This window comes from Canis lupus, chromosome 24 (assembly GCF_011100685.1).
Source record: "Canis lupus familiaris isolate Mischka breed German Shepherd chromosome 24, alternate assembly UU_Cfam_GSD_1.0, whole genome shotgun sequence".
NCBI classification, from domain to species: Eukaryota; Metazoa; Chordata; class Mammalia; order Carnivora; family Canidae; genus Canis; species Canis lupus.
Window position 1 is genome coordinate 1610446 of NC_049245.1, and position 144179 is coordinate 1754624.

The 144179-nt window shown below is 41.4% G+C and overlaps 3 long non-coding RNA genes and 1 other non-coding gene across 7 annotated transcripts; 2 read left to right on the plus strand and 2 right to left on the minus strand.

The window, feature by feature from the left end:
- Positions 1-1376: 1376 nt before the first annotated feature.
- On the minus strand, positions 1377-16213 carry LOC102157386. 2 transcript variants are annotated; one of them, XR_005377457.1, is made up of 4 exons: positions 16124-16213; positions 15425-15563; positions 5874-5938; positions 1377-3384 (listed from the first exon to the last, which is right to left on the minus strand). It is a non-coding gene; the product is annotated as an uncharacterized LOC102157386 (long non-coding RNA). The 2 variants fall into 2 exon arrangements; XR_005377458.1 differs by lacking the exon at positions 16124-16213 and adding an exon at positions 15960-16057.
- Positions 16214-34523: 18310 nt separating this feature from the next.
- On the minus strand, positions 34524-67522 carry LOC111092195. 3 transcript variants are annotated; one of them, XR_005377341.1, is made up of 3 exons: positions 67294-67522; positions 51662-51935; positions 34524-34609 (listed from the first exon to the last, which is right to left on the minus strand). It is a non-coding gene; the product is annotated as an uncharacterized LOC111092195 (long non-coding RNA). The 3 variants fall into 3 exon arrangements; XR_005377342.1 differs by lacking the exon at positions 34524-34609 and adding an exon at positions 49667-49984; XR_005377340.1 differs by lacking the exon at positions 34524-34609 and having other exon boundaries at positions 51430-51935.
- A 53-nt stretch (positions 67523-67575) lies between these two features.
- On the plus strand, positions 67576-87182 carry LOC102151159. The gene is made up of 4 exons (XR_005377343.1): positions 67576-67696; positions 84130-84459; positions 86300-86607; positions 87053-87182. It is a non-coding gene; the product is annotated as an uncharacterized LOC102151159 (long non-coding RNA).
- A 49161-nt stretch (positions 87183-136343) lies between these two features.
- On the plus strand, positions 136344-136425 carry TRNAS-GCU. Its single transcript has one exon. It is a non-coding gene; the product is annotated as a tRNA-Ser (tRNA).
- The last annotated feature ends 7754 nt before the right edge of the window (positions 136426-144179 follow it).

The window sequence follows — 144179 nt, forward strand, 5'->3', positions numbered from 1 at the left end:
TTTATGATATAGACATGGGAATGGAAGCTGAGAATAAATACAATTCAGAAATGAGTGTATTTGTAGATCATAATTTTCCACATTTTCTTTTCCAACCTGACTTTATAGAAATACAGATATGTTTCATTTCTATAGATGTCCCTCTGAAAACGACCATCTGAAATGTGATGTCAGACATTTGCAGATAGCATAGATGTATTTTGAACAAAAGGAATAATCAATATAGTCCTGAGAAGTGTGGCTCCTAGAGAGACTGCTGTTTGGTTAAAGAGGCAAAACTCCATAGAGCTGCCTCTTATATTATGGGACATACACTTTACCTCCAGCTCCCCAAGGCAAAGAACCTTGGGTGGAAAAAGTTGTCTTAGGTTACAAATAAATTCAGTTTTCAAGGTAGGTGAAGGAAGAAATAAATGGGGATCATAACAAACAAAGCAGACTTCATTACCTTAAAAAGGAATTCACATAGTCTCCTGAATTTTATGGAACTCCAGTAGAACACATTTTATCATCTATACCCCATTTAGGAATAAATCTTTGAATCATAGAATGTTCAAGTTAGAAGTGACCTAGTAATGTCACTTAAACACTCATATGGCTGGTAAGATATCTGTGCCTCAAGGAAATCAAGTCATTTGTCTAGTTTTACAAAGTTAGGTGTGATAGATGTGGGATCAGAGGACTTCTGACCTTCAATATAATGTTTTTCCTACGATATGACTGGAACTTAGTTTTGTGAGTTAGGTTTACTAGGTTCTAAAAGTAGAGCAGATATGTTAGCCTTACAAAGATGTTCTAGGTCATCCTCAGTTCACTTGCTCTGTTTTCAAGACTTCTTTTTATCTACAGAGTTATGAATTCATCTGTGGATTTGATATTACCATAAACAATTGAACTCCAAGCTAACAAGTTCTGGAATTCTGGGGGTGAAAATGGACAGCAGAAAAGAAGGGGAGATCTGGAAAGATAGGCAATTTTAACTTTTATCTATTTTTCATTGAAAAAAAAAAGAACTAGAGCTCTACAGGGTCAACTCCTCTATAGAGAGACAAAAAGAGAGGGAGGGAGGAAAGGATGGAGGAAGGGAGGGAGGGAGGGAGGGATCCAGGCAGGGATGTAGAGAGAGAGAGAGAAGAAAAAAACCAAACTGGGATGCCTAGGTGGCTCAGCGGTTTAGCGCCTGCCTTCAGCCCAGGGCGTGATCCTGGAGTCCTGGGATCGAGTCCCACGTCGGGCTCCCTGCATAGACCCTGCTTCTCTCTCTGCCTATATCTCTGCCTTTCTCTCTGTGTCTCTCATGAATAAATAAATAAAATCCTTTTTTTTTTTAATTTTAAAAAAGAAGACCAAACTATGATTATGAGAGAAGGTACTCATCATCCAATCAATCTATTTGAGACATTTTTTTTCCAATGAAAGAATGATTTATTACTTATTTTCTAGGTTTGTAAGTAGAAAGCATTGGAACTGTGGTTTTCCCACTTTGTGTGGGTCATCACAGGTGGATGATATTTTGTGTTCTATTTTCCATTGCCCTTGAGTTCCATCTGGCCCAGATGTCTCTTAAAAGAGTCGACAGTTAGAAGAATAATATCAATACCAATAGGTAGCCACTATTTTAATAAATATTTTCCTACTCATAGAAATATTCATCGATGCTTCTCTAACATTGAAAAGAGAGATTTACATTTTTAAATGTCACATTTTGAATTAGGTTATAGAAGAAATAATATGTTGACCAATTTTCCACTTGCCGTTGGTTATTTGACTACTAATTTGATTGTAGATTTGTTCTTATGTTGTAGTTGTTGTTCAGGCTAACCTATTTTTAAATTGCTGCTTTTAAATTGATTCATAGTCAAAATATACAGAAAATACATTATACAGGTACAAATTAGGTTTGATAGTTTTTTAAATCCTTTGATTCTGGATGGAAAATAAGATAATTATAGACACAGAATGAAATAGCTCATATTTCCTTCAAGTAAAAAGTTTTAAAGTTAAATGATATAGAAAAATGTACTGTAAAAAAGGAAATTGCAAATATGTTGCCTTATAAAAATTTTCCCCTCATAGGATACACATCTAGTGAAACATATGGGATGATTCAGTGAAGAAATACAGATATAGCAAATTTCATAGTAAAACAAAAAATACCTTGATTCTATGTTATAACCATTCTACCATGGAAGCAAACATTTTTCTGTTTGTTTATTCATTTTTGGGAGAAGCAAACATTTAAATGGAAATCAAAAGCTCAAAGTTTAGATATCTTCTAATACCCAAAGCATATTTTAACTCTAGTTATAAGTAGATTAAAACTAGGATAAACTATTTTGAAGAGTAAAGGGCAACTTATGGAATCAAAACTAGCTCTACACTTTGGAAAAGTTTAAACTTTCTATTTCTCCCAATCTTGAATACAGGACCTCCTATTTACCATTGAAAGTGGATAGGGCAACGTGTGGGGTCAACCAGTTCCTACAGATTTTGTTTCTAAAACTTCTGAGATTTCTGGGCAGATATAAGACTATGCACCCTCTTCTAAAGGAGCAGGACCTCATGGGAAGTTTTCACACTTTGTGTAGAAGAGTCCTAAATGCCAGGAGCCAATTGGGCCCCTTTCTCCTCTTCCCCTGGTTTGGTGGCCAGTGAACTCAGACAGAACTCTAAGACTGCATTATTTGCCATTCAACAGCATGGCTTCTCTGAGAGTGCAAGGAGCAGATAATCAGATTTGTGATGCTTATCTATCCTTTCAACAGCCAATAGACCAGTCCTTTTACCCTGTGTATAGGGCCAGAAATATCCCAGGAGAGTGAAAAGCAACTTTCTTACATGCAGTAGACATTACTGAGTGGGTGACTACTGTTTGTGTCCCTGTGCTATATGATGGAGATGCCAAGGTGAGTGAGGCCGTCCTTGTCCCTTCCCTTGTGAACCTCATAGGAAAAAAAAAAAAAGAAAGAAAAAAAAGAAAACTGTTTTCCCAACTCATTGTTTGGTTTGCTAATATTAACCATGGACTTTTCTAGAAACTGAGACATTTTCTCCTTTTGACCTTTAGATAGAAGTTTCTGCCAGCAAATCCCTTAGAATTCTGTAAGATAATCTGTGTGTGCAACTTGTCCAATAAATTCTCAATAAGCCAGTCATGGAATCAAGAACTCCCTCAGGCGTCAAGCTTCCTCCTTTGCAGAGGGAAAGAAGGTCTCCTTGTGCATGCCTCTGCCTTGGGAAGTCCATCTCCTGGTGAATGGGCAATCCATTGCCAGCACAAGCTGACATAGAGGTCATGGCATGACTTCCACTCCCTCAAAACATAAACCTCTTTGTTCAGTAGCAGCTTCTGGCTCCTGAGTCTTATTTCTCCAAAACTGCCACCTGATTGGATGAAATTGCCTTTTAGCACATTTAAATTTTCTGTTAGAGGTATATTTTCAGACACAGAATAGAGAAAATATTCCCCCACCCAGGGCATTCTCCTGGGAGCCATTTCTAAGATAGGAAGAGAGTTTATTTTTCATGGCAGAAGTCATTTCTTCCTATAAATTTTCTTGGACTAGACTACAGGATTTTAATAGTTTTCTTTGGACTTTTTGCATTTAGAAAATTTCTTGGTGATGAGATTCCAAGTTATTTTTAAAATCAGATATGATGTAGTCAGAAAACTATGACCTCTAGGGCCAAATCTTACCTACCACCTGTTTTTGTAAATAAAGTTTTATTGGAACACAGCCATATCTATTAATTTAAAGATTATCTATGGCTATTTCCTCACTACAGCAGTGGAGTTGAGTAGTCAGGACAGAGGCTGTATGGTCCACAAAGCCTAATATATTTACTATCCAACCCTTTACAAAAAATATATATTGACTCCTGTTGTAAGGCATATAAGCCAACTTCCCATTATCGATCAATGTCCCTGCTCTCATTGTCACTGAGTTCAACACATGTTTACTGTTCTTTCCATTCTTTCCTATTAATTCTCAAGCTTTGGCCTATGATATTCCAAACACAGAGCACCTGCCTGTCCCTAGTGTCCCAAACTTCAAATTCAACTTCTGGATGAATCTGTAGTGAAGGAAGTCCTATAAATCATCTCCGGTTCCAACCCTAGATGCCACACTTGCCATATTCTCTTGCCCAAAGGGTATAAAAATATACATTTTTGCATCATGAAATATCTTTTGCAGATTGGTACACCTTTTAATTTTTATCTCATAAATTTAATTTTTCTTGTTACATGCCAAATGCATTGCTGGAGGCCTTATGCTCTAAAGACAGTTTACCATTCCATGCCTTTAACAGCACTCAGAAGTTGGTGTTACTAAGCCCACTCTACAGATGACAAAGTGAGGTTCAGAGAAGTTAGTTGTTGAAATTCACAAAGCTAGTAAAGTGGTAAACCCAGAATTTAAGGCCAGGTCAGCCTTACTCCCAATGAAGTCCTACAAAAAGGACTTCATTTACAGTGCATTACCATGAAATAATAAAGAAAAATTTATGTCAACCATGGTAATGGAAATATTTTTAAAACATTTTACATATTTTTCTGCCATCTCAATTAGCTACTATCTTCAAGGATGACTCAACATCATAATTATTAATATAAGTCTTATCATGTTATAGAAGAATTTGAATCCATAATATGTTGGTAAATCATTACCAACTGTTTTTGAAATCTTGGGTCCACCCTACTCTGATAGAGTAAAAAGGAATCAGTCTTACTTTTTTTTTTTGGCCATGATTTCATGCTTCGCCCCCACCCACTACCCGGATAGACAGGCTTGTATGTAGGATAAAACTTGGCCAACTGAATACAGTATCATCCCATGGTTAAGAAGACAGCTGAGAAGCAGATAGCTTTGGGTTCCAGTCCTGATCCTGCCACTTAGGAGCTGCAGAGTGGACAAAGTACACAGTAAGCATCCACTAGTTGGCAGGTATTAGATTAGGTATTAGGTATTGGTTATCATTTAGACTTACTTTCTCTGTTCTTAAATTATTGCCAAGAACACCAAACAGGTTTAAGTGATATACTGATATTTGTACACTGTGTCTTACCAGAGGTCAATGCCTACGTTCCGAAATTTTCTGCTGTAGTTGGGGTCTCTAGGATTGAGTATTGTTTCATGAAGATTTATTGTCACTGTTGATCGAGATTTATCTAGCTCTGACTATTAGACTGATGCCTGTCTTCAAGTGCTTGCTGATAACATACAGAAATGACCTGTCCTGGGGTTAGACTAGCCACAGCTCTCCACTGAACTGGCTGGGAAATAAAGCAGACAACTGTAATTTAATAATTACAGAAAAAAGTGACAAGGGACTCCCCTTGTCATCATGCTGATGTGGCTTCATGTGGCTCTGCCAGCAGGGTTGGGCCCAGGGCACTGAGGGATGTTCTCTCAGTGAGAGGCTCAAAACCTACCAGACAGACTTCAGAGGGAACTGGATATGGGATCTTATTTATGGGAAGTGTCTTGGAGTTACAAAAATTCTTCACAGGGAAAGAGAGGTAATCTTTCCTCTCGGTGGCTCTTTAGTGTAGACAATGGGCCCGTAAATGGTAGCTCTAGGGAAGCAAGTTCCATCTTGCCTGAGGGAAGCACTTTTGAAAACTCTTCCTAAGAGGGAGAGTTCCCCAGCACACAATGGGGCCCCCCCAGGTAAGGCCTTTCTGAAGAAATTCATGCATTACCTAAACTTGAGGGAAGGTCTTTCTAAATCTGAAATCCTCTAGGATTTTGGAAAAGTTACTCTTAACTCTCAACGAACAATAGCTAAAGTCTTGAAGCTTGCAAGACATGGTACCCCTAGCAAGGTTTGCTGAGGGATAGCTCTCCAGTTTAAGAACATATTTGGCTCACCTGGGATCCTGGTAAAATGCAGATTTGGATTCAGTAGGATCATCTGCATCTCCAGTAGCAAGATTCTAGAAGTCATGCAATTTAGGAAGAGTTAATGATCAGTCTTCTCTATCTACCCCACCCCCCACCCCCCGGCGTGGAAGTGGAAGTGAAGTTGTGCCCTAGCTGATACTCTTCTGGTCTTTGCCTCTATCCCATCTAAGTTGTGTTCTGAGTAAGCTTACTGTATGATTTCTTATCCAATCCAAGACACTTTTGGGATGGAAAGGAACATATTAATGTTGAGACATTAATGAGACATATTGGACTGAGATTTTTTCAAAGAAATCTCTACTAAAGCTCTCCCCACCCCGCAATAAAATTCATGCTCTTACGCCTGCCCTTATTTCTAAAACAGTATTTTTTTGTTTTGCATTTGCTTTTGTGGCTAAAGGAAGCATCCTGGGTTATCTGTCCAAAGGGAAATGGGACATGAAGCAAAAATCTGTTCAAACAGTAAATAAACTATTTAGGATTTGATGTGTATTCATGAGTCACCGGGGTAGGAAAAGAAACTTAACTGCACCAAGTCGGTAAACCACAAACCCTCTGAATCAATAGTATTCAGTTTGCTGTTCTAATAATGGCAAACACCAAGGTGTACCAGAGTGGGTGTGAGGGGTTTCCTTCTTCTTCTTCTTCTTCTTCTTCTTCTTTTTTTTTTTTCTTACAGGATGTTTGAACATAGTGTTAAGTTCATTTAGAGGAGGCAGGGAAGATTTTCTGCTTTACTGTCAGGGAAGAGAGCGAGTCCTCTGCCTTGGACTCTGGGACAGAGACAGGATCTGGTCACCTGCTGAGTGCCATCTATTCTTCTGTGGGATCCTAACAGTGGCTAGGTGAGTTTCTGTATTTCATTTAATCCTCACAATGACTCACAAATCTGGCAGTCCGCCAATGAGCCCAGGAGGAAGCAGGACTTCCAAATGAATGAACTACTAAGGGATGAAGTTGGGGTTTAAACTTGTGACAGGCTCCAAAGCCTTGGCTCATTTTTGTCAAAGAAAGATGTTCTAGTCACAAGAGGCTACAATCCTCTTCCATGCCTTCATCTTGCAGGTGAGGAAGCTTGGCTTGGCGGATTAAGGATTTGTCAATGAGCATAATACACTGAAGAGCAATCCAATGAAATAAAAACCTGGTTTTTGCTTTCTGGATACATGTTTTTTCTATTCCGCAGTGCCATCTTTAAAGCAATTATGTATGCATAGTAGTATAAGTGGCTACCACTTTCATTTGTCCTAGCATTTCCAAGCATTTACGCATATGAGCACAGTGAGTTCACAGTGACTGTGTCAGTGTTGTGAGTGTGCATATTTGTGCAAGGGTGTTTTGCATGAAATGTGTGCATGTGTATGAGTTTGTGCATATGTATGAGGGTATTTATAAGTGTGTTTGGGATGGGAAAGGGAAAAAAATAGTAGTTATTGAGACCCAACCATGTGTCTAGCACTGAGCCAGAACTTCTCTTAAATTATTGCCCTTAGGGATGCCTGGGTGGTTTAGTGGTTAAGCATCTGCCTTCAGCTCAGGGCATTATCCTGAAGTCCTGGAATCAAGTCCCACATGGGGCGCCCCTCGGGGAGCCTGCTTCTTCCTCTGCCTGTGTCTTTGCCTCTCTCTCTGTGTCTCTCATGAATAAATAAAATCTTTTTTAAAAGATTGCCTTTAACTAGCATACATCCCAAGTAGATATTACTTATCATCCACCCTTTTCAGATGATAAAACCTGTATCAAAGGAAGGTAAGTATGGAGAAATGCACCAATCTGATAGCAGAGAATGAGATGGTATTTTTCATTTAATATATGAGTTAGATGATGCAGATTGCCAAGGTGCAATATAATACATCGATTTCAGGAACCATAGCAGATGTAATCTAAATTTCCCTAGATGTTTCAGACAGCATTGTAAGGATCCTGCAATGAATTGAAATAGAAATAGAGGGTAAAGGCTCCTGAGTGACATGGTTGAGTCTGACTCTTGATTTCAGCTCAGATTATGATCTCATGGTCGTGGGATGGAACTTTGGGTCAAGTTCCACACACAACAGGGAGTCTGCTTGAGAGTCTCTCTTTCTCCCTTCCCTTTGCCCACTCACACATGCACATGTGTGTACACTCACTCCCTCTCTCTCTCTAAAATAAATAAATATTTAAAAAATAAATAGAGGGTAACATTACATTGGAGTATGGACTTGTGCCGAATAATAGAGATTATTGGTCTATCCATTGTGTGGCCACCATGGTCCAAGAGTGCAGATTTGGGAATCAGTAGACCTTGGTTTGCTCTCAAGCTCAACTATACCCAGCCACACATCATTCAGCTAGGTTCCAAAAATAAGGCCAAAAAACAAGGGCTACTATGCATTTAAAGACATCTTGCCACTGCCAGAATAACAGGTTTGTTTGTTTGTTTGTTTTGGCAGCTATTCCGTATATGTCCAAGCATGGGAAACACATTTCTCAGCTGAGTTAAATAAGACACAAAGTGGCAATTAATGCTATAGAAATTGTTAGATTACATCATGTGAAATGGCTGCTATCCAGCTATGTTTCTTCAACCTACAAAAATGGTAATTTAATATGACTCAACCTCATCTCTTATTAAACTATAAGAAAGAGAGAAATGGCACTAATGGATTGGCAAATGTCTTAATAAGAAAATTAATCTAGTTGATAAGAAGGGAGAATTATTATCAGCCTTCCAAAGAGATCTTAATGATATTCCACTTTCAAAGAAAACTTACTTGCTCTTTTTTTGTCATTAATTCAGCTGGTACAAAGGACAGGCATATAAACTAACACTTAGAATTAAGGGTCAGCTTTTTATGCCAAGTTCAAGCTGGTTGATGAGAATAAATGAATAAGGAAGAGGGAGTGCCCAGGAGACTGGAAAATATGCCCTTTATGGACTTGGTTGCTTAGATGTTAGGATTCCATTCATGCTCAAACTTCTGTAAATGAAGGGGAAAAAAGAAAAGGAAAAAACCAACCCCTCTTGTCAATGCTCCCATTGGCTAATTTCTAAGCCTACTCTCTATCTTTTAGTAGTGTAGACTAGACCAGAGTTTCTCAAAATTTGTGTTCTCAGTATCCCTTTACACTTTCAAAAATTATTGAGGACACTTTCAAAAATTATTGAGGACTTCAAGAGCTTTGATTTGTGTGGGCCACATCTATTCATATTTAATGTATTAGAAATCAAGAATGAGACATTTAAAGTATTTTTATTAACTCATTCGAAATAACAATGATAAATCCAATTAATGTAACCTAAAAGAATTATTTGTCTGAAACATGTTATGTGTTCCAAGATGGAAAAAGTTGAGTAAGACAGTGATGCTGCTTTACATCTTTGTCTTTCCTTTAAAGACTGGCATAACAAAAGACAACTGAATCCTCATGTTCTCTTCTGCACATGTCCCGTAGCCTCTGGCAAATGCCACTATACATGCATGACAGAAGCAGTTGGGAAAAAGTAAATAAAGTCTTAGGAGCACAAGATTGGGAAAATAGATTTGACCTCATCACTCTACTGAAACAACCCTTAGGATTCCAGAAGTGTCTGGACAATGTGTTCAAGGCCATTGATCTAGAATGATTTCTTATAATTAGTAGACTATGTACTTCTAGACTTAGAGACCATAGATTCTATAGACCTTCCAGATCAGTTTTAGATTTATAGAAAATATGAACGGACAGCAGAGAGTTCCCATACACCCCCTCATTTTCCTGATTCTACTGTGTAGCCAGTGTTGAGAACTACCACTCCCTATTGTGTTAATATCTAAAATACATTAGATCTCCTAATTAAAAGTCTGAAGTCCTTAGCAGGCATACAGAATCCTTCAAGATCTAATAGCCCCTCCCTGGCATCCCCCACAGGCTTCTTATTTTTTAGCTACACTGAATAGCAACCAAACTCCTGCCCCGGCTCAGGGTGGCCTGTGTCACCCAAGCCACCCTATCTAGGGACATGCTCATGTTAGCCTGACAGTATTCAACAGAATTTCTCTAGCTCCCTCCTCTGTGTAATACTTTCCAGCCCTCTGCAAAGTTTCTCTATTTCTACTTGAATTCCTCAGGTGGTATCAAATATGCCCTGCTAACTGCTGTCTCACCAGTAGATTTTGATTTTCTGGAGGGCAGGGTCCACATTTTTTTCAGAGGAATATTGTCAGCACTTTCTTGCAATTGTGGGTTCCATGAACATTTGTCGAATGAATGAATGTACAAATGAAAAATGAATGAATGAATGCCACAGGACCACGGGCATAATGATACTGAGTCCACCATCAAACTTCTTGATTGTTCTTTGTTCTGATCTACAGATTTTAAGGATACGCTTTTCCCTTTCAATGACTCATGAAGTGAGGTGTGTGTGTGTGTATTTGTGTGTGGTACGGGGATCAGGCTTGTGAACTTGCTCTACTTTTCCCTGAAGAAGATGACATTCTTTCAGGCTGGCTGAGACACCTTTGCACATACCCTGTCACTGGAGTGCTTCCGTGAATGTAGAATGCTGATTGGATGTCATTTGCTATGGGCCAGGGGTCAAGCTGAGAAACGCCAATACCCACGAGAGGGTAGTTTTCCTCATAGATGTTCCTTGGTGGGGGTTACTTTATGCAGTGATGACTCTAGACTCTCATCAGGTCAACCTGAAGAATGACCTATTTCAACCGCATTCCTCTGTCATTTTGGGGTTGGCCTTCTTCTAATTATTTTGAAAGACACACCCACATATCCTCTCTGAAGTACAATGCTGTGCATAAACTTGGTTTTAGTAAACATCATATTAATAAATAATAAACTAGTGAATAATTGGTAGATTGACTAAGTGAATATTTGGCAATTTCATCTCAAGTTAGATATATTTCCAGCACAGTTTGTTGTCTATCATTCAGAAGGAGATATTTGACTTTCTGTTTATCATGCATGGATCCTTAAAGATCACCTCAGAGGAATACCAGTGGAATCCACACTGAAGGTTTTAAGAGCCCTTGAGTCTTCATGGCAAAGACTGCACTGCCTACTACACTGGCCATTAGCCACCTATGGCTGGGAGCAATTGAAATGTGGATCATGTGATAGAGGTAGTATAATTGTCTAATTTTAATTATTTCTAAGTTTAAGTTTAAGAATGGAAGCTTGGATCAGTTATTAGAAAACTCTTCAGTAGTTTTAAAACAACTTGAGTATGTGAATCTACCTTTTCAACTGTAAACTTTATGAAATCTAAATTATGTATTTCAGATGAGACTTTGTCATCCTAATTAAGATAAGCTGTAATTCTAAAAGACGTACTAGATTTCCAAGAATTGGTTTGAGGACAAGAATATAAGAATGTAAAATATTAATTCAAGTGGTTGATTACATGTTGAAATGATAATATTGGGGGCATACTGAGTTACATATAATATATTATAAATTAATTTCATTTTTTTTAATGCGGCTCCTGGAAAAGTTGACACTGCCTTTGTGAGCATGTTGTATTTCTGGGACAACGCTGCTCTAGGGCTTGTATGAAGCTGCCTTGCTGTGAGGCCGTGACAGAATTTCAGGGGTGGCTTTGTCCTCACCACAGAGTATCTTCAGCTAGAAGTTTGCTCTGGATTGAAGCAGGGAATGTCCTGAATTTTGTTGTGTGTGGAATGAGAATGAGTATCATGTTAGAACCAAGTAACAGCTGTAAAGTGAAACATTTGTGCTCTTGTGGTCATCAACATAGATGAAGCATTTACATGGGGACACTGTGATGGCTCATTTTACATCAGTTTGACTGACTTAAAGGATGTCCAGAGAGCGGGCAAGACATTATTTTTGGGTGCGTCTGTGAGGATGGTCTGGAAGACATTGACACCTGATCCAGTAACTGGGTGAAGAGATTCACCCTCACCAGTGTAGGCGGCATCTTCCAATGGTCAGAGGCATCCACAGAACAAAAGGAGGGCCAATTCTTCCTCTTCCACCTTCTCTGGTCCTCTCACACCAACAGACTCCAGGGTTTCAGACCTTTGACCTCAGAGTGAGTTATACCACTGGTTTTCCTGCTTCTCCAGCTTGCGTATGTATGGCAGGCTGTGGAACTTCTTGGCCTCCATAGCCAACTGAACAAACTCCTAACATAAATATCCTTTTTTGTCTGTCTCCTACTGGTTCTGTTTCTTCAGAGGAATCTGGTAAACACACGGTGCCAGAGGTTTCGAGTTCAGTACAGCATTGTGTCCTCTCAGCAATCAGTCCTACAAGATAGGTTCTCTGATTGTCGTTTTACAGAAAAGGAAACTGAGGGGTCAGAGCAGTTAAGTGATTTGCCCAGGGCTCAAAACTCTTATTTGAACTTAAGTTGTAAAACCCAAATCTTTCCTTTCCCACTTCTTCCATTGGAGAAAGGGTCCCTTTGAAGGAAGGACATGGACAAAGTAGCCCCACATGATGGCTCAGCCATCCTGGTTCCAGGCCCAGATGTCCAGCTCTTTCATTTCTTTCCTCAGCCTTAGCCTGAGATCCAAGGTTTGGGGTGAGACTGACTTGGGTTCAAATCCCAGCTCTGCCTTGTTCTAGAAAATTGTTTAGCCTTTCTATTTTCAGTTGTCTTGTACTGAAAAAGGGTCAAGGAAAACCACAACCCTGAGGGACATGTGAGTGAATTCATGCAGACTGTCACAGTCCTGGCCTCTAACCTGTTTGCTCATTGTTTCCTGCAATGAGGTCAAAAGAGGCTTCCCAGAATATAAGTGTATTTCTATACTATTTCTAAGGTCAAATTTCCATTTCTTAGACTTTGAAGTTAATGATCATAAATGATTTCAAAAGAATGTATGTGTGTGTATATATATATATATATATATATATATATATATATTCTTAAAGCTTAGGTTTCAGAACCTCTGATGGCTTAGCTTTACTTCTGCATTTAACATTAAAAGAGCAATAATGACAACAACCCAAGTACTCATACCACATCTAATCAGCCCTTTATAACCTTCCTCCAGGCTGATGGAGGATGGGATGGAGAAACCGAAGCTAAATTCACAGTGCACGAGGTTGGCTACCTCTGCCTTTCCTGCACTCTCGGTGTTAACACAGCTGTGTTATACTCTTCCCAAAAGAAAATATTTTACTCTCAGGAGCCTCATACTTATGCCAGCTACATGGGAGAGGGGCTTCCTTCATGCCCCATAGACCCTGTTCAATGTTTTGGAGGCAGAGGTGGTCTTAGAAGCCCCTCCACTCCCACACTTCAAGGAGTAAGTGAGGTGCCCCAAGGTCAATGGCTTCATGTGCAAGTGAGCAGATGACCCAGGAAGAGACCACAGGCTCTTGGTCCTCCCAACTGTATTCTATTCTCCACACCCTTCAGCCTAAGTGCTATGAAGGTGTGTGGCATGAATGTGTGTGTGAGGGAGTATGAGAGTGTAAGCATGTGTGCACAATGTATGTGAGACTGTGTGTGTGTGTTTGAGTCTGTGAGAGTCTGTCAGTGGATGAGAAAGTGGATAAGGAAGTTTGTGAGAATATGAGTGTGTGAGTGTACAGTACTGTGCAGTACTGTGTGTGTGTGCCTGTGTGAGAAAGTGTGCATTTATGTGCATATTCGGACCATTTGCACCTAAGTTGGAGATAGCATGCCCTCTTGTCCAGTAAATACTTTGGTGTATATTTACAAAAAGAAAGGACATTCCTTTACATAACCATAACACAGTATCAACATTAGTAACTTTAACATCAATACCATACTATTGTTCAATCCACGGATCATATTTACATTTTATCAGTACCCCCATAAAGTAATGCCCTTTATAACTTTGCTTACATTTTTAGGTATCTTTAACTTTGGACATCTCCATGGTTTTGTGTGTGACTTGATTTGGCATTTTTGAGGAGTGCCAGCCAATTCACTTGATTGAATATTTAACCATTTGACTTTGAACATTTGAGTATCTAAATAAATAGTGGTAGGCTCTGGTCCCAAGTAAGACAGAGGGAGGCTACTTCATCTCTCTCTTGGAATGTGGCCATAAAACCTGGGCAAACACACAGGGCAGCTTCTGAGGACCCTGAAAAGTGAATCATGGAAGGACACCAGAATGCAAAGCACCACTGAACAGGAGGTGAATTCTTCATGATTTTAAAATCTCTATTCCTTCTTCTGCCCGGACCTGGCTGTAGGCACAGTGACAGAAATGCACATCAGAGCAGGGCAACTGAAGTCCCAGCTTTGTCATCAGAAAGCAAGTTTTAGGTTAAAGAGAATTGAGCAGAGAATACAGAGAGTTCCCATATGCCCCCGGTTCTCCCTTTCTGTCTTTTTCTTTTGCATTAATGTAGTATATTTGTTACACTTGATGAGCAGCAGTATTGATACATAATTATTAACTAAAATCCATAGGTTACATTGGGGCTGAATATTGGAGTTGTGTATTCCATGGATCTGGCAAATGTACCACGTCATGTATCCATCACCATAGTATCACACACAGTAGTTCATAGCCCTGAAAATCCCTGTGCTTCACCTGTTTACCCCTCCCTCCCTTCCTCAGGCACCCCCCCCCCCCAACTACTGCTTTTTTTTTTCCCACTGTCTCCATAGTTTTGCCTTTTCCAGAATGTCATATAGTTAGAATCATCCAGCACATAGTTTTTTTTTCAGGTTAACTCCTTTCTTCAGTGATATGTATTTAAGGTCTTCCCATGTCTTTCCATGGCTTTATTATTTCTTTTTAGCACTGAATAATATTCCATCGTACTGATATATCACACTGTTTATCCATTAAAGGACATCTTGGTTGCTTCCAAATTTTGGCAACTGTGAATAAAGCTGCTATAAACATGTATGGGCAGGTTTTGGGGTGAACATAAGTTTTCAACTCACTGGGTAAATGCCAAGGAGTACCATTTGCTGGATCATATGGTGAGGGTATATTTCATTTTATAAGAAACTGCCAAGCTGCCTTCCAGGGCAGCTGTACCATTTTGCATCCCCACCTGCAAAGGATGAGAGTTCCTGTTGCTGCACATCCTCACCAGCATTTGGTGTTGTCAGTGCTTGGGATTTCAGCCACAGAGGTAATTTTTAAAGTGCAAATTTCTTGATAATGTGTTAAAGTTTTATCAGTCATTTATATGTGGTGTGAATGTGACTCATAGATCATCTTTTAGGGCAGCTTTACTAGGAGAAGAGAGCAGATTAACACTGAGGAAGAAAAGGCCCAGAAAGGAAGGCTGTGGCCGTGAGGACCTGCTCAAGGAGGCATGGTTGCACCTGGCGGGCTAAGCCCAATCTCTCCAAAGTTGCCTCTGGTCCTGAAGGTTTTTGGCCTTGCTAACTGCAACAAAACTCTCTCACCCCACTTCCAGCCCTGGCCTTGCCTTTTTTTTTTACATTTCTTTCAATTCATACCCGAAGCCCGAATAATCTGCAATACTGATGATCTGTTGGGTTATGGCTGGAATATCCATCAGTCAGAGGAAGAAACCGCAGAGAATTTCATATAAAGAACTTTACCATGTTACCACAGGGAGCCTGGGTGGCTCAGTCAACCGAGCGTCTGACTCTTGATTTCGGTGCAGGTCATGATCTTGGGTTGTAAGATGGAGCCCCCCGTCCGGCTCTGCAGTCCCACTGAATCTCCCCCCTGCTCTCCCTAAAACAAAAAACAAACAAACAAAAAGAGTCTTTACCAATGTCACAGAACGGAAGGGGCAAAGGCGACCCTAAGGTATCACAGAGGCAGTGACAGCAGAAGCAGCGGGGCCCCTTGAGTGTGGGGTTCAGCAGGAAGAGGTCACGGTGGCTGCGCGCCTCAGGCCTGGGCTCAGAGCTGCAGGCTCCTCGGGTACCGCGGCGGCTGCTCTCGGGCGCTGGAAGGCCAGGGCCGCAGCTGCTGCCCCGGGGTGGCGGTGAGGAGGCTCTGCCGCCCTTCCCGGGGCCCCCTCCAGGCAGGCCCCCGGGAGCACTGGCCAAGCCAGGTTGGGCTTTGCAGAGCCCTAGCCTCTCTCCCTGGGGCCCTCGCCCTCGGCTGTGACAAGTCCCGGCCTACTCCAGCAGTGGCCTGGCAGCGGTGGGACCGGGCGGGCCCCGGCGCCCCGACACAGGCGGGGAGGTCTGGAGCTCGGGCCGCCGCCCTGCGGGGCCGGGCGCACGCGGGACCCGGGCAGCAGCCCCGACGGGCCGGATTCCCGAGGACGCCGAGCCTCGACCGACCCGGATTCCCCAAAGCCTGGAGCAGTTTGGCTCCCGTCACAGCCCGGGGTCGCTTTGCTTTTAAAGGGTTGTCGTCCCCTTCGGTCGGAGGCGGCTCCGAAGCCTGGGGGGCGCCCGCTCCTGTGTGTGCCGGGACCCCGGGGGCGCGGGCGGTGGGGGCGGGGAAGGGAGGGAGGGAGGGAAGGAGGAGGGGAGGGAGGGAGGGAGGAAGGGAGGGAGGGAGGGAGGGAGGAAGGGAGGGAGGGAGGGAGGAAGGGAGGGAGGGAGGGAGGAGGGAAGGAAGGGAGGGAGAGAGGGAGGGAGGGAGGGAGAGAGGGAAGGAAGGGAGGGAGAGGGGAAGGAAGGGAGGGAGAGAGGGAGGGAGGGAGGGAGAGAGGGAAGGAAGGGAGGGAGAGGGGAAGGAAGGGAGGGAGAGAGGGAGGGAGGGAGGGAGGAGGGAAGGAAGGGAGGGGGAAAGGGAGGGAGGGAGGAACGAAGGGAGGGAGGGAGAGAGGGAGGGAGGAGGGAAGGAAGGGAGGGAAGGAGGGAGGAGGGAAGGAAGGGAGGGAGGGTGGGAGGGAGGGGAGAGGGAGGAGGGAGAAGGGAGGAGGGAAGCCGCCCCCGCCCCCGCCCCCGCCCGCGCCCGCGCCCGCGCCCGCGCCCGCGCCAACCCTCCGGCCTCGCCTCGGGCTCCCGCCGCTGCGGGGCTCCTCCGGGGCTCGCGGTGCATCCCCGCGGGGGCGCGGCCTACCGGCCGCCCACACGGTGTCAGTTTGCTGGTCTAACACGCGCCCTGGTGGCCGGAGCCGTCCGCGGTCTCCACGCTGCCTTCCAGACTTCAAAAAGAAAAAGAATATAAGCCCTAAATGGGAAGAAAAAAAAAAAAAAGGCTTAAAAATAGAAACGACACCATGTCCAGGGACAAAAATATGTCTCTGTTAAAAAAAAAAATCCCCAAATTCTGACCCTCCATTTTTTAAATTAGATTTTTCACCTATTTCTGGTTGTTTTTTATTGACACTTCCACTTTCAGCCTCAAGTCTGTGATATTACACTGCTACCGTATTACACTTGAGTTGCTGAGACAAATCAGAAGGGAGGTACTAAGGGTTCACTTCTGAATAGGAAAGATAAAGCAATGGGTCCTGAGTGACCTATAGTTTGATATAAAACAAACATTCTTCATTGTTCAAAGAGCCCTACTAACACCCTAACTCCACATATTTTATGATTTATTTATTTTTAATAATATTTAAAAAAATATTTATTTGAGAGACAGAGAGCGTGTGCACATCAGCAGAGGGAGGGGCAGAGGGAGAAGGAGAATCAGGCCCTGGATGAGCAGGAGCCTGATGTGGGATTCGATCTCAGGACCCCAGGATCATGACCTGAGCCAAATGTAGATGCTTAACTGACTGACCCAGGCACCTAGATATTTTATAATTCAGAAGACTAAATTTCACTGATCTATAAATGAATACAGTTCATCAACATTCTTACAGGTTTAAAGAACTTGAGAGATAAGCCAGGTGAGTGGTAGCCTCAGGTTATTCTAAGATCAAGGACTTCTCTAGAATGATCTTGGAATAAATTCTCCCCAAAGCATTTTCTTCTCCCCCTGCTGACCCCTACTGACCCTGCATATATCAGGGAACTGAGGTGCAGGAATGCCCCTAACTGAGGGTGAATGTTCCAGAGGTTGGAAGCTCAGTGAAAATGCAAGCCCTGATTCAAACAGGCCTTGTCCACACCCACCTGTGGACTGTAATATTATTATTCACTTTCCTGAGGCTTTCTTTTCTCAGCTATCTGATAAGGATAGTGGCTACTTCTGAGGGGACACCAACGTTTGAGTGCAGGAATTTTACCTGTTCGTATCCTGTCCTTTCTGCATGAGAACTGGAACCAACTTGCTACCTTAATCCAGAGAAGAAGCGAAAGTAACTCACCTGTGTGCTTCAGGAAATTTTGACTCCTAGAAAATCAATATTTGAACCAACCACACAGTTTACTTCTCATGACTGACTCTTGCTTTTCAGCTCCCGTTTCATGCCCCTCACCTTCCTGTGTCCACCAATGTACTCTTGCAGAAGGTAAAAAATGACCCAATCCCCTCGCTCCTCACCTTGCAAGACCTACCCCGAATCAGTCCAGTCCCAAACCTAATAAATACCATTGCTTGGTGTCCTCTTTCAAGACCCTGCTGTCAGGCCTGTCTTCCTCTATGGCAATACCCATAATGAACTTGGCTTTACTGGGTCAACAGGATTTTCCTGATAGTATTTCTGGGTACTCAACATTGAACAGATATGACTCCCAGTAAGTCCTGGTGAGCATCGGTGTAAGTCCTGGTGAGCATCGGTGTCCCTGACTTCTTAGACATTTCAGATCAGAAGAGAGGCCTTACGTGGACTCAACTTCAATGACTTGCCAGCTCTGTGACCTTGGGAAATTGACCCATATTCTCCAATGTTCAGCTCCTCTGCAAAATGGGGATCAATGGTTGTTCCCTCTGTAAATATTTCTTATGAGGACTGAAGGAGCAAAATCACATAATATATTCTCAGTTATGGTGTGTATTCCTTAAAATGAATTTTCTGCTTCGGGGTATATCTAACCCAATGGACTGCAAAGGAAGTCCTGCCATTTTGGTGACCTTTGGCTTTCTTAGTTGTCTCTGAAGTTTTATTATGAAGTGACCTCCAAAGACCCAAAGCTAATTCCAGGTTAATTTATAGCTAACCTGGAGACAAGCAGACACGTGAGCCTGTACAGAGCTCAGGGAGTGAGCAGGCAAATGTGAATACATTCAAGGAGATGGAAACATGCTGAAACCTAAAAAAGATTGGAAAAAATAAATAAATAAAAAAAAATTAAAAAATAAAAAAGATTGGAGACTAGTTATGGATCTGAGTGTCCCCAGGAAAAGAAACATACAGGATGAATTTACCACTTGGCCAACAGAGCCCTTGGCAATGACATTTAATTCTATACATGAAGTTGTGAGGAACTGTTCCTGAGTGTGAAGCCTTCTGTGTCCAGGAGAATTAAAGATTTTTATTTATTTGTTTGTTTGTTGCGGGGTGGGGGGGAGGGGAATCCCAAAGCAGACTCCATGATGAGTATGGAGCCTGATCTCATGACCCCGAAATCACCACCTTAGCCAAAATCAAGAGCCAGTGGCTTAATGGACTGAGTCACCCAGGCGGCCCCATGGGTGTGTCTTTTCAAAAGAACACATGGTCCTGGGTGATGCTACACTTTCCACAGTGAGCCTTGTACTTTAGAATTCTGGCCACTCTTCCCTTATTCCTGGAAGCACAGTTTATGGGCGACTGGTCAGCGAGTCCTGGCCCCCAGAACTTCTGTTTTAATGTTATGAAGTCCAGGTTTAAATTTTCAGAACCAACTGCCATGTGACAAGTTAGAGAATTCAAGCCAAACTGTCGGGGTGTCTAAGGATTTACCCGAGGTCTAGCAGTCTCAGTGGGACCAACATAATTTTGATGTTCTCTCCTAGGAATGGAGGAGCCAACTCTGTGGCACCTTCCACCACTCAAACCTACTTTGAATCCTCCAAACAGCAGAGAGCCATCCTTGGTGGCCACTTTCTAGGGGTTTACCAGAAATCTATCAAACATTTGAAAAAAAACCAAACAGGAAGAGAGGAAGAAAGTATGGAGACAAAGAGAGGGAGGGAGGGAGGGAGGGAGGGAGGGAGGGAGGGAAGGAAGGAAGCTGGAAGCTGGGAATTTATAAAAGAATATCATCAAGTCCATCAATAGGTGTATCTGATTTTTACAGGGAGTTGGCAGTTGGCAGCCACCAATGTAAAGGCTTCTTTTGTGCTAGAACTGCTGCTAAAACCTGGGTTGCTAAGAGAGGCAGAAAGTGTCCCCTAAAGCCCTTTTCCAGTAGACCCATTCAGTGAATCCAGCATTGAGAATTTCAGATTCCCCATGAAACCCGAAAGCAATTATCTCGGATTAGCAGGAGATCAGAAACGGCTTACATCAAGTATTGTTTTCTAAACCCAGAGGGCTGGTGAAATTATTAGCTGGTAATAATTCCAGAAGCCCTGAAACTGGTAACATTTGTTCAAACTGGGGAGGAGAAATATAAGACCATGACAGAGTATATGTACCTTTAATAGCAGGATACAGTTTAAATGGAGTTGGGGATATTTGTTTTTATTTCAGAAAAATGCACCAGGACCCCAATGAAAGGGCTCCACCTTAGCTCTTGGGTAACTTCTCAGAACCAGGTGCATCAGGGAAAGGTTTTTACAAACTTAGGTACTGAATGATTGATGTCTCAAAGCAGCTCGGGTGTATCTGTTTGCATCACATGCTTATGCTTTGTGTATTTCAGAAAGACCATGTCATTGAAGGAGGGCATACAGATGTTTAAAGTAAATTAACTCAACCTTCTGAAAAATAGTCAAGGAACAGTAAGTATTGGACCAGATATTATGAAAGTTAGTCATTTAATTCTGGGATATTCAGTTCAACCCAATACAAATCCATGTGTATTTTAGGAGATAAAATGTGATATATAAAGGAAAAAGTCCATAAATGTGATAAAGAGCTGTAAAAAATTAGGGTCATAATCATTACTAAATGTTTTCCAGGCCATAAAGAGGTCCCAGTGCTATGAATAGTTCTTTTATCAATAGGATACCATTTGCATATACTTCCTGTGAAATTAGGGCCACTCAGAATGTTTTCTTTCTTCAGACCTGGCATCCATTTGGCTTAGACATTGGATTTTTGATAACGAGAGTCTAGGACAGAATGCCTGATTCCTAGTGCCTCGTGTTCAGGAGGGGGATCCCTCTGGAGATTTGAAGGTGGTGGGGTGACCCCTGCACACCCTGCTGATTCTTCAAGTCAGGTGGTGCGCTGGTGCAGTCTCCTTACCTGAATGGGGACCACATTTAATTAAGTCTTACTCCTGGATTAGCTTCTCTGGCTGGGAAAATCTCACCTCAAATATTTTTTCTTTCAGTAATGAATTTTTTTTATAATGTTTGCAAAATTACAAATTTGAGCAGGTGATGCAGACGTGTTACGTTGGCCCTGAGGTGGCAGTTGAGATGCTATTGATCTGGTTTTTTTAAAAACTGCTCTGGAACATTGTTCTATGGAGCCCCCAAGTGGACACGTGTACGAATGTCTGCTCTGCAGAACCACATTGGGCAGGCTGGGAAGGAAACGCTGGGTTTCCAGTCTCTTTGATGACACTCTATGTAACCCTTAAGGACAAGCATATATCATGCACTAACGGAAAAGACTTAATGTTGATACCACAATTAGAAGCTGAACTGCAAGGGGTCAGTGTTAATGCTGATGGATAAAAATGGGTTGAAACAAGGTCAAGTTGGTATTTTCACCCATGAATCCATAGGACCGAATATATATTTTTCTGCAGAAGATTCCTTACACAGTTTTACACTCCTCACTGGTCATGTTCTTCTGGTGAACCATGACCTGCTTGTCCACCTCATGGAGTAGACAGTCTATTTCTCAACCAGATTCTTCTATGACATTAACACTCTCTGTAGTGGCAAAAGTAAGTTATATGCACGCTCATTTCATCCTGTGCACTTTTGATCTTATGAACAACAGCATTACCATCCATTTGTTGTTTTGCGAGATTTTCAGAAGATAATTAAAATTTCCTCTCCATCATATTATCTCAGTGCTTATATAGCCCTTTAAAACATTGCCAGTAAGACATAATAAAAACCACTCTTAGTTCTTGAGCCATAAGAAAACAGTGGCTAGCTGGATTTGGCCCATGGGTAATAGTTTTCTTTCTTTCTTTCTTTCTTTCTTTCTTTCTTTCTTTCTTTCTTTCTTTCTTTCTTTCTTTCTTTCTTTCTTCTTTTGTTAATAGTTTTCTTTTTTCTAATAAAAATTTATTTTTTATTGGTATTCGATTTGTGTTAATAGTTTTCTGATCCGTGCCAGCAGTTACAATTTATTTTACAGATGAATGTATGAAGTTTTGTGACTCATTGTTATTACAAATATGGCAGTTTTTTTGTTTTATTTTGTTTTCAAAATAGTCCATCCTCACACTGGGGAATGGTCGGGGTTGTCTTTGACCTCCTAGACCATGGTTTGGCCTTTTGGGCCATGGGAAAGGGGGCCCATATCCACCTGCCTTATCTCCTGAGTGCTTGCTGTTCACCTATGAGGTCAGATATCTATCTATCTCTGAAAATACCTGCTGTCCAACTGGTAAAAAGAAGGGCTTGCCTGAGGAGATGACAGACACACTTTAGCCCAGATGGTGAGCAGAGGCAGAAGGTGGCTCAAGAAGCCGTGCCTAAGCATACCTGGGTGGCTCAGTGGTTGAGCCTCTGCCTTTGGCTCAGGGTGTGATCCTGAAGTCCTGGGATCGCATCCTGCATCAGGCTCCCCACAGAGAGCCTGCTTCTCCCTCTGCCTGTGTCTCTGCCTCTCTCTGTGTGTCTCTCATGCATAAATAAATAAAATCTTAAAAAAAGAAAAAAGAAGCCGTGCCTAGGACAGGAAGTGTATCTGGCATACTGTGGCCCAGAATAACTGCATTCCTTCATTCATTCATTGCGCTAACATTGAATAAGATTCTACTATGTGCTTGTACTGGCAGTAGAGGTACAGCTGTGAGCAATACAGAAGAAGTTTGCATTTCATGGAGGTTACATTTAAGTAGAGCAAGGCAGATAACACACAAAGTAGACAAAAAGTCAAGATGATTTCAAATGGTTCTGTGCACTGGAAGAAGGTAATAGGCTGGAGTGAACAGTGTCACTGGCTGGGTTGGGGGGTGAGGATTTAGAAGGAACTGGTTAGGAGAAAAAGCTAGGAAGATTGAACAGAAAAGCAAATGCAGAAGACTTGAGGCAGAAGCCAACAAATAGTCATAGCAATCTGGATCAAGAGCATAGTGTTTGGTGAAGAGATAGTAGTCTTTCCTAGGGGCCATGAAATGAAGGAGGACTGAGAATCACTGGCTGGAGAGTTAAGTTTTCTAAATCCTGAGAAATCTGTGAGAACAGGCAGAGGATCCCCGGGGAACTAAGAGATCAGTTTGGGAGGTGCCAAAGGTTTGTGAAATGTATCCTCGTGCAGTGACAACCCAGAGTCATGGCTCAGAGGAACTGCTGACATTTGGTCAAGAGTTTGGATTTTGTCCTGGAGGAATGGAGGGCCAGAAAATAGGTGGTTAACAGTGAGTTTGGGAATGGGTTGGGTGGAACACTGTTTAGGATGGGTTGGGAGGGACAGAAAATGGAAGCTTGTTTTTCTTTTAATTTTGCGATCTCAAAGTTTAATAGACAGTCTGTGCCTGGGAAAATGAAGCATATACGGTTCCCTGTGGCATCTCAAGGGTCTCAGCAGGACTGAGGGAGACCCCACCGCACTGTCCTGGGAAAGGCAACTCCCCACAGCCCATGTGACAACCCAGGCCTAGAACCTTGGTCTTGACTGTGTAGTGCTGAAATTCCAGCATGTGTCTGAGGAAGCCCCAAGAATAGAGGGTTGACACTGATCCCATATGTGTCCACAGTTGTCAACAGCAGGAAAAGGGACAAGGGAGCAGAGAAGTCCACCATGCAGCAGCTGGGTGAGGATCCTACGTCATGGGGGCCAGTCTGGCTCAGGGGCCAGTCAAACTGTATAACTTCTGGGTAAGTGACTTAACCTCTTTGGGTCTCAGTCCCCTCTTCACTTAGCTTCTCCCCACCCTGATTCCAGGAACACAGAGTGAGGGTTGGTGTTGGTGTCTGCCCACTAAACTCATCTGAGAAGCTTCAAAAACAACAACAACAACAACTGCTGGCCCCACTCCAGGCCAGCTGGATAGGAAGGGTCCTCAGCATTTGCATTTGGTGAAAGCTCTTCAGGCAATGCTCATGCTCAGGAATGGTTAAGAAGCACCAGCAGAAAGCATCAGTACCAAGGGGTAGCCCCACCCTGGGTGCCTAAAGAGGCACTGACTTCTAGACAGTTTCCCAAAATGTACCATCAGCATGGACCTCTGTTCCCTCTGCCAGCCGTGATGGTGACCTCTTGTCAGCTCTCCATCTTCTTTTCTCCCCTCAGCTTTATGCACCCTTCTCCTACTTTCCACACCATGGATCCTTCGCCTCACCCTGGACTGGCGAGGCAGCACCACCAGGTACCCTGCCACTTAAATCAGAGCAGCTACCACTGAAATCAGAGCAGCATCTTTCAATAGCCCTTCCTCAGATTCAGATCCCTAACATATTTTGATTTGTATCTTATTGATGCTTCTTAGCTTCCAAAGCTCAGTCATGCAGAGAGACCCTCCTCTTCTACCACCTTCCCCAACTTCTAAGAGTTGCCAATGCGTTACCTCAAACTTGAGTGAGGACAGACCCTTAATGGACCAAAAGCGTATGCTCATTTTTAAGATCAACTACACTGAGGCATAATTCACTTGCAACAAGTTATCCTCAATCTAAAAGAATAGATTTTTAAAAAAGATTTTATTATTTATTTTAGACAGAGAAAGAGAGAGCAGGGGCAGGAGCAGAGGGAGAGGGCCAAGCAGACACTGTACTGAATGTGGAGTTCCAAGTGAGGCTCAGTCCCAGGACCCTGACATCATGACCTGAGCCGAAATCAAGAGCCAGATACTTGAGCCATACAGGTATCCCTAAAGGAATAGTTTGATGAGTTTTGACAAATGAATCCACCCTGGAACCACTCCCCTGATGGAAATATAGACCATTTCCATCACCCCAAATGGAGAATGTATTTGCCTTGGGTTGATATCCTGCACATGAACCCACATAACAGCCAGCACTTGTGGCATGTAGCTAGGTGCTCAGTGCTGTTCAACTCAGAGGCTAATATAATTCTCCATGATCCAAGGGGCTCAGGGCAAGTGCAAAGGTAGGACCAGCAAGTTAAAATGGGTTTCTACCTATCGAAATCTTGCTGATTTTTCAAGGGTGTGTTTAAGTCACTCATCCCTTGTCCACAAAGTTGACTCTAATTTTCAACCTTTCCCTAAATTTCCCAAGCCCGAAGCTGTACACATATATTTAAGTTATATCTGGTCCTTGAAGTTTTTTCCCAGGTGGCTTATAAAATATCCCCAGGATAATAAGATAAAAAGAAAGAAGAAATATAGGTAAGGAGAGCATGGAGATTAAATGAGAGAGACTATGTACAAAGACACTGAAATGGCTAAGTGAGACCCTCCACTTTACTGAAGAATTAGAACATTCATTACATTAAGCTGCTCAATCAATTAATCCTTCCTATTGTGTCTCTCACTCCCTGGAAACCCTTCAAGACTTCAGATTATCTATCATGATTTAAATGTACTCTTGCTGCAAAAAAGAATGTATGAAGATTTTTTAAAGATCTATTTGACTTAAGTTGAGGGCTTCTCATAGAAAATACAGAACATTTTGCCCTGCTGATAAATAGCAATTGCAGCTTTCCAAACTGTTCTGGTCTATGTGGATCTTTCTCTAAAAGGAAACTTACAAATCATTGGAGTCATTATACCTGGTTTCAACCCAGAGTAGAATTTCCAGCAACAACCTAGTGGTCTCGTGTTTTGTATCTCTGTGCTGTACCTAGTGACATGCAGTACACACCACACATGCGGTCAGGTCAAATGTATGCACTTTCTTTATTGCTCTCTGTGGGAGGAACCCTAGCTGGAAGGCATGCCACACAAACTTGCCCTTGAGCATAGGTGGGTAAGGCTGTGGTTCATCATGGGGATGATAGAACGGCACACTGATGTTGAGAAGCACTTCTGTGAGCTCCAGAGGGCAGCATCTGGACCACGTGGCTTTGGTGTTACCAGCACCCAACCGATCCTGACTCTGACGTATACACAGAGTATATATGCCTCCTATGCTGTGGGACATGTGGGAAAGTGAAAACATACATTTACTCAGCTCTTGTATATCAGCTATTTACATGTACAGTAACCTTTATTCCAATACTCCTTCATTTACCATTAGTTTATTAAAGAAATATTTATTGGGAACTTAAGATGTAGAGGTTATGTGATGAATAATATAGGCGAGAATTTTGTTACCACAGAGGTTACTCGAATAATTATTTATTGCAACTCTGCTAAATGTCACCAGGACAAGTGCAAGGTGCCATGGGGGCATGAACCAAGGAGGCTCCCTGGAGGAAGGATTTTGCAGAAAATGGAAGAGTGACCAGGGGGAGGGTCAGCTAGCTAAGTACAACCATGAGTAGGTAGTGGGTTTGTGGGGTCCGATGTGGGGAGAAAGCTGCAGTTCTCAAATTTTATGCACAGATCTGTCTCCCTGGGACCAGTTAAAATGTAAGCTTAGGGGGCACCTGAGTGGCTTAGTCAGTTAAGCATCTACTTTCTGCTCAAGTCCTGAACCAGCCCTGGGTCAGGCTCTCTGCTCGGGGCAGTCTGCTTCTCCCTCTCCTTTCCCTCTTCTTCTCCTTCTGCTGTGCTTGCTCTCTCTGTCTCTCTCTGTCTCTTTCTTTAAAATGAATAAATTAAAAAAAAATACAAGCTCTGGTTCAGAAGGTCCAGAGTAGGACCTGAGATTATGCATTTCTAACAAGCCCCAGGGTAATGTGAAGATGACCCTGAGCAGTGAGGAACCCACACGGTATGCATAGTTTGGGAACCGAGCAGGAGATAAGAACTCAGGCCACAGAGGTGAATGTCATCAGTGGAAGGAATGAAAGGTTCCAGGTTGGGACTAGAGAATTAGACTGTGCTAGAAACCTCATTTAAAGCAAAAAGCTTGATCTGGAAGGGCCAAAAGATTTTTCATTTGAAAAGTCTTTGAGGAAGGAATTCTGTCCATTTTACAAATAGGGAAACTGAGTTAAAAGAGGCTAAGCAGCTTGATGCAAGTGACATACATTTGTAAGTGGAGACAGGATTTGGAATCAAGTGTATGGATTATAAATCCAGTGTCCTCTGTTGGAACTGCCAATCCTAAGTGTCCAGAAGCATTAGGACATGGGAGGACAGGGAGGAGGAGGGGAGAACACAGAAGGGAGAGAGGAGAGAAAAGAGAAAGAAAGAAGGGAAAGGGCAGAAAAGGGGGAAGGAGGGGAGTCACAGGAGAGCATTTCTTTCCAGTAGTATCAGTCAGAAAGTTGAGGCTCAGATGACATGGATGGCCTTGAAAGAGTCATACCCCTAGTGGTGTGAGGGACCTCATATGTCCACTTCTAGCCTTCACTTTTGTCTTTCCCTTTCTGAGAGCACCTCCTCTGGGCATTGCCTTTCTGGACCTGGCCACTCCTCCAGGCCTGATGAAAAGCCAAGCTTCGTCCAGCCTTCTTGGCTGTCACAGGCTGGGCAATCCCTTCCCCGCATATTCTCTGTTATCTGGCCACATACTTAACTGCAAATGGTGATAAGGTCTATACTATACCCAAAGCTATTGGTATAGAAAGAGATTGAGAGCTCCTTCACAGCCCTGGTGTGTCTTTTATCTCTACGGGGCATTGGACTAGGAGTCTGAGCTGTGTGATGCTGGGCAACTTACTAAATCACGCTGTGCCTCAGTTTCCTCCTCTGTAAAGTGGAGAGAATTACTCCCTGGAGTCTCAGGAGACTAATCTTCAAAGGGTTGTTAATAAAAATAATAATCTAAAAAGCACCCACATTAAGATAATGTGAACAAAGTGATTCTTGAGCCAAATGTGTGTGTTGCATAGTAGACTTAATAAATGACTGTCAAATTATGCCTTAATTAGACCTCTTTCAGTTGAAAAGGAAACTCAATTTAAATTTGCTGAAGCAGAGCACCTGGGTGACTCAGTCAGTTAAGCATCTACCTTTGGCTCAGGTCATGAACATGAAGATTGAGCCCCACATCAAGCTCCCTGTTCAGTGGGGGTTCTGGTTCTCCCTCTCCCTCTGCTTCTCCCTCCTGCTTGTGCTCTTTTTCTCTCTTTCTGTCTGTCTGTCTGTCTGTCTCTCTCTCTCTCAAATAAAGAAAATATTAAAAACAATTTGCTGATGCAGAAAGAATTTTTTGGCTCACATAAATGGGGAACTCAGGCATAGAAAGATACAGTAGCTCAAGGATGCTACTCTCTTTCCCCATCATTCACTTCTACTTTTACCCTATTGGATTCATCAGACAGGTTCTTCCACGTATAGGAAGGATGACTACCAATAGCCTGAGGCTTGATTTGCCTGCTCAGTTAGCCAAGAGAACACATTTCTTTCCAGCAAAAGACTCCTGACTGTGGGCTGAAGGTGGCCAGGCCCGAATAGGCAGCTAAGTCCCAGTAGGTGAGCCAGACCCAGTCAAACCACAAGCCCTCCTAAAGGACAAAGGGACTTAGGTTACCAGAAGGGGATACCTAGGATATGTAAGACAATAACCATGGATTTTAACATATGAAAGCACTTTTAAAAATTAAGTACTAAAAGCTTTAATATACATTAATTATCATAATACAAGCTCAATACATTTTTGCATTTAGCAAAAGTATTCCCTTATCTGCTCAGCAGGTGCTAGGAAATGGCTGTGGGAGCAGGACCTCTGCTTGGCTATATAGAGAGGAAAATCCAGATAAGACAGAGGACTGTGGCTGTCTGTTGGAGAATACAACTCAGCTCTGTGTCACCAAAAATCAAAATGAGCACAGCCAGGAGTTAGCTTTGGGAAAAAGGGAGTGAACAAGGGGCTAGCCTTGAAAAGGAAGACAAAGACCAAAAGAAAGGGCAAAAAGGCAAAATTAACATATTTTACTTTTTAAAGGTGTACCTTTTTGAGTAAGACAGAGAAGTAGATGATGGGTAAAGAAATTAAAATAGACCAAAAAATGACAACATAGTGGCAACTGGATTTCTCTGTCCTGAGCAAAATTACTTTTGTGCATGTAGTTTGGCTCAGAACACCCATTGGTATGCATTTTTATTTTATACAAGATATATAGAAGACAGTATTGAAGATGATTTGCTTTATATAATGTTCAAACTACTTCCTGAGGTGTCCTGGCAAAGGAATTTTAAAAACTGGTTCCTTTCCCTGTGCTTAAGACCATAGCCTCCCACAATTGACATCACATCATTCTCCCAACCTTTCAGAAGTGTGTTTTTTTTTTTTTTTTCTGTTGTTGTTCTTTATGACAGGGCCCCTTTTGATGCATGTCTCCCAGATCTTGTCCCTCCATTAATCTGAATCCCAACTACTCAAGATGGCATGATTAATCCCTCATTCCCTCAACCAACATTTATAGGATTCTTGGAGGCAAGTTTCACCATGAAATTTAACCTCAGTATTGAAAGGAGTAATGACAATAAAGACACTCCCAGGAAACCCACGTTTCTACCACCATTCAGCCACTGAGTGACAATCTTAGGAACTCTAGGGCTTCAGGGGAACTCATGTCATCTATTGAGTCTCATGATCCCCGTTCAGAATGTTGTTTCTCTGGGGAAGCACACCAAGGGACTCCTAGCTTCCTGGGTGGAACACCCTGAATTGGTTTAAGGCTATAGTTCCCATCTTGTTTCCCTGAGCAAGGCTCTGTTCTTTCACACCAGTCTTTCCTTAGATGTTATGTAAACATGCAGCACTAAGCAACCTGCCTTTTATGACTGTATGGAGGAGGGGACAAGGTGAGTATGAGCTTAATACCACCTGATTGTTTATGAGTTCTTTATTGGTCAGCAGTTGGCCTCCAGTGAGCAGGAAGGTATCTGATTCACTTGGGCCTTGACCACATCTAGCACAGCCTTGGAAATCTCAGCTGTGGACATTTGGGATTGAGAAGACTGATTATGTGTAGGCCCATGTGGAATTTGCTTTGGTGTGATATTCTTAAGGCTCCGGCCAAAACTTTGTTCACTTGGATGCAGTAAAAATTACTGAATCAATAAAGCTATTTTGTGTGGAGTTTATAATTTGATTGATCATTTCACCCAGTTCTCCTTGTTGATTGAGTCTCTTACCCAGTGTTTATATGATCTGTGCTCACTCAGGCCCAAGAAACAAAGCAGATGTTGGTGATCTCAGGGTTCACTGGTGTGTCTATGATCTGCATAAATGGAGGGAGGTGGGAAGAAGGCACTGCACAAGGAGGCCTCATCACCATTCCTAAGGCCACTCTTGCAAACCAGTACAGTCCATTTAGTAGAACTATGGAGGTCATACTAGATCAATCCTGGCCCAAGGTGTCAGATTCAGTGAAAGCTTTAGAGTCTCTATTTTTAAAATGCATTTTTTTGGTAACTTTTCTAGCTTCAAGAGAAGTCCAATGTGCAGTTGGTTAACTTGATGCAGAAAGGTGTGTTATTCTAACCTCACCCAAATGCCTTGAACACATGTCTTCCTTTTTCATTCCTGAATCAGGCATGTGATCCACACCTCAATTCTCTTGTAGGGAATCCATGACTTTGCAACCACCCATGACATAATCTTGTACCAATTCCACAGCTGCCTTTGATCTTGGCATGACTGAGGGTTGGTGTGAGCAAAATGTTGGGGGCATGGCTGGTCCCTATATTCCTTTTGTTTCTCTTTGAAGATGTTGGCCTGATAGTAACTCCCACTCTAAGATGCAAATTGGAAATATAAAACAAAGAGTACAATTATTTCACTCACACATCAAAAAGGTAAAAAAATATTCCAAACTTAGTCATAAATACTGAGCACTTTTCATACCTTTTGTTATCATTATTAGTGCATTAAAAAAAAACTGCTCAAATGTCAAAACGTCTTAACAATTATTTTAGAAACAACAATAAAGGAGTACCTTCCTAACAAGGGGAAAATGTTCTGTCATAGAACAGCCAAGAATGTAAATAAGGGTTTATTACACATTATGGCAATTGTGTGAGTTATTGGGCTAGATGCTGGTGGGTGCCCAAATAAGGGGGATGTTGAGATAAAATTTGAATCAATTGGTTGAAAATTGCCTTTCTTACTCAAAAAGATTCTGTAATGTTGAATAAAAACACCATGACACTGAAAGTCTTGATATCATTTTGCAAAATCTCTGCTTAAATCACATAAGTTTGTATGATTTTAAAACAACCATCAAAACATACGACATTGGATTCACTTCACTCATTTTCCTTACAAGTAATTTCTTCTACAGTTTTCAACTCTAATTATACAACAGTATCCCTGAACCTTACAAACCAAAGTTCCTTGCCACATATTTTTTTCCTCTGTTGTTACTTTCAACAGTTTGGAGATTGCTTTGAGGTAAAATAAAAAATCTAAACCTTGTCATTGGTGTTTTGTTTTTCCTTGGGGGAAACGCCGTTGGCATGGCTCAGTCCTGACAGGGTAATGAAAGTCATTCTAATTTTTATTTAAGAAAAAGCAATTTTCATAAATGGTGTACCACTAATAGATCGTGATCATCTATAAACCCCATAGCAAATTACTCTTAATCCAGTTTGCTGTGTTGCCTTACCTGAGGGAAATAATACCCACCCTTCCTCTGGGCCGGCATACTGTTCACAGAGACTTCTTCAATATATATTAATCCCATCATTTATCTTTGTCAACTGAGAACAAAAATAATTTGCAGAAGAGTAAACAGAAGCACACAGAAGAAGGGAGCTCGGCATTATTAAACGGCAGAAAGCAGGTGCTCACAAAGCCAAACTTATTTTTATTGCAAAACTTGAGTAATTCTCCTTCTGCATCTGTGCATAGTAAATACGAGCAAGGGAAAAATTTAATATTTTAGAGGAAACTGAAATCACTTCAGCTGAGAAATGAGGGCAGGCACTGGTGCTGTGGCTTGCTTTTTTAAAATCAATCTGAAAATAGGAGATTAATGGCCTCCAAAGGGCAGAAAAGAGAACAGAAGAGATTAGAGTCATGGGAGATTTTCATTTGATTTAAAAAATGCAAAATAATAAAATACACTTTTGATATTCACTTGACCAGATCAGGGAGTTGACTTGCATCTTCATATCAAGCACTGATGCTTTTCATATATATATGAAACTAGAACTAATATTCATTAAAAACGAATAATAATATTAAAATGTGCTAGTATTAAATTCAATAGTAACAACCAAGTCTTTTGGGAACCTGTGCCATTTACCCCCACTTTACAGGTGAGGACACCAGGGACTGGAAAGGTTTAAAAACACACCCAAGCTCACAAAGGAATTTAAGTGGTTGAGCTCGAATTCTAGACCTAGTCACCTTCTTCTAACCACTCTGCTAGTTCACTATTAAGTCCAGGGTGATTTTCAGATAGAGATTTAAGGGTTGCAAAATCCGTGCTCTTCCTATGGCTATGTGGTGGCTCATATAGAAAAGCATGAAACAAAATAAATGCCCTGGTTGTTTCAAAAACCCCAAGGACCCAGAAGAGTGCTATAACCCAGTAGATCTTGGAGAAATGTTCTTTTACTGCCCTCCCCCTCCAATCCTTCACCATTCCCTTCCGTTTCTTGTCTGGACTGTGGTTTATGCCTCATAGTTTGTTTCTCATATCTGCAATGTTCTCTACTGAGAGTGACTCCCAGCTGATCTCTAAGACATTTCAACTAAGAGATGATATAGCAGCAAGTAATGAAGAGCTTGTACCTTTTCCAACAACACCTTAGCCATTGGAAATGAAACAATAGATCAATAATGCTTATTAGCAGAAACAGAACATAGCATGTGTAACAAAAATGAGCAGAGAGCACTAAACTGGTAGTTAAAATGGGGGGTCATATGTTAAAGCCAAATGAGACTGAACTGGAAGACTATTTCAGTTACCCTCTGCAGAGCCAGGGTTGCGTGATGGTGACTCAGACACACTGCTGTTTGGTAATATATTTGTTCACTAATTCATTCCGTTAACAACAGCGTATTGAGGGCCCAAGTGTGGGGGCAGCAACCAAGTGAAATAAAACAAATCATTTCAAGGGACTTGGAGTTTGTTTTGTTCCATATCTAATTAACACAAACCACTTAGACCAAACATAAAATTTATGTGCACACAAACAACTGGTCTACCTCTTTTGTCAATCAAATTAGAGTGGCAAATTAATAGATTTTGGCATTATGATAACTGCATCAAGCACTGAGTAACATCAGTAGCAAAGAGCAGAAGTAGACTTTTCCTGAGTTGCCAGTCTTTGTAAGAAAAATGGCACTTGAAGCTGTAATTGGAAGGACCTAAGCAAATAATATAACCAATCTTTATGGGAAAAGGGTTTTTCATTTGGAATTGTCAAATTTGGCAACATAAATTATATTATGACCCACTTGTTTAAATATCTGTACCATCAGGTCACTTCCATCAGGGTATTATGTTTATCTGTCATATGTAATTCAGAATATCCCATGGAGAAGTGTAGGACAGATTGATGAAGGATCCTTGAGGGGCCTATCTTCCTGAAGAGTGGGATATGCATGCTATTGAAATGAGAATGTAGATCAATGTTAGGAAATACTGTGCTAGGAATTAAGACATAAATAGATTTTCTTACACAACCCTGGCTTGACTATCTGTGGGAGAGTACTCACATTCCTCCAAGGAGTCTGAGTACCCCAGTTTGATGGTCACTTCTGTACAGTGCATGGCACCATTGCTCTAGGGTTTGTGCTTTAGAAAACCAATATTTTCCATTGATGTGTTTGGTCCTCAGGGCAAGGAGTATGGAAAGAAAAAGAAAGCAGACGTGAATGGGAAGATGAGAAATGCCACAGATGAATTTAAACTGTTGTACTGATGATTGTCCATGTGTGAATGTGATATTTGAAGTAGTGATTTCTAAGAATGTGGTGGAGCTGTGCCAAGGTGTGATGATAACCAGCAGCATCTCCACACTGCATAACAGAGGCTCCTGATGATGATGATGTGATGACAAATTGGCTGTGGCATATGGCCATTGCCTGGAGTTCTTGCAATTCTGTTACCAGGGTTGGCTAAACACACAGTGCAGGCCCTCTAATTATAAGTGTCTTTCTGAATGATTCACCCAGGCTCATCTTTGGAACCATGTAGTCACCTCCATCAGTCTAAATTCTGATATATGTTCATTATATAAGAAGAGCTATTGGTTTTGAACGCCTTCTCTGTCTGGTTCTTCCAAGTTCTCAGAAATAACTCATGGATCTTTTAACAGCCCTTTATGGTAGTTCTCATTGCTTCCATTATGCAGGTGAGGAAATTGCTGCACAGGGGTTAATTAGCTCACCCAAGATCATACAGCGAGTAACTGGATAAGAGCTTAAGTCCAGACCTGTCTCATGACAGTGAACCACAGGAGTTGCCTTGTGCAGAATAGCATACCTACTAACATGATTATATAAGAAACTTTTAGAGACTGTGTTAAGTTCAAATCATAATTCGTCTTGATGCCTCAACCAGACAAACTTATAATTGTTACTTTGGTTTAACAAATGTCATGTGGGTTCTATTAAGAATCACATTTTTAATGCTTTCATTTATTTTTTAAGTTTCAATTCATCTTCCCAAGAAGTATTTCTCAGCATCTATTGGGTTCCAGATTTTGTTCTAGGCATGAGGGATCCAGCTGGAACAAAGCAGACAGGAAATCTTGTCATTGGCACAGACATTTTAATGGGGTGTTATTTATACTAGAAATGAAGTTTATTGGATAAAGATACATGACTTCACCTGGTTCCAATTAGGGTCAAAATACCATAAAATATATAGGGTTGGCTTTAGAATTTCATTATACATCTAAACAGAGAAAGAAAGATTTGATATTAGGGAAAGAGACCCGTGTGGATGGATTGCTTCTGGACAAATGATACATATTGCTTGAGGCTGGAATATTCCCAAACTATAAACTTTTGGTATTATACCTTTGTAGAACACCTATTTTCCTCAATATGGAAATTTCAAAGATGATTTAAAATTACAGTAAATATTCAGCCATAAAAATATTAGTTATAATATTATACAGATCTACCTACCACATATATTCTATAATTAACATTTTGATAGACTTGTTTGCTGTATCACATATCTGTTCCTCCACCAATCCATCATGTTTTTTGTGTGCATTCAAACTAATTTGCAAACACCCTTAAACACTTCAGCATGTATGTCATGCATATGGAGTCTATCTGTTCACAATTCTCTTTCCTCTCTTCCTCACATTTTTCCTCCTCTCCTTTCTCTTCCTCTTCTTCCTCCTCCTTCTTCTTTGAGGTAAAATTTACATAGAATAAAAAAAACAAATCCTAAGTGGATCACTTGTTGAATTCTGACAAATACATACACCTGAAAACACATGTATTTGTTTCAGCCCATCCCAAACCTGGCATAAATGAAATCATGAAAATCCAGGGAATTGGTTTATCAAGCCTTCCCACCCCCTCAATCGGAGACCAGTTTCTCTGTCATATCTCCATCTTTCATACTTATTTTCTTTTTAAAAAATATTTTATTTATTTATTCATGAGAGACAGAGAGAGAGAGAGAGAGAGAGAGAGAGACAGAGACAGAGAAACAGGCAGAGGGAGAAGCAGGCTCCATGCAAGAAGCCCAATGTGGGACTCAAAGCCGGGAATCTGGGATCACACCCTGAGCCAAAGGCAGACCCTCAACTGCTGAGCCACACAGGCGTCCCTTTCATACTTATTTTCAACTAGGTTAGTATCCAACCCTACTGGTTTGATACTAACTCATTATGAGGTTATTAACTGAGATACGTCCTGGCTAATTAGATTTGTAAGGGGAATGTCTGGGGATTGTAGTTTAAAGGAGATACTTAAGACCCACACAACTAAAAGTATAAAGCAATAATGGTGGAATGGTTGACGTTGATAACCAAAATTTTTGACAAAAGCCTTACCAAAATCCCTCTCACGTATTATGACAACAACCACTAGTGTTTGGCTATCTTAACTTCCTGGCTTTGTTTCACTTTAGGAAGATGATATTTGTTACACACTGGGCATGGAATGGTTTGTTGAACTATACATCTGTGTTGGAGGAAACCCCCAAGTCTCCTGATGAGATTCTTCATTAACATGAACGTAACAATTTTACTTCTCTGAAAATTTATTTCAATCTGAAATCAGATCAGAGTGACGCTATTCATGAAGTTATGGTATAGACAAATTGCTATGAAGTGTGCTTTGGTGGAAGGCAGGCCATCACGGAACCCACTTCAGGAAGAATTGGTGGTTGAGGCTGTATCATATTGGTGGTTGAGCCCTTAGGTCAGTGTGATTCCCATGAAGCAAGTAGGTTTGCAGTAAAATGACTACTTTTGTTTAGTGTTTTGATTCCCCAAATGGAAAGGTTAGAGTGTTTCAGACTGCCTAGGAGTTACTGGGTGGTTGAAGTGGGGTAGACATGGAACCAGATAGCAGATTTCTATACACCTGTTTCATCCAAGTGAGGAATGAAGCTGGGAAACCCAAAGGCATGTCATCTGAGTTCCAGTCCCCATTTTGCCACTATTCAGCTCTGTGATTCTAAGTCACTCTTGGGACTCAAGTTTCTTATAAAATAAATTGATGTAATTTCAAATTTACAAATGTTTCAAGAATAATGCAAAGAATTCTCATATACCCTTTAGTCAAGTTCACTAGTAGTTCATATTTGGTTCCATTTACATTATCTATCAATCTATCCATCCATCCATCCATCCATCATCTATATATCTATCTACCCATATATCTATTTAAATATGCATACATTTTTCTAATTCACTTGAGAGTAGGTTACAGACATCATTTCCTTTTATCTCTAAATACTATAAGATATATTTTCCAAGAACAAGGGCATTCTCTTACATAATCATAATATAATGATTAAAATTAAGGTATCAAATATTTATACAACACTGCTATCTACCCCACAGTCCACATTCAAATTTCATCAGCTGTTCTAAATCCTTTAAGACCTCTGTGTGTGTGCGTGTGTACATGAACATGTGTGTCTATTTATTCACCACTCCAGAATCCAATGCAAGATCATACATTGCATGCAGTTGTCATGTCTCTTGAATCTTTTAAAATCTGGAATGTTTTTTCAGTCTTATCTTTGTCTTTCATGATCTTGTCATTTTTGAATTCCAGGCAACTTGTTTTGTAAAATGTTGCTCAGTTTGGGTTTGTCTGATATTTCCTCATGAGGAAATTAGTTATGCATATTTTAACAGGTGTATCCCAGAAATGACGTCTTGTTCTTGGTGCGTCATGTCAGGAGGCGCATGATGCCATTTGTTTCATCAGTTAGCTCTGATCACTGGCTTACCATGGTGTCTCCCCTGCCAAGTACTATTTTTCCCTTTGTAAGGTATATATTTTTGGGGGAGATACTTTGAGATCATGTGAATATTCTGCTCCTCAAATTTTTACTCACTACTTTTATCAGCTTTGGCAATTTTTGATTGTTTGTCTCTTTTTTCCTCAGTTTCCCTCTTTGCCATCTACTTGTCTTCTAGGTCACTCACTCGTTCTTCCACCTCGTTAACCCTCGTCGTTAGGACTTCTAGTTTGGATTGCATCTCATTCAATTGATTTTTAATTTCTGCCTGATTAGCTCTAAATTCTGCAGTCATGAAGTCTCTTGAGTCCTTTATGCTTTTTTCTAGAGCCACCAGTAGCTGTATAATAGTGCTTCTGAATTGGCTTTCTGACATTGAATTGTAATCCAGATTTTGTAACTCTGTGGGAGAGAGGACTGTTTCTGATTCTTTCTTTTGAGGTGAGGTTTTCCTTCTAGTCATTTTGCTCAGTGCAGAGTGGCCAAAAGCAAGTTGTATTGGGAAAAAGAGAAAAAGAGAGGAGAGAAAGAAGGAAAGAAAAGAGAAAGAGAAAAAAAAGGGAAGAAAAAAAACGAAAGAAAAAAAAAGAAGAAAAAGAGAAAGAAAAAGAAAGGAGAAAAAAAGGGGGTGGGGGAAGGAAACAAATCAAAAAGCAAAACAAAACAAAACAAAACAAAAAAAAAAAAAAAAAAAAAGAACCACGGGGGAGTATCTTCTGATTCTGTGTACTTTAAGTCCCTTGGCTTCTCCTGGAAGTTGTCAGTCTAGCTGGTGTTCTGGGGGAGGGGCCTGTTGTGCTGATTTTCAGGTGTTAGCAGTTGGGGGAGCTGCTGTGCCCCTGCCTGGTGCAGGGCTCAGTGGGGGTTGTTTACCCCGTGAGGCCGCAGGAGGAACAGCCCCAGTGGCGGGGCAGCTCTGGAAACCTGGATTCAGCCCCCGCAGGAACTCCGGAGCTCTCCGTCTGCAGGGCCTGGAGGCTCCGGGGCGGGGCCGCTGATGTGCTCAGCTGGGGCAGGAGCGTCCTTGCGGTCCTGGGCCCTCCCGGCCTCTGCCTGTCCCGGGGGAGGCGGGATCCTGGGCTGTGTCCCGGCGCCCTGTGCTCCGGAGCCTGCGCTGGTGGATTCGCGCTCCCGGGCCGCAGCCCCCTCCGCGGAGCCGCCGCCCGAGCCCCTCCGAGCTGCTCCTGGAACCGCGCAGCCCCCTCCGCACGGAGCCTCCTCCTCTGCCCGAGCCCCTCCGAGCTGCTCCGGGTCCCGCCGTGCGCGCTGCAGCCCTTAGGGAGCTCGGCGCACTCTCCTGGGCGCGCAGTTGCTGTTACTGTCCCCGGGAGCCCGAGGGCATCCCCGCCCCCCTGGGTCCTGCTCCAACTCCCCGCGAGCCCCTTTCCGCCCGGGAAGGTCGGTGCAGCTCCTGCTTCTCCGGGACGGGGCTCTCCTGTCCTGGGGACACTCGCCCCGGCCTCAGCCCGGCTCCTCGCGGGGCCCCTCCCCCTCGGAGGCCTTTGTTTCTTTATTTCTTTTTTCCGTCTTCCTACCTTGATAGAAGCGCGAACTCTTCTCACTGTAGCATTCCAGCTGGTCTCTCTTTAAATCTCAGGCCGAATTGATAGATTTTCAGGATGATTTGAAGGTTTTCTAGGTAATTTGGTGGAGACAGGTGATTTGGGGACCCTACTCTTCCGCCGTCTTGCTCCTCCCCCTCCCCGGCTTTGGCAATTTTTGCCTGAATTAGGTGTTACTAAGATGGTTGCTAAATGCTGGTTATGGTTGTCTAAATCCATCATTCTTAATGCATTTATTAACTGCTTTTCTATTGTAAAGAAGAATTCTCTTCTTCCTCAATTAAAAAAAAATTATTCATTCATTTAATTATACCAGCACAAGAGTGTAGATTCTTATTTTATTCGAAGTTACACTTCGTAGCTGCCAGTATTAATTTTGATAGTCAAGTGTTATGATATTTGGCCAGGGGGAACCCCCTCATACAAATTCCTGTGTGCTTTTGGCATGTGTTATGGACTGAACTGTGTCCTCTCAAAATTTATACAGTGAAGCTCTAAGCCCCATTGTGACTCTGTTTGGACACAAGAAGGCCTTTAAGGGAATAAAGTTAAGTGAACTTATGAGAGTGGAGTCTTAGTCTAGAAGGACTGGTGGCCTTATAAGAGGAAGGGGAGACTCCACAGCATGCTGTCTCTTTCTCTCCATGCAAACATAGAGAAAAAGCCATGTGAGAGTGTACCCAAGAAGGTGGTCATCTGCAACTCAAGGAAAAAGACCTTACTGGAAATCAACTCTGTTGGTGCCCTCATCTTGGACTTACCAGAGTCCAGAACCATGGGAAAATAAAATCCTATTCTTTTAGCTGCACAGTCTGTGGTAATTTCTTATGGTGTCCAGAGCAGACTAACACAGCATGCCCCCCATCATTCTTTGAGTACTTCTTTACCTTCTAGCTCATATTTCAGGCTCATTTTGACCTTTCTTCACCCAATCATTCCTCTGAAGATTCTGGATTCCTTTTAGTAGAAAATGATGGTTATATCTGAGATCTGGGTGCTAGGTATGTCTAATACTATGGGAAAACCATTGCTCTAAGGCCTTCCCAGTGAACAGAGATAGGGCACATCTATGCTCTTTCAAATGAAGATCTCCTCACACATGCTTAAATCTTCTCAACTTTAGTTTCTTGCAGTGATGTATGAGGTTCTGAGTCTTCAGTTGGTTCTGCTAATTTCTCACTTATCATATCATAAAGAGTTCAACCCTTATGTTCAGCGTGTGTGGAAATCTCTCAACACATACACACTATACATTTAAATACACACTCAATTTTGTCTGACACAATTACACAAATCCAGTTGGAGAGGCAGTAGGGAATTTATTTATTTACTTTTTATTTTTTTAAAGATTTTATTTATTATTTATTCATGATAGAGAGAGAGAGAGAGAGAGAGAGAGAGACGGGCAGAAGGAGAAGCAGGCTCCATGCAGGGAGCCCAACGTGGGACTCGATCCCGGGACTCCAGGATTGCACCCTGGGCTGAAGGCAGGTGCCAAAACGCTGAGCCACCCAGGGATCCCCTATTTATTTACTTTTTAGTCAAACATTCCCTCTACATTTGAAAATCCAAATATCATACACTAGCAGGAGGCATTGTCAGATGCTGACAGATTTAAATGTTGTTGAAATAGGTGAAAAAAATAGAGAAGGATCTTATGAGAATAGGAGCACAGGAAAGTCCAATCTGGGAGTGGAAAAGAAAGGAAGTTATAAAATGCTCAAGTTGTCCACATTGTCAGGTTTGGCTTAGAAAGGGATAACTTGCAGGGTATGGCTTTGTCTGGAGGAGAAGATACCACATACAGCGAGGACCTCTAGGAACTTGACTTGACAGCTACTGGGATCAGACATCTTCAACTGTGGGAGCACACCTGAAGTTACCTGCTCACTTCCAGCCAAGAGTATCAGGGGACAATTACCTCAGGACTGATAATAACAGAAACAAAGGATTGGTGACTTAGTTTTATCACTTCTCTATTGAAGAGAAGGGTAGGGCCCTTGGAAAACTGTGGTGCCTGCTCCCAAAACCATGCATATGAAAATGCACAGACGTACGCAGCCTTTTTGGGGGAAGGGGTGGAAGCAGCAGAGGGAGAAGGAGAGAGAGAATCTCAAGCAGACTCCAAGCTCAGTATGGAACCTGACGTGGTGCTCAGTCTCAACCCTGAGATTAAGACTTGAGCTGAAATCAAGAGTCAGATGGTTAACCGATTGAGTCACCCAGGTGCCCCCATACACAGCTTTTCTATCTGCTATGTTTGAATGTGATCACCACTCTCACCAATACCATGCAAAGGTACATAAATTTGTTCTCAAAATGTCCAGATCCAAGAATCCAGAAACCATTGTGAACAACACCCGTATTTTAATGAGGTTTATATTTTTGTTAACAATGTTCTAGTTGGTTTGAATTGAGACTACCAGCTCATTACAGGCTTTATTCTTCACCTCCAAGATTTTGCTTAGAAGTCCCCCATTCCTTATCACCTGTACCCTGTCATTCCTGAACTTGGTCCCGGCTTTTCTATAACAACCCCTGTGGTGATGGTTAGTGGGGCTGCATGCAACAGATCACTCTTACCCGATTTTGCTCAAATCAAGTCTACTATAGGATAAATATTTTTTCCTGAATACACATGGAACTGTTGTTTGTTTTTCTCTGGAAGCCCATTGTACAAAAAATAAAATTCTGCCTTGCATCTCAACCTCTGAGTCAGTTCCTAGTGTCTCCCATATCTTCTGACACTGGGAGTCCAGAAAAATATCAAGGTGTATCTTGGGCCCTGGCATGTGGCACATGGCCAGGCTGAGATGTGGGGAGTTGTGGGCCTGACCTGGGAATTTAGGACCATGCTGGGGCAGAACACAGGAGACTTTGGCTCTGAGACTGATCTCAAGCCTTTGTTCATTCCCAAGACACCCAGAATGGAATTTCACCCACATGTTTCCCATACTTCTCATCCCCATACCTGCACGTGGGGGTTGGGTGGACATAATATAACTAGACTTATATTTGTTTTTGTGTTCATTATGATAAATTCTCCCCTTTTCTCTGGCCCAGAGAAGTGGGTGGACATCTTCTACCTTTGCTACCATGAGGATCTTCAAAGATCTGCTCCAACTATTCCTCTGGCTCTTGCCTGTGTCAGCTTACACAAGCTGACCTGGGCCCCATTCTCTAACCCAACCTGTACCAAACAAAAGCACTCTCCTCAAAAATTAGCAGTTGTGATAGAGGGACTGACCAATGATCTACAACTTTGTCTACATAATGGAATTATCTCTAACCTTCTGAAAAATGTAAATGGTTCCAGCCCCAAAGATTCTGCCTCAATTTGTTGGGTATGGGCCTTTAGGCATTTTCCCCATTGGATATTGTTTTCATATTTTGTCTTTTAATTAAGAAATATTCCAAACATATAGAGATACATGGTTAATATATAACATGTATGCATCAACCTACCACCTAGATTTAGTGACATAATCATCTGCTGTAGACTAGGGAAAGAAGAAAGGAAGAAAAGAGGGAGAGAAGAAAAGGGAAGGCAGGTGAAAATTTTAAAGATAGAAAAGGAAATAACATATCTTAGTAACCAACGTGGGTCAGGTTCTAGGATCTGTGCTTTCTCTTCTCTGCCTCATTGAATTCTCATACAAGATGGGAGCAGGTGAAGAAATTACTTCTTGGTTTCCCAAAGTCATCCAGCTACTAGGATGCCCCTGATTTGATCCCTACCTGTTCTGGCTCCAAGCTGCCCATGGTTTTTCTAGCACTCATTCCAAAAAGAAGAGGAAGTGGAAGAGGAAGCCAGGAACTGGTAGACAGAAGTCTGTGCTCTTGGTGAAGGGACAACAGACCAAACATATCCTGTAGGGTCTGGCTGCCCCCACACCCCCAGCTCACAGAGGACCTTGAGCTACTGAAGGAAGGATGGATGAAACTGGTATCATCACAGCTGAGCTTTCAGACAGGAGAAAATTCAAGGGATGATCAGAAATATCCAATAATGTTTGTTTTAGATGGGGTTTTAGGCAGCATTTAGGCAGTTTTATTTTATTTTTATTTTTAAAGATTTTATTTATTTATTCATGAGAGACACACAGAGAGAGGGAGAGAGGCAGAGACACAGGCAAAGGGAGACGCAGGCTCCATGTAGGGAGCCAGACGTGGGACTGGATCCTGGGTCTCCAGGATTGCACCCTGGCCTGAAGGCAGCGCTAAACCGCTGAGCCATCCAGGCTATCCTAGGCAGTTTGTTTTTAAGAGGGTCTTATATCTGCTTTGAAATTGGTCAGGGGGTCAAATCTCCACTTCAGCTGCAGTTAAATGACCCCACTGCCCTCCAGTATGGGTGACTGGGACCACTGGCAGAATTTTTATCTCTTACACTTTGAGAAAGCAACAAGATTAGCCAAGAAGGAAAATAAATATAATAAAATGCTTAGTGAACATCCACTGGAATCTGCAAATGAGTTACAATGAAAAGGCAGGGAATGAATGTCCCTTCTTGGTGGTTTTGGGTACTAGAAATGACCTGCTGGAGAACACTCATATGCATGGACATCCCAGAACATTCCCTGTCGCATGAACAAAGTACAAAGATGCAGAACCATTCATGTGGAAATGATTACAGGTCAGGTCATCCCTGAGTTTGGTCACTCACTGTGCTGGCACGGGGGCGGGGGGGGGGGCGGTGGAATGCCTTGGGATATCCATGCCCTCCACCACCAACCTCTTCCCCATTTCTTCTCTCTTTCACTCCTTCTTTCCTCTGGGCATGAGCTTATTTCATCAAATGACAAATTGCTAACAATGTTCCATAGAAAATCATTGTTCTCATTTTACACTAAATTCGATCAAGCAGTTGAAGCTCAAAAACGTGATGCTCATTGAAAAGAGCAAGCTGTAGGGGCACCTGGGTGGCTCAGCCAGTTAAGCATCTGACTTCAGCTCAGGTCATGATCTCAGGGTCCTGGGATCAAACCCCAGGTTTCATTCCCCACTCAGCAGGGAGTCTGTTTGTCCTTTTGCCCTTCCTCCTGCTCTCTCTCTTTCAAATAAATAAATATAATCTTAAAAAAAAATAAAAGAAAAAAGCAAGCTGTAAAAGGATGCAAACACAGGAATACCATTTATGGAATTAAAAATACATGAGAAGGGCTTTCAGGTGCTGGCAGCGTTCATTTTCATGACCTAGTAGTGTCTATATGAGGGTGCTCCTTTTGTGAAGGTACATGCAAGTGTATACTTGGAAAGGGCACTTTTCCACATCTGCATTATACTTTCAGAAGGTTATAGTACATTATATGAATAAATACACTAACCAACGCTATGTATCATCGATGGACATGTGTGTGTGTGGTTAAGCATAAAAACTGAGGCTTGGAGAGGTAAAACAACTCACTCAGGCTGAAATTGAGATGGCAATCGTCATCTGATACATTTAAAAGACAGGGCCTTTCTGCAATACACGATGACTGTGCTAAGTAGGTATGTTGCATCAAACCAAGGAGCAGTGAATGCCCACGAGACAACTAGCCTATGAACTCACCCCGACTCTACTCAGAGCTAAATCATAAAATAAAACTGAGGCATCACTATTCATATGTGAGCTCTGTAAATGCCATCAATATTCTTTTTCAGTTTTCTATTTTTAACTTTTTTTGTTATATATATAAATAATTTTTGCTAATTTTTATTGGAGTTCGATTTGCCAACATGTAGTATAACACCCAGAGCTCATCCCATCAAGTGCCCCCCTCAGTGCCTGTCACCCAGTCCCCCGTCCCCCTGCCAACCTCCCCTTCCACTACTCCTTGTTCGTTTCCCAGAGTCAGGAGTCTCTCATGTTTTGTCTTCGTGTTTTGTAAAGTCTTGTACAAGTCTGATGAGATAGTGTGGAGGGAAATGCGCAGAAACTGAGAACATTGTCGACATAGGTGAGGGAAATGACTGATAACCAGGTCTGTCCCGTCAGTCATCTGCCTTTAGTCAAAGAAGAACCTGTTGTCTCTACCGGCTACTCTCACTCTCACCAGCAGAGGGGGTCTATACCCCTTTCTGCAGGCAGGGGCCTAACACTCAACTAACTCTGAGACTGTGATCTAATTCGATCTTCGGGCATCCCTGGGAACGAAGTTAAATAGAACAAGTTGAAGAAATTTGGTCTCCTCTTATCATAAAGAAGTCAAGACACAAGGGATTCAAACCCCAGGTCAGACAGCCCTAGACCAGGGCAGGGAGAGTGAGCCACAGACCCAGGATTCCCTGACTAGCTGTGCAAGAGCACCACCTACAAGCAAGCTCACCTTTCTGCTCTGGGTCTGTATATTGATTCAATTCTTACAGGCTTTCTTAAGATGTGCATTTCCTATGACTGAAAAAATTGTCCTATATATCCACAATGTTACTATAAAGTAAGAAAATTTAACAATGATACCATGCTTTTATGCAGTTCAAAGTCTACTTTCAAAGGTCGTCACCTGTCCAAACAATGTCCTTCTAAGCTATTTCCTTTAGTCCACCCATGGTCTAATCACACTTGCATCCATTCATCATGTTTCTTTAGACCCCTTTAATGTGATGGAGTCCTTCAGCCTATCTTTGCTTCTCTTGCCCTAATGTTTTTGATGAATAGAGGCCAGTTATTTTGTAGAATGCCACTCAATTTTCTCCAATGCCTTTCATTTCGGGCAGGAGAATCACAGAAGCAACCTGGTGTCCTACTCAGATCATCTTGGTAGGACCTATAGGATGTCCATCTGTCCCAAGAGTGATGGTATTAACTTTGAGCTTACTTAGTGTGCGGTTCATGCTGGACGAAATGACCTTGTGCAGTTCCCACATTTAGAAGGCTGATTCTGGATACTCTGTGGGCTTTTTTACTTTGAGGGTTAGGAACACTATCAAGTGGATGCCCCTTTGCCTTTGATGTATACCTTTCAAATATTTGCTAGTAACTAAAGAAGAAAAATAAAGATTAACAGCAAACCAGATTCGCTTAGTATTTCTTGACAAATTAGATAGATGGTCTAATAAAGGACAGTTTGAAGGCCATATATAAAATGGTTTTATTTTTTAAATGGATGAATATTTAGGATAAGCAGCAAATTTTAATATTCTATGAGACTCTAACCTGACGCAGGTACAGTGCATTTGCTAAAGAAAATTTCCAAGGTTTCTTTCCTCAACCCCCCTACTTTTTCCTAGTAAACTGCAATGTGTGGAAAGACCATTAGGTGGCACACTGGCTCCAGTAGTTTTATCAGCAAGGGCCCCTCTGGGAAATTCTCTGGCTAAGTAGAAAACCCTAGTTGCTCAAGAAGTCAACTCAGCTCTCTGCACCTAAAGAGAGTAATTGGTTTGTGAGAACCTCTCCTTGCATACATTTTGAGCTGGGGTTGGATTCCTTTCCATGAGAATGCTTCCTTCCTCCCTTACTCTGATTCCAAATTTAGACAATGTAAATATTTAGATGCGTGATTAAAAAGAGGGGGAAAAGAATATAAGGGACACAGTGGAAATGTAGTGTTTAAATATTTGGAGATGTTTTGCCTCTGTTTTGGAGGTAAAGAAATACAAAACAGAAAAGAAGCCTGGAAATACTGGAAAGTCCTGTTTCATACGTGGGACCAAGCGCTAGTTGGGGGGGGGTTGGGGTTTACAGGAGGGGACAAGGGAGAACAGAAAGTCTTTCCAAGATCCCTGTCCCATCCACACTAAAGTCTCATGGAAACGCTGAGTCTTTAACCTGTAATAATTTGTGTTGTGGGTGTGAGAGAATCTGTAACTAATTATTAATTATTAAAAGTCGGCAAACTGAATTCTCATGCTTCTAACGTAAGTAGCAGAATTCTCCTGCCTGATGCTTTTCTTTCGCCTGGTTTTGCTTCTCGCACACTGAAAACTGTAAAAATCAAGGACGAATCTATTCATAAGATGTCACCGTACTATTTAAGCTGGCTTTTATAAATGCCATTTAAAGCTTGGCCAAAGTTCAAAGGTACTAGAAATCTCCTACATAATGTCCAGAGCAAGGTATGGACCAGATTATGTTGTATTTGCTGAGTGTTGCTCATATTCTTGACTTCTGATGATGATGTCATAGGAGCCACTTAAATAGGGAAGTAAGTCGTTCTCAGAATTTCTGTGGCAGGCCACTCACTGCACCCCCGAAGTGGTACAGAAGGAGACTCGAAGCGATGGAGTAACAACACAGTAATCTCTCTGCCAAGATCACATGGCCAGGCAATTCTGTACAAATCCATGGAACACTTTGCAGGCCCAACTACAAAGTCACCTCAGCAGTTCAGACACTAGAGAGCAATGTTTCGGACTATGTTAGGACTTTGGTCTTGGCCAATAGCTTAGAAAAGAGAAAGAAAGAAAGAAACATAAATAAATAAATAAATAAATAAATAAATAAATAAAAATTGTTTTTAAAAATTTCATTTATTTATTCATGAGAGACACACAGAGAGGCAGAGACACAGGCAGAGAGAGAAGCAGGCTTCATGCAGGGAACCCGTTGTGGGACTTGATCTCCGGACTCCAGGATCATACACTGGACCGAAGGCAGATGCTCAACCACTGAGCCACCCAGGCATCCCAAAAATTTCTTAATGAAATAAAAAAACCTCATGAGTCCTTTTTTCCTCCCTAAACCCTCATGTTATTGTAATGGAAACAAATAACTTTTGGTTCTATTACTATAAATAACTATTAATATTTTGATAATTTTAAGATGAATAACAACAAAATCCTTTTATATTTGACAAATGATAGTATATATATATATATATATATATATGCAAATCCAAGGACTGATTCAGACCCTCAAATGCACAAATGGATGTGCAATTCTACCAGTAACTTTTGCTTCACCAGGGATATTGAGGACTAAGAACAATATTTTTCATTTGAGTTAAGTGACAGTTAGTAGTAAGTCAATACTCATTATTTCAAGATAAAAAAAGTCCCCAAACTTGCTCTTTGTTAAGGAGTATAGACCTTTGCAAGTTCTATCTGCTTCCATATCTCTTATTCTACAAACATTGTGGTTCTCAAAGTTTGGAGCATATAAGAATGATACAAGGAACCTGCAGAAAAGATAGAGCCTTACTGTGTTGATTTGGGTGAACAGGCCCAGGAAGCTGCATTTTAACATGCATACCAGGATGTGTAAGACTGCTTTAAGCAGTAGCCACTTCTTATAATTGATCATGCCTCATGGGCATGTCACTTTCAAGTTTACAGTGCTTTTAAGGCAAAATCATCTAACACAGAAGTTGGTTTATTATAAAATGTTGATTATCTCACATAATTGACTGAATACTGTACCAAAAGTGAAAAACAGAATGGTTGTAAACATATTGGCTTTGACCCTCGTGATGGCAGGGCTGATGGAGAGCTGGAGCTCAGGCCACTGCCCAGGATCATGAGAGTGTCGAACCCCCGGAAATGATCCACATTCAAAAATCGAAGTGTGGTTTCTACTGAATGTGTTTTGCTTTTGCACTATAGTAAAGCAAAAACAAAAACAAAAACAAAAACAAAAACAAAAAACTACTTAACCATTATAAGTTGGAGACTATCTATATATTAGAAATATATAATATATATTTCTTTAAAAATATATATTTCTTTAAAACCTAGTTCTCATCCTTCTCACTTTCCTCAACAGTAGTTACTCAGAGCCTCTCTCTTGTCTGAAAAAAAAATCTTTCCTGAATACAAAGTGGATTCATGTCTTTTCTTCCCTGCCTTATTTACTTTTTTGATCCATTCTTTTATTTTTGACCAATAATTTTACCTTGTTCCCATTAAATTAGCCTCATCAGCTGCTCTGAGCTCTACTCAGTACTCTGATTCTTCTACACTGACCAGTTCCAAGAAGCTCTGGGACGATTCAGACACCAGTGCAGGTGGAGCAGGAGAGCAGAGGAAGCTGAATAATGCAACACGGGGCACATCTAATGTACATACTGAGCTCAGGGGAAGTCATTTGGACAAAAGCTCCTATCACCAAGAAGTATTTGAAATCATTAGCTTATGCTAGTATCACTCTTTCATGAGTTGGATATTATTAACCCCACTTTCCAAATGAAGAAACTAAATTTCATACACAGTAAATACATTCTACTGCCAGACAATAAAAGTTCCAATAACTCCCATCTGCCAGACATATTATTCAAACATTTTTCTAAAAATGGTATTGTATACTGAAAAAATATTATTTTTGTGTGATATAGCCTATGGAAATGATTTCCATAAAATATATAATGAAATTTGAATTTAGCATGACTTAATATTAGCTTGATTTGCTATTCATGATTTATAAAACAAATATTTTCTATTAACAAGATGACTATATTAATTTTCATAAACTACCTTCATCTCATATCCCTTACACTATTCTCTTTTGAATATTGGCTTTTTCTTGTATTTTTCTCTATTTCTACAAAACATGAGGCTGTGACACTGATGAAGGCTTGCTTCAGGTTGATACAAGCAAGACTTGAAGTCATTGTATAATCACTCATAGTTTTGGGGATCTGAGGTATACAAATTTTTCTACATAGCTTGGAGCCATGGCTGTTATCATGTGGCCCACCATTCACTTTTGCTTTAAAGGAAAACTTTGTTAGAATCTTCACTAGCAGATCAATTTAGATTGGGAAGAAGCAATCATACCCTCTGAGAACCTACTGGTGCAATGCAATCCCACTCGAAATTACCACAGGAACTTGAAAAGCTGAATCTAAAATCCATGCAGAGCTATAAAAAAGAAAACAAAACCTCGAAACAACTATACAGTCTTATGTGGGAAAAATTGCCCCATTAGAAAATAATGCCTACTTAAAGCTATAGTAACTAAGAAAATGTTGTATCACTGCAGGGATAGACAGAGAACAAAAATGAAAGCAAAACACCCACCATGAATGAGTTCCCAGAACCATACCTATGCATCTATAAGCAACTTAATTTGAGGCAGAGCTGGTTCTGTGGATCAGAGGTGACAGAAAGGGCTTTCAACAAATGGTGCAGGATGATTAGTCCTTCATAGGAAAATGAAGTTAAAACAACCTTGCGCCATACTAAAAACAAAAGATGGGTTAAAGATTTAAGTGGGAAATGTAAAACACATTCCTTAGCAAATAATATAAGAGAATATCTGTATGACCTTGGAGTACATAGGAGTTCTTAATTTTCAAGAAGCACAAATTATAAGGAGAGAGAATCATTCAGTTATAGTTTAATTACAAAGTAATATTTTAAAAAAAGATTTTATTTATTTATTCATGAGAGAGAGAGAGAGAGAGAGAGAGAGAGAGAGAGGCAGAGACACAGGCAGAGAGAGAAGCAGGCTCCGTGCAGGGAGCCTGACGTGGGACTCGATCCCGAGTCTCCAGGATCAGGCCCTGGGCTGTAGGCAGCGCTAAACCGCTGAACCACCTGGGCTGCCCAACAAAGTAATATTAATAAGAAATTGAGGGGCACCTGGGTGGCTCGGTGGTTGTGCATCTGCCTTCAGCTCAGGGCATGATCCCGGGGTCCTGGGATCAAGCCCTGCATTGGGCTCCCCAAGGGCAACGTGCTTCTCCCTCTGCCTGTGTCTCTGCCTCTCTCTCCACTTCTCTCATGAATAAATAAATAAAATCTTTTTTAAAAAAAGCAAATGGCAGCACAGATAACTGTCATTAAATCCAGCCTCTCCAGTGATTTCTTTGATGCCAGCCTGTGCCCTTTCAATGCATCCTCCATATCTCTCCAGGGAAATCTACCAGACGCTCAGGTGTCCTTTCTTTGGAATCCAGTGCCTGACCACAGATAAGGAACCCTGGTCTCATTGGCTCCATTATGTGGTCCCTGCTCCCCTCTGTCACAGCTCGGAGGACAGAGACACTGAAGATGAGAGTCCTGAGTGAGATGCAGTGTGACCCATTCTTGCTGTGTCACCTGGTGAGTCATACTTATTTACTCCAGTGGTAAATAAGCAAAGTTCCTCCCATGTCCATCTTACCCAGCTTGCTTGTGGGCTCTTCTGTGGGCAAACACTAGCAGACTCCTTAGAGCATGGAAAAATCCAGCACTGAATGGGCAAGGGCATGGCTCAGTGGGTAACGATGGTGATGTGGGCAGAAATGTGGTGAACAGATGTCTGTCCAAAGCAGAATGAAACAAGTTAGAGAAAAAGTGCAAATGCATGAATTAAACAAGTGATTGACAGTAGCAGAGAATTTGCAAGAAGAAGATTGGAAAGTAAGGAAGAAGTGTATTAGATGTGTTTCTAAAATAGGGATCCATGTAGTAGAAGGAAATGATCTTTTCATATGTGGGGTAAGCTACAGATAAACCCAAGGAATAATTATTTAATTTCCAAGCAGAGCTCCGAAATAGCATGAGCCATTTCAAGAGGTTGGATCACTTAACAATGGCATGTGAGTGTCTATATGGCACACGCCATGCAGCTATGTGGTGGACAATGTTCCCCGAAGGGACAGGACTTAGACCCAAAACCTGATGTCATGTGCTGTCTTGCTTTTTTTTTTTTTTTTTTTTCTTATTTTGCTTCAAGTGTTCAAGAGTTAACCAGCAGTACATTCTTCTCATCTCAGCTCCTCAATCATTCCTGGGTTTCTGATGACATGGTATGTGACTGATGTTTGTAAACACAGTAAATAGTTTTTTGTTGTCGTTTTTTGGGTTTTTTTTTTTTTTTTTTGATACTCTTAGGATGTGAGGGCTATCTGCCAAGATGTTTGTTAACCTACTGATTGCCAGGCTGATTCAGCCAATTTGGCTGGCTGGGTGAGTGTCCCCTTTCTCCTTCGCTGCTCCATGTGCATCCCTCCTAAGCCTGTGTGCTTTGTCAAAGAGGATCACCTTCCCCAATAGATGTGAACTGTTCTTTGACGAAAGGTATACCAGTGCCCCCCTGCTAGAATATCCAAATAAGTTCTCAAGGTCCGTTTGTGGGAGAATGTAGAGTAGTCAGGCTTCCAAGTCTCCATACATATCCAATGGGCACTGCATGTGGCAGTCAGCCTTAAAAAAAAAAACAAAAACAAATAAATGAAATAAAACAAAGATACTTAAAAAAACACCATCACTTCTACTGGTTTAGAAGTCATGCATTTAAATGGGAGTTGATTTAAATATTTTCATTTTAAAATACCGCCAGTTAAGACAATTAATTTGCTTTCTAGCAATTCTGAAATGCTGTTTTGAAATGGTCTGAAATGTTCTGCGATGCTCGTAAGATATTTTGCTAACATTTTAATGACAGCTCACAAATCAAACATTTACAGTTTGTTGAGGGAGAATACGAACATTTCTCCATTGGTGTTTGTGTGTGTGAGGTAAAGATATGGAAGTAGGGGTAGAACTTGACATTCCTAGTTTACGTCCTTGCCTTGTTTTTACATCTTTTCCACTCTCAGTCCAGTGAGATGAGCCCACCCCTTAAAAGCAAGCCCCATTACACAAGGTCTATTTTAAAGGGCCATCCCATAAAACAATGTGTGACAGGATTAGAACACCTGCCTTTAAAAGCACTTCCTCCCTGTCATGTAGGACTTGATTTAGCACCGAGGCACAGGATTTCCCTGACAGTCTGAGTACCTTATGAGGCCTGAGTACAGGTGCAAAACAGATCTTCCCTGGACTGTGAGCCGGGCTTTAAGCAGAGTACAGTGAAGTGTCACGGACTGTGGCCATTCTCAGTGAAGAAATCACTGGGGAGGAGGAGGGATGGACCAGGGTAGCCAAATTTTCAGGGCTGAGTGCAAATTTCCCTCATTTATACAACAGCAAATAAATATCTGTCTGGTCAAAGAAGGTGACTGTATATACAGGTGTCTACTTGGTGATCCCTTATTTTATTTGTGTACATGGAGAGGAGGCTGTGTAGAAACACAGATGTGCCTTTGGGCCCATTGGCCTTATTCAGTGTGAAAAATGTAGGTCCCAAATCTTTATGGAGAAGAAGGGAAGACATTTTCCTTAGACCCCAAGTCATTTCAATCACAGGCCCCTAGATGGGCTCCTGAAAGGACATGGTGCCTCAATTTAGATCACACAGTCCTGGCTTGTCTTCCTGAAACTAGCCCCATGTGCAAGCCCAGATGCACTGCAGAACCACGTCTTTAGTAATAATGACTCAAAATTTACTTATCCCCTATGATTGGTGAGCTGAAGTTTGGACACAGAGCTTACACAGCATGAACTGTGAGGTCAGGGTAACTTAACTAACTTGCTAACTGCACATGTTTGGGAAAGTGATGTGACATCTCTGAGTCTCAGTGTCTTAATCTTTAAAATGGATGTTATACTACCCAACCAATCAAATGGATGATATCTGAGAGCACTTAGCAAGAGCCTGTCACATAGTAATTACTGATAACTAGCAGGGCTAATGGAATTACATTCTTACTAATGGTCTGACATTGTAGGGATGGACCACATTTGTTGTGTGAATCCTGATGAGAATTTTAAGGAGGTTTTGTGTATTCAGTAGGAAAAAGAAATGATTTTAGTTTACACAGGCTGGTGAGGGAAGGGTAAATAGTGGCCTCTGCCTCTCTGTGGGCCAGTTCATACTATATTGCCCTCATCTGTGTGCCTATAGACCCAGGAAATTTAATAGCTAGAAGGCCTTTTGAGGCTAACTAGACTAAATGCCCTCAAACTAGAGTAGTGGTAACTCCAGGAGGTACCCAGTGTCTTTTGATGGAGGATATAGGCATGGAGACTTTTATGATTAATCAAGTTCAATTCCTGATTTACATGTGAGCTCTTAGCTAAAAATCAGTATGCATGAGAGTAAACCTGCTGGTAAGCTTACCATGCTTACCATTCCCACATTTCCTTTCAGAGGAAATTCATGCATTCAGTATCCACTGAGGAGTAACCTCAGACACTTTCTAAATGTTCAGGACACAGGGTGCCTGGGTGGCTCAGATTGCTAAGCATCCAATTCTTGATTTCAGCTCAGGTCATGATCTCAGGGTTGTGAGATCAAGCCCCAAATTGGGCTCCATGCTTAGTGTGGGGCCTGCTTGAGATTCTCTATCTCCTATTCCTCTGCCCCTACCCTCACTCACTCTAAATAAAATAAATATCTTTTAAAATGTTCAAACACAAGAGTAGACAATAATCCCTATGAGAAGACAGACAATAAATGAGTTAAAACCAGTAAAATCAGTTGCTTTTTCCATGGAGACACATACTAAGGAGGAAAAATGAAGCAGGGGAGGGGGGATTGGAAGAACTGGCAGGGGAGGGGAAGTTGTAATTTTAGATAGAACATTTGGAAAAGATCTCACTGAGAGAGGGACATCTGAGTAAAGACCCTGATGAAGTGAAGGTGCCTGCCTGCAGATTTCTGGGATAAGACAATCCGTGAGAGAAGGTGCAGAATCTGTGTGTGTTCAGGGATGAGCATGGGTCTAACTGAGGAACTCACTGGAAGGAAGAGAAGAGCTTCTGGGGAAGCATTATCCACTCTCACAGAGCATCCTTTTACTTTGGGATCTTGCCCAGTAGAACCAACTGGGAGAGTGCCATGCATTTCACCAAGACTGCCATTGCTAGGTGGACCTCAGTCAGAAGACGGTCCAGCAGGACTTCACATCTTTGGGTTTGTGCTTGTCAGTCATGGAGTTAGTTGGAGAGATGTTACCCTTTGGGCTGCTTGCTCTGAAGAATGTGACACTCTTTGAGAATGTGGAGAAACAAGCCAGAGCCCAGGGAGATTCCCTGGCAATGAAATGCTCCCTGCCACTGGAACATGGACTAGAATACAAAGAAGATTCTTGTGAGGGTAGGTGGATCTGTAACCCTGAATGAGCAGAGGACTTTGCATGCCAGACAAATAGGGGGTCTGAGGACAGGACAAAAGCAAAAGAATGATCAAAGACACAAACTCATTGCTCAGAAATGATGATGTAAAGTTGATAGACAACTTGAAGGAAAGAGAATTTTTTAAATTTTATTTTGCTTCAGAGTGAACACTGGTTAGGGGAGCAGACACCTAGAATGTTTGGTGCAGGCAAGATTCTGGAATAGATTACTCATTCTGCTTCCCTTTTAAAAGGAATCTGATCACAAGAAGCTAACATGGGTTTACTGAGAAATAGCAATTTCACACTAACCCTTATTTCTGTTTCTTTAAAGGAATACTGGATTAAACCATATAGTGGTCATTATATTTTAAGGAAACTTTTGGCCAAAGATCAGAGAAGATCCCTCTTTTCTTGCTAAAACCTAAATTAATCAATAGGCTTTATTTATCAGGGGGTGAATAAATAATACATTTAAAAAATCACAATTCTAATAAAAAATAGATAACAAATCACAATTCTTTCCAATATAATTTAAAGATGATATTAATAAATACTTAGCCCTCTGTTAGAGAGATATTCCTATTTGATGTTCTCAAAGGTGTGAGCAAAACTTGGGGCTGACTTTACCTCCTACCTTTACTCCTTTCCATCCTAAGAATGTAAGAAAGAAAGAAAAGAGGAAGGAAGAAGGAAGGAAGGAAGGAAGGAAGGAAGGAAGGAAGGAAGGAAGGAAGGAAGGAAGGAAGGAAGGAAGGAAAGAAGGAAGGAAGGAAGAAGTTCACCTAAGGCAGTGGTTCTCAGAGTGTGGACTCCTGACCTGCAGCATCCAAATTACCTAGAAGCCTGTTAGAAATACATATTCTCAGGCTCTACCCCAGACCTGCTGAGCAAGACACTCTGAGGTGGAGGCCTTGCAATCTGTATGTCAATGAGCCCTCCAGCAGATTCTGATCCCACTGAGTCAGAGAGCCACAACTCTATAGTCACAGACACCATGGGATACTTATGTAAGTTATCTTGTATAGTGGAAAGGCCTGGTCCTGTTGGAATCTGCTGTTAGCAAGAGTCCAATAATTCCTCTTTGTCCATTGCTAAAGAAGGCATTTTCACCCGACAAATAAATGGCCAAGAGGTCCCTGTGGCCTGCTAGACTACAGTTAGATATTTGACAGGGTATTTAATGATGCATTTTGGAAAATATGGGGAAATGAAAAATTTTGGAAAATATGACAATTATTTGGATCAGTAATGAGATGACAGACTAAATACCATATATACTGAGAGCACTATCAACCCATATAGAGGACTCCAGCAGTTGACTCATGGCTCCGAACCCTGCCTCATTGATTTATGTGTTTTATTACTAACCTACATAGAAATTCTCATGATATGTCTCTCAGATTATCTAATAATGCACAAAGTTAATTGATGACATTGTCTAACAAAATTAGGATTCAAAACACTGATAAACTGCTGCAGACTGTTGGCAGGAATGCTTTTGTTTTGAGTGATGAGCATGGTTTTTTTACATTTTTTTATGTTGGAGACTGTAATGTGATGACCCTAAGTAAAAGAAAAAAAAAATGGTGATGAGTTGACTCAGAAACTATGTTTGCAAAGAATTCTCAATGGTATTTGTTACCATAAAATATAAATATAAATATATTGAAAATATATTTGAAAAAATATATTTGAAAAAATATATTTGTTATTTTTTAAAAATAATATTTTTTAAAAATATATTGAAAAATATATTAGAAATATACTGAAACATATTTCAAATATATTTGAAAATATATTGAAAATATATTCTTTAAAAAATATATTTGAAAATATATTAAAAATATATTGAAAAAATATAAATATTCTTCCTAAAGGAGGAATCATGAGACATGGCAGCCACACATTTGACTTCAATATTTGATTTCTTTACCGGAACTATTGGGTCTTAAATGAAGGTCATTAAGTTTGCCTTGCTCAGATCACACTTACAGAATTACACTCAGTCTGGGCACCATATTTTAATTGGTATGCATATCAGTGGGAGCACATTTAAAAGACACTGGTCAAGAAATGGAAGTTATGGGATCCCTGGGTGGAACAGCGGTTTAGCGATCCTGGAGACCCGGGATCGAATCCCACATCGGGCTCCCGGTGCATGGAGCCTGGTTCTCCCTCTGCCTGTGTCTCTGCCTCTCTCTCTCTCTCTCTCTCTCTGTGTGTGTGTGTGTGTGTGTGTGACTATCATAAATAAATAAAAAAAATTAAAAAAAAGAAATGGAAGTTATGCAAGACACATTTAAGAAGTATTGAGAAACCTTGTAGGATATTTAACCTGAAAAAGACAAGGTTCAAAGGCCTTGCCAGCCATCTTGAAGTACTTGAAATACTCTCCTGTCCAAGTAGGACCATCTTTGTTTGGTGTGTCCACCAGGGATAGAATCCAAAGAAGAGAGAGATAACTGGGAATGAAGACATAGGTTTTCACTTAATATATAAAAGATTTTCCCAAGAGACATAAAAGTTTCCCAGGTTGCAGTAAACTCTTTGTTGTTGGAATGCTAAAATCTAGAAGATCACTTAAGAGGTGAAGTTGCAAGAATTCAAGCAGCATAAAAATAAACTGCCTTTAAAGTCTTTAATCCCCCTATCCTTGCATAAGTGTGCTAGTAGCATGATGAGCATTAAAAAAAAAAAAAAGAGTTAAATCCTGCACTATTACTATAGTTGGCATTGTTCTAAACATTTTGCATGTACTCACTCATTTAATCATCATGATAACCCTACGACAGAGGTACTGTCATTATCCTTCTTTTACAGATGAGGAAATCAAGGCACAGAGAAAATAAGTAATTTGCTCATGACCACATAGCCAGCACTCATCAGAGCTGGAATTGAACCCTGGCAATCCGGCTCCCAGGCCACATTATGCCATCATGCTCTCCAGCATAGGGAAGAGCTCTGACTTGCCCACAAAAGTACACTGGTCAAGCAGACCAAGTAGCTCACATCAAGGGAAAGACATGTGTATATACATGTGCACATACAGTTCCACATATATATATATATATATAAAGATATTAATATGTCAACACAATGCCATTCATTGGTTATGATTCCAAATCCTTATGAACACAAATGCCTAAACAAGAAAATCCTGATAAAAATCATTATTAAGTCTGGAAATTCAAGACAGCCAGCAGTTTTCCCCCTTTGTAGCTTTTGCATTTACTATTCCCTCCCCTGGAAACCTTTTCTTTGGGCTATTTCCAAGACAGGCTCCTCATCCAAGAGGTCTATCTTGACCTCTTAATTTAAAATGTCCCCTAATTATCTCCCTCTCTGTGATGTTATTCTAACCTATTATTTAATAGTTCTTATCTCTGTCAGATAATGTATCATTTATTTACTTTTTATTTTCTTGATGCACAAAACCTATGCTTTTTCTGAATTAGCAACTGTTTGAAAACTATAAACAATAGATGGGACCCTAAAAATAAATATGTAGTTGAGCATAGGAATGAATAAATCAATGAATGAATGAGAAAATTCTGGAAGTTTCATATGATTAAAGATATTGCCTTCACATCACTTCACATCGATTAGTATGGCAGCTATTTAAAACAAACAGAAAAACCAAATTAAATGAAACTAAACCAGAAAATGACAAATGTTGGAGAAGTTGCAGAGAAGTTGGAACACTTGTGAACTGCTGGTAGGAATGCAAATGGGCAGCTGCTATGGAAAACAGTAAAATAGGGCCTCAAAAAATTAAAAGTAAGATTAGCATATGATCCAGCAATTCCACTTCTGGGTTTATACCCAAAAGTGTTGAAAGCAGAGTCTTGAAGAGATATTGCACAGCAATGTCCATAGCAGCATTATTCACAATAAGCAAGAAGTGGAAGCAAACCGAGCATCCCACAGACAGATGAAATGATAAACTTGTTATATACATACGTGGATTATTGTTCAGGTTTACAAAGGAAGGAAGTTCTGACACCTGCTGCAACATGGATGAAACTTGAGGACATTACACTAAGTGAAATAAGGTAGTCACAAGAAGACAAATACTATATGATATTATTTATATCACGCACTTAGAGGTGTTAAATTCATAGAGACAGAGAGCAAAATGGTGGTTTCCAGAGTCTGGGAGAAGGAAGGAATGGGGAGCTTTGTTTGATGGGACTGAAATTTCAGTTTTATAAGATGAAAAGAGCTCTGGAGATGAATAGCGGTAATGTTTGCCTAGCAATGTGATGTTTGCCTAACTTTCTGCCACTGAACCTCACACTTAAAATGGTTAAAATGGTAAATTTTATGTGTATTTTCTGAGTTTATTTGTATGTGTATTTTATTGCAAATAATAATAATAATAATAATAATAATAATAATAGATTATACCTCCTTCATGGGCCTGTAACATTTTACATTTTTACTTTGAGCAAAGCTATCACTTTCTCCATTAACCAGGGGCCATGCTGCAAATGTCTTGGGATACACGCCTATCTGTGAGGAGGTTAGCATCTTTCACTCACCTTCAAAATTCTGTACAAGGCTGCTCTTGGCCTCACCAATTCAGGTTCTTGGCAACTTTCTTGCCTAGAAGTGATGATGGAAACTCCTGGAAAAATATTTTCCTATCACCTTTTCTTACTTGGAAGACACAATTTTTCCAGAACGAAGACCAATTAGCTCATCAACATGAAAGTCATTACATTTCTTCTTCTAAATATCTTTTACAGCCTACTAATTGGATTAAATGTTGAGGTCACGTGACTCTTACTGCCTATCTACACAGTCATTTATTTTCTTTTGCCTGAGTGATTTAGGCAGAACCTATGTTGGGTTTTTTTTTTTTTTTTCATGTTGGGGTTAATTTCTTCTTGGTTTGTTCAGATAGAGTGAATGCTGTTTGAACACTTGAGATGCACTGGTCAGCAGTCCTCAGGTCACTCACATGGCCTGTGTGACATCATGCTGCGAGGTACACTCCTTGTGCAAACAGAACCCACACATTACAGACTGAATGGCTAAATGTTGGGGGCGGGGAGGGGTTTGACCTCTGAGCCTCCTACTGGGTGCTCTTGTGCTTTCTCATTGCAAATGTTGTGACTTGGCTCCCTGTACCTGGGAGTGTACACCTGTGAAGCATCTAGAAGTGTGATTTTCTCCCATCACAGCTTTCCAGAACTCTCCTTGCTTCACCTACTTTGCATCTGTTTATCCCTGCTTTTGGCGAGTTTCTTTTTATGACCTTGCTCCTGGCCCTGTCCCCACATTTCGTATGCAGATATCATAGTTTTTTTTTCTGCCAGAGTTTCTCTTTAGTTATTTGCCATGAATGTGTCCCCAAGGCTGCCTAGCAGGGACATCTGGCATACAGCTGCCGGGCAAGAGTCCACCTTGCTGGCCCTCTCCTCAGGGCCTCTGACATCCTATCTTTACTGTCTGTATCACTCCCCCTCTTTCTGTCTAGGACACTGCTGTTGCCTGAGTTATAGAACATGTAGATGTTTGGAAAGAGGTTGGGCTATGAGGACAGTTTGCATCCCTTGAGCCTCAATCCTGCTGGTGTAACCTTCCTTGTGATGCTTAGGATGGACTGTCATCCTGGCAGTTCTCACCATGCACACCCTTGGGCACACTTCCCATCACTGATGAGTAGGTTATGGAGAGCCCCACCAGTAGCAAATTAACTTGGAAATAGTTCTTTCTAGTGTGAAAATGCTTCTGAGGGCTAATTCCATTTTCCCACATTTCTGCAGATTTCCAGAAGAAAGTCTGAGTCAGGAGGGTGGTAGCTACAGTTCCCTTTCACACTTGCTTGTTTATTTCCCTTTGCACCCATTTCCACTCATGGCTCCATTGTTTCACAGGGGCACACTTCCCTTGCACCTACTTTCAGAAACAATTAGCAACAATTTCCTTCTAGAGCCTACCTCTGCTAGCTAGAGAGATAATACTGTTAGGTCGCTTATTTCCCAGTTGCCTGTTTTCTCCCAGAAGTTATTAAAGTCAAGTTAAAGTTTGTTTGCCTGTTGGCTAGAAGAAGCAGAACTCAGGAAGACATCCTCAGGGTGACTGGTGATCCCTCTTTCCCTCGCCAACAAAGAAACTTTCTCTAGCATCTAATCAGCACAAGTCAGAGCCTGAAACTGTCTAGCTGGTTGTTTGAGCCTATTCATGGTCACCAGGCCATCCCCTGGACTCTGCAGAGCACATGCATATTTTCTAAAACTTGCACTCTTTTGCCTTTTGTTGATTAAATTTGGGAAGAGTCATAATTACTGTGACATAAATGTGTTCAACTGTGGAAATCCTGTCTTTAGAAGAATCTGGCATAGCCTCCTGTAGTCAATCAAGGGCTTCAAAGAAAGCAACTAGGGGCATCTAAAGTGACAACAGTTGCCTGACAAATTGCCATTTCAAATCTCTTTGAACTAGAAGAGCGAACTTAATAGCTTTCAGCCACTGATTGTTATTCTTTAAACTGGGCTTTTCTTCTTGTCTTCTGGGTCATCTGCTGAGTCCTGCTTCTGCAGCCTTGGAGACAGTTCTTGCCTAAAGTTTTGGTTAAAATTGAGATATTTCATATTGTTTAGTGACTCATTGAACTTTGTCTTCAACTGGCCAAGTCCATCATGGTGCTGGAACAATGCCAGGGTAGTCATTACTACCAGTGGGGATTATTGGCAGCAGCCACTTTGGAACCAAACAAATTTTCGTTTAAGAGGCAATTTTAAATTAGCATCGGATAGAGAGACGTGGCTTATGAGATCAGAATCTCACCATTGGCGGGGGTATAAGGGTGGATATTCTGTGTCAGATGCTTCAGGTATAATGGTCCCTGAAACCACACACTAAAGCAACACTATCCAATACCGCAACCACTGATCATCTGTGGCTATTTAAATTTATATTAATTGAAATTAAATAAAATCTAAAAACCAGTTTCTTAGGTTCAGTAGACAGATTTCTTGGGCTCACTAGTCACAGGTGGCCAGTGACTACTGTACTTAGCACAGATTTAGGACATTTCCATCATTCCAGAAGCTTCTATTGGACAGTACTGTCCTAAGGTAGGATTTTTTTTTTTCATTCGATGCAGACACACTAAACAACTTAGCCAAGGTCACATTGCCAATGCATGTTACCTTGAGACTCTTGAGTCAAAACTCCTGGAGTCATTTCTCATGTTGGCTTCCTTCCACATTCCCTCCTGCCATGAGGTTTCTCACAGCATGACCTCTCTTCCCCTGACCCCATCTCCATCTTCACCTTTCACCCAGGTAACTGCCATGCATCCCTCCATGATCAGGCCCGTGTTCCCTTCTCCGAGGATGCCCCTTTGCACCAGTCAGGATTCACAATTCCACCTTTTATCATCCTTCTCAGTATGTACTTATCCTTTTCCTTGTAATAATACTGGGTAGTCTGACTGGTTTCTTGGCTAAACTTCTACGAGAAGGTTTTGCAATCAGTGTCTTATGTGAATACAAATGTCCACATATAAAGATACATACATATGCACTTTAGTATGTAGTCAAGATAACTGGGCTTTTAGAGAAGTCCTCTGGCTAGATTTAAGATCTTTGACGTGGGGTTGAAACCTCCCTTCTTGTCAGCAAAAGCAGTCCGCACTGTAACCTCATGCATTGCATAAAGGTCAATATTTACATTCCAACTTTTCTTTTGGAGCCAGTCACAATCATAAACTTTTTTTCTCTTTTTTTCTCAGCCAAAGTCACCTGTAGCAGATATGGACAGTGTCTACCCATTTTCTCCTGGCCTGACCGCTTTAGGGGAGAAGTGCTGAATCTCTTTACTTTCTCTGGAGCCTTGAAGGTTGACTATGTCTGAGAACAGAAAAGGCTGGAAGGGCATTGGGGACAGCCTTTAACCAAAGACTAAAGGGGCTGATGCACTAATACTCCACCCCCAGCCCCTGAGATTGAAAAACCAAGATGCATGTTTCATGCCACATTCTAGAGTTTCTTTGCAGCATTAGGGCCCAGTTACCCAAAGCAGCAACTTGCTTGGTAGCTCTCTTATAACTCTTTCCCTTCTCACTTCCCTCCCGGGGTCTCCTGGGATCACCTTTCAAATAGACACTTGTGCTCAGATCCCCTACTCATGAGTAGCTTGCTATAGAATTGAAAACCACAACACTCATATCCTCCATATACAAGATAAGGAGTAATATGAGGAAGGCAAGGGCTCCTGGGTAGCTCACTGTGATGTGTCCAACACTTGATTTCAGCTCAGGTCAAGATTTCAGGGTTGTGAAATTGAACCCCACATTGGGTTCTGTGCTGGGCAGGAGGCCTCCTTGAGATTCTCTTTCCCTCTCCCTCGCCCCCCCCCCCCCCACCAGAGCTTGTATGCTCTCTCTCTCTCAAAACAACAACAACAACAACAACAACAAGGGCAGCCCAGGTGCCTCAGCAGTTTAGCACCACCTTCAGCCCAGGGCCTGATTCTGGAGCCCTCCTTGGAGCCTGCTTCTCCCTCTGCCTGTGTCTCTGCCTATTTCTCACTCTCTTTCTCTCTCTCTCTTTCTCTCTCTCTGTGTCTCTCATGAATAAATAAATAAAATCTTTAAAAAACAAAACAAAACCATGAGGAAGACAAGGACAAGGGAGAGAAAATCTATACTGAGAGTTTACTTTGTTGGATTTCCAGAACAATGTTTTACATAATCCTATACACAGCCCTGTAAAATATAGGATCACATAGCTGAGGAAGAAACAGGCTCAGAATCACAGTAAACCCTGGGGCCAGGGTTCTATGAAGCTATTCCATGTGACTTTTCTACGTGATATTATTAAACAGCAAATATGCAATGTAATTAATATGTGATCATACATAGCAGGAATGTTGGGGATTGGAATGACCAGATGGTGTTTCTTGGAAGTTTGGCGTGGAGGGATCCTTTGGCGAGGAGGGTATTTGATAGGGCATTCCGAGAAACAGACTCAGACTCAGAGGCCAGAATGCATATTTTAGCTTCACATGTTTTCATTCATTTCTGAGCATATTTTGCCTGTGGCTTCTCAGATCCTAAGACTTTTAAAATAACATATGTCAAAATACTTATCTTTTCTGGTATTGCTATTGGGGAACTGAATTAACACCCATTAAAAGGAGGTGCCTCTTTGTGAATTGGTGGGACAGCTTTCAATAAAACATAAAAGAAGATAGTTGTTATTTTTAGAATCATATAAAGAAAACAAACCTGACTGGCTAGGCATCTCAAAACCATGGGAGTAAAAGTAAAACTAGAGTCTCCATTGGGGGTAGAGGAAAGGCCCATATCAGCAAGTGTTCTGTAATTGGTGCCAACTGACAAATATTAGTGAGCATGTGCCATTGAGCAATGTTCTGTCGTCAGATTCCCATGAAGGCTGGTAACACAACTAACATTTTTCAAATAGCCATGGGAATGGTGTAACCACCAAGAATAAAAATTATTTTGTTGACTTTGCAGCCCCATTTTCTAAGTAATGAAGGACCCATTGTAACTGGTAGTTCACAGATCCCATTTCTGACTGTGCCTATGTGCAGATAGAGGTGTCAAAAAATATATGGCTGTAGTTTGAGGGTCTTAGTAACATAATCCCAGCAGTCTCTGGTCCCCACGGGGAGCTTAAGTTCTACAGAGAGTCTGTCCTGCCTGAAGGCCAGGGAGCTGGGCTTTGAGACATCTTATCAGTCTGTCATGGCTCCAGGTTGCTCTGGGGTGACAAGACACAGCCCAGAGACCCTCTGGGAAGCTGGCGCAGGAACAGATTCCCAGAAATTTTGTCATGGAGAGCCCTTCCAACAGGCCCCCAGGCATCCAGTAAAACGTACCCCTGGGGGGCTCTGGATCAGCCACCAGCAGCATCTGCTCCAGGGTTTTCTGTAGAAACATCTCAAATCTCACTCAGCTCTGCAGCCCCTGATGTGGAAGCGCAAGGTGTGGCAGGCAGGAGGTGGGGAATGGGAGAAAGGAGGCAGTAGAGGGCTCTCTGCATCCCTAACTACTGAAGTTTGTCTTTGAATATCTACTTTCTGCCTTAGGAGACCTCTCTCTTCATTTACCTCAAAATTTGAGTCACACGTGGTGCAGCATGGCCGGATACATCATAATTGGCATTGTGGGTGTCTCCTCCCTCACAACCCTGGGAGATGGAGGGGCAGTGTAGTCATGTGAGGTGGAATGCATCTCTTTTTCTCCTTTGCATTTTCATTGTTTTCTCTACCCCACCATTCTTAAAGCCCACCTTCTAGGGACAAGTACTACTAATGATATGGAGACAACAGAGCCTAAATCTATACTGAGGAACAGCTAGGTGTACAATTAGCAAGGCATTCATTCCTCATGGCAGTCCTCAGTGCTGACTGTCATGTTGATTTCTTGCCTGCTCCTCAGGAAGCTTGCAGCATCCCCCAGGATTATGCGAGATCCTAGAGGCTGCTCTCTCTGATTTCCTTGGGAAAGGCACTGCTCTTGATGAAATTCTTAGTAATCATGCAGTCTCCCCATACCAACAATAACAATGACAATCTCTGACATTTTTATAGGGAAAGGTCATAATTTCTGTTCTTGTTAAGATGGCCTATTAAGACTGCTATTTTGAGCCTCTGTTCACTCAATAAATGAACACTAACTATCTCTGAAATATAGCTCTGGATTAGAATGCAATGGAGGTAGAGGGGGGGAAAAAAGGCGAAAAGTCACATACCAGGATTTGAGTTGAAGTATGGCATGTGAGCTTCCAGAGGACTTTGAGGGAATTTCTGAAGATTTTGACAAATGTTGCCGCAGGGAATGAATTTGATCCCCTTCAATGGTAAAATGGTAGACTCAAACAACCATTGAATTCCTCTCTGATCACTGCACTGACTGGGCTGGTGTTCCTTGAGTTTACCTCATGCAGATAGTAGAACACAAGGGATCATGGATTATTTTATTTGGGTCCAGCTACACACACAAGCATGTATGATACATGTATGTACACATATCTATATATAAACACGTGTATATATATATATATATATATATATAGTCTTAATCTTCAGCTAATCCTATGATCTAGATGTTGTACTTTACAGAAAACTGGGACTTCCTGATATTAAGTAGCTGTGCACTTTATATCAAATCTTGTGCTTCTTTCATCACATTTTACTGAAATCTCTTGATTTTACCAAGAACCATCACTATCCATCAAGAACCTCCACACAAATTGAGAATATATAAGATAGAATCTTCCAATAGCGAAGGATAGAAATCCCAATTCAAATAGGCCTAAGCAAAGAGACAAATGTACTGATTCATAGAAGTGGGATGACCACGACCAGTTGTCATCAGGATTTAAGTTCTCAAATGACACCATTTTGATGTGTGCCTCCAACGCTTGGCCCTGCTTCCACATATTAATTTTATCCTTAGGCACTCTCTCAGGAAAGATGAGTTAGAACAGATGAAAGAATGCCAATATTCGACTACCTGTTTGATTGGCTCTGGTAGCCACCACCCAGGTAGAAGGATCAGAGACATGCATGCACTTTCCCCAGATGCTCCCCTGCCTGAAAAATCTCATTTTCTATTTATACAAAATCCAAATGTTTGTTCTTCATTCTCCCACCTTTGCTCTCATGTTCCATCTTGCACAAATCTCTGAACTTTCTTTTAAAGCAAGAACAAGTTTTGTCCTGCCACCAGGGACTCTTAACTCTATTTACATGTTTGGTTTCTTCTAATTATAATACAGGGACAGAGTATCAGAGTAACCAGGGAGGTAGTCAGTGAAAATTGTATTTAACAAAACTTTATACTCTACTCAGTAAAATACTGGGTACTGGGCTCTCTTAATACTAAGGGTTGTAGGAAGGTAAAATCATTGATAAGTCTACCAGCCAACTCTCTAAATAGTGACTATTATCCCCAAAGTCTGCTTTACCTGCATGCTTTTGTCTAAATTTACTATCTTGGCATATTTTTTTCTATTCCTGACACCTTTCTTTCCCCCAATTCAGTGGATTCCCCACCTGACTCATAGGGAGTGTCTACTCAACAAAATCCCCTTTGGCTCTGCAATGCAGGGATGGGGCTTTGGGCATACCAGGACTGAGACAATTCTGAAAGATGAAGAGAAGATAAGACTATATTGAGAGAAATCCACAGAACCAAGTGACTTGCAGTCCTATACAGGCAAGGGAGAATAGTTACAAAGCAAATTTTCCCTGTAGCACCCCAGAGTAACCTCAAAGGTAGAGGCAATGAGCCTGGATTAAGTGGCCTGTGGGCAGCAAAACACTGGAGGGTAGAACAGCTGTGCTAGGGTCTGTTTCTCAGAGGGACTAAAGCAACAGAGCAGTATGTATGAAAGTGTTGAGTAAACTTCCTGGGATCACTCACTGTCAAATAAACTACTTGCACTGGAATCCTTATTTCATGATCTCTTTTTTGGGAGAATTCAATCTGAGATGGCATCTACCTCTACTGTACCATTATGCAGGCACCAAGGAAATACCGAAAGCACAAAGAGGTAACAGTGAATTTCACTTACAGGGAGTTCCAAAGAAGACCTCCTGGAGGTGGTGACATCAGAATTGAGGGAAGAACGGTCACTGAAGGTTTTGAAGATGAGAAAATGCAGGCACATAAAGCAGAGAATGAGCTCCATGAGCTTCCTTTCTGCAGGTCTTATTTATATAATACATATGCACATATATATATGCATACATGCATGGAGCCCAGGGCTGAGGGCAGGAGGCCTAGAAATGTCCTAGGTAATGTCCTAGGTGGCAGAGTTCAGGGCAATCATCACATGTAGTTGCCTCATGAAAGAGGTACTATGACCCTCACTGGGAGGTGGGGGGTGGGAGTGGTGGCATGAGCTGGGAGATACATGAAGCCCAAGAAAAGTACCCTGGAACATTAATCTCTCACCAAAAGCGCACAAGCAACAGGTAATAATTTACCTGGTAATTGAAATGTTTAAATAATACAAAAGGAAATGTGGATGTGCTATGGAATAGAATGTAATTTGTAGAAATTTAAAAAATAAGCACCAAAGAAGTGCTCTGGTGGTCGCAGGCTACCCCAGACTAAATGCTCAAGACTCTAGAGAATATTATACATCCAAATCCTCTGACGTTAGAAGAGGGATATTTGAGTGAAAATTCTAAAAAGTTCTCTGGAAAAGTATTGAGCCGAGAGCCCAGCTTCCAGCTTCCAGTTTACATCTGTCCCTTAGTTTTGTAAGGTTATAAATTCATTTTTTAGTTCAACTAAAATAAGGAGTATGCCTCTAATGGGCCATATCTTGGCGATGCTGAGAGAGTATCATCCAGGCTCTGCTTCTCTGGGCACAGAAAAGCGGGTGCCCTAGAAAACACCACTGGACCCTTGGCCCATGCTGGAGGTCCCCAGTGGTTAGTTCCAGGTCTTTCTGCCTAAGAACTTCCTCTGGCTGAGAGTGTGCTTTGCCCGAAGTTTGAAGGGGGCGAGACATGCCAGGGAGTTCATGTTTCAGAAGCAACCTCCTAAAAATGAGGCACCTAGTTCATTGTTCAGTAGATCAATGGACCAGCTTCCTTGCTTTTTAGTGGGATAGTTCTCTGAGGTGTGTCCTTACAATGAGCCCCACTATCCACAGGCAGAAACTGAGTAGTGCTCACCTTTTAATGTTCCTCCTTTCTTCCCATCTCCCACTGGTGGCTCCCCAAGTTCTGTCCCAAGTTAAGTGTTAAGCATTAGAATCTTTGTTTCACAGCCTGTTTTAATGGGGGAAGGGTGAGGTGAGGAAGTAAGCATCATCTGTCATGCACTGTGAGAAGCTGTAATGGTTGTGTTATGCAAAACTAGGAAGCCCAAAGAGAGAGTAACAATTTCCAGGGCAGAGTGATGAGGTGGGGGGCAGGGAGTGCAAAGTAAATTTCTCAGATGTGGTACCATTACAGCTTAGTGAGACATGATGAGTTGGAGTTCACCACACAGTTGCAAAGATGAGAGGGGTATGCAGAAATAGAGGAGAGAGGATGCAAGGCCATACGGCATGAGGACCCTTGTTGACCTGAGGAGCAACAAGATCCTATTGGAGGCTTCATTTATTTCCTCTGCACAGTGGGGGTACAGGGCCAAATAACCTTCTAGAACCTGTTGATCCCTAGTATATTTTGTAATTCCAGCTTGAGCTCTCACTCGGGGAAAGTGACAGAGGCCAGGACTCTGGACTACCGACTCTGCCAGGAGCCCTTCAAAGAATTATGTTTAGCAGCACGAAGTAGGAGCAAAGGAGAAAGAGGGAGGGCAGACAGCCAGCATCCCTCCAAAGGGCCTGCTTTTAATTTAAGCCACATTGGTGATAAGTCTCAGTTGATCAGAATACACAAGAAGGGGTAGACAGGCTGTTGATGGCTGTGACTTTGGAGGGGGGAAACTGAGTCTGGAGGAGGAAAAGAAGGAACCTGGGGGCAGGAGAGAGTAAGAGACAGTATATCTTCAAATGGAAAACCTGCCTTAAAAACTGAATGAGCTAAATGGAATTATGAGCAGAAGGAGCCTAGACAACAGCTTTCTCCAGAGGCTTTGGGGTGCAGGGTGGGTGGAGATGGCTTCATGCTGCTCTTCTTGGAGTGGTCCTCCCTCATGAATGAAATACTGCCATGCTTGCTGGATATCTTACCACAGTGGGTTTAATAGCCATGAGTCAAGGTGCAGAATTTATACAATATTGAAAAGGAAACTACTTGGATTTATTCAGGTGCACACCAGATGTTGTGCTGGCATTCGCCCTGCTAGGAGGGACTCTTGGAAATCAACTGCAGGCCCTGGAATCCCACACTCCTTTCTCAGTTAACCCTTAGGAGACCACAGCTACCAACCCTGACACCATCTGTGGTCAGGAGGGACTGATGGTCAGGCAGTCAGCAACATTTATTTGATGTTCTATGTGCAGAGCCATGCCCAAAGCACGATAGGTAATATGTGAGAAGTATCATGAGGGATCTCTGTGTTGCAAAGAATTTATTTAATCTGTGTGGTAGAATCTACATATAGGATAAACAGTTGTGATAATTTGCATGTTGAGATTCATTTAACTAATCATAAGATCCTCCATTAGGGAAAAAATGTCAATTGTGTATCTGCATTCTCAGAGTTTTCATCTATGTGGTTGGGGACCCTAATCTGGAGGCTCACAGAAAAAGGGGGTCATGCTTTAGCCTCCTTTATATCACTTCTCCTACCCAAAGGCCCAAGTGATGTACACAGCAGGGGTCTAATAGATGTTCCTATAATGAAGTTCCTCAAGGGACCTTGGGTCACTCTTTGTGGGCTGCATGGTTCTGTCCATGTCATGTGACATCTCTGGGCCATGGTTTTCTCATTTGTAAAATGAGAGATATTTCCAAGATGAGGTCTTCTCTTTCTCCTCCAAAAAATAACATAAAATCCAAACCTGTCCTAGGAAAGTAGCCAGTGAAACTCACATAGGTTGAATTCAGCTGTCAATTCAAGTTTAAAGTAGTATTTGCCATGGAAAGCACGTCCTCTTGTGAGCATGGCCTAAGAGTGTCCCTACAGTATTTCCCCCCATCTTGTTTTGGTATGAACCATGCAGCATGGCCCTCATTACTATAGAGCAAGGGAGCACTTGAAAATTGGTTTCACTGACCACAGGAGAGGACAAGGCTCTGTGGCCTCAGCAAAGCCCTAAGACCTTAATGCTTTGGGCGACATTTGTATTAAATGTTTGCTTAAGGAGACTCATAGGTAAGAAGAAAATCCAGAGTTATTGGAAATGACCCCAAAAAGTGATCATTAGAATTAGAAGACAAAAATATAATGGAAGAAAATTATTTTCTATGCCATATTGATCAAGGCAAAGCTATCTGAATCTGGAAGTTTTGGAATGTTTTGGCATAAAGTCCTTGTGGCATCTTTATAGATGTATTACCATGAGGAGAAGTCACCCATGATTGCGTCTGTCTTTCAGGTGAAATATGTATTTCTCCCATTCAATTACTGGCTCTGTTAAAATTATCAGTCATGACTCTTTGATATCCTGGACAGTGGTGGGCTGGACTACCTAAGCTGAACCAATCAGAGTCTTCTATGAAAATTCTTTTAATTAGCACTGATATGGAGGGTCCTAGTTCCTCCATGTTCCCAGCATTGCAAGGAGACAAGTCCCAGAATTCTGGAAGAAGCCCTAACTCCAGCTTCCTCTGACAGCCAACCAGGAATGAAGAGGCAAGCACGCAAAGAGAACAAGGACAGTGGACAGTTCTAGTCCTTGGTCACCTCTAGGGCCAACTCCAGCCCCTACTCTACAACTTCTTTCTTGAGGTTTGAGGTTCTTTTATCCCATCTCCTATTTTAAAGTTTCTTTCTTTCATTTGCAAATGTAGAAATCCAAAATGAAAGAATTCCTGCTCTGTGTAGGCACACACCTTCTCAGAGGTCTTGGAATAATAATTGGCCGTTTATTCCACCCTCAGGATCTAGATTGCTCTGCCTCTGCTTCCATCTGTGGCTGCTTGACCCAGGAAGGCTGGAAGAAACAAATGAGTTTTCCTATTGAGAGAAAGGTGCTGAACATTCTTCCTATAGTATCTCTAGAACACTCTAAGAAGGTGAACCAGCTCAGGCATCCAGGAGTTGTGATTTCATCCTTGTTCAAATAGCCACCCTTCTAGGTGGCTGGCAGAAGACAAGGACAGATGCACAAAATGTCAGAAGAAGGTTAGATCTGCCTTTGCACAGCACGTCAAGAGATCTTTAGGATAAAATGGAAGAAATGATGACAAGAGAGACCAATCAATGAATTGTGTTGGATTAGACAAACTCATCTGCACCCAAACTAGGTGAAACAATCATTCACCATTTTAAACAGATTTTAGTCTACTGTGGTGGCTTCTCCATGGATCAAGAAGGTACTGGACATAGTCTTTTTATGGGATGTGTAATATTTCTTATAGGATTTCTGACTAGATGTTGAAGGCCAGAGAATATTCAGGAAATTATCTCCTGGTAACTGAGACCAGAGAGAGTCTACAAACACCTGACTCTTAGCATTTCTAAGATCTTATTCAATAAGTATTTGAAACTACTGCCAATTTTCAAGGCTCTTGCTTTAGCAATGTGTTTAAGATTCAAGAAAGAAGCAAAAAGAATATCCACCTGTGAGCTGGAGCACATATCAGGGATTTTGAAGGCTTTCCATTCCTCACGGAGTACAGTCAGAACTCTACAGGAGCATCAGAAAACCTTCCATGGTTGGGCTTCTTACAGATTTCCAGCTGCAACTTCCTTTTTTATTTCTTGCTTTTTATTTCTGTTTACTTCCTGTGTCCTTTTGAGGATTTGCTCTTTAGGATAAAGAGCAATGGTTATACGTCTAATGGTTGAAGTATAAAATCATATTAGCAATTCAAAGGAACATTTGGCAATTAAAAAATTTTTTTTAAAGATTATATTTATTTATTCATGAAAGACACACACATACACACAGAGGCAGAGACAGAAGCAGGCTCCACGCAAGGACCCCGATGCGGCACTCGATCCTGGAACTTCAGGATCATGCCGTGAGCCAAGACACTCAACCACTGAGCCACCCAGGCGTCCTGGCAATTTTCTAGTAAAGTTAAACTTTACTATATACCCTATGATCTGCCTATTACTCTTTCAGGTGTAAACCCTAAAGACTTTCCCATCCCACACAAGGAGGAATGTTCATTGAAAGCACTTTTTATTTTTATTTCTTATTTTCTGGTGATTGCTTAGATGTTTTTTATTTGAGTATAGTTGACACACAATGTTACATTATTTTCAGGTATACAACATAGTGGTTCAACAGAAGCAGCACTTGTTTCAAAAATGAAATTATCTAAATGTCCATTCATTGGCAATGAACTAGAGGTAGATTTTAATTCCTACACAGTTATTAAAATCGGTAAACTACATCTACTTATTTCAGCATAGATGACTTTGTAAAACCTAATGTTGAGAAATAAAGCAAATTGCAGAAATATTATATACAAATAATAACTCATTCATATAAATTAAAAAATGAAACATTCTTTATGGGAACATACATATATTGTGAATTTTAAGATATAGATCAGTGGTATGTGAACCACCTTCAGAATAGAAGTTTTTTGGTGAAAGAAGCCAATGGGATAGCAGTGAGTTATGATATCAATGAACACTGTGTGTCTTATTTTAAGATTGTCCAAGCAAATATGGTACCATTTTTTTGAAAGCTCCTTTGAAAAACGTGAGTGATATGTGCATGGATGCTTGTAATATTCATCAGTAAACTCTGAAATATTTAATAATTGAAAAGGTTTGGAAAGAACTAAGATCTGATAGAACAGCAAATAGAAATAAGCAATGGATGTAATATTAATATAAAATAGTGCAGAATTAAAGGGTAAAACCCAAGCAGAGAAAAACTTCTACTTTATTTTCACCTTCTATTTTAATTTATATCTTCTCTGTTTAGGATTTTGTGAGAACTTTAATTTTGTGATCATATTGCATGTTTTTATAAACCACCTCAAACTTTTGTAGGATAAGGCAAAGTTTAAATAAACCAATAAAACATCTCACCCTTTTCATAACTAAATAATTAATCCCAGTACTTCTAAGGCATATTATATGCCTTCTACTATTATTTTGGTTGCTTTAATTATATAGAGAGGGTCATTATTACTTGTGGCTAAAGGATAAGTCTTGAAGACATTTAGGATGAGATCAACAAACTTCTTTAAAGGTCCAGGTAGTAAATATTTTAGGCTTCACCTGCCAGAGAGTCTCTGTTGCAACTATTCGATGATGTATTGCAGCAGGAAAGCAGCCATAGACAAAATGTAAATGAATGGATGTAGTTGTGTGACAATAAAACTTTATTTACAAAAGCAGGCAGCAGGCTGAGTTTGGCCAGGCATCATAAATTTGCCACCTCTGATTTAGGAGACAGTATTCTTCAAGGGATTTTATAGGGCCATCCTGAGGAGCCTTTCAAATTGTGCCCTCCTTGAAGAAGCCACAAGAAAAATCATACCTTGGTTCTTTGTATAGTATGAACAAAAGCTTTGACTTCCAAAACTGAGTGGAATAGGGATTTTCTTATATTTATTTTTATTTTAAGCAGCTCTTCATCTGTATAATTTCAGTTTTTCCCCTTAAAGTAGTACATCATTATTTCCAGAGACTACACATTTTCTTTAAAGTCATTAAATCTGTGACTTGGGTAAGTCTCAGGGAAATTCTGTCCAAGAACCTGTGGGACCTAACTAGAGAGAAGACTCATTAACAGTGACTTGCTCAAGATGGGGTTCCTGCAATATCCCGCTGTTGCACTCGGCTGCAGCATCCAGTTGTCAGGTCCCACCCCTACAGACTCCCATGAAGCAGATATTTAGCCAACCACCCAAGAGTATGAAGAGAGGGACAGAAAAATACTCACTTATTTACTATTTCTTTCATTCATTTGACCTATATTTGCTGAGCATTATTTATGGATCTGACCATGTTGGACATGGAGAATATAAGGATGAACAAAAAAGTCATTGTGTCTTCCCCCATAGAACTCAAATCAGCATCTCTGCAGCAGGGATTTGGACAGAGAATGTCAGATATTAAAACAAACCAGGGCTCTCATTTAGCTGGCAGTTCCCATCTAGATTGAAAGATGATAGGAAAGGAAAAGCAAAAGCACATTTCAGGTAGCATGTACTTAAACCATAAAGGTAACAATTTGAAATCTTCTGATGGTCATGGACACCTGAATGTGAAAGGATCTTGTACATTGTCCAAAATGTTGATCTTATTGGAGAAGCTCTTTCTATCTGAAATTCAAGGGGGACTTTTACCCGAGTAGGATTAGTGGTATTTTCATGATTATTTTTGTTATTATTACTTAACTTTATGAGTATTGCCAGCTGACCTTAGGTGATTTTATTGTGCAGAAGTTAGGAGTCTTTTGATGGAAAATGGTACCCTCCAAAAAAATTAGATGTGGATGACTCCTCCTACAACCTGGCTCCTAGCCACAATGAAAATCAGTTTCAGATAAAATTCTGACACACATACAGACTTTTAAAAATAAACAGTTATTGTCAGGCAAGCCCAGAAGTAGCTCCTATAAGCTGTTATGCTGCTCAATGAATTTCTCACTCTCTGTCCTTGAGGTAATATGACCACAGCCTCACTTGGAAGGTTTGTGTAAAGTGGCCCTCCAAGGTCTCACAGACAAGCTTTTGCTAATAATGTGGCTGATTTCAGGCAGACAGAACCCTATGGATCCCTAGTTGCATATAGAACAAAAAAAGGTCAAGCCTCAGAATTGTCAGTCCTCTGGTTGCATGTCCCTGTTTATGCAGGAGTACACCTCTGCAAGATTTTGCCAATCTACATACCTTGGTTACTTTCAATTTCACCAAATATGAACACATTTTTAATGTGTATCAGCTTACTAACAGGCCACAAACTTCACTGAAAATACACTTATAATAACCAGCTTTAGATAGTATTTGAAATGTAAATAAAAGAAGCTTTTGTTATCACTGTCTCTGGAGATTGGCTGCCTCTCTAATGGAAGGGAAGTGTGGCTCCTTGGTGGGAGCACCATGAGTACTTGAATTGTAACTCAACCCAAGCAACAGGCACATAATTTTACATCCCTCTTTCTCTCTTTGTGCTCAAGTATTATAAAGTAAATTATGGGTAATACAGCAATCATGGAAGCTTATAAACACATGCTTACTATCTATACTTTTAATAATTCATTTACATAATTACTGAGACCTGGGGAGAAAATGGTTATTTTTTTAAGAGGAAGTGAGAAGGTAGAGTGTAACAGTAATCAAATCGGGGAAATAACCATTAATAAGCACCCCTGACACATACAGATAACAGATGATAGATAGATAGATAGATAGATAGATAGATTGATAGATGATAGATAGATAGACACGTTGAATAAACTTAAGTTGTAGGCAGAGCAGCTTGTAGTGGTTGTATCTAAGACATGTACAGCATAGACTATTAGTAAAGGCATTGTCTTCACAGGGCTACTGTGAACAATGACAAATCTGAACTTAAAGCCATCTTCTGATGGCCATCTTCTGCCCTATAACAAAATCTGAAAAATCGTAGACAAAGAAGTAATGTAATGTGCTTCTTTGGTGCTGAATGCTTCAACTCCACCACCACATTAGCTCTTTCCACAAGCCCATGTGGTAAGCACTATAATATTCATTGAGGAGATAGGTGGCTACTAAGCCCTCTGCCCAGTGTCATTCAGTTGGTGAATGGCTGAACTTGTTCTCACCCAGTCTGAGTGAGTCCAAGTCCATGATCTTTCCATTCTACTACACTGAGCTTCTGGTTCCCTACCAATGGGACTTGAAGCTTATCCAGCTCTTCTAAATCATGTGTTGGTGTTGGCTATGATGTGCATTTTTCTATGATATGCATTTGTTCCTGCAGATTGTCCTAGGTGTGTCTTTTTATCATGTGAGTTCTTCCCAAGGCCAGCTAGATATGGCTCAGAGTCATGGACATTTTAATTTGTGAAATGTAAAAATGTCCACTATTTTGTCAGATAATTGATGAGATCAATTTACAAGTTTGCCATGGACCAGATTTTTCCTTCTTCTCAGGTCCCCATTTCTAAGCCCCTTTTCACAGAAGATGAGCTTATTATTTCTGGGAAGTTTGAAATTTTATTTTTTTTATTTTTTATTTTGAACTTTCTCAACTTTGCTTATTTCCAGTTCAAATCATTTTTATCATTACTGACTCCATCCTTCTCTGCTATATTTAAGGAATAATGATCTCTTTCCTTGTCAATGAGAAGCCTTTGCCTTTGAATCCAGCTTTCTTTCCTCCTGAGGACTATAACCTATTCATTATCAACATTGATTTTCAACCTCTACTGTGCTTTGGAATTCTTTTCCTTGACCAATAGAAGATGATGCTCCCTGACAGAAATCAGTATTCTTTCCACCCTATAACTCCCCCCCCATCTTTCCCTAATCTTTCTGTCCTAATACATTTTGAGACTCAGCCTTTCTGAAGATTTGTGCGGTATCTTGTTTCACTTATGTATTTCCCAATCTTATGCCCCATTCCCCACTCAGATAATCTGATCTAAAGGTTAAGCACTAGATAGACAACACTTGCTCTTGTGCTTGCCTTGATTTTGTTTCTGTGGTATATTAACATTTAAATATTGGTTTGGACAGCTCCAAAGGATAGAAGATATATATGTGGCTTGTTCACTACTGTAGATTCAGCATATAGTGAATGTGCAAGAAACATCTGTTGAATGAAAGATTCGATAAGAAATGAAAAGAAAAGCCACCAATATAAGATGTAAAAATAAAAACAAACTAAAATGTGACTCAATATTTAACTCTTTGGTATTATAAAAACCAAATTTTCAGATCATGTTTTGCATTTCATTGGCTGTTAATAATGATGGATACATAACCCAACAGTGGTTCCCTTAGTCTACCTGGAGGCAGGGGCATTTAGTTATCACAATAGCAGGAACTTCTTGCTTTTGCTTCCTACTGGAAGCACAGTACCTGACATGTAGTAGGCACTCAATAAGTATTTGTGCAAAGAATGAGTTAATAAAGAATAATAAGTAAGTTGGTCTCCGTTCTCACTGACTCTAAAGTCCTAGGCCAGACCCTAAGAATCACATAATGGAGACAGCCAAACGTCATGTTTGTAGATGTCAAAGCAGTGTATAACCCAAAATGTGGCTGACTCCTTTTCCCTGTGGTCAGATCAAGCTGTGAGTGGATATCATAACACAAGAAACCACAAGATACTTGCTTCTGTGTGTTGTGGTAGTGCCTGCTGGGACACTTAGTATAAATTTTAAAAATACAAATAAAACTAAAAAAATATAGATGTGCTTACACATTTTTAAAAATAACTTGAATAGAACACAAGCCATAAAACAAAGCAATCTCTTTTATGGGGATTTATAGACAGGAGAAATCTGTGTGGATGGGGATTATGTATACGGGTATTGTATATATGTGTGTTTTGTGTATTGATAGACAAAAGAAGATTCCAGCAACATGTCCTGGCACATAACAGATGACACCTATGGGCACATAGGCACACTGGTGCACAGGGATACACACACGTGTGCATATACATACACACATGCACACACACACATGTACACATGCATCACAGACATGATGAATCAAAGGATGGGCGCTATGTAGGTAGAGTTAGATGAAGAGTACTAGTACAGTCCTCACTCTTGAAGGTCAGATAGCCTTTATGTTTGTTTGGTACCTTTACAGTCCTCCCACAAACAAAAGTTAAACATTGCACTGCTAAGTCTGAGTCAGATCACAAAGATTGAAATTGCAGCAGCAGCACTCCCGCTCCCACCACCACTAACAATCACCAGAAGCATTCACAGCCACACTATTGCAAATTTACCCACGCACCTTGAAGCATAGCAGCTAAGTGGGGATAGGGAGTGACTGCTAGCCCTACCTAGAATTTTCTGCTCCTCTGTGCTTCTGGCTCCAGATTTCGTGCTGCCACCATGCTGGGCAGGCCCACCTAGATGCTCTTTTGCTGAGAGGACAGGTAAGGTGCATAGCCTCAGCAGGCATTGCCCCCAGGGAGACTTGGGGTTGGCTCCTGACAGGAGTTCCCATCCTGCTCTGTACAAAGGTTATTCTTTGGCACTTGGTTTGAAGACCAGCAGAAGAGAGGGCCTTTTATCCTTCTCTTTAATTGGATATGCCTTTCAGTCCCCATTCTGAGCTAATGAGGAATGTCTCAGAGCCTCAGAGGGAACATGCCAGCTGTGGGGAAAGATCACAGACTAGGACCTCGGGCACCACAACCACGTTTGTGTTTCTTGTTTGGCATGGTTCTGGGTTTCTACAGGCAGAACGGAGTGCATTTCATGTTGGGAATGTCGAACATAGGCCAAACACTAGGAACAGAGGAGGAAAAGGAACCGATCTTATCTCCTTCTTAGCAAATCAGAACAGATGGAACTATAGGAAGCCACTTCACACTTTTTCCTTAATTTTTTTTCAAATTACATAACCTAATAAAATATTCAATTTAAATATCCTGAAGTATATTGGTAAAGGCTGCACAGAAACCTGTGCTAGAAAGAGTCTTGAGTTAGAAATGGGAAAACATGTCCAAGCCAACCAAAGCAACTTAAAATTAGTGGATTTAAAAATCAGTCTCAGAAGTGAAACTTTGGAAAAGCTACATACTCCACAACCAGTGCTCCTGCTCATGGCTCGTGAGTGGTGGCCCTGCAGGTGGACACAGAGCACCTCTCACCTAGCAAAGAACAGATCCTGGAAAGTTAGTGGGGGAATCGCTTCAGCAAATGGCTGTAAAGGTGGGGAAGTAGGACCAGTGATAGAGGAGACCAGTATATGGGAAGAAGGAATATGGATGCCCTTGACCAAGGAACTCATGATACAGGTGTAAAGTGTCAGGAATGCAGAGTGGGAAGTGGAAAGCATGAGTCATGTGAGAAAGGGAGTCATGGAAATGAGCTTAGGAGTGGAATAAGCTGAAAAATGCCATCTGTGGTGTTGGTGGAAATAAGGCTGGCAAAAGATGAGCCAAGGCCTCCAGGTGGGTGGGCCTTGATCACTGCTGTATGATGTACTGTGGACAGGTTCAACTCTCAATCTCTGTTACACACCACTCCAGGAACATCAGCAAAGCAAAAGGGAGAGGGAAGATTTCAAGGGCAGTATTTGGTCATAATCACTTTGTCTCTATGGAGACCGTAACAAGAACTGCACATTAGCAAGATGATCTAGGCACAGCCGCCACACTCAGTGCCTCCCTCGTGAAGTCCTCCAGGAATGCAATTTGAAAACATGGTGTCCAAGCACCCATTCATTTATTTATTTACTCAATCATTTGTGCCAGTCACTGTTTAGGGCATGGAGGAAATAGCAATGACAAAAATAGAAAAATACCTTGTTTCCATGGATTTTATACTCCAGTGTGAGGGAAAGGATGATAAATAAAAATACATGTCAGAGCAGTTGGTATGAATGAAAGCAAAGCAAGGTAAGGAGGAAGGAGGTTTTATGTTCCCCAGATGGGCCAGCAGGGATGAGGCAATGCAATACCATTTGAGCAGAGACCTGAATGAAACAAGAGACTGAGTCAGGAAGATATCTGGGGGCAAAGCATTAGAGCAAAGGGTACAGCAAATGCAAAGGTCCTGAAGGGAGCATGCTTGATGCACTTCAGGAATAGCAAGGAAGGCAGGGGTTTGGGCTGAGTGGTCAATGTGACCCAAAATAGGAGCTTGGGGGTCACAGGAAGGATCTTACAGTTTATTCTTTAGTGAGATTGGGAATCATCTACATGTTTGGGGAGAGTTGCCACATATCTTAACTTGTACTTTTAAAACAAACACTTTGACTGTTTGAAAGGTCATCAGAGGCCATTGCAATAGCCAAGGCTGGAGAAGGTGATAAAACTGGCAGGATTTCTGAGTGAATGCTGGATGTTGGGTCCAAGTGAGAGTTAAGGATGTCTGTGAGGAGTGGAGGCACCTTTTACTGAGGTTACTGGGCTGGAAGGTGTGGCAGATTTAGGACTTGGCAATAATACCCTTAAACTAACAGTTACACACTTGAGCGGAACACTTCTTTCCAAGGCTTTCTCTGTGTTATTCCAGAGCTGGACACGGTGAAAGGTGGCAGATGGTTGTTTCCTTCATTCTGTGACTCCGTAATTAGAGCCCTAGTTCCAAAACATTATTGTATATTTGACTTACCCAAAAAGATTGTTAAAAAAATACAGACTCCAGAAGCAGCAGAAATTCTGATTCAGTGGGCCAGGATAGAGATCCGAAAAAAAGAGTGTTCCCTAGCAAATACCTAGGGAATGCTAATGCAAAGGAGTCTATGGGCCACACACTGAAAAACCCTACTGTGAAGAGGTGCACTTAATGGTTTTGCTGTCATCAAAAACAATGTGCGAAGAACACACTTCTCCTAGGTTGACCCAGTGACATCAGCCCAACCCACCTGGATAACTCATGTCAAAGATCTCATGGTATTGGCCCAGATGAGTCAAGCCTATTAGCAAAGGCAACAGATCCTATTAGGAAGAAGGATAAATAGAGCAAGCCAAGCCAACACTTAGAACACTCCTTTTCTGCTCATCCAGTTTTGAAGGGTTGGTTAAAGCAAGCCATGAGACGTCAAGGATGTTATTACCTGAACAGAAGATGGACTCGGTTGTTGAGTTCAAAGTGATGGGCTAAGAAATGAGCAGCCTTGAAGGGCTACTTTATGGTAAACATCGAGAATATCAGGGTCTCATAGGTACCTGCTCTGATTTTTCTTTTCTTTTTTTAAGCTTTTATTTTATTCATGAGAGACACAGAGAGAGAGAGGCAGAGATGCAGGCAGAGAGAGGAGCCGGATGCAGACTCGATCCCACAACCCTGGGATCACACCCTGAGCCTAAGGCATATGCTCAAACACTGAGCCACTCGGGCATCCCTGCTCTGATTTTTCTAGCTAGCATTTATTTGAAGGTTTTAGAGAATAATGAAAACAGTTCCAATAAGGCCATTTTTTAGGGTCCTAATGTCAACTGAGGTAGATATAGTAATGATCACATCCAGGAAATTATGTGTGACCAGTGACTTTGCACAGGACAGTCATTAATGCAACCCTAAGCAGGTGATGGAACTCTGCATCATTTACAGAAGACTTGTGTCTGTGAGCCCACGTGCATGCTTCCTCTGGTTTGACATATCTACTGTAAGATCCTACATATTAAATGTGAGTCCAGAGCCATGGATAAGCAATGCTGGTTAAAATACAGATTCCCAGGCTCTGGGCTAAATGTTTTGAACTGGAAACTGCAGAGGTTCCATACTTTTAAACAAGCTTTTCCATGTGATTCTGATACACAACCAGGCTGATACATCAACAATGAGGACAATTCCTCTAGAAAGACCTTCCCCAGGTGTTCTGCTTGATGTCTGATGTACAAAACAGAAGTTGGATTTGGAAACCGGCATGCAACTGCCTTATCTTTTAAAACAGGTGATTCATGTTGGTGGGTGACTCGAGGTCATCCAACAATCCCTCCACTAGCTAGCTATTCCTTCGACATCAAGTTAAGACAGAGGTCCACATGTGGTTTATTTTGCAATTTAACCATTAGAGAGAAGTAGCTAAACATTTGTGTCAATGTGAAAGTCTTTAATGGTAGTAGCAGAGTATGATATGGAATCTCCAAATTGTGTGTTGATAGACATCAGCTTCAGTATAATTTTCCAAGCTTGTAGATGAGTGTGAGTTCAGAAGCCACGACCATAAGAGGCCAACACTGAATTATCTGCAGCAATACTGAGAGGCCAATGCCTTAGAAGAGGTAGGGCTCAAATTATGAGCAGATAAAGGCAAAAATGTCTTTGGGATATCATAAACTGTGGATATTAGCAGGAGTTTCTCTTTTTCTCATTAGTCTTAAATAAACTTTTTATTTATTTTTATTTTTTGGTACATGGTTCTAAAATAAAAAAAACCACTGTGATTCAGAAACACCTAGCATTTAATAGACAAACATGGTCGCAGAATGTGAAATTGCCATAGTGAAGAAACTGTGGTTTGTGCTCTTGGTAACATACTAAATCAGGCTTAGAATGTACCTGCTCGAATTTTCTGGAATATGAACCTCCTGTGTTGACCTCCAAAGGCTCTGAATGACTTTTCTGGAGAAGTCCTAAAGATTATTAGAAATGCGTGCCACCTCGGGAAATGAAACATGGCTTCAAGCCCTCAAGTTGTGTTCTGGAGATGACCAAGCACAAATTGAATAGATTCTATACAGGCAGCAGAGCACTACTCACCTCAACACCTATGAGGGTCAACAGATGTCCAAATTCACATTTTTCTCTCAATTCCACCCTTTCCCCTACAGTATCTGATGCTGGACTTGCTGGACTCTCTCCAATGCTCTTATTCCTCCAATCCATTACAGACATAGTGCCATATCTGACATTTTGGAGATTTTCAAGTCTGGTATTTCCTACCTGAACATCTTCTCTCTGTCCTTGTTTACTCTTTCGGTGATGTCATGCACAGTCATGGCATCAATTATCAGCTATGCAAATCTTTCCAGAATTCTACTGTCAACCTAACATTTCCACTTTTCCAGACTTATTAAATTTAACATTTTCTTTACAAGGACAGCAACAGATTTTTCTGCAATGACACTGTGGTCTGTAGCCCCACCAGATGTTCCAGTGACATTCCTGGGAAGCCTTTGTCCTAATGAGGAATAACAGAATCTTGGGAGAAAAATAGTGGATGGGAATGCCACTGGTGATGAATGCTCTGATCAGGAATATACCATCCCAGAGTTAACTTCTATCATTTCTTCAAGCTGGGTTTGGGTTCCTGCACAACTATTAGAGTATCTTGAGGCAGCGCCTGCTCAAAATCTGCATGCTTCTTCTTCTTTTTTTAATTTGCATACTTCTTATCTCTTGGGATAATCCACAGAAATGGCAATAAAAATAACAACATAGATGCACAAAAAGAAAAAAACTCTGCTCAGAGTTCCAGGTACCTTGTGCAGAAACAGCTGAGTAAGCAGTGCTTTTGAGGCATTAGCACATCTCACTTAGCAGTGAGTCCTGAAAGCGTTCATCGTTTACATTCAGAGTGAAGCCAGACACAACATCTGGAAAGGGGCCGGTCGAGTACCATGTTGTAGATGCATTCTGCCTCACCCAAATTTCCATGTAGAACCAAATGTCTGCTCTTCTGTGTCTTAGCCAACATCTTAAGAAATCTTCAGAATTTTTCCAACTCATCTAATATGAATGAAAAAACATCCCTTTGTTCTAGAAAAACCTTTCTTTCCAAATATTTGGCATCATGAAAACATAAATTTCAAATTTAAACGTCCAGGTCAATTTTATATTCAAATGTCCTGATCCCATTCTGTAGTTGAGTTATAATCAACACTATTCATAAGTCATTGACGAGCTTGGTTATTTCAGAACATGTCTTAGAGCTTGGAATCCTCACTCAGAGCTCAGTTCTAAGGATTCAAGTTTTTAGTTAGGAAGTCAGCTAGAAATACAAAAGTGCAGTGTTTTTTTGGCATTGCCTTGGGAAAGGAGATGGTCGGTTTGGTGAAGAGTGAGTTAGGGCAGGACGGGAGGGGAGGAAAGGCAGAGATGATGCCGTGGAGAGTTTTATTTGGAAATGAATTTCAGCCAAATGACAGGACTCTAAACTATTTGACGATCACTCTTTCCTTCACTCTCCATTCAAATTAAACAAACAACATTTTTTCTGTCCCTCCTCTTCTTCTCTTTTAGGCTTTTTGTATGCAACAAAGTTGTGCATGGTACCTCTGATTTGAAATATTCCACCAAAAGCACAAATATGTTTCTTTTTTCCCCTCTTCAATGAGAAATGTTTCCAAACGACCTGAAAACAAGATGTAATTTTGGGACATGTAGTCAGGTGAAGAGGTTGTACTCATTTTCTTCTCCTCCTAACTAAAATCACACCTGTCCCATGAACAAGCCTCCTCTGCATGACTCCGGAACACTCCAGCACTGGTGACTATGGACATCTACCATACGTTTGACAGAATGCTAAGCACGGCACAGTCATCACATTCAAGGTTCCCTGCAACCTGTGAGGTAGGTGTCATATTATCTTCACCTTTTAGACATGTAAACCAGGGCTCAGAGTTTCCAGTCATTGCCCATTGTATCAAAGCCATATAGTTTAGTAAAGGACAAAGCCAGGGTCTGATGCCCCCCAACCAGTGGCCAGCTCTTCAACTCTTTCTGGTGCTTCTGTCCTCCACAGCAACTTCGCTCATGATTCCTTTAACTTGTTCATGTATCTCCAACTTGACCCAGGAGCCCTTGCTGATGGTTCTTGTCCTGGGCTTTCTCTGCATCCAGGATACGACCTCACAAAAGGATTTGTGCAGGAATGTATCAGAAATGTCAGCTGATTGAGATTAAAGGTCATTCAGGATAGATAAAAACCAGAAACTCAAAAAATAGGAAAGTAAACTTCATCATTCCATGTTTTGTTGGCACTAGCTTATATCAATGGTCGTTAAAATTGTGTTGCTTCCAGGCAAGTATCAAAATAAGAAAAGAAAATCCAGTAACACACATTAGCTTTGCTGAATGGACTGGATCAGTTTTTTTTTTCTTTTATGATTGCACTGTAGTGGAATATGGGAGGAGGGTTGGCTAGACACCCCAATGCAAGGAGAGTCCAAACACAGTCTAACTTCCACCCTGAGTCTCTGGCTTGGATCCTACCCTGCAATGGCTGTCAGTGTCCCTGTACCTGTGGACACTGGATCCCGTTTTTTTTCCCAGAAACCACCTGTCCCAGTGAAGCTCTCTGGTCTCCAACAGTTTCTGCAGTCTTGACAGTTCCAGTGCATGGTCCTCTCCCAGATAGACAATGTGCACTTAAAGATAGGGAAGGAAGTTCAGCCACTATTTATATATGTGGAATAGACCCCTGGGAAAATTCTAGAAGGGTCTGAAAAAGCCTCTTTTATTTATGCAGGCAAAACTAGCCTTAGAATTAGTTCCTGTATTGACTGTCACAAAGAAAGATTCAGAGGAGACAACACAGAGGAATAAGGCTTTGCCCAAACCTAGGGTGCGCGCGCAGAGTGACAGCAATGAAAGGGGGAGGGCCCCAGAGGAGAGCTGATGCCAGGCCAAACCCCACTGCCCATTTGGGCCCCACCTGGAGCACAGCCCAAGGAGGAGCTGCAGCCAAGGGAGCCGGTGTAAGGGGTTTTAGGAAAGCTGCCTTGACAGGTAGGGAATGTCAGCTTTCCATAGAGTAACGCTCTGTTCGCCACTTGTCCAAATAGAGATAAATCACCAGTAAATTCTTGCTGCTGTCGGGAAGGTCTGGACTTCAAAGCCTAAAATTCACAAACAGGAACCTTTCATTAACTCTGGAAAAAGAATTTCACTTTATTTCAATTTGTGTATTTCAGTTATTTAGTGGAAGCATATATTGCTGACCAACATGGCATACTGTTTTGAATCAAATACCTTTTATTACATAACCATCAGACACTGAGATTATTTGGCTAAATGCTAGACCAGCCTTCATCTGTACCAAATGTTTGGACTTGCCTTCTTAAAAGATGAGACAACTTCTCTTTTTAGTTTTTTAAAAAAGTAGCTTTTTAAATTTTTTTAGCTTTATTCACCAAATACTGTGAGACTAAAAAAAAATAATAAAAAATAAAAACCTCAAAGCTGTAACATTTTTATTTTCCTGGAGTTCAAAATATTACCTTTCTTCATTAAATAATGTAAAGCATCTTTCCTGAGAGAGGGAATAACAGCATGATATGATCTGGAGTTAACTGCCTGGTGGCGAGTGGTTTTGCTTGGATGAACAGCCTACTTATCCCTCATGTCTCCTCTTGTCCTCCCGCCACAGCTGTGCTTAAATATTCAATGTCAGAATTATTTCTTTCATCAGGCACATGCAAATGGAATAATATTCTCTCCACTGAACATTGCTGCTTCCTGGACCTTCTAAAGCTCAAGCCAAACTCCTCTTTTTGTTTTTAAGAGACATTGCCTCACACAAAGAATATATTAAACATTGATCTTGAGCAAGAGCATTCAAGAGCAAATTGGGATCCAGGCTATTTTCAGCTGGGACAACCATTTCCTTCCAGCTTCACTTGAAGATCAGATGTTTGACTCTTCCAGGAATCAAGGTGAAGAAGGATAAACATGCAAGTTTGAAGAAAAAGAAAAAAAGCAACCCAACTTGTGTTTTCTGTAAGTTGGTGGCAGCATATTTAACTGTTAGCCACCACTGACAGGGTTTGGAAAAGTCATCAGTGGGAAAGTAGCCAAAACACCGCTCAAGCATGGGTGGTCGCCAACAGTAAAGGAAAGAGAGAGAGAGAGAGAGGGAGGGAGAGAAAAGGAGAGGAAGAGGGAGAGGGAGAGGGAGAGGAAGAGGGAGAGGAGAGGGAGAGGGAGAGGAAGAGGGAGAGGAGAGGGAGAGGGAGAGGGAGAGGGAGAGGAGAGGGAGAGAGAGAGGGAGAGGGAGGGGAGAGGGAGAGGGAGACGGAGAGGGAGAGGGAGAGGAGAGGGAGAGGGAGAGAAGATGGGGGTGGGGGGGTGGGCCGGGGGGAAGGGTGGTGGGGGCAGAGGGAAGGTCTTCATACAAATGCTTTGCACGTGATGTGCTACCTATCTGCTTTCTTATGAACCTAAGACAGCATAACTGTCAACATCCTGCTGGAAGTTCAAATTAAGAAACATCAAGGAAGCATTTCATATAAACTGAATAAAACGCAGATGACTCAGTCATCCATGCAGCTTTGAGTGGAGTGGGCTGTTGTGCACCATGCTTCCTTATTTCGAAATTGTCAGGTCATGTCACGTCATGTATTTTGCCTCCAAAAAGTCATGGTCAGATGGATTTGAACACCAATCTGGGGAAAACTCCTTTCCATTATTTAAGTTTTCTCTTATTATTAGCCTGGCTATGCATTATTAACAGGACAGGGCAGGACCAGGCCCCAGATTAGCAGTACAGCTGCCAGCCAACTCAACAGTGAAAACAGCTAAACCTAATATACTATAGAAGTACTCACAAACACCATGGGTTTAAGAATTTTGTGAGAACAGCATGCCTGGGTGGCTTAGCGGTTGGGTGTCTGCCTTTGGCTCAGGTCATGATACCGGGGTCCTGGGATCAAGTCCTGTATCAGGCTCCCCCGCAGGAGCCTATATCTGCCTATGTCTCTGCCTCTCTCTGTGTGTCTCTCATAAATAAAATAAAAAAAAATTTGTGAGACCGAAATACTACATTCTTGAAGGAAGAGTTCCCTATTAGATTAGTCATAATGATAGCATTGATAAACATAAATATTTTTTATTCTTTTTTTTTAGTATAAGTAGTCTCCATATGCTTCCCTCTCTGTTTGATTTGTAATTATTTTATTAGTGAGATGCACATTCATCAAAAAATATGGGTAGCATTGCTGAGGAAATAGAGTGACTGCCCTTGCAAGGCAGGCCAGCTCCACTGTGACCCTAGATAGCCAGCAACACCCTTTGATCATACCAGTGGGCAGTCCCCATTTCATGGCAGACTCTTACTCTGCTGTGGAGCAAAAAGCATTCAAGATAAAGTTCAAAGGCAACATTTTCCCAAGTGAATATTTTATATATACTCAAAAAGAGCTATTTTTGCTTTGTTTTGTTTTGTTTTGATGAAGTCTCCTTCAAAGGCTGTTTTAAATGAAGCCCTGCTACCTTTCCATCTAGGACCAAAATCCAGGATTTTCTGACAGACTCCATCCTTGTGATGATCTCTGTGCATTATGTAATGAATCTGTGATTCCATGACCCAACCCACACCTCTCACTGTGCCTTGCCCATTTATAGGGACACAACACAGTGACCTGCTTATTCATTTAGAAGGCAGCAGAACTGATGCTTATCCTCACAGAGGGCAGCCTCCTGGGTGTTCTTGCTTTACTAGATTGTCCACTGTATAGGTTCTGAGCAAGAGGCAAAATGGGTTCCCAGGAGATTCTTCTTTTTTTCTTCTACCTGCAAAGTCACAGTATTCTAACTGGAAAAGTCAGTAGTGGCCTATATGTTTGGATGATCTGCATGGTAACATATAATTGGTATCACTGGATTTGTTCCACATACTCACCAGTTGTGTGACTAAATTGGTCACACTTTTTGCATAAGTGTGGGTTCTGGAAATCTACAGTATTTTTGAGTCATACTATTGTTTGGGGAGCTACACATTTTGAGAGAAAAACATTGCAACATACCAAGAAGTGTGACCATTAGCACCCAATCTCCACTCATCTCAAGCACTCACTGGGATAAGTATTATATGCTTCAGACATGTGGCATTGCTTTGCCATCAAAGCTTTTTTTTCTTGTGGTATTAACTCAATAATGCTGCATTAACCTGATATTGGAAGAAACACAGGCTCTAGTTTGTCACATGGTAGTGACTGGCTTTTGATTTTTTTAATTATATAATCCAATAGCAAATCCCATATGTGGATATATATATATATATATGTATATATATACATACATATATATACTCATAACATTCATTCATTTTTTTGAAAAAAAATTTATGAGTATAGTTGAACACACAATGTCATATTAGTTTCAGGTAAACACTAATTTGAAGATACACCCCTGTGTTCAATGCAGCATTATTTACAATAGCCAAGCTATGGAAGCTATGGAAGCTATCAACTCTTCTTTATATCAATGTTTGTGTCTTTGTGCATAACAACTGACACCACATATTACAGCTATGTTGTTAAGAAGATCATGGTCCATATAGTGATGGGGAAAAAAAATCATTTGTGCATGGAGTCCTTGCAATGGTATTAAGGCAAATATTTTGCTTCTATGTCTTCTGACAATTTTCATAAAACATAAAAATATGAATAAAAAATCAGTTAAATTCTGCCTCAACACTTCTCCAAACTGATAAGATTACTCATGAAACACTTTGATAACTTTTACATGGAATGTGACTTGTCTAGCAAACAGAAGCAAGAGCAATGTGTCAGAAACGAAAGTGTTCTGCTTAATCACCGGGAAGAATGGAGTCCAAATTTCTTCTTTGCCCCTAACTAGCTGTGTGATTTGAGGCAACTGAATTCTGCAAACCACTTTTCCTTTATCTCCAAAATAAGAGAAAATATACCCATATCCTGGAATTGCTCTAAAGGCTGAGGTAAGAGATTCATAATTACCTTTCCCATAATAAGGAGAGAGACAAATGTTGAAATCAGGGAAAATTTCAGATGACTTGTTCTAAAAGTAATTTTGTGATGGCCTCATTTTTTTAAATTTTATTTATTTATTTATGAGAGACACACAGAAAGAGGCAGAGACAGGTAGAGGGAGAAGCAGGCTCCCCGTGGGGAACCTGATGTGAGACTCCATCCCATGTAGGATCACGACCTGAGCCAAAGGCAGACGCTCAACCACTGAGCCAGCCACCCAAGTGCCCCATCTTTTGAATGACATATACCTTCATGGGGTGATTACAAGGAATAGATGACAGTGTGGATGGAGTGGAGCTGAAATGCTTCAACAAAAAATCTCTCTTGCCTTTATTACTATTGCAATCTCTGCCCCTCAAACTGCAGGACAGCCATTCATTATTAGACCTTACACATGTTTTATTAACCTTTTTGGAATTAAAATAAGTAGATTTAGTATTGTTTTTGCAGTCAGAACTCTTGAGTATGCATAGGAAAAAACCCAAGGGGTAGCTTTGGGAATAAAAAGATGGGGATTGGCTATCAGGAGATGGGAGCTTTTGGAATCATCGACAAGGGTGCCCCAGGTCTCTGGACTGCATAAATCACAGTCTGGAGTGCTGACGGGAGCCCAGGACATTATCTCTGTGGCTCTGAGGGGTCGCTGATTCTACTTTCTGTCGCTGATAAACCTTTGGTTTCCCACTCTGCAATGAGAGAAACATTCCTGGCAACATCTGACTGGCAAAACCTTCCTAACTCAAGGTAGTCCTGCAGGGCCAGCCAGGCAAGCATGCACTCTCCCATTCCCAATAGTGCTGGTTTCAGATGCAGAGCATCACAGGCCTAGGTTGTGTCAGGTGCTTCTTTGTGGTCCAATCAGTGCAGGTGGGGGAGGGGAAGGTCTTATTTTATAAACATGACTGCTCCCACCGCAACCACATGGTTCAAGATCTGGGATGTGTGGTTTCACTCTAAAACTCTGCTCTCTCTAGCAGGAGTAGAGATGTGCCATGCATGTTATGGTTGAGAAAAGAAAGAAGGGGTGGGGGGGAGGAAGGGGAAGTAGAGAAAGAGTGAAGGAGAGGAGAAGGGAGGAGGGAAGAGGAAGCGAGAGGGAAGGGGAGGAGGGAAAGGAGGAGGGAGGAGGGGACAGGGGAGAGGGAGGGAAGGAAACAAGAAGAGAGAGACAAAGAGAAAGGAGAAAAAGACTTTTTATGATTGTTGTAATTTATTGAGAGCCCCTCCTTCAGCATTAAGATACAAAGAGTTTAGGTTTTATAGTTCACCACCACCTGCTTTGGAGTTAACTTTTTCATACCAAAGTTTATTTGCTGTTCCAAAGCAGTGCACTGGTGTCACTACTTCAAGTGACACGAGAAAGCACAATTTGATTTTTCCAATAAAGAAAATATATTTGTTAATTTGCCATGTAGGCATGTTCTTTTTGTGGAAAAGAGTGAAAGTTCTTTTCGTCATTAAGGAAAAAGATTTAATTTTGTTCATATATTTACAGTAGACTGCATGCTGGAATTCAGTAGAAAATTATAATTTTCGCTAATGGGAAATAGTATAAATTTTGGATAATAAGAAACAGAAGGTATAAAATATAAAATTATATGCTTAAAGATTGCATGGGTCTCAGTGAAACTGGTACATAGTAAATAAATTTAAGGGATCCCTGGGTGGCACAGCGGTTTGGCGCCTGCCTTTGGCCCAGGGCGCGATCCTGGAGACCCGGGATCGAATCCCACGTCGGGCTCCTGGTGCATGGAGCCTGCTTCTCCCTCTGCCTGTGTCTCTGCCTCTCTCTCTCTCTGTGAGACTATCATAAATAAATAAAAATTAAAAAAAATAAATTTAAGCTCTGTAGCCTATTTGCAGTATTCAAAAAGCAAGCAAGCCCTAATGTACAGTAAAATTGAATAATTTTTCACTGAATGTAATATGTATTTTCAGGCATGTGTTAAGTCTATTTATGGAGCAATTATGTCACTTTGCTCAGTTTTTATTGGTTAATTTAGTCAACTATATAGAATTGTTATAACAGAAGACACAGCCCAAATTGGAGTCATTTGTCCCCCAGGACAGCAAACTAAGACTTAATTTGGATTTCAACCTATCCCAGGCTTGGAACCTTTTTAGTCACTCTGAAATTTCCAGATCAGCACCAGTGAGATTATCTGCATGATAAAAAGCCTGTCTTCCCTTCCCCGCAAAAAGATGTCCTGGCCTGAAACAATCCTTTCTTTTCTTTGCCTGTCACTTCTTGCCCCATCCTCCTTCCTATAAAAACCTTCCATTTTGTACAAAGAAAGCATCTCTCTACTTGCTGGATGGATATGGCTTGATTTGTGCTTGAGTTGCTTCATCAAGTTAATGAGATCTTCTAATGTACTCAGTTGAATTTCCTTTTTCCACAGTATTTTGATTAAATCCTGATGAGTGTTTCATAGTTGTGTGTTTGAATGCTCTGATCCAGTTGTGAATGTGGACATGTTTTTTTTCTAGCTTTATCCCCCCACATAGAAGTTGAGATGGGGGACGCCTGGGTCGCTCAGCAGTTGAGCACCTGCCCCTGGCTCAGGGCATGATCCACAGTATCAGGATCCAGTCCCACATCAGGCTCCCTGCATGGAGCCTGCGTCTCCCTCTGCCTATGTCTCTGCCTTTCTCTCTCTGTGTCTTTCATGAATAAATAAATAAAACCTTAAAAAAAAAAAAAGAAGTTGAGATGGCAGTCCATAAACCTGGCTTCATTCTCAGAGATGCTTTGAGAAAAACAGTTACCTCTACCATGCCCCTGTGTTGCTAAGGAAACCATACAACAGATTCACTATTGGAAATCAAACAATTAATTGTGATGATGAATTGTGTTGCTAACTCCTGCTGATTCACTTCTGTGGGTGACAGTATTGGCCAAGGGTTTGGTTTCATATTCTGACAGAATGTTATCCATTTGCATGTTTCACACTCCATTTAAGTGTGTGTGTGTGTGTATACAGATATGTCACAAAGTGTTTTTTTTTTTGTTTTTTTTTTTAAGATTCTATTTATTTGACAGAGAGCACAAGCAGGGGAAGTGGCAGGCAGAGAGAGGGAGAAGTAGGCTCCCCAGGGAGTGGTGAGCCTGACACAGGACTCCATCCCAGGACCCTGGGATCACGACCTGAGCCAAAGGCAGACACTTAACCCACTGAGACACCCAGGCACCTCACATGTCACAAGATTTGATGTCTTCCTTTCCTTTTCCAAATGGTTCTTAAGCCTGAGGAATTTTAGGCAACCGAAAGGAGACTTGGAACAAGGACAGTACACATCTCCATTGCCAGGGAAAATGGTTGATGAGTGCACACAGGGCTCTGTTTGAGCCAATGGCCAAAGAGCCTTAGGTTCATTAATCCCATCAGTCCCAGCAAATGAGGAATGAAACACCTTGGCAGCTTCTGAAGTGTTCAGGGACGAGAGCCAGGAATGTGGCCATCTTCCCCTACTCCTTGAGAGTTGGAGGCTTGTACAGAAAGCCTGTAGCTGACTCTTCTTGCTCAGGAGCTATCAGGAACACCGTACTCAGCATCTTCACCCAGTCTATTTTGGATTATGTGAGTGTTCTCAACTCTACCATGAAATACCAGGATGAGTTTTACTTCCAAATCCCTGAGATCCAATGAGGGAAAGGGCAACTGTCTCCTCTCAGTTGTAATATCTTATGAATTTATGAATGGTGTACTGTGTAATACTGTGCACACCTTACCAATTACTTTTACAACAGTCCTGCAAAGTAGATGCTCTATTATTTCTAGATTGCACAATCCAAGATAGAAACTAATGGAAGTGTAGTAATTTACCAAGAGTTCTGGCTAGTAAATAGTAGAGTCGGTATTGAATTCAAATCCACCTAAATTCACAGCTTGCATTTTTCTCACTATGCTATATTTTATATAAATATGCTATATGTATTCACTTTAATGAAATAAGGTTTGTGTCCCACAGATGTGAATTTCGGTTTCAATTCAGAAGATATTTATCAACAATATTTATTCTATTACAATATAAAGTACGTGGCATCATAGGTCATGAAAATAAGGAGTATCACAGCTATATTAATTTGGTATTGCAGTGATTAAGATATGTAATTCTATCATCAGGAAAAACCATAAGCAAATTTTAATCCCATTGATTGTCCCTTTCATGGAATATTTTTAAAGAATTTTGACCGATAAATGCCAAATATGATCCTGTAGTAATTTCAATTTCCCGTTACATAGTTTGTTCTTTCCAATTGGCTGCCTATCAATTCATTCCATATTAGGAACTCCACCCTTTTCCTATCTGATTATAGTCTCCCATTTCTGATTGTTCCTTATTGGTTCACATTTATATTGGTTTTTTAGTCCTTACTAAGTTTTTTTCTTTTTCTTATAGTTAGATCCTCACCATTAATGGATAGTTTCCAACAATCTCAGTTTTTCAAATATCTCAGATAAATAGTCTTTCTCCAAAAGTATGGGGAAATTAATTTTTGTAAATGAGCATACTCAATGGTTTGAATAGTCATTCACACTTTAGTCTAAATAGATCCTTAACATCTATTTAGCTTATTTGCATTTCTTGTTTATAAAGATTTATATAAATAAATCTTATTTATTGATTCATGAGAGACACAGAGAGAGAGAGAGAGAGACAGAGACACAGGCCGAGGGAGAAAGAAGCAGGCTCCATGCAGGGAGCCTGATGTGGGACTCGATCCCGGGTCTCCAGGATCAGGCCCTGGGTTGAAGGCGGCACTAAACTGCTGAGCCATCCAGGCTGCCCTCTTATTTGCATTTCTAACTAAATTTAAGGTTGAGGACAATACATAAAAGAGAATAAAGGGGTCAGGGACAAAATTTTGCAAATTCAAATCAGCCAGATGTGGTTGATGATCTTTTGGAGAGGACCTAATTTTTAGTTTTCACTTGGTCCTTCTCTGTTGTCAGCACTGCTTTGGGCTTTATGGGCTTGATCAGCTATTTCTCCTCTGGTTCATGATGGAAAAAAAGAGGGTGGTGGATGAAAAGGCTTCCTGATCTCCAAGATGTCCTTCCCTCTCATAATGTCATACTTTTGAGTATTAGGCATGTATGTGCATGAACTCTGTTCTGTTCCTGGGCACCCTTTCTTTGCCCCAGGTCCTCAGATTCCTTATCTGTGAAATAAATCGATAGCAGCCCAAGTGGTGTATTGTGAGGATGAAGTGAAGTGAGGTGTGGAATGGCCTCCAGCCATGATATGGACCCTTCCAGTTCACCTGGAGCTTCATCACATCTTTCAATAGGACTCCCCCTTCTCAAGTTCAATATCAGTAGAGTAGCAGGCAAATAATCTATGAAAAGCACTTTCTCACCTCCCTATTGGTCATCTTATATGATTACATTTGAAACAACATTTTTGATAACCCTAACTGACTTCTATATCACCTTGGGAAAGCCACTCATTGCCTTTAATGGAAATATCTTCATCCACTAACAGAATTATTAATAAAGTATAAAACAAGTAAACAAAGGAAGACTTATTGGATGTTCATTGCAGGCTTCTTTTCAGTAGCCTGGAAATAACTTAAATGATAGGTAAATTTTTACAAGTTCACGATGTAATATTGTACATTCCTTAAAATCATATATAATCATATTACAAAGAATAAGCATCTTTACCATTGCTAACCCAAATAAACCAGTTTAACAAAACACTATAGATGATTTGATTCTCAATTCAATACATATATGTGTGGATTAAGAAATAGATAGAAATGTGGAAATAGATATAAACAATTTTAAAAATAATTTAAAATCAACTCAGGTCATGAACTCAGGTTCATGAGATCAAGCTCCACTGCTCTGTGCTAAACAAGGAGTCTGCTTCAGATTCTCTCTCTCCCAATGCCCCTCTTGCTCATGCTTTCTCTCTCTCAAATAAATAAATCTTTTAAAACAATAAAATAAGAGAACTATAAAAATACGCATCAAAATATCAGAATATTGGATGTTATTATTGTCATGTAGTAGGATTGAGTGGTTTAATTATTCTTTTAGATTTTTTGGTAGTACTTAAATTTTTTACAGTGAGTACATAGTCTAGCATACAAAGTCCCATTTAAAAATACATAGAAAAATGGCAATTATAACTCGTTAAGGTTTGTTTCTTTCAGCATCACCTTAATTTTTGATTACATCAAGGCCATGCCCTTGTGCCAAAAGGTGAAGGGAACTCATCAAAGTTGGAGGGAAAGATCTCCTTGTCAGTCAGTGCCTTGTTTAGCCACGTGAAGAGTAGAGAGCTTCTTTCTGGAGTCCAAATGTGGCACTCAAATGCTACACGGTGAAATCCATCTGCTTTTCCCTTCACTAATGATAAAGAATACAGAAACTCAGACCACAAAATCAGGTAGTCTCACCCTGAACTTTTAGAGCAGAATCCACATCACTAAAATACCATCTCATCTTATGAAAATGTATTGTGTATTCCTCCTTTGCTCACCTGAGCAGTTCCTATTGGCTCTGCTTCCATGATGGTCTCAGCCTTATCTCTAGACCTTCTCTTGGTTCCTCTCCTCCTCCCTTCAGCTGAATATGATGCAGTTCCAAGGTTTGATATCTCCACTTGTCTGGTGTCTTTGTGCAAATGCAGGTCCCATGGCAAGTCACCCACCTTGAGAACTTTGCAGGCGCTTTGGATCCATCCAAGTTCAGGTCACTTGACATCCATGAGTACTTATTGCCAATTTCCTCCCAAGTGGAAGGAAATGAGGTCTGATCGGAATGAGGTCTCCTTGAGCTTTTGAGCCTTGGTGTATGGCACCAGGGATGTCTGACCTCAGAAGTCAGTTTGGCCTTTCCGAGGGCCTTAAGGCCCCTGCCAGACATCCCCACCAGAATGGAAAATTAACTGGAGGCAATGAATGATCACAGGCATTTCTGGACTGCAGCTGGAAGTGTGCTTGAAATCAATGCAGCTTTAAAGCCATAGGATGAAGATGACCCCAATATATAACCAGTGGGTGAGTCAATGCAAACATTTCAGCGTTGTATACTTTTACACTATATGCAACATTATAAATCCATGACAATGATCATCATCTGCTCCAGCCAAAAAATTAGTGGCCCCTTTTTGAAGCATGACTCAATGTCATGCCACTCAGTCAAAATACCTCTAATTATGAGCAAGTTTGGCACCTATTCAAAGACCTTGGGAATTTACAACTGGGGTTGGATCTACTACAAATAACACCAACTTCCCAGCTTTGAAAGGGTCTTTTGATGTAGTACCTTAGGCTGCCATTAGAGGTCAGTAGTAGTCAGCGCCCTGAGCGGCAGTTCCCACTCTGCCAACATTTTTAAGTCTAGAACATTCTTCAGAAAAATGTTTCCTCACCTATAGCATTAGTGGGGCTATTAATAACCCTTAATTTTCCTGGTATTTACATTCCAAGTTTACTTATAGGAAAATATATTCAGGAATCCAACAGTCTATTAAGATACTAAGTTTTCATGAGGAGACACTTTGGTGTTGATGAGGGAACTCATGTCCAGGAGGGCAGCTCAAGGTGGGATATCTGATAAGGTAGGAGGGGAGCCTGACCACAAAACCTGTAATACACTACTGATCTGAAACAAGGATGTGCGCCAAAGCTTGAATACCTCGTGGATCTGTAATGTAGACAACTCAATAGTCATGGAAATAATTTTAAAAGGAGGTCAAAAATATATTGACATGAAATGACCATGCCATAATCTTGAGGGAGAAAACCAGTTTAGTGAGTCAGTAAAGTATTATTTCATTATATATCATTATATTTAATTATATATATATATATATATATATATATATATATATATATATATATACACATAGTCGCTCTGTGCTTTCATGTGCTCCAGATTTTATGGTAATGGTGCATTCCTCTCATAATAAAGGTTTCCCTTTTAGATAATAGAGAAATGGTCACCTGTCTGATGACTTCACAGGGGATCCCAGCTCCTTCCTCTTCCCTGGATGACAAGCCACACCTTGGTGTATCTCCACACATGGGGAATTCTGGTTGTTCACTAATTTGTCTCCTAAGCTAGAGTGTAAGAAACTCCAGGTCAGGGAATAAGTCCCCTCTGGGACTGCAGACACAGGCAGGCAATATAATGGTGTCAGCTGAATGGAGAAGGGATGGAAGGGCAGGTGTGCAGAAGTTCAGTAACCTACACCAGGTCTGGAATGTGAGCCCACCAGGGAACTCCCAGTGGGAGTGGCTCTCCTTCCCCATGTGACCCCTGTGGTATTGTGATTTATAAAAGAAATGTGTATTTGGTCTTTGTCCCCATTTCTGGTATAGAGTTCTTGAAACTCTTGGATGTTCCTAAGGAATGAAAGATATAAATGTGACTCTTGTCATGCTAATGAGGTGACCTTATGGGGGGGGGGGGTGTTAGTTGCCAGGGGACCCAACCATGTGATTAGAGGGTTAGAATTTTCATTCCCACATCTGACCTCCATGCAGAGAAGGGGCTGGGAGTTGAATCAATGGCCAAAAACCAATGATGTAATCAATCATGCCTAGGTAATTAAACCTCCATAAAAACCAGAAATGACTGGGTTCAGAGAGCTTCTGGGCTTGGTGAACATCGGAGATTTGGGGAGAGTGGCGCGCTCAGAGAGGGCATCGAAATTCCACACGTTTGCCCACGCCTCGCCCCGTACTTCTCTCCCATCTGGCTGTTCCTGAATTATATCCTTTTAAAACAAAGGGATGATCTACTAAGCAAGAAGTCTCTCTGAGTTCTGTGAGTTGCTGTAGCAAATTAATTAATCCTGAGGAGGTGGTCTTGGGAACCTCTGGTCAGAAGAACGGGTCATAGCTTGAACTTGCTTGCAACTGAGATCTGAAGTGTGTGGGGAGTGGGTGGGGCAGTCTTGTAGGATTAAACCTTTAACCTCCAGGAAGATAGTGTCAGAATTGAATTAAATTGTAGGATACCCAGCTGGTGTCCCAAGAATTGCTTGTTGGTGTGGGGGAAATCCACAAATCGGAATGGGGTGCAGGACTCAAAAGACCCCCTTCCCAAGTCCCTCCATTGGAGATACACTCATTCTGCAGCCATCAGATGACCTGTGGAAGTGGTCAGCCTGGGGCCATCTCTGGGCAGCAGGTGTAGGCACCATGGGAAGTGACAGCTCCTGCAAAGGACACAGTCTAAGGCAAGGTGGGATATGCCAGAGTTTCATCTCTGGGTTCCATGGCTCTTAGACTGGAGTCCTCATCTCAGCAGCCTCCAACTTTCAGCAGGCTACCTTCTGGGTCTTCTGGGCATTATGCGGGTGCCTTTGGGGTAGAAATGGGGGTGGGGGCACCACACATCAGTACTCATGCTCCAGGCACTAGCAACAGGCACAAAAAGCCTAAGCCCCATAATCCACTAACCCCACTTTCAAAATGTGTACAAAGAAAGCAATGTGTAAAGATATGTGCATTGATATAGAAGAGATCTTTGGGGAAAAAATCAGAAATCATCAAAGTGTCTATCAATAGGGCATTGACTAAATAAATCAGGCTCTGGAATATATATTGGAATTCTCTGGGACATGACAAAGATGATGGCTGTCAGCATGTAGTGCATATAACAATCACTCCAAAATTCTTAAAAACAGGTTCTTGGCTCCATACTGTGCAAGATTTTTTGATTCAGTAGAATGAAAAGTCTAGGACTGTGCATTTTTAAAATGCATTTCAGGAAATTTGCAGCACATGTGGTGGGAACACATCTTTGAGAAACACAAATGCAGCTATGTGTTAATTGGCATAGAAAGGCAGGAATGCAAAAATAAAAACCCAGAGAATGTGTATGCACAAAAATTACAAAATGTTTATTGTGGTGGGGTATCAGTGGAGTATGTTCACAACTTACCTGTTTTTATTTTGTTGTTGCTGTTTACCTGCATTTTCTAAATGTATAGCAAAAAGTGTGGGTGACTTGTATAAAAAGGAAATGAGAAAATCTAAAACAAAAGTCACTGACTTGCTTCTCTGATGGGCATTTATAGCGGGGCCGGTGGGACCTCAGTGGTTACAGGCTTGGGGGCAGCAACAGGGAATTCCAGGAGAGGGCTGCAATTCTCTGTCTCTTAGCTTCTCTCCAGTGGTGAGCAGGGGCCAGGCCCAGCGCTGATCTCTCAGACTCCTCTTCCTGAGGACTAGTGGTCCCCAAGCTGGACACGGGGCTTCTGTTGTTTCTTATTTTCAGTGGTGACCTTTTTTCCTGGGTCACATAAAAGTCATACCAATTGAGAGGCACCTGGGTGGCTCAGTCATTACACATCTGACTCTTACTCTCAGCTCAAGTCTTGATTTCAGGGTTGTGAGTTCAAGCCCTGTGTTAAAAAAAAAAAATCTGTTTTTCTCACTGTTCTATTTTTCTCCTGTAAATTTTAAAGAATAATTTAACACTTATGAACTGCAATCTATAGAAGGTGCCCCTGTATCTGGTTTAATGTGAAATTACCTATTGAGCTAGCTATTTTAAGTTTGACCCATCAGTCTTTCCAAGAGATTCACACAACACAAAAAAAGTGCACATCTTCCGGTTTCTCTGACACTTGAACAATTTAAGAACCATCAACATGATAGAAGGAGTCTGAAAGACTTTGGAAACCAAAATCAAATGTGAATTCAAGTCTCAGTTTTGCCTGAGTGACGTGGAAATAGAAGTGAACATCACCTTTCTAGGCCTGGTTTCCCTCTGGACACAAGAATAATTATAATGGGCAGAAAGGGTGTTTATCAGAATGAGATGGGATGAAGCCAAGCTCCTGGTCCTGAGCAGAAACCCAGTTACTTTCAGATCCCCTGCTTGGCCCTCGGGTTGAGCCTTGCTCCCCACCCCCCCCACACACACAAAGGACAAAACTTTGCAGTGCTAACATTGGCCTCAGTGCACACACCAATGCACTGCTACACATAGGTCACCGCCAGGAGGCCACGCCCTCAGCATCATCTTCACCCGCTGTATTTTCATTCTACCTCCTTCAGTTTATCCAATTTCGGTTTCCACCATTAAGAATTCTGCTCTCCACACCTCCCCTCTCCAGGCTTCAGAATGTTATTTATGGAACAAGGAAAAAGGAAGTACTTCCATGTGGGTCTCTCTCTCCAGCCCTTTAGTAGTCAGTATAGAAAAGAGTTAGGGGAAATATAGGTCATTCCTGATTTTCCCAGAGAGTCAGCTTGCCTGACAGTATGTCTCCCAGTCTGTGGATTGTTGGGCATGTGGGAACAAGGGTGTCCTTGGGTTCTCCAGCATTGTACCCTGGACACAGAAGGCTCCACTGCTCCCTTTTGGGGATTTCAGTGCTGGGGGCTGAGAGATGCTAAGCACACGAAGCAATGGTAGAAAGTTTAGGACATTATTAAGAGCCACACTGGGTACAGAAGTGATCTTCTCTTTGTATCAAAGCAACTTTGGTTGCCAGAAAAAGTCAGAGATGAGAGAAGTTGACAGCCACATTCTTGTGGGTTTGAGGCATTTGTGAGCTCTTGTCCATCTAACTGACAAGAGATAGGGCTGGAGACTCAGAGGGGCCAGAATAACTGGATGGAGAGGATTAGGAAATGGGGCTGGATTAGGGAGGTGAGCCAAAACTAGGTCAGGCAGATCCAACACCAAGGACGGGATTGGCCTTACTGTGGAAAGCCACGAAGAGCTGGCAAGGAGTCTACAGCAATGCCAGAAAGCATGGATATTGGGAGAAAACTTTCAAGCATGGTAACTTGAACTTGAGATCACTAGTATTACCATAAGAGTTGAAATTTGCCTTATAAAAGTGGATTATTATTATTATTATCTGTAGTTAGCATAGAGTACAGGGATCTTTCCAAAAATGTTAACTCTGGTCCAGAAATCAAACCTAATACTCTGTCAAAATCTGCGTATGTTCAAAGTCATCCATGGATTGATAATTCATAAAGGATTGATGAATATTTTTGCCTCATTTACACACTAATGTATAATATTAGCCATTCTGTACTTTAGTATGAACAGAAAATTACTGTGATCTTTCCTCTTTCATGTTGTTAAATATTCTGCCATTTGCTTTAATTGTAATTTTTTGCCTGGTTTTCCTAAGGAGGCAAATAAATAGAAATAAATTGACAAGTTCACCTACGCATGAGCTTCCTATGCCCTTGGTAAGAGCAAGGTGATCCCTGAAGGCTGACCTGAACATGACAACCTGACTCTGGACTGCCCTTGAGACAGGCTGCCCAAGAGGTAGTAGGTAGTGACAAGATACCCTGATGGTATCCCCTCTACCTTTGTTTGAGCTTACCCGCACCAGGTAAACCCACCAAAGACCATTAGAAACATGTAACAGACTTCAATCTAAAGGCAATTGGAGCAGCCAGTCAGAGATCAGGGTTCCATAAATGGCTTAAATCTGGTCAGGGGTCTTATCAAAGTTGGGGGGAAGCTGACTTCACCCACAGGGTAGACCCTAGCACAGCTGTCCATGGACTACCAAGATTCCCACCCTCCCCTCACTTGTATGCTTCTCTGAGTCATCCTCAGGGCCTATGGGAAAATAGGGGAAAAAATGACACCAAGATGCAATTATCCTCTATATTAAGGGTGATACTCTTTGGTTGAAGCAGATTTTGCAATCTATAAGTGCATCAGACCAGTGTGTAGTATACATTAAACTTGTACGATCCTGTGTGTCAATTATATCTCAGTAAAGTTGGAAATAAGTAAATAAAGAAGCAAACAAAGAAACAAACAAAGGTAGAGTGGATACCATCAGGGTATCCTGTCACTGGGGAAGGCCACCCACCACCTCTCGGGCAGCCTGTCTCAAGGGCAGTCCATAGTCAGGTTGTCATGTTCAGGTCAGCCTTCAGGGATCACGTTGCTCTTACCAAGGGCATAGGAAGCTCATGCATAGGTGAACTTGTTGATTTATTTCTCAACAGGTGCATGTCAAACAACCGGAACCCTCTCCCTTCTACCTTCTCGGTGGAGGCATGGCATGAGCTCTGTCCCAAAGCTTCCTTAGTGATAGCAGTAGGGGGACTGTGCCTACCAAATGCACACATGCTCTTTCAAATGGCATTTCTTTTTTCTTTTAAGATTATTTATTTTAGAGAGAGAAACTATGTACAAGCAGAGGGTGGGGGGAAGGGAAAGAAGGACAGAGGGAGAAGGAGAGAGACAATCTCAAATGGACTCCCTGCTGAGCAGAGCCTGATGCAGGGCTTGATCCCAGAACCCTGAGATTATGACCTGGCCAAAACCAAACCCAGGAGCCCCAATGGCTTTTCTTTTCTTCTTTTCTTTTCTTTTCTTTTCTTGTGGTTGGTTCGGGAGGGGGTGCGGGGGTATTTTGTGATTGTTGGTAGTAGGGGATGTTGCGTTTTCTTTCTTGATTCTTTCGTTATTTCTGACTTCTTTTCTTCTTTTATTTTCTTTCTTTCTTTCTTTCTTTCTTTCCTCTCTGCAGAGGGAGAAGCAGATTCTCTTGGGAGAATTTCTTTCTTTCTTTCTTTCTCTCTGCAGAGGGAGAAGCAGATTCTCCCTCTCTCTGCAGAGGGAGAAGCAGATTCCTTGCAAGAAGCCTGGTACAAAACTTGATCTCAGGACCCCAGGATCATGACCTGAGCTGAAAGCAGACGCTCAACCACTAAGCCAGCCAGGCATCCCTTTTATGAGAATTCGATTGTGCTTTGCCTTCCCCAGAACTGAGGAAAGTTTTACCCATCATGTACTTTAAAAAAGTGGACATCTACTTTTAAAATATCATTCATTTCTTATTTTTTCACTTTAGTAAGCATGAAATAAACTGTGTTGCAAAAAAAAAGAAGGAATTAAGTAAAATAAGAATATATTCAATTGGCACTACTAAACAATCTTGAAATCATATCCTGAATTGACCCTTTCTTTGAAGACAGGGAGGGAAATATTTTTGGCTTGCGCATGAACTCTCCTGGGTTTCTTTCCATCAGGCAGGCAGGAAAATTCCCACAAGGCCTTGACACATGGCAGGTTTGTAGGGCTAACCAGCTATGGGTCTCCTTCAATTCTTTTTTTTTTTTTAATTTTTTATTGGTGTTCAATTTACTAACATACAGAATAACCCCCAGTGCCCGTCACCCATTCACTCCCACCCCCCGCCCTCCTCCCCTTTTACCACCCCTAGTTCGTTTCCCAGAGTTAGCAGTCTTTACGTTCTGTCTCCCTTTCTGATATTTCCCACACATTTCTTCTCCCTTCCCTTATATTCCCTTTCACTTCAATTCTTATTTCCAAAAGAGTGAGAACGGTGTCTGGTACCACAAGAGCTTACTAAGGAAGTGATAGAGTATACTTTACTCTGTCTTGGTTTTCTGGTGCATTGCAAGCTTGATCTCGAATTACCTTTGTGTTTTGTCCTTTCTGTATCTTCCCCTCTTCTCCTGGTCAAGGAGACAGCCCAAATCCTTGATCTTTCTTGATTCAAGAGGAGAGGTGGAGGCTGTGCAAATTAAGACTAAGAACAGAAAGATACCCAGGGTTTCGGGGATGCTGAGGACTTGTCCACTGCTTGACTGGGCTCTGAGGGAGTGACAGGACCTCTGAAGGCCAGAGTATAATTGTGGGCACAATTGAGGACGCTGAACCTGGGCCCTGGGATTCAGGGTGGCTGAGCCTTAGCATAGTAGGACCTCCAGACATCAATGGGCTGTGTGCACTGAACAGCAGAATCCCAGAGGTGACCCTGTGACTTCAGGTGATATCCTGAAGATGGAGAAGACTTACAGAATTATTTTGCTGAGCATGAGACCCCTGTAATCTTCATAGAGACTTAGGGTGCCTTACACTGGGAGTCCTACCATCCAATCTCAGACATCCTGGAGTCAGATTGAATTGAACTGAAAAAAAGAACATTAAGTAGCATGACATGATTTTCATTCTCAAGTTTGTGGAGTAAGGTTCATGCTCACCCCACATCTACATGTGGCCAGTCTATCAGTCTGGGTCTTGATAGGAAACTGACTTCTACACAAATGTTTTAACTTAAGAGAATTTAGTGGTGAGACTCTTTGTGACAGTATGTGCACAGTTAAGGGAACAAAGAAGGAAGACTGAGGCATCCAGAGATAAGCAGCAAGAGGGAGCCATTACTGCCTTTGGCCTGAAGGGGCAAGGAGCGGGCTTGGTGTTTGTAAGAGCCTGTGAAAGCTGGCATAGGGGAAGAAACTGCATGAAAGAGGATCAGCATTGCCACACAACCCAAGCGGAAGCTGGGAGATGGCAGGCAGAGAAATACCCCATCCTCTTTCTTCCCACTTGCTGGTCTCTTGCGAGAGCCTTTCATTGGCTGAAGCCCTGCAGCAACCCGAGCCCAAAGGAAACTTGATGACTGGTGATGAAATCTGGGGATGGCCAAGTCAGGCCCTGGGCAGAGTAAAGAAGAGTAGACAAGGGATTCAGTGTCACAGGAAGGGGAAAAGAGAATAACCAACACAGCACAGTCCAACACGTTCACCAAGGTGGTTTTCTACGTTGTCACTGGCAGAACAAGTCCTCTTGGAATACACTTAAGAATCCTATGCTTGGACCTAGGAACCCCGACAGGGATCAAGTTCAAAATCTATCACTTTCAAGTCATGACTTGAAGTTCTTTTACCTCCCTGAGTTCTAATTACTACTCATCTACAAAGTGTCAGAGGGTTAAATGAATTAATGTCAATAAAGGGTGAGGCATACTTCTGAAAACTTGGACACATGCCCCTCAATAATTTTCTGGGTGCAGGGTCTTTTCTCTCTGGACTTACTGTGTTAATTGAAAAGTGCAGAGGTGTTTATGGCATGTTACCTATAATGTGCCCTCCAATTTCTGTGTTTTAGAGTTCTGTGAAACCAAAGGAAGGGGTTTACCCTGAGCTTTTTCATCTGGTCCCCACATGTGGCACTCCTTCCAGAAAACCAGAATTTTCTTTTTGTTTTAAGTTTTTATTTTAATTCCAGTTAGTTAACATACAGTGTTATATTAGTTTCAGGTGTACAATTTAGTGATTCAACACTTGCACACATCACTCACTGCTCATCATGACAGACGCATCCTTAATCCCCATCACCTATCTCCCCCATTCCCTACCTCCCTCCCCTCTAGTAACCAGCAATTTGTTCTCTATAATTAAGAGTCTGAAGAAAACTGGAATTTTCAAGATACTTAGCTATATTATAATACATCATCAAAAGTTTGCTGAGTTTCAGTTTCCTAAATTATAAGATGAAAATAACCCAATATGCTATCCCAAAGCAATTCAAATTAATACTGGGGGATGTGAGGACATCTAGTACCATGGCTGGAATACAGCAAGTTAAGGCATCCCTACCTCTAAATCAAATTCACCTGGGGAATGATTTTTAGTTCTTAACTTGCTATAAAACAGAAATATAGAAAATTACACAAAAGTACATATAATTTAGGAAGCACTCTTGTGACTGCTACTCAGGTAAAGAGGACTTTGCCGGAGCCTTCCATGTATCCATCCCAACCTCAGCAACCTCTTTCCTCCAAAAGTCCACATCATCCTTCTTTGATAGTAATTACTTCCCTGCATATTTTTAAGCTTGAAATGTGGTTTAATATTTTCTTTTCCTTTTAATTTATCCACCTAAGAAGCAGTTGGTCTGACCTGAAGAGTCTCCACAAGTCTGCATCTTGCAGCCTGCACCCCCAATGTGTTCCTCAAATTTTCAGCAAATTGGCACCTGGATCTGAATATATGATCAAGCTCATGCTGGATCTTTTTGGCAAGATCAGAGGTGCTGTTATAAGGAGATTCTCATTAAGATTGGTAATAACCAAAATTTTATCCTAACTCATTAAATAATAATCATTATTTTTAAATAAATCCACAAGAAGTTCTGGTGTACGGTAATGTAGACAGCCACCCTAAAGACACTCCAAAGTTTGTTTGTTCCTTCTTAGAACAAAGTCCAAAAGGGAGGTGACGGGTCAGGAGAAGCTCCTACTGCCCTTAGTTCTCTTCACATTCAAATCCTGACAGTACTATAAAGAATTTTACAAGTGCCACACCCTCCCACCTAACAATTTCCCACAAGATAGTTTAAAACTCTCTTCTCATCTTTTATACTGGGGCTTTTGAGTCAAATTAAAAATTAGTATAATAAAGCATAGCTCCATGAAACAGCTGTTGAAGCACAAGGCCCAAGCCATCTGACACAGACTACCCGTCATGCCTTATATTTAGCAAGAGGCCCGGCATGCTGCAAGAGAAGAGTGTCAGCCCAGGGCTTGGCCCAGAGACCTGAGTTCAAGTCCAGATCTGCCATTTTACTATTCCCATTCTCCTTTTCTTATTAGTGGAATGTGGAGGCTGAACTCACCACAGTTCAACATTCTGTGAATCCAGAGTTCTTTTTCTCCTTAACACAGGGCAGCTAACACAAAGACAGCAAGGCTCAGACTGTAAACTGAGCAAGATAGAGACCACACCCACCATGGCCTCTTCACTCCAGCACTGTACCTATCACTGTCCATGTTCAAGAAACAGCAATTGAGGGGTACCTGGGTGCCTCAGTGGTTGAGCATCTGCCTTCGGCTCAGGTCATGATCCTGGGGTCCTGGGATCGAGTCCCACAGGGGGCTCCCGGCAGGGAGCCTACTTCTACCTCTGCCTATGTCTCTGCCTCTCTCTCTGTTTCTCATGCATAAATCAATAAAATATTTTAAAAATAGCAATTGAATGAAGTTATCTCTGCTCTGAACTCAATTAGTACAGATACACATTGTTTTATTGTTTATATATATTTTTCAGCTAAAGTAGTGACTTTTATTTACAATTGCATGTATCAAGATTATGATAAAAACACTAGTGATACCATCCAAACAAAAGCCATGATTTATTGGTAATGGCAATGAATGGAATATTTACAGTCTCTGACAAGAATCAAGCAATCATCCAGGAGCTGTAGATCTGACGGCAACATGGTCTTCCAATGCCCTTTTGTACCTTAGTCACTTTCTCCTTTTTTGCCAACTACTCGTTTGAAGTCATTCATATTTGTTGCCTGGACTGGAATACCAATAAAAGTAAAATATGAAATTCTTATTGTTTTTTCTTCACCTGGATTGGACTAAACAGATATGTTTTTTGTTTGGGCCCAGATATTCCAGATACCAGGGCTGTCTAGATATACTAGGTGTTTGATAATCCTCCTCCAGAGTAGGTCATCAAATATTTTTGACCATAATATAATGCATTTCAAATATTCTGTCTTCCTGGAGTTCATAACTCCCTTCTTTGTTAGGTGGATCAGTTTTCTATACATTTATGAGCCACTCATCTCTCAAACTCCCTTGGTTGGAAAGGAAGAAAACCAACCTGTATAAATTTAAGACAGAAAGTGGGATTTCCCAGTTATAGATGTGGGAAGGACAGCATAATAGTTTTTTATTGCTGTATAATAAACACCATAAACTTAGTGGCTTAGGGAAACATAGTTTTATTAACTTACAGTGTCTGTGGGCCAGGAGTCCAGGCAAAACTTTGCTGGATCCTCTGCTCAGGGTCCCATGAGACTGATGTCAAGATGTCAGCCAGGCTGCATTCTCATCTACAGCTCTTATCCTTTCTAGGCTCATTCAGGTCATTGGCAAAATTGGGTTCCATGTGGTTGAGGGACTGAGCTCCATGTTTTCTCAATGGCTGTGCACCAGGACCATTTCAGGCCACATTCCAGTGACCCCCTCCACAATATTGCCATTTGTTTCTTCAAGGTGAACACAAGACTTTTTGATCTGCCTCAAGGGAGTCTTATATAATGTAATGCAATCACAGAAGTACTCATCTTTACTCTTACTCCTATGCAGGCTTGTCCTGGTGACAAGTGACATAATGGCTGCAGAAGAAAGCAGCTTCAGCACCAGAGGAAATAATGACTAATTCTTTCCAATTAGCAAATTCTACTGAAGGATTCTGATTGGCTCACATCACCATACTGGGGCTGGGAACCAGGACTGGCCCAATCTGTGGCCATGGAGCCAGAACTGTTACAAGAAGTAGGGTAAAACCAGTTGTCTCCATCGTAGGGGATACTAGATCACATGGGTTCTTTAGATCCTTACAGTTAAACTCAACATCTCTGAAACCAAACATAGCAAATCCCCTTGAAATCAACACCTTACAATCAATCCTCAAGTTTGTTTGATGGGATCATTCTTTACCAAATCCTCCCCAGTTATTCTGGAAGCCAACTCATTTCTGCTTTGTCCTTCAAATGCAATCGTCAACTTTATCCTCACCCCCTCATCCTTTTGCATTTTTCCTGTTGCAGGCTGGGCTCATAAGAGGCAGATTTTGAGGTTGAGTTTAGCACTCAAGGTGTTTATTATTAAGAAGTACCTTCCACAGGGCACCGGGGTGGCTTGGTCAGTTAAGCAGCTGCCTTCAGCCCCACGTTGGGCTCTCTGCTCAATGGAGAGCCTGTTTCTCCCTATGCCCCTCCTCTTCCACCTCTCATGCTCTCTCTTGGTAATAAACAAACAAACAAATAAATAAAAAATAAATAAATAAAATCTTAAAAAAAAAGAATAGAAATACCTTTGGGACTTGATACCTGTGGGAGGAGGAAAGGAAGAAGAGTAGGCAGAGGGAGAAGCTGAGCTGTGATGCATGCCCAGTGTCAACCTTGGTCAATAAGATGAGCAGCCCCAGAGTGAAAATGGCCCATAAGAATTCATCCAAGTTGGGTTGAGGTGATCCATCCTTTATGCTTCTAGACTGTGCATGAGCCAGAGGAGTGAGGTGGTTCTCTGGGTCTCTCTGAAGCCACTGAGAGCTGCAGGTTGCTGCCCACACCCTTCCCAGCAGCTATGCAACCTACTCTAACAGGAGTTTGGGTGGTGTGCTTTAGTTCCAAGCACATTCCCTCACATTTATCCCTCCCACACACTCCCAGAGAGACCACCCCAGGTCCTTGTAGTCCGGTCTTCACTCTTACATACTGGGATCCTTCTAACCCAGTCAAATACGAAATCTCTTCTATTATCACAGTCAAGCCACTGTTCAAAAACTCTTCATGGCTCCCAATTTCCTATGGATTCAAGTTTCTAAATCTTAGCTAATCTCCAAGATCTTTTGCTTGTTTATTTGTTCTTGTTTTGGTTTTGTTTTAATTTTTTATTTAATTATTTAAATTGAAATTAGTTAACATACAGTGTTTCAGGGGTAGAATTTAATGATGCACCAGTTGTATGTAACACTTGGTGCTCATTACATCACGTGCCCTCCTAATGCCCATCACCCAATTACTCCATCCCTCACCTACCTCCCCTTCAGCCACCCTTAGTTTGTTTCCTCTTGTTAAGAGTCTCTTATGGTTTGCTTCACTCTCCATTTTTATTTTTCCTTCCCTTCCCCTATGTTCATCTGTTTTATTTCTTAAATTCCATATAGGAGTGAAATCATGGGGGATCCCTGGGTGGCGCAGCGGTTTGGCGCCTGCCTTTGGCCCAGGGCGCAATCCTGGAGACCCGGGATCGAATCCCACGTCGGGCTCCCGGTGCATGGAGCCTGCTTCTCCCTCTGCCTGTGTCTCTGCCTCTCTCTCTCTCTCTCTCTCTCTCTGTGTGTGTGACTATCATAAATTAAAAAAAAAGGAGTGAAATCATGTAGTATTTGCCTTTCTCTGACTTATTTCCCTTAGTATAATGCTCTCTAGTTCCATCAGTGTCACTGCAAGTGGCAAAATTTCATTCTTTTTGATGGCTGAGTAATATTCCATCAATACACACACATACACTACATTTCTTTATCCATTCATCTGTCAATGGAGATCTGGCTCTTTCTATATGTTGGCTATTGTGGGTATGACCGCTATAAACATTGGAGTGCCTGTGTGCCTTCAAATCACTATGTTTGTATACTTTGGATAAATACCTAATAGTGCAATTGATGGGTTGTAGGGTAGCTCTATTTTTAACTTTTTGAGGAACCTCCACACTGTTTTCCAGAGTGGCTGCGCCAGTTTGCATTCCCACTAGCAGGGCAAGAGGGTTCCCCTTTCTCTGCATCTTCACCAACATATGTTGTTTCCTGAGTTAATCTTAGCCATTCTGACTGGGGAGAGGTGGTATCTTATTATGGTTTGGATTTGTATTTCCCTCATGGCAAGAGATATCGAGCATTTTTTCATATGTCTGTGGGCCATTTGTATGTCTTCTTAGGAGAAATGTCTGTTCATGCCTTCGGCTCATTTCTTGATTGGATTCTTTTGTTTTTTGGGGGTGTTGAGTTTAATAATTGCTTTGTAGATCTTGGATACTAGCCCTTTATCTCATGTCATTTGCAAATATCTTCTCCCATTCTGTAGGTTGCCTTTTCATTTTGTCGACTATTTCCTTTGCTGTGCAGAATCTTTTTATCCTGATGAAATCCCAGTAGTTCATTTTTGCTGTTGTTTCTCTTGCCTCTGGAGACGTGTCTAGAAGAAGTTGCTGTAGCTGAGGCTAAAGAGGTTGCTGCCAGTGTTCTCCTCTAGGATTTTAATAGATTCCTGTCTCACATTTATGTCTTTAATCTATTTTGAATTTATTTTTTTGTGTATCATGTAATAAAGTGGTCCATTTTCATTCTTCTGCATGTGGCTGTCCAATTTTCCCAACACTGTTTATTGAAGAGACTGTCTTGTTTCCACTGGATATTCTTTCCTACTTTGTCAAAGATGAGTTGACCATAGAGTTGAGAGTCCATTTCTGGGTACTCTGTTCTGTTCCATTGACCTATGTGTCTGTTTTGTTGCCAGTACCATGCTGTCTTGATGATTACAGATCCAAGATCTTTTATAATCCAATCCCAGTCAATACTTCTTGGACTTTCTTCTATTCAGTACATCAACCTCCATCACAATATCATGTTCCTATTCTCAAAGACCACTTTTCCTCATCTTCTCTCCTTCCTTGCATTTTTCTGTACCCTTTCATCCTCTTCCTCTCTATTCCACTATGAAAATCCTACCAATCCTTCAAAGTCCTGCCATAAAAAAACTTTCTTGCACTGATGGTCAGGGACCAGAGTAATGTCATCTTCCTCAGAAAGGTCAATTTCTTATTTTAAGCAACTTTGATTCTATGCTTCTGATTTAATGTCATATATTCTAGGTTATCGATTACTGTGTACATGCTTAATTTTGGTGTCCCTGAAGACAGGCCCTGAGATAAGGACTTAGGGGCAGGTTATCTATTTAGAGGGGATCCCAGTGAGTTGGGGAGGAGCAAGGAAAATAAGACAGAACAGGGAGAAGAAACTATGATGTGTGATGTGTGTGTTAGTGAGCAAATATTGCATGGGCATTTGGGATTCAACGCCAGCCAGGAACCTCTGAGGAACTTCACAGACCCATCCCAGACAGGGAGCCTGGAGCTTTGACCCAGTGATTACCATCTGCTTTGAGGGATGATCCTGTTGTTCCCAGGAGTATTGGCTTTCCTGAAGAGTGAAACTGCACAGGCCTATGAAGAAACAAGTGAGGGAGAACCTTCAGGCAAAGGGCACAAGAAGGTGCTTGCAGTAGAGTGCTATCAGTACACCTGGAATTGTCGTCCACAAAGCAGGTGGACTCAAGGGAGGGTGGGAGGGGCACAGGGTGAGGCATCTGGAGTATCCACTCCTCTCCCCACCTGGATGATAAACAGTGAAGCCATTCTTTCTATGTGCCCCATGGTACTTGATTTTGCACATAAGGTCAATGCACAAATACTCATTGATGTTGAAGTGTCTAAGGAAACACACTCTTTTATTGTCCTTTACACACTCACACAGAACACTTCTGTGACCAGATGCGCAACATATCAGGCAATTTGTGACATCATCTGGGCAACCTATCATTCAATTCAATTCCGATACTAAGCTGAGTTAGTGCAGACCCTACAGGTTAAGGGCTCAGCCCCACAAAACTCTGGCTCCCCCATTTTAGATGACAATCACAAGTCCAGGTATCATCTGTGCTTCTGACTGACTGGTTTAAAATCAGGGTTCCCACATCCCCCTCACTGGACTTAGTAATTTGCTAGAAAGCCTCGCAGAATTCAGGGAATATCTACTGGTTTATTATAATTCTAATTCTTTTTTTAAAATTTTTATTTATGATAGTCACACACACACAGAGAGAGAGAGAGAGAGAAAGGCAGAGACACAGGCAGAGGGAGAAGCAGGTTCCATGCACCGGGAGCCCGACGTGGGATTCGATCCCGGGTCTCCTGGATCGCGCCCTGGGCCAAAGGCAGGCGCCAAACCGCTGCGCCACCCAGGGATCCCCCTACTGGTTTATTATAAAGAATGTAATTAAGGACATGAATGAACAACCATGAAGAGGTACATGGAGTGAGGTCTGAAACAGTCCTGAGCAGAGACCTTCTGTCTCCATGGAGTTGGAGTGCACCACTGATATGTGTTCATCAATCCAGTTTTCTGAACCCCCATTTTTTATGGAGGCTTCATTGTACTGGTGCAGTCGATTATTAACTCTACTTCAAACCTGTCTCTCTTCTCCAGTCATGGCTTGATTTTTTTCTGGTGACTAGTCCCCATCCAGAGAACAAAAGTACTCCTATCACCAAGGAAGGTACAAGGGTTTTAGGAGCTCTATGTCAGGAACTAGGAACAGAGACCAATGTATGTCTTTTCCAGTATTTCATGAGTTGACATTGGGATTTTGGAACAGGCCTCTCACATCTTTGGTGTCTGGACTCTGCCACAGTATCAGTGCCTTCCTCCTTCTGCTGACTTACTCCCTAACACTCTGACCACACTTTGTACTTCCTCACTGTGAGCTTTGTATTCCTCTTATCTACCCATACATGTTGTTATTTCCTGCATTTATCCTATGGCTTTCCTGCCTCTCAATGTATCTATTAACTGACCTTATTCATGATTACACTTGCTGTTACTAAGATGAGGCCTGTTCTAGGGGCAGGAATGCAGCACCCAGGAGGTTGCCTTCTATTGTTAACACATCAACAAAGAGAAATAGAGTAGAATGTCACTGATTAAAAATAAAATAAGAAGAATTTTTCCAAATGGAGAGATGGGACCATTATTGATCAGGTGGCTGGGTCAGGAGTCTCCAAGGGAGTGATATTTGAGTAGAGATCTATCTCCATTACTAGTTGAGAAAAGTAAGTTTCAAGGAATGACTTGTCCCAGGTCACACATCTAGGAACTGTGATAGCTGGAATTTGTTGCCAACCTTTTTCACCAAAGCCACAACTTTCAAAAGCTGTCCTGAGCCCTAGAATGGTGGAGAGGGGAAGGTATGAAGAGCTTCAATCATCTCTTGTGATGGAGGAAAAGGAGAACTTCATCCTTTCTTTGTCTTCAGAGAATATCTCTTAACAATTTACTACTCGTGTGGAAATAAGATCAGGAAGTCTTTACAAGTTCTGAATGATAAAATAACTGCTCATTTCACACTGAGTCTGCCTGCTATGAGAAGGAAGAATACAAATGAGAATGAGGAGGTGAAGGAGCCAAAGTCATCCATGTCTTGGACTTTAGACCTCAAAATCAGGCTGATGGAAGAACCGTTGCACTTGGACAAGGTAACAGGGGTGTAATCTGACCTCCAACTTCCTCTCCATATGCTCTCTCCTGGCATTTGGGGCCTCAACTGTAGCACATGAGAAGTCCTTTAAATTTCCAAGCTTCCTGGTTATATGATATTGATTAGGTTTTTTCTATTTTATGTCCTGTAATTTCATTTTCAGGCTCATAAACTATATAGCAGCAAACCTAGGCTGTTTCAAATATAATGAGACTTCAAAACCTTTGAAATGCTTCTGGTTTTCCTCAGCATCATTTTACAATAGCTACACCACCTTCTATTTTAAAAACCTTTCAGGGTGGTTTTGTTGGGTGATTTCTTCAGCTAGTACATGCAGTTAGTATTATATTTTAAATTGTAGTTCATGCTCCCCATCCCCTTGCCCATGGACAAGTTAGGACTTACCAGGTCTGCTATTAGTTTATAAGGACTCATACCATGTGTAGCAGATTCAAATCATTAACAACTTGTGCTGAGCTTTAGTTTCATGTAATGGACTTTGGAGGTTTTGTTAGAATTTTCCTATCAGGTAGAATTGGGCTTTGGAGCTCAGGTTCTCCTACAGATGAGAGGCTTTGCTCTTCCCAGGGGTGTTTGCCAACCCCCACCCCCAGCAGTTCTGAAGAGGAGTCAGCAGACATAGTTTTTGAGGACAACCAAGTTAGGAGAGGCTATTGCTCATTTTCCTACCTATGCTATTACTTGTTGGTAGCACCCATACCCACACTTGTGGAAAGCTAATACTCTGCTTTCTTTCAGCATGGTCTGCTGCGTTCCTGGGCTTTCGGTGGCGACCTCATGAGATCTAGCCCAGGCCTCCAGCACTGTGGTTACACACTTCACCAGGTGTGCAGAGTGACATATGTATCACTCAGAGAGGGAGAACCCTGGCCTGGATGGGTCAGCCACTGGACAGAGGCCAGAGGTAAAGTTCTGTATCTCAACTTCTTTCCCACAGTCCAGAAAGACCTTGTCTTTGAAGTTTCCACAAATAAAGGAGGTTCTGACCTCTAAGGAAGGCAGCAAAAGCAGCCTGTTCCCTAGCACATGGAGCTTCAGCAGCTCTCTGCTAATGACATACGAGCTGTTGACAGCACTGCCAATGTCTGAATTAAAGTTTATGTACTGACTCACAGGGCGAAGAGAGAGTTTTAGAGTCAGGATGTGAAAGTTCTTTTTCTTTCCACATTGGAGGTCATTACAGACAAGCCCTGTTCCCGGCTGCCTGCCCAGCCCCACAGAGAGCTGGCCCAACATGAGCAGGGCTATTTATTGCTACTGCAGGTGAGCTTCCTGCTGACGGCCCTCTCAGTTTTCATCAGGGATGACGCTAAATCAATTAGCAAACAGAACACAAATCATACCTGTTACTCATGCTGAGACTCTACCAGGAGTCGTGACTGGCCCATCCCTCCCTCGGTTTCTCACCCATCCATGCCAAGTCCTAGATGATATATCCCATCCTGTTTCTTCGTGGAGTTGGTCTCTCTCTAGCTCTAATACCACCACCACTTTTTTTTCCTGGGCTAGACACTGGAACAGCCTCCTGCCCAGTTTGCCCATGCTTATTTGACAGCCTCTGTCCACCTGTCCACACCTCCTCCACATGCACCCTCTGGACACATGCTGGTCTCAAGCCTCTGCACCTGCCTCAGCTCCAGCCCAAGCCTCTTGAACTTGGCTGAACATTAGGGTCACCTGGGAACTTAAAAATAGGGATGCCTATGTCCTTTCCAGTGATTCTGATCTAAATCAGTCTTGGTATAGCCTGGGCAGGAGTATATTTTTAAAGTCCTGTCAGTGATTGAAATGTGCAGCCAGGGTTGAGAACGACATGTCCCAGTCTTCAGTTGGTGTATTCTTCCAACAACCAAGCCTTTAGAGACATATTCAATATCACTTCCTTTAAGAAGCCTTCCAGGTCTGCCAAACCAAATCCATTTCTGAGTTTTGGTCTCAATGTAATCTTTTCCTTCATTCCCATTCTCAGAATGTGCAATAAATGTTCACAAATGTCATTTTTTGGTCAATATTTATCTCTGTCATTGAGCCCATGCATTGGGATCCATGCCCACCTTGGTAAGTGCTAAGTCTTCTAGGACTAATGAAGTGCAAGGTAAGGGTTTCAGTGTGAACCCACTGACAGAATGACAGCAGCAAGTTGGAACTGTATCCTGGGTACCAGAGGATGCAGTCACTCGGTGGACTTACCTCAGTGCATCTTTCCAAATTAGCAACAATGGGTCAGGATCATGGGCGATATGACCATGTGTGGGTACTTTGTGACATTGGAGTAGGGGTGGGGGGAACAAGAAGGGAAGAGGGGCTCAGGTGAGTAAGCACCAGAGGCTGAGCCACCACCTGGCCCTGAAAAGAAGCTCAATGTCCCATCAAAAGTCTTGAGTCTTAGTATTGGCAGCCACAGTGCATTTGCTTTAGTGTGAAAATGACATTTCAACTATCAACTATGTGACTTTTCCAGAAACTATGCCTTGTCTATCACTTCAGTTTCACATACCCCATATTACACACGAACCCATTCTCAAGAGGCACAATGTCCTTTTGAGAATATATATCCCATACAGCCATCAGGTCAGACAGGGAGAGGGTTGGGGTTGCTTTTCAAGGAACAGCTGGTATTATGACTTAAACTGGAATCTCTAGACTCAGAAAGACCAGAGTTCAAATCTCATCTCCACCAGGCTTTTCCTGTGGCTTTGGACAAATTACCTCATCTTTCTGAGTCTCAGCTTTCTCATCCACAGATTGGGTTACCTTGGCAAAGCTGTTGGAGAGCTCTCAGGAGGATTATTTGAATCACCTTTCTAGAGGACTTTATCCCCCTGGCTGGCATGTAGTAAACCTTCAGTAAATGCTCAGCAATCTCAGATAGGGAAAAGCCAATGCAATGTGTAGCAGCCTTTTGAATCCTGGTGTGGTTGTTAATACTAGCAGGCAAGTACAGCAGGACAGTAGGAACCAGTGTGTCCTGGTAACATTTCTAATTATAAACAACCATTCTGAGATCATAATTCAAAGAAGAGCTATTCTTGGGGGAGGGGTGCTCTGTAGTCCGCAATGTGCCATTCTTCTTTCCCTGGATCCTACCCTGGAGCCATCAGAGTAGATGAAAAAATATGTCTCTCATAGTGTTCTAGGCAATCCATTGATTCCCCTTTGTTCTCTTCCACTTCCTGTCTTTGAGTGAAGTATCAGCACTCCCCACCCTATCTTTTACTATCTTGAATGAGGAATGTTCTCCATCAGCTGTTTCAGAGACTGTAGACAGAAATTGCAAGATGCAAATATTTTGGATTCAAAGCTAGTTAACATTGCATTTAAAGCAAAAGGTCAGGTGTTTTGAAAGGAAAACTTAATCCATTTACATATTGTGTTTATAGACACCAACATTTAGACTCTTTTAACCATGAGAGTCTATTTTTGTAGTTGTCATCTGCACTATTCCTTTTAAGCAGGAAGAAAAGAGGACACATCCCAGACAGGTGTCTTGAGGAGTGGATCATAACACTCATCATGCCCTTTCTATGGTAAGTGACAGGAGAATAGAACTCAGGCATGAGAGCATGAAGACTGTGCTCAAGAGAGCAAGTGTGTGTGTATGTGTGTGTGTGTGTGTGTGTGTGTGTGTGTGCGTGCGCGCATAGCTAGGCCTTGGCCTGGGTTCCCCCAGGAGCGCACCCTGAAGCCAGGAATCAAGTGCAAGGAGTTTAGTTGTAAGGTGAACTCAGAAATCCCCAGCAGGGACAAGGGGATGTAAGATGCAAAGGAATTTATAGAACTGTTTTCATGTACCCTGGGCAGTGCCTCTCAGTCCCTCCGGGGAGCGGCTGTGGGGAGGAAGCTGCAGAACCCCCTTGACAATGATTTTTATCCACACACCTCCTGTCTGTCATTGTTTGGATGACAGAGCCTCAAGGCAGAGAGTTCCAGGTAATAGCAGCCCCCATTGTCAGCAGGCAGAATGGGTGCTACAGGTCCAGGGACATGTCTTGTGCAGTGTGGCCTTGAGGTTCCCTCCGCCTGTGCATGAACTGGGATGGCACAGGTCCAGCTTTGGTTCCTGCCAGTGGAACAAGCAGATGAGGCTATCCAGGCCTCCTCTGCCTTGGAATGCCATTTTTATAAGTAATTAATTCTTCTTCATTCTTCGTAATCCATTCTTCTGTTTATTGATGAGCCTGTCAGATGTGTGACTCTGGTTTTACAGTCAAAAGAAAACAAAGTTCAGGGGAAGGGTCTTGTTTTGTGCTGAATCCTATCAGATCTTCGTTTGTCTCTGAAACCAGGACCTCAAAACCAAAGTCCTTGGAAAAAAACACAAGCAGGTTGTAGGGAGAGGACAAGAGGGATAGCCATTGAGGGCTTCTCCCGCGAGCTGCCGTGGCAACGCAGCCATCCCAAGGCCTCCCGAGGCCCTGCGACCCCAGCTGCCACACTTAGAACTTGGGGAACTTGGACCTGCCCAGCTGTCATAAGGCTCTGCCACCTGAACCTCCACCAGCTATCCTTGGATTTGCAATTGCCATGTTAGTAACCTTTCTTAGTTTTGTAAGAAATAAGGCCAGATGATTTTCCTTCACTCTATGCACAGTTTGGAGGAAAAATAATGATTTTTTTCCTTACATTTTTCTGGGACATGAAGAAGATGCAATAGCTTTCCATTTTTAATTCACTTACAATAAAACAGACTCCTCTTGGCATGCAGATGCATGAGTGTTAATGCATGTTGGCATCCCTGTAACCCCCGGTGCAACTGGGATGCGGCATGACTGCTTGATACACCTCTATCTCAGATAGACATTTATTGCTTTTCCTCTTTATTTCTCTCACTGTATCTTAGGAAAATAGTTAGCTAGTATAAGGGAACTGCATGTGTCCTGATGTTATCACTTAGGAACCAGATGAAGTGGGTATGCAACCAATAAAGAGAGAAGTTGATTTAAAAAATAATGAGTGAAAGTATAAACATTTTTCAGAAATGCAAAAATAATGGAGGCGGGAGGGACGTGCCTGAACCCTTGCAAAGAACCTTGTTCTCTTCACTTCGTCTGAGATCAAAATGATGCAGCCTGTACAGGGGATGCTCCGGGGAAAAGAGGTGCCAGTACCTGTGGTGGTGGTTTAACATTTCAACGCGAGACTCCTTATCAACCTCAGGATGCTCTGTGCATACAGGTTTGGCTCCAGGGGGAAGCCGTGAAATTTCGACACAGTAACTGCTCTACCAGAGTCTGTCCCGCAAAACCAGGGTTTCATGTAACTGGAAAAGTGTACCACTGACAGAAAATATCATTCATCTTGCAAGCTATGGTTGGCTGTACCACGGAATGAAGAATTTGTTTCCTGTGAAAGACAAAATGCGTATCTTCTAGTTCTTCAGTCTTCCTTCTCTTGGCCTTCTAAATTTGAATTCCCATCTTCACCTGAATTTTATATTTTAAACTCTAATTTAAGGAGGAAGAAAGCTTAAGCTTTTTTATTTTAACTGCCTTTGACAAACATGGCCTACACTAGAAACACCAAAATATTGAGCCACATTCTTTCAGTCTATGATATTAAAGTAAAACTTAAAAATCCAGCTGGTCTAAGTCCGTGTGTGGTTGCCATTACTTGTAGGAAATTTCTACCAAGTGTACAGCAAGGCCCAGCTTTGACACTAAACTTTTCCTCTTGTCTTATGAAAGTCTTGGTCTGGGTCAGAATTTGACTTTTCTTGTTTGTAGAATGAGAGGCTCGGACTAGATTATTTCTCAGCTCTTTTCAATCTCTGAAAGTAATAATCCTTCATTATTAATCCTTTACTATTCTCAGCTTCCTTGTTTTCTTCCTTCTAATGACGAACAGCAGGAGCCTCTTGGGGAGCATTGAGCATGCTGAAAACTGTGGTTTTCAATCCTCAATCTTAGCTTGCAAAAGACGCATTATTTACCCTGTCTCCAAATGGGGAAACCGAGTCTCAGACAAAATGAAGTTGAATGCTCTAACTCAAAGTCATTAAGCAAAAAGGGCAGACAGACTTGAAGGCTGGGCCCATGTTCACCTGCACTTTGCTTTACTGCCACCCTTTGTCTTTCAAAAAACAGGTATCAGGGGGGAAAATGACATTCCAAAGCCAAGACCCCAGGATCATTTATTTTCCTAAAGTGCCTCAGGCAGTGAATGTATTTAGGGTTTAAAATGAACACCCTGGGACAAGCCCCCAACTGTGGGGGATTCTTCTAGCAAGTTCCCATGCTCTGAGTGCAAACCTCGTATCTCCCTTGCCCAAGGGAGCAACTCTGAATGCTTAGTCCACTACAAAGCCAGCAGGAGGGCTTCTACTTGGGGTTTGTTTGGTTTGGGAAGCAGGTAGAAGGAGAGCAAAGTCCTAGGATCACTCCACGGACAGAAAGCTGGGACAGAATATTCATCCCCCAGTATACCCTCCTAGGGGGTAACAGGTAATGGGACTCTTTAGGCATCCGTTTTGTCAACTTTCCTCAGACTCCCCAATTGAGAAGGGTTTGCAATAACTCACAATAAAGAAAGTGGAGGATCAGGGAATAAAGTGTCCCAGAGGGCAGAGCATTCTTATGAATGAGTTTAGCCAGAAACATTTTGCTGCTGTTTTAACAACTGGTGTTAATTTGATTCCGTTAAACAAGTACTTAGTGTAAAAAAAATGCTTAGTGCAAAAGGTTTAGAGAGAGATAATTCTACTTTTACAAAGAATATATATATGCCTCATTTCACTGACTATAAAATGCTATAATTATTAGTAGTGTTGTAATTTTTATGTGCCATCAAAGGAAAAATATCATCAATTAAATTTGATACGTGTTTCTTATCCCTTGGCATTTTAATTTTAATTTTGTTTAATTTAATTTAATTTAATGAGATTTTAAAGACTTTTTTACACACAGATTTTTAAATTATAGATCACTCTTTCATGTATGGCAAGGAAACAACGTCAATTAAATAAATGGGATGATGTTTCTCTAATACTTGTTCATGCTGAGTTTGGCAGCTTTGGATAGCTTTTCAACTGGGAGACTTTGATGTTCTTATGTTTGTTTTCCTATACGATGTCACCCTCCGATACCACTAACAACATTGAAAACACAGCCCTTATTAAAAGGATGTTCCACTATTGCCTTCAATATCTTCTTCCAAGCTAAAGACATACAAGTTCTGAGGAGCATATGCAGGAAATGATGATTGTATCAATACTACTGCCAGCCCCAAAGATACAGATGCAGTGAAACGCCGGGACACCTGCACCCCAATGTTTCTAGCAGCAATGTCCACAATAGCCAAACTGTGGAAGGAGCCTCGGTGTCCATCGAAAGATGAATGGATAAAGAAGATGTGTTTTATGTATACAATGGAATATTACTCAGCCATTAGAAACGACAAATACGCACCATTTGCTTCAATGTGGATGGAACTGGAGGGTATTATGCTGAGTGAAGTAAGTCAGTCGGAGAAAGACAGTGTATGTTCTCATTCATTTGGGGAATATAAATAATAGTGAAAGGGAATATAAGGGAAGGGAGAAGAAATGTGTGGGAAATATCAGAAAGGGAGACAGAACATAAAGACTCCTAACTCTGGGAAACGAACTAGGGGTGGTGGAAGGGGAGGAGGGCGGGGGGTGGGGATGAATGGGTGACGGGCACTGAGGGGGGCACTTGACAGGATGAGCACTGGGTGTTATGCTCTATGTTGGCAAATTTAACTCCAATAAAAAAATAAAGAAAAAATACTACTGCCAGGCTGACCAGAGTTGTAAAATGCGTTCCAATTTCAGGATGGTACACAGGAAACATACAGCAGGCAGGAGTGTACACAACACCGTGAAGCCTTTCTACGTAATGATATGAAACCATCAAGTGCCCTAAAAATGCCTAGAGCCTTGCTTTTCTCTGAGATTGAGTCACTCAATCATACTTCTCATGCTGTAAAATATTATGCTGATTATCTATTCCCCACCTTCCTGGTTAGCTCTTTACTTCTAACCTCTGGGCCTCTGCAAATGCTTTCTTTTGCTAGGGAAGTGTCCCTCTCTCACTCCCATCTTTGATTCTGATACTCCTGTTGGCTTCCCAGTAATTGATTCATCACTTCCTCTGGTTGCCTGCCCCTTCAGTTAGGCTCAAGGGGCAGTACCTGGTGATTTAAAAAAAAAATGTTTTAAATACACATTATAAATAAATTCATAAAATAATATATAAACATAAGTAATAGATGATAGAAATAAATAACATGTGATAAATAGATATGTATATAAGAATATATACTTACAGGAACCAGTGGCTAAACAGTCATAGTCTGCCAACCTCTTTAGATACAACCTTCCAGAAGCTAATTCTTTTTTTTCCATTTTTTTTAAATTAAAAAACTTTTTTTTACATAAGCTCCATACTCCGGGTGGAGCCCAATCAGAGGCTTGAACTCACAGCCCTGAGATCAAGACCTGAGCTGAGATCCAAAGTCAGACACTTACTTAATTGACTGAGCCACTCACACCTTCCAGAAGCTATTTCTTTGGTTGCTTCCTAATTTGTAACTTTTGCCACTTCCTGTGTTGTAAATATGCTCACCCTGGCGGATTTCAAGCTTCCAGGGGGCTGAGGACTGGCCTATTAAATGCCTTAACATTTAACAAAGTTAACAAAAATGCATTGATTCTTCAATGTGAGAGATATCTTGATACCTTCTTTCTCCTTGCTTTTCCTCACAATGCTTGATAGTTATACTCTTAGCTGTTAGTTTTTTCTTTTGTCCCATTACAGTTTTTAAAAATATTCTTCTGCTTTTATCCTTAGTATTAGCCATGGTTTTGCATCAGTTGTTTGACACATACTGCTTCTATGCAAACAAAGGCTATCCCCTGATCTCTCATCTCATTGCCCTAACTTCAATCAACCCTCTGATTTCACATCATCAGTTATTCACATTTGCCTCCTATTTATATGTAATAACAATTAACTTGCCATGACTTTCTCATAGTCTAGATCCATAATTGGAAAGCTAGTAGGTATAATATGCATTTTTTATTATAAAAATACCATTTGCTGCCAGATCAGGTATTGTTCTAGTATTACAATTTCTTCAACATGGGTCCAATGCCAGATAAATAAAATTTATTCTAAGATCAAAGCCGAATGGTTCCTCTTTTCTTACATTCCATTGGTTGTTCAAAATCATTCCACTTTTCAGTTTTCGTTCTGTTTAGAACAGAACTCTATTATCTACTTTGTGTTTGTTTTTCCCTAGATTTTTAAATTGCTTTCTTGTTTCTTGTTGACAAAAGCGTCATATGTCCATCATATTTTTAAGCTGCTCTATCATCTCACCTTTTCAGTCAGAAAGTCCATTACATTATGCTCTTCAGATGCTTCCTCCCAGAGCCTGTGTCCTTCAGACCCAACCTGGAAAGATTTCTCCCAGGTTTACAGCAGCAGTGGCAATCCTAAGACTTCATTTCTCTCTGCTAGAGCCCACTATTTCCACTATTTCCCATATTTTTCCTTTATTTTGCTGGGGTACATTTTATTAATTTCCTAAGAAAGTTGTGTATAAGATAAACTTTGGAGATTCTCATGACTAGTTAACTTCATTTTCCTGTTTACTTGTCTGATAGTTTTTCTGAACATAGAGTTCCATATTTGAAATGATTTTCCTTTATAATATTACAATATTCAGTGCTTTGCTCCACTTTTGTCTACTCCACTTAGTATAGCTAATGAGAAGTCATTCCAGTCTTGTGCTTTGTCCCTTGCCAATGACCTTTTATCCTTCTATTCTTGGTGTCCTATAATGTCTGTTTCTTTATTTATTTATTTAGAGAGAGCAAGAGTGCTAGCAGGGTTATGGGCAGACAGAGATGGAGAAAGAAGCTTTTTTTTTTTTAAGATTTTATCTGTTTATTCATGAGAGGCACACAGAGAGAGGCAGAAACATAGACAGAGGAAGAAACAGATTCCTTGCAGAGAGCCTGATGTGGGACTCAATCCCTGGACTGGGATCATGCCCTGAGCTGAAAGTATATGCTCAACCGCTGAGCCACCCAGATGTCCTGATGGAGAGAGAATCTTAAGCAGGCTTCACATCCAGTGTGGAGCCTGACTCGGGACTCAATCCGATGACCCTGACAGTATCATGACTTGGGCTGAAATCAAGAGTTGGATGCTTAACCAACTGAGCCACCCAGTACCTTGGTATTCCTAAAATGTCTTAAGAAAGTGTCTTGGATTTAGGAAGATTCTTTCAAAGGGTCTTTACATTAGGACAGACACCTGCCCTTTTGGAAGATCACAATTTGGAGAAGATGAGGAGAGTACACCATAACCCACTTTGAGTGATTTACTTGACTACTTTGGAAGACACATTTTGGTTGTTTTGCCTCTGTTTGTAACTGTTTAGTCCTTTTTTCTACCACTCTTGCTGAGGTGTAATCACACTGACAAAGGCACAAATTGTATATGTGCAGCTTGAAATTTGTTCCCAAAGTGAACACATCTGGGTGTTCATATAGCTCCTTCCTTGCCAGTAAGACAAGTCTGTCTTATTCAGACTTGTTCTGGCTTTGTAAATCCAGGCTTTTTTCCCTTGATTTTTTTTGATTCGCTGATTGCCTTTCTCCTAGGATACCTTTTTCCCTTTCATCAAAGCTTATCTATCTAGACTTCAGATAGGTGACATTGAGTAATTATGAATTAATCAGACAAATTATTCAGTGCGAATGGCATAGCCTTCTAAGTTTATGGTCTTACCCTTCAGTAACAGTCACATTCTATTACAGTTTAGAAATAGTGGGCAGGCTGGGGGCACCTGGGTGGTTCAGTCAGTTAAGTGTCTGCCTTTGGCTTAGGTCATGATCCCATGATCCTGGGATCAAGCCCCATATCAGGATCCTCACTGAGCAGAGAGCCTACTTCTCCCTCTCCCACTCTCCTGTTTGTGTTCTCTATCTTTGTGTCAAATAAATAAAATAAATAAACAAACAAATAAAATCTTTAAAAAAATAGAGGGCAGGCTGCTGAGAAGCTTTCCTCTGTATTAAAAGAGACATTTTTCTGCTTCTCCAAGTCAGGATCAATAGGCAGATGACTGTCCTATGTATGAAGTCATTTCTGAGCATCGGAAGTGAGTTTACAAATTTTTCACTTCTCCTGCCTTTGAATTACTGTTCATATTGATGGACAGATTCATTTTCAGTATTTTTCAGTATTCATTTCACCACACTTAACACTAACATTTATTCAGATGTCCAAGAAGCTTAAGATAGAATGTAATGCAATTAACACCACCAAGAGAAAAAAATTCCCAGCTGCAGTAGGGTAATGTTGCTCGTGTTTCTTATAAATCAAGGCAATTCTGATCACAAGTATGTGTGGGTTGATCCCTGGGATGATGGCAGTGTATAGGGAAAGAGACAGCTTCCCTTAAAAGCCTGTTGCCTCTGGGAGCAGTTTACTTGATGGATGACTGAAAATCTATGGAACAAGGGTCTACTGTCTGCAAAGCTCAGATAACACAGCTGGAAGAGCTAGTTGATGTACAGACCAAGGGGCAGGAGCTGACAATGATGGAGAGCCTGCCTGTGAAGTGCATGGCCACATGCTTTACCGGTACCATCTTTTTAGCCCTCACATAAAGCTATGCCTTGGCACTCTCATTTTACTAAGGAGCAAACCAATGTTCAAGAAGGTTAAGTAGCCTGAGATTGTACACCCCTCCCTTGTGGACCAGGGTTTGAACTCAGGCCTGTCTTGCTCTGGGATTGATGTCCTTTTCACTCTAAACATCCACTGACATTTAAAAGAACTTGAGGAATGATTCACTGAGATAAATGTGATGCTACTCAAAGGAAAGAAATGTAAAACCCTTTAATTTTGGTTAAAAAATATGCAACTGTGCAAATGCAGGATTGGAAAGATTGGAGTACTTCGCATTCTTAATGTAACCACCCTTTTACCATAATGTAAAATCTGGTGCCTTCATCTTAGCCAGTTTGTGAAGTGTACTCATAAAAGTATACTGTCTCCTGAGGAGTGTACAGTGGGTTAGCATGGAAGATCTGCTGTTAAAACACTTGTTTCCAATGCATCAGTTGCACAGTCTTGGGCAAGCACTCCTTTTTGAGTCCCAGTGTCTATTAGTTAATCTATGAAATGGGAAGAACAGTTCCTGATCCACTGCATTGTGAGACTAAAGACTAAAATGTCTACAACGATGCATGTCACATAGAGCTCAGCATGTGTCTGCTGGTACTATTATACCATCTGGAATGTCTTTTCTAGTTCCCAAGTCTGCACACTAAGAGTTAAAAATGTCCCTGAGCTGCCTCCAGAAGAAGGTAAAGTGGAGGATGCCACCTGGATCCCATCTCAACTGCACTAAAAGCAGAACAAAGACTGATAAGTTAAAAGACAAGAAAGAAGAGAGCTAATTTCCTTTTATTTTGCCAGCCAGTAGCAAATATTTCTTGAGTGCTCAATATATGCCAGACTCATTCCAGACACTGAATAAAATGGCAAATGTCTTGGTCTATGTCATCAAAGGACTTCCCTCCTAGTGGAGGAGGCAGGCATAGAACAGCTAAATAGACAAAATAAATAAGGTGACTGCAAATTTTAAATGTTAAGAAGGAGTGAATGGCAGGCTGAGATAGAGGATAATAAAGGGATGGACTGCATGAGATGAGGTGGCTCGGTGGTTAAGGCGATGGACTGCTATCCACTGTGCTCTGCACACATGGGTTCAAATCCCACCCTCATTATTCAATTTCCTCACTGGACTGGCTGTGTGAGGTTTTAGTGCTTTGTGAGCAAACAATTTCACCAGTGGTTATAATAAAAGAAAAAGAACTCCTATGACAAGCAGATTTAAGTGTCACGTAAGTGGATCTAAAAATATACATCTGTGTCTCAGAACTGGCACCCAAATCATGTTAGAAAACAAAACATTTGTTTTGCCAACTAATAAGCAATACCAAAGAACAGCTCCTTCCTGTGTGTAGAGGTATCATTTAATCAGAGACTTGAAGGCTTAAACAGGCAGAAAGCTTGCCTGGTGGAAGGAACAGCATGGCAAAGGCTCCCAGTGGGAAAGAGCCTGGGCTGGCCAGGTGGCTGAATGGCCACACTGAGGTCAGAGAGCGTGTCAAGTGGGTTTGAGAAGACCCAAAAGTGCTCATGGCAAGTGAGGAGTTTGGATTTTACTGTTAGTGAAATGGAAAGGCATCAAGAAGCTTTGACTGGAGGCCAGTGTGAGGTGGGTGACCTTTAGCTTGTGCAAAAACTGAATTTGGAGGAAGACAAAGTAGAAGCTTACAGTAACCAACTCCATAAACAACAGTGGCCTGGATAGGTGGTGGTAACAGTAGGAATAGGGCAGACGGATGGATTTCAGACATGTTTTGGGCAGGAAATTGACAGGAAAGATCACATTGTCCAGTCATGAACAGGACTCTAAAGTCCAGAGCTCCCTGCCTATTAAAGGACAATAACCATCGGAGAAGAATGTTGGTTGGTCAGAAGTATACCGAAGGGAAGTACTAAGAATTAGTGTGCTGTCAGTCTAGATTTCTTGAATACCCAGAATTCTATATTCATTGCTTATTTAGGATAAATACCAAAATCATTTTGTAATGTTGATGGTAATGGAAAGAATCATAGATTAAATCATTATATATAGATATTTGGGGATGAGTTAATTAAGCACAATCTAATATGGCACTTCACAGATCTGCTAGAAAGAGGGAGAGAGGGGGAGCAATTCAATCATAAGCTAAAACTGGGGAAAGATCTAGAACCTTATGGGCACTTGAGGAGGGGATGCACAAAGGGGAAATGGTGCTGTGCAGAGGGGTGCCTGGGTGGCATAGTCAGTAAAGCGTCTGCTGTCCTCTGCTCTGGGTATGATCAGGGTTCTGGAGGCCAGCCCTGACTGGCCCCCGGCCCAGCTGGAGTCTGCTTCTCCTTCTCTCTCTGCTGCCCACCCCTGCCGCCTGTGCCCCACTCCACTTGTGTGCTCTCTCTCAAGTAAATAAATTTTTTTTCAAAAATGGTGCTGTGCAGAAATTTCACAATACCCTGCAGAAAATTCAAGACACCCTCTCTGGCAAGCTCAGGTCCTATACTTTCTCTTAGGTGATTGGTTTCCTTTTGTCCGCACAGATTTTTTTCAGGACCTGAGCTCTTCCGTGTTAATGAATACTGCTCCTCAAACTGTCTTTAGAGATTGTCAAATTTTGGAAGTAGACAAATGTTACTTATTTTCAACACTTCTATGAAAAGTCACTTAGAATTGGGGCTTAAACCAGTGGGTTGTGACTTAGGCTTTACATTAGAATCACCTGGAGATCTTCTTCTTTCTTCTTCTTTCTTCTTTCTTCTTTCTTCTTTTTTCTTCCTTCTTCTTCTTTAACCTGGGGATCTTCAAAAGAAAAAAAAAAAAAAAAGCCCAGCCAGCATGATGGGGGAAAATCAAACTGGACATTGCAGTATCTTCAAAACACTCCCCAGACTGCTAACTCTGGGAAACGAACTAGGGGTGGTAGAAGGGGAGGAGGGCGGGGGGTGGGAGTGAATGGGTGACGGGCACTGGGGGTTATTCTGTATGTTAGTAAATTGAACACCAATAAAAAATAAATTTAAACAAACAAACAAACAAACAAAAAACACTCCCCAGGCGAGTCTAATGCAGTCAAGCTTGAGAAAACTGCTATATACTTTTTGACACCACCTTATTGTTGTTTTATTTTGAGACCTTTCTCTTCCCCAAAAGGCATGAATTTGCTTGGGAAATATAAATTAAGGGCAAGAGAAATTTCAGAAAATGGAAGAAGGCATAAAAGGAAAAGGCCATAGTCCTTTTCCACTGGCTGTGGAAGGGGAGAAGGTGAGGTTAATCCCAGCTGGTGCCTGCAGTTTTCTCCCTCCTGATGAACTCAGAGTAACTGTTCATTAGCCAGACCAGGGGAGGGGAGGGATCTGGTACAAATGCCCTATTTACGATACGTCCGGGTGACTCTGCCCTTCCTTTTTAGTTTGGCCTTTATTCATCGTCTTAAAATTTTCCGTTCCAACTTTTAGTCAACAGATTCTCAAACTTCAACTCTTCGCAGATGAGGATGGTGATGAAGAAGAAAAATACCTACCTGAGCTCTGCAAACATTTTTAGCAAACCCACACACAGGGCGCGTATAGTCTAGGGCACATAGCTAAGCCCTTTGTCAATGCGAGGCCTCACTCCAACTGCACACTGCTTGGCTGGCAATCAAAATGGCTTCATCTTATTAGAAATCCCTGAGGCTTATAGAGTCAAAACTTGGACGTTTACCGTACACATTAACAGAACTTATTCCACAGGCTCATAATAAATCTTTATAACCACATATGGCCGAGTTATAAATATCAGCTGGGAAGAGCAGTAAAATCACAGCATACAAAAAAAGGTGTCTGCCTGCTTTGGAAGCACTTTAGACTTTATTAATTTACTTATTTTATCAAATGGCAACATTTCAGATGCTGAGGTGAAGTTAAATCACTGGCAATGTGAAGTGGAGAAACTAATAAAACACGAAAATCACTCCAAGAAAAACAACGCAACAATTAGTTCACTTAGTACATTCGTGGCAGGGGTGGGGAGGGGGCATAGTTCTTAAGACAAAAGAAAAGAAAAGAAAACACAGGGAATTCACTGGATTATTTTGTAATGCCAGGCAGGTAGAGGAAAGTTCTTTCTATTTGTTGTGGTTCTGATACCTTCCTCCTGAAATAAATGAAAGGTTGAACTGGGTCCTCATCCATGGGAAATGTAGGGCACATAATAAAGGAAAAAAAGTGTGGATATACCCCGGTGGCTCTCAGACATCCGAGCATTAGCCAGCCCAGGGCCACCTTTCTGTTTTCTGAAGCCTGTGTCCCCAGCAAGGCTGGCAGAGAGAGGACCCAGTCTCTTTGATGAACCGCTTGTGTCTGTTTATGCATGAAAGTGAAAGAGCCTGGGCAATGCAGCCTCAGCTTTACACACCTGGTTCCAAACCCAGAAGGCCCATTGCAGTTCTAAGGTGTCCTTTTGAAATGCTGTCACTGCCAAAAATCATGGGGCCAGATGTTACACTCTTTTCCCAGGGAATGACACTTGTATTTTGTGTCAACCTCTTTCTCCTCCAGTAACTCTTCCACCACCTTTCAAGGACCACAACATAAAGCGTTACCTCGACAAAGATACATTTATGTCAGGCAGCTTTTTGAGACCTAGGAAGAAAAAAATTTTCAAATCTAAGGAAATAGAAACTGTAATCAAACTGGTGATGATTCAGAATCTCTGTTTACTTTCTAACATTCTTTTACTAGAGAAATAGAAATACTTTGGGTAGTTCTTACATTTGATGGTTTTCAAGATTACTAAGTGGTTCAATGTTCACTCTAAGACATACAGTGATGGGCATGGTTGGTGGCGTTTGCAGCCAGAACCTGTACATGGACTTTGAGGGCATAGGAAAAGGAATTTAAAAGATGGCTTTGGGAACCAAACCCACAAAATTTGATTACAAAAATTACATTAACCCTAGATTAGATGCATATAGGAGATATTCCATATCTTTTTGTTGTTGTTTACATTGAAAAATTCACTTATTAAGTATATCAAAATAGGATACATTTTTTAAATGTTTTATTATTTATTTATGAGAGACACAGAAAGAGGGGCAGAGACATAGAGGGAGAAGCAGGTTCCCTGCAGGGAGCACTTGATCCCGGGGCTCCAGGATCATGCCCTGAGGCAAAGACAGACACCCAACCACTGAGCCACCCAGACGTCCCCAAAATAGGATAAATTTTAAAAGTATTTTTCATGTGGTTTGTGTGAGTTTCTCAAAATTATGTTGTCCATAAAGTGAGCTCAGAACCACCAAAACAGAAATACAAATATACATTCAATGCAGCATATTTTGATAGCTTCATACTTATTTTAAATTCTAGAAGGAAATGCAGTCTCAAAACATGTGAATTACTGAGAAATTTTAAAGGAATTAAGGAAAAGATTGTTCCATTTGCTTTTCTCCAATGAAAAAGATGTATTTTCTTTGTACTTTGGGGATGTTATAGTATTTTTATTTTTAAAGATTTTATTTATTTATTTGAGAGAGACAGAGACAGAGAGAGAAAGCACAAGCAGGGAGGAGAGGGAGAAGAAGCAGATTCCTCACTGAGCAGGGAGCCCAATCTCAGGACCCCAGGATCATGATCTGAACCAAAGGCCGACACTTAACCTACTGAGCCACCCAGGTGCCCTGATGTTATAGCATTTTAAAATTGTATTTTGCCAAAGAATTAAAAGGAAATGAATATGTATGTATGATCTATGCGTATTGTTTTAGGGGGAAAATCTATTTTTTACCAGGGTTAGGTACATGCTACTGAACTACCTGCCTACTTGCTATGTATAGAAGGGGGACTCTAAGGGCTGGAATTGAAGGTTGCAGACAGCATCATTTACATTAGAATTCAGTTATCCAAATACTATCCCGGGAGGCCTTTTTTGTCATGGTGGTTCTGTCACCCTGATGCTCCACCAAGAAAACAATCCCATTTTGTTCATATGGGCCCAACTTAAATTTCAGGAAACAAAAGAGCGTAGTAAAGAAAGCAAAATACAACACCTTATATTCTTTCTAATTACGGCTCATAAGCACTGAAATGAACCATGCATTTAAAAAACATTATGTCTATAAAGAACTTATTAAACTCAACAGCAAAGAAACAATCCAATCATGAAATGGGCAAAAGACATGAACAGAAATCTCACAGAGGAAGACATAGACATGGCCAACACGCACATGAGAAAATGCTCTGCATCACTGGCCATCAGGGAAATACAAATCAAAACCACAATGAGATACCACCTCACACCAGTGAGAATGGGGAAGATTAACAAGGCAGGAAACAACAAATGTTGGAGAGGATGCGGAGAAATGGGAACCCTCTTACACTGTTGGTGGGAATGTGAACTGGTGCAGCCACTCTGGAAAACTGTGTGGAGTTTCCTCAAAGAGTTAAAAATAGACCTGCCCTATGACCCAGCAATTGCACTTTTGGGGATTTACCCCAAAGATTCAGATGCAATGAAACACCGGGACACCCGCACCCCGATGTTTCTAGCAGCAATGTCCACAATAGCCAAACTGTGGAAGGAGCCTCGGTGTCCATCGAAAGATGAATGGATAAAGAAGATGTGGTTTATGTATACAATGGAATATTAGTCAGTCATTAGAAATGACAAATACCCACCATTTGCTTCAACGTGGATGGAACTGGAGGGTATTATGTTGAGTGACGTAAGTCAGTCAGAGAAGGACAAACATTATATGGTCTCATTCATTTGGGGAATATAAAAAATAGTGAAAGGGAATAAAGGGGAAAGGAGAAAAAAATGAGTGGGAAATATCAGAAAGGGAGACAGAACATGAGAGACTCCTAACTCTGGGAAACGAACAAGGGGTGGTAGAAAGGGAGGTGGGTGGGGGGTGGGGGTGACTGGGTGACGGGCACTGAGGGGGGCACTTAATGGGATGAGCACTGGGTGTTATTCTATATGTTGGCAAATCGAACACCAATAAAAAATAAATTAAAAAAGAAACATTATGTCTAAACTTTGAGATCGACCCACATGATTGCTAAGTAAATAAAAATTATTGCAGGATGATTATTAAAGACACCCTCAGTGTTTTTGAATCACCTACACTTGTGGGCACTTGCTACATGGCAGAGGGCCCTCCACACTGGATTAGCTAAGTATCAAGCATTCTCCACTTTTTCCGTGTAAAATTCATAGAAACCACAACTATTACAATGACTCATTATAAATTGCATACATGTTGTATATATGTTGTCAAAATGTCAACAGGGGCACTCAATCTCCAAGTTATATCATTATTTTTTAAACAACCTATTGTACTTTCAATGGGTCGATTTTCTTAGAAATGAAATATCTATTGCATACCAGCTCATCACACTTCAGGCCACTCCCCACTGCGTTTATCCCTGACCTAGAATTTCCTGGATGGGGCTGTTGTAAGACAGGCTCTAAGATCTATAATAACATAGGAGAGTTTTTATGTAACATAAGGTGACTTTCTTCTCATTATGGGAGATAAGATAAAATTAAACACAAGCCTTTGCTAACAAGATTATATTTCCTGTATCTTAAAGTACGTGACATTTAGCTTTCTGGAAATCTCTGCTGACAAGTAAGGGCATAAACAATATTCAAAGATTCAGACAAAGACTTTTCCTTCAAAGTCATGGCCAGGTGAATCTTTGGCTTCCATGTGCATTTCAGATGGCAGCTCTATATCAGGAACTTTTGGCAATTCTTTCTCAAATAAGCATTCATCTATTGCCAAAGAAAGCACCTACAGGATTGGTGCAAAGTTCTGTTAAGTAAAGACAATGCATGTATCCTACAGGAGGAGAAGGTATAGAGTCTACACAAGGAAGGAGCCACACCAATCTATACAGTTTGTCGTAATCTGTGGATTAGTTTTGAGGATTTCACCTTTCTGGGCTCCAGAGAAATAAAACCTAAGTGTACAGCACCAGGCCTATACTTTAGGAAGGGCCTTGAAATACCTACTGGCTGGCTGATTTAGGGCAAAACCTGAAACATGTTTAAAATCCAATCTCCAAATTAACTGGAGGGCAGTTCTGTAAGTTCAGATACTGGAACAGCTGGATTTATAGACAATTGGAGACCAGGCTTTCGCCTTCAGTGTCAGGTAATTTTGGGGGTGGGTGGGAGGGAGGGCAAGGAATGTTTATATTAAATTTTATTCCTCTCTGAATAAGTACTCCCCTCCCAGCCGGTTAGAGAGAGACTCCTAAAGGTAGCCCTGGTGTAAAACACATGTGCTAGAATAAGCACGGCTTTCAGCGCCTATTTGCAGGAGCTGGTTCAATCTTTTTTTTTTTTTTTAAGATTTTATTTACTTATTCATGAGAGACAGAGGCAGAGACACAGGCAGAGGGAGAAGCAGGCTCCACGCAGGGAACCCGATGCGGGGACTCGATCCCGAGTTTCCAGGATCACCCCCTGAGCCGAAGGCAAACACTCAACCACTGAGCCACCTGGGTGCCCCAGGAGCTGGTTCAATCCTAAACACACTTTTCTTCTCTCTATCCAAAGCCTTCAATGGAAAAGTGGGGGCCAGTGTGAGAGAAACTGAAGGAAGAAGTGGAATTAACAGCACATTATAGGACAGAGGAGCCCAGCAATGGAGGGATCCTCAGGGAAAACTTTGGGCACCCAAGATTTTCAGGGACTCTTCTCTTGTTTAGAAGTATAGCCCCAGAGTCTACACCAGGGTGCCAGGTCCATAGAAGGCATTTAATAAATAGGTACTGAATTGAAGTGAATCAATAACAAGCCAGGTGAATATGTATATCAATTGATTAATTCATCTACCTACTCTCTTAAAAATATTTAGTGGATCCTAAAGCAGCTGATGTAGAGGCTATACAGAAAGATGTCCTTGTCCCCCATGGCAATCTCTAGGGGGGTGGGGCAGGTGGGGGAGAAGTGATCAAATATGGCCTATGTCACTAGGTACCCAGAGCCATTTGGAGACCTCCCATTGGAGGTGATATGAGCTGAGCCATGAGGGGCTCCTAGCAGTGGTCTGCAAATACTTGGGAGTTACTGGAGCACAAGATTACCGTGACAAAGCAAACTCTGGTCCCCGTGCTTGTGCTGATGTGCCCTTCTACACCAACTCCCCACTCTGCCTCCAAGCCCCAGGTCATATGCCAGCTTGAGGTGGCATCCCCTCCAAACACTCACATAAACAGATCAAACAACCTGAAAGCTTAACAGAATGATATTCTCGGACTTGTCCACTACAGCTGTCTGCAAGGCCAAATTCCTGAAATTGTGACTTCTAGGTCTTGGGCGTGGCCTGGGCCTGGGGATATTTAAAAGCTCCCACGTGGATGGAACTGGAGGGTATTATGCTGAGTGAAATAAGTCAATCAGAGAAGGACAAACATTATATGGTCTCATTCATTTGGGGAATATAAAAATAGTGAAAGGGAATAAAGGGGAAAGGAGAAAAAAATGAGTGGGAAATATCAGAAAGGGAGACAGAACATGAGAGCCTCCTAACTCTGGGGTGGTGGAAGGAGAGATAGGCGGGGGGTGGGGGTGACTGGGTGGCGGGCACTGAGTTGGGCACTTGATGGGATGAGCACTGGGTATTATTCTGTATGTTGACAAATTGAACACCAATAAAAATAAATTTATTTAAAAAAATAAAAAAATAAAAGCTCCCACCCCCATCCCAGAAAATCACCTAACAAGACAGTTATTTTCAGCTGTGCCCAAGTCAATGATTGTTTCTTTCTCTTTCCCTTTTATTTTTCCTGCATTTTCCATGGAGAACAAAAAGGTTTATATACCTTGTATCACTTTTGCAGGCATGCTGCACAGATTGACAAAGGGTTAAAGCTGTTGGGCTGGCTGAGAGACAGGGGCACCCGAAATGGCGGACATCTCAAATTGGGTCAAAATGGCTGATCTTCCCGCCAAGGCAGCCATGACCACCACGTCATCTCCAGTAAATCGAAATCTAGACGGGAAACCAAAACTTTCCATCTGGGACTTTCCAGCCAGGGGCCACCCTCCATCATCTGTACTATCCCCATCCCCATCACCTAGGGACACGGTGTTCCCTTGCCTAATTTGGGATCCAGACCCAGAACCAATAAGGGCTTAAAACCCCCCACACTCCCCAACCCAGGCGCGACTTCCCTGACTCAGGCCACCTCTCTTGAGTCACGGAACCTCGCCCTGGAGCGCTCCCCATTAAAGCACTCTCGAACCTACTGCCTGGCTCTTTTTTTATTTCTCCGCCGTTCATTTGGAAAAAATCTAACAAAAGCACTTGGAATATTCTGCATATTGAGGGGAACATTCTATCTAAATAATCCACTATTCAATCTTTTATCTCCTCAGATCAACTGCTGGGCCTCCATCCTCTCGGGACTGGAGTAATACACAGCTCTTCTGACTATTCTTTAAATCATATATAAAAGCAAAGACAAATGTATGAGATGAGGTGGCCGAGTGGTTAAGGCGATGGACTGCTAATCCATTGTGCTCTGCACGCGTGGGTTCGAATCCCATCCTCATCGCTTGATCTCCTGACTGTCTGTGTGAAGTTTTAGTGCTTTGTGAGCAAACTGTTTCTAGTGGATATAAGAAGAATCCCTATGGCAAGCAGATTCAAGTGTCACATAAGAGGATCTAAAAATATACATCTGTGCCTTGGAATTAGTACCCAAATCAGGCTAGAAAACAAAGTGTTTTGCCAACTAATGAGCAATGCCAAAGAACAGCTCCTTCCTGATGGTGTTCAAGAGGCACAGAAACCTCAGCCAGACTTCTGAGTTGGCCAAACCTGGCTTGGCTGCCTGCCACAGCACCGTATCAGCTGAAGTCAGGGAGCTGGCTGCCAATGACACCCCCCCTTCCATTGATGAAATAGAACCGATTTTTTCAATGGAAGGGTATGTCTGGAAACCTCCTGCCCTGTTTAGGCTGCCAGGCCTGCGGACACGGCTCAGCGGATTGAGGGTACAGAGGAAGCCCAGCTCGTGGAACACAGGTGCTGTCTGGCCTCTTTGCATGCCTGGGGCCCAAATGAGGGGCTCCTGTGGGTTCAGCGGTTGATAGGACCTGCGTTCTGGAATCTGGAAGCTCCCAGAACTGGTGCTGAAAGATCCTGTCCTGAGTCATGTCAACTCTGCACCTACTTCCCTTACAGGATTTGGGGCACAATTCCATGACCACCTACTGCCTTTGAGGTTTCTCAGCCACACAGCAGGATAAAAAAAGGCACGCAAGGCATGAATTAGCATGGTGTGAAAAGTCAGTAAAAGGAGTCCAGGGTGTGAGGAGGTAGGAAAACATGTTCTGCAAGAAAAGGGATGTTGATATGCTGAGAGACAAGTGCTGGGCAAATCGACAGGCCCGTCTTTTTTCTGAACAGCTACTCCTACCTTCATTGCACTTCGCTGTTTACAGAATTCCTCAGACCTCTCTCATTTCACTCTGGGGGCGTCAGCTGGGAGGAAGAGAACCTGCAGCAGTTAACAGCAACAAGCCATGTTTTCGAATAGGAACATCAGTGTAAAAAAATTCAGTAAAGGACCTCCCATCCCATCGGTGTTCACATATGTCTCACCTGCAGATCCAGATGCTGCCAGCAATGCTGACTTATCCCTAGGACAGAAGAAGGAAACTTCTACTCAGTCTCCGTCCAGAAGGGCTGCCTGGGGGCAGGGCTTGTATCCAGCTCGCACATCCTTCTGAGCCCTGGAGGTCCTGGCAGCAACCCCCAGCCCAGCAGGGGCGTCTCCACTCTACCCACCCCACCCCGCCCGGGCTTCGTACAAGCCAACTTTCTGCCACTACTGCAGAATATAAGACAGGGAAGGGTGCATTCTTCACCACACTCACCTACACCCACCAACACCCAAAAATGTAAGTGACACACTCACAAAGGAAAATGAGATGCCTTTTATATAATTCAAACCAGAGACACAAGTACATGGAATGGCTTGTCCACACATGCCATAACACAACACACAGAAATCTGCTTTGCAGAAAGCCAAAAAGCTGAACAATTTTGAGATTTGCATTTACATAAGCACACTGTTTATTGTTTTCTTATTAAAACAATGAAATAATACATGGCAGATTTTGAGAAGTATAAAAATTAGTATAAAAGAAGTAGAAAGTTACCAATCATGCTTCCTTTCTGATAGTTACTATGATTTTTAAAAATATATCTACATTTATGTATAATGTATATCATAATGTAAATCAAAAATGTATAATCACATTTGATATGCAATTTTGAATTTAGTGTTTTAGCTTTGAATTTCTTGTCCTTTTCCAACTTCAAATGTGGATTATTTTTAGTATGCAAAAGTAAAATATTGCCAAAATTTAAAAAAATATGGAAGTGAGACTTTCTACAACAGGTGTTAGTGAGGATGTGAAGAAAGCAGAACCCTCATGCACTGTTGGTGGGAATGCAAACTGGTGCAGCCACTCTGGAGAAAACTGTATAGAAGTTTTTCAAAAACTTAAAAATAGAACTACCCTATAATCCAGCAATTGCACCACTGGGTATTTACCCAAAGAATACAAAAATATTCAAAGGGATACATGCACCCTTATGTTTATAGCAGTATTACCTATAATAGTCAAATTATGGAAACAGTCCACTATCCATTGACTGGATGGGATATTATTCAGCCATAAAAAAGAATGAGATCTTGCTATTGGCAACAACATGGATACAGCTAGAGAGCATTATGCTGAGTGAAGTAAGTCAGCCAGAGAAAGACAAATACTATATGACTTCACTTGTATATGGAATTTAAGAAACAAAACAGATGTGCAGAGAGTCAAAAAAAAAACCAAACAAACCAAAAAACAGATTCTGAAAAAACTGCTGGTCATTATAAAGGGGGGGGATGGGTTAAACAGCTGACAGGGATTAGGGAGGGCACCTGTGGTGAGCCCTGGCCTTGTATGGGGTGTTGAAGCACTTTTAATGGTACACCTGAAACTAATATTACTGTATGTTTACTAACTGGAATTTACATAAAAACTTAAGAAAAAAGACTTTCTAGTAATTCCCACCCCCTCCCATAATTATCTTTGAAGTTTTGGTGCATAATCTGACAATTATTTTTCTTTTCCTGATGTACATACATTCTTAAATTTTTGTCCTGAGAGCATGTCATTATATGTTCTTTGAAAATACTATGCTAATTGTGACATATGTATCATAGAGATGCACCAGAATTAGCTAATCTTTTTTTCCTATTGAATCTGTTTCTCCAGTTAGATTATTTAACACCTTTTAACCAAGTTTGTTGCTGGGCAGACTCTCATCTTTGGCATCATTGCTGGTGATTTCCCTCAGAATAAAGTCTTTGAACAAAAATAGGGAATCACAGCACAAGAACTTTTAGTCAGCTTGATACATATTTTTAGTCTTCCTTCACAAAATACGAGCACTTTTCTACATTTGATTATAATTTTAACCAATTTAAGATATTTGGTTAAGACATCTTTGACATTTTGAGTCATTACATCTTATTAATTTCACCTTGAGATTTCTTTCATAGAAAAGCATTTCTCTAACATGACAGCAGCTAGATTTTCACATATTTTTCTGTATTGTAAATTCTTTTCTACTTGTTTTCATTTTTTTCCATTTCGCTCTGTAGGTCACATAATGTGATGATGTTTTGTTTTCTCTTTCTAAAACGAGCAAGTAATTGTTCAGCATCTCTTTAAAGATATTCTTTGATCAGAGGTGGTTCTTTTAACAGTTAATCCAGGCCACCCATTTCTGACCTATCATTGATTAGGCACTGATGCTACCTGGTTTGACTTTTTGTAGCTTAAAGCATGGTGACTAAGCAAGTGGGTACTGAATTAGATGGTGCTGTGCAAAAACCTGCCATTAATTGTGTGACTTTGTGAAGTTGTACACAAACTCCCTAGCCTCTACATAAGGTTGTTGGAGGAAGGGAAATGTGCCATTCAGGAAAGTCATGGCATGGTATTTACCACAGGTGGTTTACAAATGGTAGCTACTGTTATGTGTTGTATTTTGTAGCTGCCAAGAGGAGCCACTCCCAGAGTTCTTCTCTTTTTTTAAGTCCTGGCTATTTTGGTGGTTATCTTTTAAGAAAAATTCCTCTAACATTTTTAAAAGAAATCCCATCGATATTTTGATTGTTCAACTAATATGACATTGTGGCATAATCATTCAACCTCTGTCAGTTACCAAGATTTTATGATCTTCAGGCAAATTTTGTGGTGTTTATGTTTTACTTTTGCACATTTATTCTTAAAGCCATTTGTTCTTTTGCTCATGGGCTTCATATATTTTATCTTTTTTGGATAAATGATTGCTTGTGAATAAATGAAAGCTATTTAGTTTTGGTATGTTTGTTTTGTATCTAGCAACATTATCTTATTGCTCTGTTGGTATTCTAAAATTGTAACTGATTTTTCAGGCTTCCTAAGAATTCAGTTATATTATCTGCAAATAAAAACTATGCCATCCCTTCTCCACAGTGCATGCCTCTCCTCTGTTAATGTATCTTGGAGAATCAGCTACAACACCCAGAACAATACTGAAAACAGTAGTGTCAGAAGTCATCCTGCAGAGTAGCCCTTTTTTTCTTACTTTCTATCTCTGCCTATATGCTGAGCAATTTTTAAAAAAGATTTTATTATTTATTCATGAGAAACACAGAGAGACAGAGGCAGAGACACAGGCAGAGGGAGAAGCCTGATGTAGGACGGTGCCAGGTCTCCCAGCTCATGACCTGAGCCAAAGGCAGATGCTCAACCACTGAGCCACCCAGGGGCTCCTATGTTGAGCAATCTCACATCCAGTCTTCTCTGTGCCTCAGTTTCTACATTGGTTTAAGGTAAATATCAACAGCACTTACCTAAGAGGTAACTCACTGCTGATCAACCTTCTGTAATTCATTACTGCATCTGCCTATACCTGCTCTCCTTCCTTCTCTATTCATTTCACAATTTTCTTCCACCTAAACTCCTTCCCTCTTTTTTACAGTGAGTCCCTCAGATGGCGATTATTTCTGGGGCCAGGTTTTACCATCTCTCTGAAACTGCTCATTTTTTCCTCTCTCACCAGAGGACAGGTGTTGCCTGTCCACACTGTTGGGCTGAGAGCCTCCTCCTGAGATTCAGTTCCAGGCGAGGGGTTGAGAGGAAGAACTGAAATTCCTTTGTGGTTTGGTAAATTCAGAATTGAGGTATCTTGCAAAGATTTTCAATGCAGGAAATTCTGGAAAGACATGGTCTGGCTTTGGATTCAGTGATTTGAGGTAACTTCAAATATAAGCTGTGATGAATAAGCAGTGGATTTTCAGTTATAATGCTGCCACATATTAATATTCTAGATTCCTGACCACAGACTATGATCACTGTATTATTTACAAATGTTTTCCCTTCCTAATAATTTCTCTCCAAAAAGAAGATAAATCATAATTTGAGCATTTTGGTCTTGATCTATGGCCACATACAGGCATCCTCATGGTTTATCTTTATGATTCTCATCTCATGAGAAATGAGAGTTACGTAGCAATCAGCTGTGAGATTGATTCAACCCTGATCTTGTTTTGCTTCAATTTAGCAATTCCTCAATGGTGTATCAGTCCATCAATCAAGAATATGAGGAAGAGAGATGACAGCAAATTGGATGAAACTGAGAGATGAATATAATAATATCCTTATTGGCAAGTTCTATGTTTTAGTCTAAAAGTGTATTCTTCAATAAAAAGACTCAAAAGTTGCAATAATTCTTCTGGTGACTTGCTTTAAAGTGGGGGGAAGGGTTGGTGAGTGGCAGGTGTTGAGACTGGGAGGTAGAAGGACCTGGACACAGTTCCCTTGGGGCCAAGCAAATCCCAAATCAGCCTGAAGTGGTGGTTAAGAAGTCATAGGAGCTACTCCCTGGCTCCCACCACTTACTGGTTATGTGGCCCTTGGGAATTTGCTTTTCTTATCCTTACCTCAGTTTCCACATTTGTAAAATGGGAATAATAATAGGATGCATAGGGTTATTAGAAGATATCTATGAGTTACTGTGCATAAAATGCAGAGGGCATTTATTTTATACTCTGTATAAATGCCTAGCTTAGGGTAAGTGCTATGTAAGTGTCTGTTTCAAATTTCCAGTGAAGCTGTGGCTACTATAGGGAGTTAGTGGGCTGGACGGATGGTCCATTTTGTGGCGGTAATGGTGAGGGTGGAACTGAGAAGGACCAGGAGTCTAGGCAATTGCAGAGCTGCCAGGCCAGGCCTCAGGTTATCAGCAATTAATTCTGTGAGCAATGTCAGATACAGCTTTACATGTGGGTAAAGAGATTTTGAGAGCTAAGGGGACCTGTCCAAGGCCCGGTTGAACAAGTGGCGAGGTGAAGGGCACGGTGACAGAATTCGGTGTGGCCAGGAGGATGCTGAATGGAGCTCCATCACACCCCACCTGGGCTGGGAGGTCTGTTCCCAAAACAAACAGAGAAGATCTTGCTGCCGGTAACACTGCTATTTCACAGCAAGAAGAAATGAGCAAAAAGAAGGTAGGAAAGAGATGAGAGGAGAAATAGCATAGGAAAACACTTCTCTTGACTGTGTTCTCTGATTGTAGAGGTCCAAAAGAAATACCTGTGGAAGGGGAGAATTCCCCTAAATATCAAAGTATATGATTTGTATGGAATGAGTTCCATGAAAAATAAATCTCCCTTCACTGACTAAAAATGTATTATATTTATTCAATAATCTTTCAACAATGAAAACATGACCCATTATATTTATCTCCATTTTTTACAATTTTTGAGATGACAAATCCGTCATAACTTGGCTATGAATCTATATTTTGCTAACTTGACAACAATCAAAACACTGAACAACCCAGTTTAAAAATGGTCCAAGGACCTGAATAGACAACTTCTACAAAGAAGATATTCAAATGGCCAATAAGCACTTAAAACGATCCTCATTACTAATCATAAAGGAAGTGCAAATCAAAAGTGCAGCTTAACACCACTTCACAGATATTAGGATGGCTATTACAAAAGAAAATTAAACAAACACAAAAAACAAAATAGCAAGTGATAACAAGAAGGTGGAGAAATTGGAGCCCTGGTGCATACTGGTGGAAATGTAAAATGATGCAGCTGCTATGGAAAACTGTATGGTGGTTCCTAAACAAATTAAACGTAGATTTACCATATGATCCAGCAATTTTACTTCTTGGTATACACCCCCAAAGAACTGGAAGCAGGGATTTTAAGAGATATTTGTACACCAATGTTTATGTCCAACTGTCAAAAGGTAGAAGCAATCAGAGTGTCCACTGACAGATAAAGGGATGAACAAAATGTGGTATTGCATAAAATAGATAATTCAGCTTTTTTAAAAAAGGAAATTTTGATATATGCTATGATATGGATGAGCTTTGAAAACATTATACTAAGTGAAACAAGCCAGACACAAAAGGACAAATATAGTAAGATATCTCTACCACTTATTTGAGGTACCTAGAATAGTCAAATTCATGGAAACAGAAGTGGAATGCTTGTTTTCAGGGGCTGGAGGAATGGGAAAGGGGGAGTTGCTGTTTAATGGATATAGAGATTTAGTCCGGGACGATGAAAAAGTTCTGGAGATGGATGGTAGTGATGGTACAAAGCAATGTGAATGCACTTAATGCCACTGAACTGTACCCTGAAAAATGGTCAAAATGATCCATTTTATATTATGTATATTTTATCACAAGTTCTCTGTACTCTGACACATCCTAACTGCCACGGGCTTGCCTGAATGTCTTATAAATGTTCCACTGTCTTCATGTAGACATTGATATTATGAATTTTCCTCCCAGCAAGAAGAGTAGCAAGGAGATGTCAATTGCAGATATTGATAATCTGTTAACCAACAGCTCTGATAAGAGTTGAAGTCACCCTCATATTGCTACTCATTACCTTAAATAATTTTTGATTAGTAATGTCTGCCTTCAGAACTGTCTATTTTTTAAACTTCAGAATGTTATATATAACATTTATAAAATTCGCAATGCTATTTGCTCACATTTTGACTTTAGTGTTTGTTTTTTGGAGAGGAAAGATTAAAATGATGCCAAATATGAGAAAGAATCACTGGAAATTATGGAGAATTTCAGTGCATGATGAGGAGAATTTTAAATATATCTAAAATGAACAGATTCATTTAGCTTACTCACCCTGACTCAAGGCATCTACATTTAGAAATACAGGCCTACTCCTATCCCATTTTGAAAGTTGTCAAAGCATGTTTATGGATCTCT